Source organism: Copidosoma floridanum, unplaced genomic scaffold (genome assembly GCF_036245765.1).
Source record: "Copidosoma floridanum isolate Cflo_tuat_1 unplaced genomic scaffold, Cflo_Japanese_pri ptg000030l, whole genome shotgun sequence".
Taxonomy (NCBI): domain Eukaryota; kingdom Metazoa; phylum Arthropoda; class Insecta; order Hymenoptera; family Encyrtidae; genus Copidosoma; species Copidosoma floridanum.
This window is the reverse complement of record NW_028321907.1, coordinates 9,593,143-9,715,038: the sequence shown is the minus strand read 5'-3', so window position 1 is coordinate 9,715,038 and position 121,896 is coordinate 9,593,143. Positions and strand designations below refer to the sequence as shown.

The following is a 121,896-nucleotide window of genomic DNA, read 5'->3' as shown; positions in this document are numbered from 1 at the left end:
CGATCTCCGAGATGAAAAAAAAAAGTGAGAGAAGGTTGCTGCTCCCTTGGGTGCGATGTAAGGGTCGGGCAAAGGTCAAGTCGAGAAGGGCGGGGGAGAGAGGGATAAGCAATCATCATCCTGAGCGAGTACTAGTGACGCGCGAAAAGGCGTCCTCTCCAATCTCCGGTCGGCGTAATGCACCTTTCAACGTCAGCCGAGCTCCTCTTTATCTTCCCTTGTCGCGCCGATTAATTCCGCGCTCGCTCTCTCGCGCGACGAGAGACGACATCGACGGCAACCGCGTTGTTCCGTCTTTTTCATTCGCAACCCAAGAATTACTCCCGATCTCTGGATCCGCCGAAGGCCTGTCTCCCGTGCACGAGAGCAGCAAGCAGCAGACTACAACAAACTTGTGCGCGCCCTCGCTTCCTCCGTCTATCTCTGCACTCTTGGTTTTCTTCGCTATGCCGATGTTCCAATAACTGTATGACACCTGGAAATGCCAATGACACGGCCTGCTCTTTGGCTTTTTCATTAATCGAGGAAGCCCTTAATTTTTTTTCTTATTGAATTGCTCGAGAACCCTTAAGTTTAAAATAATGCATATTGTTATAAACAAATTGAAATTTAGCCAACCCTTTTTCCTTTTATTTATCGATGGAAGCATCAATATGAAAACTTTGTAAGATAACAATTTATTTCCTGGGTATCTTGAAACACTATGTTATATACTATCATAAAACTCAACAAAATCACGTTTAAAATGAGAAAAGAGCAGAAGTACAAACAGGAAAATAAAAAGAGAGAATTAATGTTGTGACGCATAGAAGGAAATGAAGAGAATGGGGGGGGGGAGAAAGAAAAAGGTAACGAGTGTAATAAAGACCGAAACTTGGGGAGACGAATAAAGACAGAACGGACGACTGGAGCGAGCGCTCGTGGAAAAGGAAGAGGCGAACTAGTGCCATCAGTACTAGGTGGGCGCGAGATGAGACGAGGAAGAGAGAAAGAAAGAAGGAAAAAAAATTCGCGCAAAAAGAAAGAAAGCGAATTCGGGACAAAGTTTCGTCATTGCGAAATGACACGAGTGGTCTTTATAGCATCGAGAGGAGCGCGTGTGCCGCTGCTGTTACTACTGTATTGACAAAAGCATCGTCCTACTCCTCCTCTTTTTCATCCTATCCTTGTCCCTCGCGTACGTATATACGTTTCGTCGTCTTGCCATTCCCCGATATTGCCAACGTGCCGGCTCCTCCATACTCTCGTCCTCGTTGTCAGCAGCATCGGCAGAAACTACAGAGTAATACATATCTATACACGTGGTATGTGTAAAGAAAGAGACAAGTCGGGTGTGCAGAAAAAGGAGAAGCGCGCCGAAGAGGACGGCCGGGGGTGATTGCGACGAAATCATTGCGAGCGAATGGAAGAAGTAGCGCACTTCGAGGAGGGAGACGAGGAAGAAACTCGTGAAACGTAAAACCGGCTCGCCCCCTCCGCACAGCCCCTCGACGATTGCTGGTAGCACGTAGAGGCACGTATAGAGGTGCAAGCAAGAGCAGAGAAAAGAGAGAGAGAGAGGACGAGACGAGCGCGCTAGCTCGTCTAATCGAGAGCAAGAAAAACGAATGAATAGTCACGAGAGCCATTCTGGGCGATGTTCGACGTTTTCCCAACGAGAACGGCAAAATTCCTTCCTGTCTCTCTTTCAGCTTTCCTCTCTCATCTGGTCCCCAACAGCCGCGTCCTCCTCCGCCTTCTCATCTGGTTCCGGTACTATCTGCTATCTGCCATTTGCGGTTAATCAGTCGGTGCGTCAGACGTCACGCTTTTCATTATCATTCGTCCTTACTTCTCCTCCCCCTCCACGCTCCTTTTTCCGAATTTTTCCTTTCGAGCGAGATGCGAGTGCGGCAGACGAGCTGCGTCGCGCGTTTTCGGAATGAGTCCTTCAGTTCCTCCTCTCTTTCTACATCACGCGCGACTTGGACTGATTATCGACGATAGGATTCGACTGGCTTTTTTCTTCCATTCTAAAAGTCACTCTGTTCTCGAGCGTGTGTATTAAAATCTTGGATGTTTTCAAGGAGACATGAAAAATGCCGAATTGTCTTCGACAACTGGAATGAGCTTTTAACGTGGATTTTGCTTCTCGTCAGTCTCTATGAAATCGTCCGATGAAGTAATACAAAATATCCATTTAGCATGGGATATTCAATTACAGTTTTCAAAGAATGAAAGTTTTTATTTTTTGTAAATTATTTTGAAAATACTCATTAGATCGTGCCATCAATCAATAAATGCACAATCTCATTTTTATTACTTTTTAGCGACTATTTGTTAGAAATTGTCTGTAAAAATTGAGTTGAAACGTAGGAACATCTCAAAGTTAGTATCATAATTTTCCAAAGTACTTAACGATCGTTTAGATTTTTGGAAAAAAAACAACCTAGAACCAAAAGAAGAAATTAGCGCATCAACTATGATTTGCCATAATTTTTAAATACAAAGAAGTATGTACCAGACAATGATTAATCACAATCAAAACGAAAAATAAAATCGTACATCACGACAGACAGTTTCTCGTGATCAACGTGCGTCCATTTGATCCTTCATATACACGAATATTGGAACTCACGAGCCCCACATATCGAGTTTACGATGAGCAATCAGCCGTGCAAGTGCGATTCCGATGATAGACTTTCAAAAGAAAGAATGGAAAAGCCATACGATCAACGTATGGAAAGAACGAGATGTCCAGGAAGAGTTGCAATGTATCAAAAAAAAAAAAAAAAATAAATAAAAAAGGAAAAAAGGAAAAAGAAAGGAAAGACAGCTGAAGAGGTGAATCCACGATCGTTTCTCGATAGACGACGCACCCTCTCTCCCTCTGCGCGTCAGTCGCGCGTCGCTCATCCACGACCGGGTCTCTTTTCCCATCTATACTCTTGGGCGCGCTTAGTCAATTCCGCGATGATAAAGCAAATAGATAATGTCCAAACTTTAATTAAAACTGGACGGCTGAGCGACGTCTTTGATTACCCGAGAATTTAATTAATCGCTCGACGGCTCCGCCCGATGCGTTATACCGTTGTAAAGCAAGAGTAGTAATCAAAGGGGGAAGAGAGAGAGGAACAACTGGCGTACACAGATGCCAGTCTCTACATCGGTTCTTTATGCGGCCAATGGGCAATTTTTGACACGTTGCCGAAGACCGTATACATTTCTTTCCCTCCCGAGATTCAATAATACATCCAATACAATTTGTCTTAATTTTGGACTGGAAACAATTAAGCATAAAAATTCGCGTAATATGCTAGATATGACGTTTGCTTGGTCTAATATTATATCGTAGATATTGTGCATGAGTGTTGTGGCTATGAAGGAGTTTTCATTTGTATCATTTTTCATTAGTAGTTTTACCAGGTAAACGTCCAAAGATTAAAAGGTGAATACGCACTTTCTACACACCATTACGAAAACAATATTTACAGTGTGATTTTTGTTATCTTGAGATAAAAAATATCCTGACAGAATTTCATCAAATTAAAAAAGTTGTAGATAAAAGTTGTACAGCTTAAACTCTACTATTTCCTACCATTCATGATTCAAATTAGGTGAGCTTCATGTTTTTTCACGAATTTATACCCAAGTGTTCCTTTTACTAAATTAAAATTTGTATAACTTTATAATTTTTTTTTCTACTTTAAGTTTTCCTACCTTATTTCACGTCTCCTGTTGAATGAAGTAATAGGCAGCAGTCCGTAAAATTCATTGAATTCTAGTTTGTGTAAAATTCGGTCCAGGATGCACGTGCTAATCTGAAAAGTTATTAAATTGATTAATTAAGGTTGTAACATACATTTTGAAGACAGTAAATTTTTAAACAATCAAAGTAAGTAATTATTTTTGTAACATCATCACTCTACCGTTTCGATTTGATTATATTCTGATACGCTACTTAAAAATCGTGCATCTTCATATCTCACGCGTGAGGGACCATTTCCCTTCTTTCTATCATTAAACGCGATCTCATCGCACAAAAGGTGTTGCGACTCGCCGAAATTCATGGGCTACTAAAACAACCATACCGTAAAACGAGATCTGGTCGATCGTGCCATGTTCCTGCAAAAGGGCTGCTCGCCGAGCACGTCAAATCGACCAAAGTATCATTTCTCTCTCTCTCTCTCTCTCTCTCTCTCCAGAAGACCTCAAGAGCGCTATAACTGCTCCCTCGAAAAATGGCGAAAAAACGTCCCGACAAGTACACCTTGCCCACACTCCACGCACAAAGAGACGAACAAACGTCCATTTATTTACGGCCGAGGTTTTATTGCGTCATGTATTCGCCCGACTCGCAGCTGAAACCACGTCATTCAACCACACGCGCGCAATCTTTACGGCGCCGGCTCCGGGTAAACAAACACGGAGAGCAGCGAATCGTAAAAAGTGAGATTTAATTTCTGTCACGCGGGCCCAACATGCACTCCTCTCTCTCTCTCCCTGCCTACCCCGTAAATAATTTGCTCCGGCGAAAAGCTCCGCCTCGCGGAAAAAATCACATCTAGATGCGATTCACTTAAACCCACGTCCGTTGTAATAATTTAAAGGGGAAAAAAAGGCCGGCCTCGTTTTTTGCTGCCTGTAAATCAAGAACTTAATTAAATGCTGCCGCCGCGCTCGCGCGATCGAGGTGCCAAGTGTGCCCCCCGCACAAGCATACGCGTAGCCGGGTCGGAAAACCCTTTTCGCTCTCCTCGGATCTAAATACACGCAATGTGGCTAATCACGTGGAATAATTACGCTTTGTCTCGCTGGACTGACGGACATCCGCTTGTCACGCGATCGAGAGCGCACACGCACCACGTCTCCCGAATCAGCTACAGCGATTCTCCACTCGTGTTTTGGGCCCTCGTGATTTTTCAAGATCACTCCATCGGGCCATTTGGCTGTGATGTTATTTTCCAAATCCCAATCTTGGGAAAGAAGAAAGAAAAAAGGCCGCCAGTAATTTATTCATAAGTCCCCCTCGACACGCATCCTGCCGGCGTGCAAAAAGCATATTTCAATTAGCAAGAGCCAAATGAGATCGCGACTAAACAGCCACGTGAGCGGGCAGGGCGAGTGTATAATGTGCAGGCGCCAAATGAAAAGAAAGAACCGTACGGGCCGCGTGTCTCGCTGCGGCTACCGTCGCCCGAGTTGATGCAAAAAAGGCCCTCGCGTGCAAAGGGAGGCTGCGCAAATGACTCGCGAGGCTGTGGCGTTCGAAAAGGAAGAAGTATGGAGGGAGACGGGAGGTTCGCGTTCCACAAAAAAGAGGAAAGACGAGGGGGACTGTTATTTGCTCGAGCCACACAGGGAGCGGGTCTCCGTCGTGACTCGTCACGCTGCGCCTCCTTTGATGGCCACCGAGAAGTATATAACTCTTGTTCTTCTTTTCCTTATTTTTCTACCTCTGTCCGTCATATGTGTAAGCTCTTGTCGTTATGCGGTCCTCATTTTGGCTCCCTGACTGTAGCTCTCGTGCGTATTCATGACTGCGCTTTTGCGAGTTTCGAGGCCCCTTCGCCGAGTAGCTTTGCTCGAGAAGTGGCGAATAGAGGAAGATGCGGGGGGTTGGGGAATAAGTTGGGTACAAAGTGAGGAGACAAAGTTTAAGGCGAGGAGCAAGCGTTTTTGAAGCTCGGCACGTTGGTGACAATTTGAAATTCATGCGCCTGGGGAGCGAATGTCGGGTTCATATTTTAAGAGGGGACTACTTGGACGGCCAGGGCTTAGCTTATGGTACGTTGATGCACATATTTGTTTTTCTGTTATCTTTGAAGGTTTTGTTGTTTATTCAGAAAACTTACTATTTTCAGGATAGATTGATGTTAGCAAGACGTTTTTTAAACGTGTCTTGAATCATCGACGAAATGAAGACGAATTATTTCGATTCATGACAAATATAAACACCCCCCTTTGATGCACTAGTAGCCTACAGTAGTAAAGTTTTTCTTTTTGTCATCACGAAACGCAAATCTGCAAATGTGTACACTTAACCACCAATAGCTTAAATTAAACTGAAGCTAATAATTACCAGCGAATGTCCATTCTCGTTGCAAACCAGTTCTCCACTAATTAAAACGTACTCTTTCAACGAGGCAAAACTGATTGTTCTTATCATTCTGCCTAACGAATGCACCTAAACCTGCAAATCACGCCAAAGCCAGTTTGACTTTTCCATAGATAAAATTCATTATCGCAAACACACACAGACAGGAAAGTTAAATCACCATAGACGCAAGTTCAGCGACATCAAATAAATAAAAATCTTATTAAAAAAATACACGCTTGACCATTCTAAGATAGATCTAAATAAATAAATATATGTACGCATTCGAGCTCAGTGGCAATACTTATCAAACGTTGGCAATACTATAGGCTTAAGTATAAGTTTTTCCGTCCTGTCAAAGAATTTTTAATTAAACACTTGAAAGTTAGATAAAAGAGCTATACCATATTATTTTCAGCCATACACGTAATCTATTTACACTGTAGGTTGTATACTGCTAACGTTATTATTGAACGTAAATATGTGTATGTCTTTTAAAAAAAAGTCCCAAATTTTCTCTCTTGAAAAAAAAAAAAATAAATAAAAAAAACCTGGCTCAATGCCTACAACATAGAAAACTACGGACTTTGCGTGAAATCAAAACCAAGACTCGACGTTCGTCTGCAAACCGCATCCATATAACAGAAGCAGGGGGTGGCGAGGTAGGACAGCATGGAGGGCATAACTTCAGGTATATATCGCGGAGCGCCAGTAAATTATACGCAAAGTGTACGAGGCACCCTTCCCCCTCTCGCGCATATACGAGAGAGACGAAAAAGGGAAGAGAGAAAAGCGAAGGAGCGAGGGAAGGCTGCCGCTCTTCCAGGACGTATATAATCACCCCAGAGAGAAAGAGACAGAGAGAGAGTCGTGACTGCTGCCTCACGTACATCATTATGATTGATCGCTTCACCTTACTTTGTAATTAAAACTAGTTGCCATTGTGCCCTGCAATGCTGCTGCTACTGCCTTGCCTCTAGCTCGCCACCGCACGCCTCAACGTTGTCGTCGTCGTCCTTTGGTCGTCCTTTCGTTCCCCATCTCGCTCGGAGCTGTTGCTTTTTCCGAGAGAGGAAGATACACGTACATATGTGTGTGGACGAGGAAATGGCCTGCTCAAGGGTGCTACGATGCTTTGATACGCCCACCGTTACACCGAGGTGGAGTTGGAATGTTTGCTTGCACAATTGAATTTGTTAATCCGTCTGGTGGATTTCTATGATCTTTTAGCTCAAAAAACTGGAACTTTTGAATACTAATTATCAATGATGCGCCGTTACCCCCTAAGCACTGCATACATACCTGCAAACACCAATCACCGCGTATACACAAATGGACGTGACAATCGAAGCACACACTGGCCGTTCGTTTGTCGCTGCTTTGACACTTAATTTTCGTCCTTTTCGCGGTGGCCCTTGACTCAACGCATTAATCTGATTTATTCCACCCACGCGGGAGAGAAAGGGGTACGGGAAAGGAATTCCTTCCATAAATCACGGCCCATTCGGGCCTCAATTTTCAATTACACTTTTACCTCTATCTGTAGCGTGCATCTTGATTTTTCCCCAATTTCGAACGATCAATGCTTGTAGATGACTCTACGTAAAAAATAAAAAAATAAAAGTAACCAACCCCATTTGCAACAGCCGGACCGTCAACTCGTTTCTTCCACCCGAGCGTAATGCCAGGGCCAAGCCAAGGCGCGATCCACGGAGAAGCGTCGAGCCAAGAAAAGTCACCCCGACATTCATCAAATGCATGAACACAAGTAAACACGTAGAGATACACCTTTGCCGTACCCCATGTTTGAGCGGCTCCACGAGGGACGCAGAAAGAGAAGGGGCGAACGGGTAAACACACACGTACGGGAAGAGAGAGAGAGAGAGATACGAGAAGGGGAGATGGGGGGAGGGCGCGAGAACGTCTCTCGCTTTCCCGCGGCCATGCGTCATAGTTATCTATGCTTTTTGCGCGCGCCCGGAGACTGATTTAGAGCCGTCTAAGGACCCGGGGCTCTCCCTCTCTTTCCGACGAAAATTAAATAATTGCTAATTTATGGCGCGGATCGCTAGGCAAGTCCTCCGTTGTAACACACACGGACACACTCGCACACTCTCGTAGGGATATCCTGCTCTGGGCGAAAAGCAGCTATCTCAACTGGTCGATATTATGTACACGACTTTCTTTCCTCCTCTCTTGCTCTCCGTCTCTTTTATTTTCGTCCTTTTCTTTTTCCTCGTTCGCTGTATGTGTGTTTAAGCGCGTCATTGGCATACGCATTCACAGTGTAGGAATTTTCGATTTTCTAGTGGGGAGAGAGGCGTAAATTGTCTCTCGTTAATACGCGTGTACATGTACCCACAGGAGGTGCTCGAACGGAGATAAGGATACGCGTGTACAACCTATATATATATATATATATATATATATATATATATATATACGAAAGATGTAGCACGAGCTTACAATCGAGATATACTCTCCGAGGCCGACTACTGTGCCTCTTGGAGGCGTGGGGTGTGTATACACGGAGCTTGTCTTGCAGAGGGAGGGCGTCGAGATGAAGTAGCACCCGATTTGCGGCCCTAATGATCGCGAGCTCGGTTCGCTCCTGTGTATCCGCAACGTGGTTTGTTTCTCTGGGTGTACGCCTCCACATTGGGTTTGCCGTAGTTTACTGTGACAAATGACGAGTGATTTGGAAATTAGTGGCCATGCGGGGGTACAATTTTTATATTAAATCTGATATCTTGTCAAGACTTTCTTAGTCTTTCGAGGACTTTGAGAGGCTTTAAAGTCATGAAAGTTCTTTGATGACTTAGACATCTTTGAGTAGATATTTAAAATCGTCGAAATTCTTAGACATTTTAAAAATTTTTTCGTATACTTTTATTGTAAAATTGTAGAGACTCTCAAATACCAAATAGGACTGTACAAGATTTAAAAGTCATTACAAGACTTTTGGAGTCTTTGGAAAATTTTGAAGGCACTTTAACATCATCACAATTTTTGGGTATCTTTAAAGTCTATATGTAGATTTTTATAGTTTTTCCCTTACACAAATACTTGATACATAGATAGTGCACCAAAAAAATGTGCAACAATTATAAATTATATGAAAAACCTCAGCATTCAAAAAAATTCAGTTACTTTTTTTTAAGTAGACCATGAAACGATGAACAAATCAATTTCCTCTTTAGAAAAAGCAACCCACCAAGAAAAAAGTTTTTTTTCTTCCCTACCGATAATTCGATACAGTGTAGCACACGTAAATCACTTTTCACGACATCTGAGTACGAAAAATACAATTTGAAAAAAAGTGTACAGCTCAAATGCGCATCAGTCGTGTTCTCCCTCGCATCAAATTTACGACCCGTGACGTTTAATTCGCTCGCGATCGGAGAAAGAAAAAAAATTTTTTTTTTTTCCAACTCAACAGCAGCAACATAAAAGCCAATCATCACCACATTGCGGGTCCTGATCGAGACGGGAATGGAAAAAAAGGGAGAACCATCGAATATCGGTTAGAACGACAACCACGTGTGTACACACATAATAACTTGGACGAGGAATAAGGGGGGAAAAGAGGGCGAGGACACAAGTTTTGCATATAATCTCGCGACACAAAACGCCAAAGGTAAGGGGTGGGAGCCATATGTAGCGGAAAATCACTCGGAAATTCATCAAAAGGCCGAGAGCTCGCACACGTGTATACATATACCTTACAATAAAAATCCGTCGCGTCGCATAAATCAAACGCATTCTCTCTCGCTCGCGTACACCTATACACGCGTCCCTCGAAGCCAAACCCGCAGCCTCTATCTCTCTCGCTTCAGTATACCCTCTGTATGACCGGCGCGTCACAACCCATTCGGTATTTCGAAACATCCCCCCGCAGCTCGTCATCCGTTTGTTCATCCATACATACACGCACACCAACTGTCGATTGACAGACCAATAAAGCATTTTGGCCGCCTCGGAGATGAAAAATTCGCTGAAATCGCCATTAGCGTTAAATCACCCGGGTACGACTAAGCCGGCTGAATGATAATTATTTTCCACCCCGTGAACGCCTTTATTTATCGATTCGCGCGCGTCCTTCGTTTTTACGCCGCTCGTGTAGTATTTATCATCGCAAGTACTCGCCAACTGGATAAATCCTAGCAGAACTCGTGCGAAATCAGAACTGGGGGGGGGGTGATAAAAAAATTCAAAATCTTAAAATGTATGTCTACGGTAACATTGCAGTCGTATAAACGCATTGGCTATTCAACGTCACTCTGTGAAGGCTACGTATACGCACCGCAGAGGAGCGACTTGCTTATTGCGCACACACGCGCGCGTGCGGTGCACATGCAAATTAACGGCGACGCGGTTTAATTCGGCAATAAATAGAAAGTAGAAACGAGGGGCAATGGGGGTCCAACGCCCTTCGTCGGGGCCATCGGTCACGTCAAAATGCGCGCCCCGTCTCCCTATGGGAAAAAGCCTCGGATTTATACATTTGTCGGCTCGCGGCGGTATATTTATAGGTCCGGTTACCGAGACGCCGCTTCCATCGTCTCTTTTCCTTCGGGGTTTTCAAAAGACGTCGACGACGACGACTGCCCGTTGACGCTGCATGTACTTGATATCATAATTCATCGGAGGGCGCGCCTTTGCCGTTGTACGCGTGCATATCTGTGCATACATGTGCACGTGGGTCCTTTGAGATGGCTTGTAAATCCTCCGGGGGTATCTCTGGCGCGGTGAGATTGAAAAGGCCGATTCAGAGCGCGAGAGCGTCTATCGGATTTATTATTTAAGGCTTTGGATTCTGCAAATCGAGTGGCAGATATCGCGTGTGTGGTACACGAAGGGGGGAGCTGCCGAGGATATTGATGCTACGACGCTTTGCTTTTTCTCGAATAAGCATGGAGAGCGTGAGTTTGTCGATCCCAACGAAAGATTGCTGCATCTTCTCGTTAGGGTGGTATCGGTCATTGGCGTTGTATTAGATGAACAAGAAGCTAAGACCATAAGACTGACGGAGATAAATAAACGTGTAGTGCTTAATGGAGAAGCCATTGGCCAGATAAAGAGCAAAATTGAAAAAAAACTCAGAGAGAGAGAGAGAGAGAGAGAGAGAGAGAGAGAGAAACAATGGAAAAGAGGGGTGGAATTTATGGTTTAAAAAAAGGGGGGGACCCATGGCTGGTATAAATCTTGGGTATTATAATGGGATCCGTCTATTATTAAAGAATGAGTGATTTAGGGGAGGGGTGGAGTCTGAAAGCGCGCGGGCCTCGACTTTTTTCACCTTTCCTTGCTTCTCTTTTACTCTCGTGCACTTTCTGTCTTTCGTACTGACGTGTTTGTGCACGTGCAGGTATCATGAATTTGATCAGCGATCCAGATCGGGACAAAGTCACGTCGATCTTGCAGGTTTCCAATTGTTGAACGTAGATGTATACGGACTTCTTTGACTGGAAGTTCATGAGTGTTGGGAGCTGAGGGTTTTACTTTCGAAGTTTAAAGTGTGTCCAATTTTAATTGGAAACATAGTCCCCCAGTATTACAGCTTAAACTAATCGTGATGAGAAAAAATCTGATACTTTTTATGAAAGATACCTTATCAAAATACTCTTGAAATACGTTATATTGATAAGTGATACTATTTTTTTTGCACTGAATTATTTTGTATTACAATGAAAATAGTTACAATACTTAAAGATCATAGACATAATTATCAAAGATTTTTATCAAAACTGTATTAAATATAAAAACCATACTTATTTATGTACAGTATTTGTGTTTAATACATACATGATAAATGTGACATTTTTATGATACAAATAGTTTTTTCTGAAATTAAAAGTAATTGTTATGAATTAAAAAAATTTTCCTGTTTGTGTTACTGCCCCTATTACAAAGTTTAATTATCACAACGTAGCATTTCAAAATGACAAATGATGACAGAAATAAAGAACGTAAGGTATAATGGTTGAAGGTAAACTTTTTATCAGACCACAACTTTCACTTGGTGAAAAGTATCTTATACAAAATAGCATCGAGTGCTGTTTGACCAGGTAGATATCTGGTGTAGCAAAATAAGTAAGGTAGACAGCATTGTACGACCCAGACGGACCAACGCAGTTTTATGGAATACATGTCAACATATTCATCTTTGCTAAATCTTTTGTTCCATCTTTTTTACCGTAGTTATAAAATGAAATTCATTAATTATTTTTATAACAAGAGTGATAATAAAATTACATGAAATTTTAATTGATGCAGATGACAAACCAACTTAAAAGCTTTAAACTACTTTCACTGCTTTTTAACTTTATCACTTGCACTCTTTGACTTTTGCAGTAGGAGCTTAAGTACGTAAAATATACATAAACATCCAAAAATGAGATTCAACAATATGAATCCAAAAATGTCGACAAGAGTCAACTGCCACCATGACAACTTAAGTGCAGGCGATTTTAAAGTATTTGGACCATTTCGAATGACGTACTCTATCCAAAAGATTGCAGTGTCCATTGCACTCATCGGTCTGTCCTTGAACAACTTCGAGTAATACTTAGCGTTTTCTCTAAAAAGAAAATCAATGCTGTTAAAATTCTCGAAACCCAACAACATTTCTTTCACCCTAACATACCTGTACTTAGGATCGGTTAATATTGCATTTAAGGCTTTACTAAAAATGTCAGTCTTTAGGTCGTCCAAGCCAAGCATAATCGCCATATTTTTATCAACAAATGATGCTACGTTACGCGGCTGATCACTAAACAATGGAATCCCGACCATAGGTACTCCATGGTACAATGCTTCTTGGGTTCCCATTAACCCTCCATGGGTCACAAATACTTTGATATTAGGATGAGCTAAAAGTGGACCGAAAGTCGAAAGAAAATTTGTGATTTACAAACAGTTCATCCGTATATTTTAATTGTGCCAAATACAATTACCAAGAACATCTTGTTGAGGAATCCACTGTTTAATTAAGACATTTGACGGCAATCCTGGTGGTAGCTTTTTTTCATTGGCAATTCTCATCAACACTCGAACTGGAGCTAGCTTAGAAAAAGTCTCATACATGGATTTGAGTGTGTCTACTGGAAGTGTCTCAATAAGAACCATAGATCCAAATGAAAAATAAATCACTCCATCCGTGCTTTCATCCAACCATTTTTTCAATTCCTGTTAAACAAACAGTAAGCAATAATAATTATATTAATATTTTCTAGAGACCAAGTAGCTGTGAGCTAGGAGAGCTCTTTTTCTCAAAAACTCGATGGGGACTATCTTTCGATCATCAGCAGATTAGCTCAAACAATCTCCCATCGCATTACTAAGCACATCAAAATAAATGTGACTTATAAAATTATAATTATAAGCTGGCTAGAAACATTCAACCCCAGCGAAAAATGTACCAATAAAGTTTGTTACGAGTACTGCATTATTTTTAATAATGAGGAAAAATATTGCTTGATAAAAATGTATGTAAAGTTCAAGTTCAAAATATCATTATGGCTATTATCTATTGTGTATCATCATAATTATTGACATTTGAATTATTATTTTCGTTACTATTATTAATGTTATTGCCATTGGTATTATTTTTTTACCATCTATAGCATTAAACTTCTTTTTATGTGATTTGCTAACAAAAAAACCAACAAAAATATAGCCAAAATTAAGGCCAACATAATTTTTTAGTATATGATGAAAATATTCATTATCAAATTTGTTATACATACAAGTGATAATTTTGATTCATCTTTCTCTTCTATGTGCAAGCCACCGACTTGTACAAGCCCAGGCGTTACAGGCTTAACGCCAAATATTACTGGATGAGAATTGACTAGCAACAGAGCAACACTTTTTTCGATCTCTCGTACACTTGGAATATCTGGACTTAGATATTTCCTCATTAAGTCCGTCTGCACTTTTTCGGTAATGCTGTTGAATCTATAATTATCTGCGTAGTAATAGTAGATATTTTGCAATCGCTGCCAAAAATTTAGGTCTTTAAAAACAAATAGATCGGGCCCAGGCACGAAAGAAGGATTATCGTTGTTCCCTATAAAGTTGGTGATCCATGGATATTCGATAGCTGAGGAAACAGCAACTACGGGTACTTTAAGCAGGTGTCCGAAACCCATGTAACAGTGAGCTGCAAACGCCTTAAACTCATGGTGATTAATTTCCAAACATTAAGATTTTTTAAGGATAATGTTAATTGCGTTTTTGTACCTTTGGCTTTTCAATAATTTTAAATGTAATTAGTTCAATTATTTTTGTTAAAAATACTTTATCAAATTTCCATAGTTTAAAAATTTAACGAGGAAAAAAAGCTTACTTGACAATAAAAACAGGAAATCTCTATCATGAGCTAATCGTTTTTTATCATGCATATAACGTTGCGTGTGCATTTTTCCTCGTGCGACACGTGTACAACTAAGCGTGACATTGACATGCGAGATGTGTGGAAATGAACTTGACAATCATGTACTTGCTTATATTTAGACACCACTCAATCTCTACATACACGCATAAGCTCATTCGGTACAGAAACTCTTTTGCTTTGCCAATTCTGGATATCATTTGGGCATAACTACCTCAGTTAAAACAAGGTCGTAATGAGTCACATCTTTGGACAGATTCCTTATAAATGTCTGCATCACTTCTAATCCCAGAAGATTGCACACCGTGTTGCCCAAAACATGAGCAAGGCTATGAGTACCTCCAGTTGTTAAGAACTGGTTGACAAAAGCCATGGAAAAATTGTTAACGGTGTTCGGCAAAGTCCCACTAAGATCCACGACAACTTTGTAATTCGGAGGTGGATTTTTCAAAGGGTACTGCGTTATTGTATCAACGACATGTCCGCGTTTGACGAGTCCTTTCATCAGAGCGTCGAACATTATGTTGTGGCTTTTCACATTAACGGGAAAAACCGCTAAAATTCTGTGCGACTCGCCGACGGAGACGCACATCGAAACGAATAAGCACAAGGCCACACTGTGAATGACAGTCATTTTAACTCCGGAACACAAAACTCGTGAATATTTATTAAAAATCAAACTTCAATTGAGACATCGAACAAACTTCGTTGGACTGAATGTGTTCGTCTGTTTCATCATCGGCTGACTCCGAGAAACTAATTAATGCGTAGGCTGAAATAACACACTGAATAACTGAGCGCAGCGCATCGCATATCGTTACGGTAGAAGAAGCATTCCTAGCTCTCCACACGAGAGCGAAAGAGATGCTCGAGGCTGTCGTTGTAACGCACGAGTTGTGACATACCACGTGAACTGCACACGCTGCTTCTGGTTTACAATAAGCGATGCTTGGCTCTGACGCGACTTGTGATTTCAGACTCACTTCGAACATCATAACATCATGATTTAATTTCTGCGATGGTATAAGACGAAATAGTAGCAGAGGAAAAGATAAGTAGATAAGATCTCGTGTATCTGAACGGTATCAAGATTAGATAACCATTACGAAAGGAGAACGAGTTGGTGGAGCAGATACAATTATTTTATTTATTAATTAATGGTTCGTATAAAGTTTTAAATGGTAGAATAAAAAAAGATTTGAATTGTTATATACGTGTTTTTATGTAAAAAAAACGCTTACACACATAACTGATGATTAAAAATTTTTATTTTAATTTTTTAAAATCAAATATTTTGTATCTGATCTCGAATGACGTACATAGTAAGATAATATAATAGCATTTAAGATAATTTATAACTTTTTCTTTGTGCTCTCCTTTGTTTCAAAGTATGATAATAATTTTTGTACGACTAACTTAATAGCACAAAATAACATGAATTTAACTACGATAAAGACTAAAAAAATAAATCCGTAAACGTCAATTAAGGCTAGCTGCCACCAAGTGAGGGTCAAAGAAGGTGGCCGCAGTACGTTAGGTCCATTTCTTGCGACATACTCAACCCAAAACACAGCGCTGTCCATTGCACTAATCGGTCGATCTCGAAATAGATTTGAGTAATATTTTGCATATTTCCTATTGTAAAAAATATTACAGATACGTTAATTGATCTTAAAAATCCACTTGTTGAGTTATTAGTTACACGATTTACTTACGTATACTTTGGATCATAAAGAATGGCTTTAAAAACGGCATCCAACTTTTCTTCAGAAAAATCTGCCAATGGAAGCTTTATGGACATATTTTTCGCCACAAACGCCTCCACGTTTCGAGGTTGATCGGCAAACAATGGAACTCCAATCATTGGTACTCCATAATAAAGTGCCTCCTGACTTCCCATTAACCCGCCATGGGTCATAAATACCTTCGTGTTATTGTGAGCTGTAAAATGACAATTTATTTCAAAATTTTTAATAGTTTTTTCATTTTATTATAATGAAATTTAGTGTAGAAATGACAAAGCTGTTAGTTCTTTACTCGATCAATGACTTAATAACCATACCTCAGTTGATCTTCTAAATTTCAAATAAATATTGTTACTTTGTTTTGAACTGCACCACGATTTTTTATTTTTTTTATTTTGACATTAATCAAAACGTTTATACAAAACCATATTACCTAGAACTGCTTGTTGTGGTATCCAAGGTAAAGTTTTAACATTTTCTGGCAATCCAGGCGGTAATTTGCTTTTATCTGCAACTTTAGTCAATATTCGTACTGGTGCAATTTTAGCAAAAGATCTGTATAAAGTTTTCAATGTTGCTTCTGGTAGTGTTTCAACCAATACCATTGATCCAAAAGTGAAGTAAATGACTCCACTGTTGCTTTCATCCATCCATTTCTTTAAATCCTACCATTAGAACTACAAGATAGACATTCATTCGACAGAAAATACATTTCAAAATGGAGTGAAACGCATATTAATCAAAACTTTACTTGTGGTAGTGTTGATTCACTTTCTTCAACGTGTAAGCCTCCAATTTCGACAACGGTCGGTAAAACTGGCCTAACACCGTAAATAATCGGATGACTATTTACCAAAGTCAATGCCACGCTTCTTTCGATTTCTCTAATGTTCGGCGTACTAGAATTTATGTACTTCTTCATAAGCTCAGTCTGTGGGTGTTCGGTTAATTTTTGAAATTTACGTATTTCATTGTGGTATACAAGTGTGTTTTTAAGACGTTGCCAAAAACTCATTCGCCCGAACGCCATGTACAAAGCATTAGGCACGACAGCTAAGTTGTCGTTATTTCCTGTAAATTCGCTCACCCAAGGATATTCTATAGCTGATGAGGCCGCAATCACTGGGATATTTAAGTGGCGTCCTATACCCATAAAGCAATTTGCTCCAAAAGCCTGCAAAACATATTTTCATATATATCCAGCCGTTAATTAACTGTTATTGTACGTACATGTAGTGTACTTTATCAATCTTATATTTTACATCTTATTCATACAATTGCTTTGTACGACAACCACTTATATTACTTGATTATAGTTTGGATGAGTTGACTGGGTAACAAAAACACCACGACCATAATAAATCATCAATTCACAATATGGTAATAACGTAAATGCTAAAGATTTATCACTTTATACATGTACAAAGTGAATATCGATTTAAGTTACATTTGCTACATTTATTTATAAAAAGAGTTATCTAGCTGGTTCATTATACATCAAACAACTTATTCATACTTTAATTGCTTAGTGCAGAATAACAATTAAAAAAAAAAAAAGATTGATATTCAGAGAAAATTACATATATATTACCTCAGTAATAAGAACATCATAAGGTGGGTTTGATGGTGGATTTTTCAAAAGATTCTGCATCTCCTCTAAACCCATAAGATGGCATAATCTGTTGCCATACACAGTGGCAACATGAGTTCCAACGTCGTCAGCCATTCCCAAAACAAAATCTATTGTAAAGTTATTGACAAGACTCTCCATTGTGCCCGATAGATTGATAATATTTTTATAATTTTTTGGTGGATTTTTTGGAGGAAAATGTGTTACAACGTCAACTTGATGGCCACGTCTTGCTAAACCCTTCATGAGAGATTCAAACATCATTTCATGACTTCGTCCATTTAATGGGAAAATCCCTAATATTCTATACGCACTGAACTGATGAAGACTAGTAATTATAAAAAGTAAAAAGAATAATGTCTTTTGTAACATTTTGAAAGCTTTCTCTCTTTTGAAAACACAGTCACTTCAATAAATCTAAATATTAATAAACAAAGACAAAAAATTTAACGAAAATATAAATAAAAAAAATTGTAAATCATTCTGATAAAACTATTTATTTTTTCTTAGCGAATTTTTTGATCCTCGTGGAACGTCTTTTCTTATCACAGATCAAAAACTTTCTGACGGCAAGTTATGGAATACAACAATAAGGAAGTCGTTTGTTACGCATTTTTAATAGGAGCTTAGGTATAGAGTACAAACTCCAATATGAGATGGAATAATAGAAAATTCGGCATTCATTAAGTGTAATGACGCACATTTTTGCAAAAACGTTATGTCTATGTGGTGCATCTGACAAAAACAACTACTTCAACAGTACAATTAGGTGCATGCAACGTTACTGTATCAGTGAAAGATGCAGTATTAAAAATTTTTGTATTGTAAGTACAATCAAATACAATAGTATCATCCATATGATTTATTCACCACAAATTTTACTTAATTTTTTTTTTATTAGTTTCGATATGATAATTACGACTGACCATTTTGAGAATTGTTTTTAAAATCATTCGTATTATAAAAGTAGCCAATAAGAGAGCAAGAATGAATGAAAATAAAAATAATGCGTAAACATCGAGTAGAGCAAGCTGCCACCAAGTATATTTGAGGGCAGGAGATCGCAAAACTGGACCGTTACGGATAACGTGTTCAATCCAGAAATTGGCAGTATCCATTGGACTCATTGGCCGATCCCGAAAAAGTTTAGAGTAGTACACAGACTTGTCCCTGCAATTACGTTACATTAGTCAACTGTTTAAACCTAAACCAAAAATATTAATATTCTACTCAATACATACTTGTAAATAGGATCATACAGTACAGTTTGCAAAGCAGAATCAAGAGTTTGTTCAGATAATTCCTCCAAGCTGATTGTTACCATCATTTGTTTGGCAACAAATAGTTTACAGTTGCGGAACTGATCAGAGAAAAGTGGAATCCCAATCATGGGAACTCCAAAATGCAAAGCTTCTGTAAGCCCACCGAGTCCACCATGTGTGATGAACAACTTTAAATTTGGGTGAGCTTTAAACACATTTTAAATTAAATTAAATTTTTATTTCGTATTACTTTGTCGTTTATAATCTAATTACATTTATTTTAAACATAATAATCTTTAAAAAATTAATAAAAATTTCAATTATCAAAAAATTTCATAACTAAAAACACTTCTCACCCAAAAGTGGTATCTGGGGAGTCCAAGGCAGCGTTTTGACATTTTTTGGTAGCCCACTTGGTAGTTTAGTCTTATCCACTATTTTGACTAATACCCTGATAGGTGTTATTTTTTCCAAAGCCGAAAAAATACCTTTTAACTGCTCAACAGGCATTGTCTCAATTAAAACCATTGATCCTAACGTGAAGTACACCACTCCATCTTTACCTTCATCCATCCACTCTTTCAATTCCTAAAAGTAATTGCACTTAGTTTCCGACTCAGAAACCATGACTTATAATTGGTAAGATTTAATGTGGGTCAGAATTCAATGCATTTATCACAGAGACATAGTTAGGGGTGAAGAGTAGAATCTCTGGTTAATTTTTTTTTAAGCCCAGACAACGGCTTCTTCACAAGAGATTCTTCCACGTTATGTTTCTAATTTTTTGTTTGCCCTGCAAATTTGAAAAGCCTTTGTGTAATGAGAAAGTATTAAAAAATAACAGTCAGAGAGATCGAGTGTGATTAGCTTGCATCTGATGGCGATTAAGTGTATAAATATAATATGTACGTTATGTAGAGGGTTATCTAAATCTATATCTATAATGTTTATGTTTGACAGCCAAATAGATAAGCTGATGGTTATTCTGCCTTCTAATCGTCATTTTTTCAACACTTTCACATAACAAATGATAAATGTAAGTGAGGTAAGAATATTTCGAGGTAAAGATGGTTTTACCGGAAAAGTTGGGTTTTATGATAGTCTCTTTACTAGGGACTCGATTTAGGAAAAGAGTACAAGGTAATGTAACGATGTAAAAAAAGTAGTAAATAAAATACAAGAAAGGATTTACCTTTCTTACGGAGATCATTAGATCCCCCTACTAGGTGAATGAACTACGCACGGTAAGAGAAAAAAATAAGTGACAGATTAAATATAAACAATTATACAATTACTGGACTTAAGGTTTCATCATTTTCTTCTATGTGCAAACCAGCTACTTGTACTAGTGACGGTGTTATTGGTTTGATTCCAGAAATAATCGGATTGATGTTAACAAGGGTAAGTGCGACGTTTTTCTCCACTTCTCTGATGTCAGGTATATCCGAACTTAAATATTTTCGCATAGCCTCTGTTTGGATTTTAGCAGTAGCAGAGTGGTATTTTCGCAACTCCATAAAATATGTAACGAAATTCTCGACACGACCCCAATAGTTTAATTCGCCAATTGAGTGGTAAAAAGTATTTGGTACATATGCAAGATTATCGTCGTTGCCAATAAAGTCACTTATCCAGGGATATTCGGCAGCCGTAGAAACAGCTAAAACGGGAACTTTGAAAATGTATCCAAGACCAAAGTAACAGTTAGCAGTAAATGCCTAAAAAAAATGTAAAAATGTGCATTATTTTTCATTTTTTGAAATGTACAAATTGAAAAAAAAATTATCTACTATTAATGACGTAACAAAATAGATTTTTTTTGAGCTCTACGTATTTAAATCTATTGAAAAAAATACTTGTATCTTCATTTTCTAACGCTAAAAAACAATCTTCTATGAGCGCATTGATCTGGTTTGAATACTACCTACGTAAATTACAATAATGGGCTTTTCTAGTAGGTGTTGCAAACTGTGTTTGAACTTTAATCTTAAAGATTTTTTAAAACCTTACCTCAACTATTACAATATCGTAAGGCGGATCCCTTGGAGGGTTCTTCATCAGCTTCTGCATACTATCGAGTCCCAAAAAACTGCACAATCTATTTCCATACAAATTTGAAATCACATTCGTGGAGTCATCATTCATAAATAATACAAATTCCATTGTTAAATTATTCGTGACACTTTCTAAGGTTCCATCTAGACTGATTATATCATTGTAGTTTTTCACTGGCTTCTTTAGTGGAAAATGTGTAACAACATCGACCTGATGCCCACGTTTTGCCAAACCTTTCATTAATGCTTCGAAAAAGATATTGTGACTTTTGCCATTATATGGAAACACTGCAAGTATTCTATAAGCACGGCTTTCTGATGCCAAGGATAGTGTGAAGAGTACTATCAATAAGATGGTGATTTTCATTTTCTCTATAGAAAATTTATATATGTTTGGTTGCAAATTAAAATACACTCATATCGGTAATATTCACAAGTTTCTTAGTTCTTTATCTTCTTTAAAAAAAAAAAAAAATTATCCACCAAGGTATAAACTAAGCGGTACAATCCAGAGTTTGAATTAAACTGACGATCGGATGCTCTTCACTGGATAAGTAGTCGAATATCTGTAACGTTTAATATTGATGATTAAATGAAGTAAATAAAGTGGTAGGGATGATAAAACCGTTTGTGCTTTATCTTTTAAATGGAATATGCTTTATACTACCATATTTACTCGCTATATATTGCATTTCTTTTGTTTCATTCATTATGAGAAAGTGATATCACGTAATAAAATTTTTTTAATTTGCATGATACGATCGTTTGCTTGTTTTTTCGAGATAAGCTGTGATACGGTTACGGTAGTGCAGTCTGATTGAAAAAGTCAAATGGTAGTAACTAATAAGATTTATTACGACAGACTAAGGATGGAAAATTTTTTTTACGAATCATATGTGAATATACTAAAGCACACCTGCAAACAAAAGCTTATTTTATTTCTGAGCCACCACTGTTACATAAAATTCAAGAATAGTTTAGTCACATTTTAATTTTTTTTTGCAAAATGAAAAATCGTTATGAACAGTTACAAGGTCATGGGCTGTATTAAGGTAAGAAATCTTTTTTAATGATGTCGCTTGAAAAAAATTAAATAATTATTTAAGCAATTGGCCTTAAGAAAATATTTTCCAAAAATTACTAATGAGTAGGCTGTTGCAGGGCCAATATATGCAGATGATTTAACAATTTTTATTTAATAATTTTTTTAACGTTGGTTATGTTTTCTACTAGTAAGCTCCATCAAATAAATAAAGCTAAATGAATAAAAATAAAATATATTATATTCATAATTTTTCAGCGACATACTAATAACACTGATACTTATCTGATAGCCATCTAATAAAATTTTTATTAAATTTCTAGTTTGAAAAGTTTTTTTAATCATTTTTTTTGTCATAATCAAAAGCCATTTAAATCAATGTGATAAACTGTGTAAAATAAAACTGAGCTCGATTTTTGTTAGTAAGTAACGTGAGTGAGCTAGTTATCGATAAAAAATTTGAAATCAGTGACGCACTGCTGCTGCATTAGACAAATGAGTAGGGGTGTAGGTCAAACATATAGAGTTTTTTTTTTTATGGAGTGTTTTCTTTTAATTTTTCTACACGCGTTATTAAACAACTCGTTCTCTTTTTTTATCTAATCTATACAATATGTGTACCTACATACTAAAGAGAACCGGAATTTCTATTTTTTTATTTTACGTATCCTTCTACGTTAATAGGCTTCAATTTCTGTGAATTTTTTTATAAACGATTTATTTATGCAGTTTAATAGATTTTTCAAGTCACTTTCTCCTTCTCTCTAGCTCTCTCGCTCTCTCCTCTCTTCCATCTCCCATATCCACTTATCTTGATGAAAAGATGCTGGGCACTTTTCCTTGCTCTCTCCCTCTCTTTATCTCAATTGATCTGTGTGTATAATCTAGAGGTATGTGTCTATCCCCACCGCGACAATGACGACAAGGTTGTGAACCTGGTGTGGCTTCTTCCATGCAGAGGTACATAGATCTCTTCTCTCTACTCCTTCCCTGCGTGGATATTTACGACTGACCGTTTCGTTGCAGCAATGGCCAACAGCAGTAGCTAGCCTCCACAAATCACCAACAGCAGCTACAGCAGTGCGCGAGCTAGCCTTCTTTTTCCGAACGTCTGGTATTTTTCTTCGAGAGGATAACTTTGACTTATTGGTGACAGCAAAGGAAACCCTGGCAACTGGGAGAGCAGTAGCAGCAGTCAAGAGAAATACACCTCGAGATGCGCGCACTCGCCGCAGAGTTTTTTATCGGAGGAAAATTTTGAGTCACTGCAGTCGCGGGAGCGCCCGGTTGGTGGTAATAAAAGGCGTGTTTCACGCTCTGGACCTCGGACCGGCTTCCCCCGCGAGTCTTGTGGTTTTTTGATTTAACGTTAGCTTTTTGGCCTGTCCCCGGGACTACCTGCTCCGTATTAGGATATATTTCATTTACGCCGCTCCACCGGTGCTTTAATTATCGTGATATATCACGGCAAGCTTATTAAACTTCGTTATTTTGTTTAGAATTTTGAGCAGCAGGTTATCATCGAACTTATTATTTATACAACACATTGACATAGTCGTGAGGTGGAAGATGGACGTCTCGTGCGTTATTCATTGCAATGGTGAGGATGAATCTTTATTCTTTTAACTGGACTCTGGTACACCAACTAAAGAGTCAGTTTAGTAGTGAAAGGAGTGTGAGTAAGGGGAAAAAAAATGTAAGGTGGATGTTCCAGTACTCTCTCACTTAAGCAGACGAAATGTCCCAATAGTCGGTCACTTTTTTTCTTTTATGGGCCTTCGTTATATTTTCAATTGGGTTTATACAATAACTTGTATTGAAAGAGTAATTGCTTAGTGTCTGAACAGCTACCCGATTTATATATGTTTTGAAAATTTATAGTGAAAAAATCAGCCAGATGACCGACTACTGGGACATCGACCTTAGTGGGGAAGAATGTCAGGAATAAAGAATTGAGACTTTGCAGAGGCATGGGTGATTGAAAAGAAAAGAAGGCCGAAATAAAAGGGGGTTGTCGAAGAATAATCGGGAGTTTGCTGGAGAATACGAAACGTGATGTAGGCCAGAGGTAAGTATCTCGATAGGTTTACAGCTGTAGAAACAACGATGGATGTTGTCCAAATGTATTACTCACTCGAATCTAAAATCGAGTGTGAGTATTTTTAAGGTTGTTAAATGTAAAATGTTAAGATACACGATTATGTACTATTATTATCGAATAATTGCTACCCATGTTTGTTAAGTGTAATGATTAGTTTTTTTCCTTTATAACTAGTTGGAGTGAAGAAGGAAAAAAATTAACGTCACGATATAAAACGAGTAAAGAGAGTACAACTCGACATTCAAACAGCGGTATAACCAATATTTAAATCAACGAGTGTAAGGAGTTATCTTTCTGGAGACTGTAACGACACGTGGTTGAGCCTAGCATTTCTAATGTCTGTAACTGCTAGAAAAAAACATTACTCGACTGATCATTTTCAACTCTGTACAAGGTTAAGTTAAGGATCTCTGTTCCAAGCGTTCTAAGAAAATGTATAAATTTTCTCAAACAATGAAAAAAAAATGTTTTAAACACCCATCTTGAGTATTGATTTTTAAGAAGACTTAATTAGATAGAAGCAATTTGATGCCTAAGGTTTGAAAATGTGTGATAGTATAAGGTAAGGTTGGTCAAAGTACTATGAACAAAAAAAAGTTATCAACACACAGTCCTCAGCTAGTCTTTATTTGTATTCATTCTTCTCATTAGCCTGCCGTCCTTTGATCAATTTAACATCACATTTGCCAGCATAGATCTGAGTTACCCTACCATTCGGCCTAATTAATCGAATTAACACTATTTATGTGCTGAGCAAAGCTGACTTCTTTTGTGTTGAAAGTTGAGTTATCTGCACCTTCTTCATTGTCAATGGCATTATTAACAAAGAAAAAGATTTATTGCAAAGAATCATGACTACCGTCAGTAGAATCAGCAAAAAATGTTTTTCTGAAAAGCAGTTTGTACACGCTAATTCTTTAGCCTCAACAAATCCTCTAAAAAAAAAAAAAGAAGAAAAATGCTCGCAAGTGTAAAGTTATAGGGGGCCGAAGTTCATGTATGCATACTCGTGTACCATACAGGCCCAGCTACAAGCGCTTAGAGAGTAATGCTCTCGACTGTCAGCTGCTGCCAATAAATAACATTTCACGTTTGACGTACGACTCTCATGTCGGCAGCTGAGGCAAATCAGGCTCTTCGATTTTTCACGCGACTCGCACCCTACGTACACATATTTTTTTCCCCCAGCCCCGTGTACCCTCCTCCTATCGAATTTCCAATGTCGTCTATGTGCATACGGGGAATCACGCGTTTCTTCGTGAAAAAGGCTCGGGGAATCCTATTCGCGAGAATCAGAGTCCCTTTCAATCTGATCTTCGACCTCTTCTACATCGTTCTCTTGACTTTTTTTTTTTTTCTTCTTTATGATCCATATAATCTATTGTCAATGTGCTCTCGATACGTCCATGTGTACGTACATGTTTTACAGCCGGTTTATACTTTGCGCTCGCGCGCGTCCATTATTTATGTGTCATGCTTAAAATAAAGGTTCGCCAGAGAGAGAAAGAGAGAGTTTTGAATGAGGCTTCGGTGCTCCCGAGGATTTACGAGGCGTCGCGGGAAATCAATAACCGCGAGCGGCAAAAATTATTCCCCACATTAATAATATTCGTTAACGACGATGACGGTATTTATGATCTACGAGGAATGGAATTTATTAAAATCGCGAGTCTAAATTCTGCTCTGACCTAATTAACGTGCAACGATGTAAATTTCATCCCACACGTTGCGCCACTAGACATCTGGTAAGGACAATTACAGATCATGCACCGCAAACAACATAAAAAGTAAGATAAGATAAAAATTCTTCAACTGCGAATTCGATAAATAATACACGCTGTAGTGATTCTACCAAGACATCTATATAATACGTACACCAGAAAAACAAGAAAAAACCGACATACATCTTCGTATCATCGGTCAAAAGAGTAACACCATGGGGTTCCACCAGAAATTAAAAACCGTCACCATAGAAAAAGAAAAGAACAGTTCATAATTAATTACCTCGATCCTACAGTTATTCATCTCTAGCGTTGAGCCGCGTTGGTAGAAAAGGTCAGGGGGCAGGAAGGAGAGTCATCAGAGGTGCCGCTCGAAGTTATCGAGATCGGTAGTCACCAGAGCACCGAGTACATTGCATATACACACAACGACACCACGGAAGCATTAAGCGAGAATCTGGCAACGTGGGGGTGGCGAAAGAGAAAACTAGGATCGGCGAGGGCGGACGCGAAATGTCGGGAGTTCGCGCGCGTTGATACCACCCTCTCTCTCTCTTTCTCTCTCGAGGAAGCTCGCAAGCGAGAAACAGCAGAGGAGACCGGTTCGTTCGTTGGATGTAGCAGCAGCAGCGGTGGATGTCGCTGTCGCATAAATCACGGCGGTATCTTCTGGCTCGGTAGCGACGGCCTCGCTCATCATGGAGCCCCGGAGTTCTTGTCGCGCGCGTAATAACGCCTAGCTCTCGCACGCGCCGAATGAGTGGTATACGTGATGCTTTCGCCACTACGACCACCACCACCACTGCCAGCGTCTACGTCGTCGTCGAGAGCTCGAGCTTCGAAGTGAGAGAAAACCACCCTCCCCTTGCCGGCTGGTCCTCGGCCTCGCTACAAATCCTGATTATACTCTGCAAGTGACGTTATACGTTGGCAGGGTGGAGGAGGGTGGAGAAGGCGTATAGGTGCTGGTGCTACGGCTGCTGAGAGATGTCAGCGCCGAAGTCTGGTTTTTGTTTCCTCCGAGCTACCGAGCTTTTCTCGTACTCATCCACCTCCTCGTGCCGCTCTGCTACTGGTGAAATGCGACTCTAGTGTCCCCGTCTTTCTTTTGCCATACCCCCCTTCCCCTTCTCTTTCTCTTTCCTGAAGTTCAATGGGTATATAATACACGGCGTTTCTGTTGCCGTAGGAGTACTTGCTCATACTCTCCTGTACCATCTCTGGTGTTGTTACTCCAGCCCTAGATATGTAGGGTATCCTGCAACAGCAGCTCTATTGCACTTTTTCACACTAGCGCGTGCGGTTCTTTATTTTCGTGGGAGATCATTCTTTACAAGAGTTACCCTACTAATTGGAGATGAGCTAGATGCTCTGCTAATTTGATTTTTTTTCTCAGCAAGATAATTAAAGTTTACATGGTGAGTTACGTTGTTTGGGTATTGGAATGAGATTGGATATTTTATACGAAACGAAAAACAAAATAATAACAATAATGATATATCAGTGACAAATCATCTGTACTAAAATCGAGAAAAACTTTGCATGTTCCTAGTTTTTTCGTCAATATATTTAAATGCACGAATGAGTATACCAACACATGGGTCATTTTTATCTGTAAATCTGATTATCTTAGCAAGGATTCTCCAAATCAAAAAAAGTCGGAGCAAAAGTTACGTACCTATTTAGTCCAACACTTCGTTGCGAACAAATGTTAAGGTAATCTCTACGGTTGAAGAAAAGATCTGTGAATTTAATGAAAACTGAAAAGTGATTATGTATTGAATTTACTGTATCACATATCTCTGGATTTCTAAGATTTTTCAACCACACGAAAAGTTTTGATGTAACAACTTATGAACGTGATACACTGTTTATGTTGGCCTTTGCGCATGTGTCAAGGAAGTAATATAATAAAAGCGTAATTCTTCATTAAAAGGAATTTTATTCACAGAAAGTTTGATATCAAGTTAACATTTAGTATACGTACGGGTACTGGAGCATAGTAAACATTAAGGGGGCTCCAGCGGGAGGAGTTAGGAGGTCACAGGTAGCTTAATTGATAGATAAAAACACGCTGATTCCAACGGTGTCCTGATTTACCCCTCTAACCCTGGAAAATTTTGAGATATTTGCTCTCAAAGTTCGTACATTATACATAGCCTCTCATGGAGCAACGTGAAAACATCGGTATTTTCTAACAATAATTGAGGAGTTACATGTCAGGACTGTAACTGTTTTATAGAAAAACATCTCAGCTTTCAGATGGTACCTTCAAAAATATAGGTAACCCTGGAAATATTTGAGATATTTTGTAAAGTATTGATCAAGTCATTGAATTAGCAGGGTCATGACGGGATGCCATCTTGTTGTTTGTAAGGCGCGCGCTTTTGAATATTTCAGAATTACACTGCAAGTACTTACATAAGTTTCATGTCATTTGTAACTCTTTTTTAATCGTGTTCTCCTATGGATTACTTACACATATTTTTTTTTTTAAATAAAATAGAACATTGAAAAATTTTAACTGCAATTATTTTTTATTTTATCAAAAATTGCGTCAATAATTTTTTTATTTGAAATAACTCTTACTTTATTATTTACACTCATAGATAATAATGAGGTGATACCATTTGTAGGATCTTTTTTATATGCATCTACTAATACTTCTATTGATATCGATTCTTTGGCCATTTTATAAATTATCTTATCATTAATAATACATTTTAATACAATTAATTTTTGTTTGTTATCATCAATTACTTTTTTATTTCTTTTTTGCTGTTGCAAAATCATTTCAGCATCCTGCAAGTCTTGATGACTCTTACAGTGATGTGTGATTTCTTTCATTTTTTATAACACAAAAAAACTAATTCTAGATAAAATGCTCTGTACGTGACAGAAGCTGCTGTTTGTTTACCATAGGTACGGACACATCATATATATAGATGATGGTGCTCGCTTATATATACACGTATATATAGATATATACTCACAGAAGTGATACCAACTAACCGAATAGTTTTCGGGTTGGTACCAGTGCTCGCTGGAGCCCCCTTAAGCAGTACTTGGAGTCGTGTTGTTACTTTTCAAGTTATGTCTACCTAATTTGAGTGATTTTGACACATTTACTAAGCTTACTCTGTCTCTCTCAAAGGGATTTTTCTCTCTCTCTCTCTCTCTTTCTCTCTGTCTCTCTCTCACTCTCTTATCGTAGAAATCATTGTCATATTTAGTAGTTCATAACGTGAAACCCTGCTCTTAGCTGTTTGAGGAATAACAATATATTCAAATAAATAACGGTATAATAAAATCAGGATGCAAATACTGCAAATATGTGCATTAACTATCCAAAATTACATGATTTTTCAATACATTAATCTGGTTTTGTTCTTTACGTTGAAAAATCGAATGAAAACTTTTAAAAAGTTTACATTTTTTATCTTCTGAATAATTTTTAAAGAACCCTTCAAGCATAAAGCAGAGCTATCAAGATAAATAATTATCAACGAGCAAGTAAACGTTTATTCTTTAACGATTATTTCCTTATTCCGATAAAATTTGGGTAAACCAAAAGAAGAAAGATCGCAACAACAGGTAAGTTTCTTAATAAATATGTGGATACACTCCCAATAGATTGTGAATACAATAAATTAAATTGGTTAAATAGGTGCCCAAGACTCAAAGTACAAGACATTGATTTTCTTTGTTGTTGAATTGAGAAAGATAAGGGAAAAAAAGTTCACTTAGTTTTTATCAGAAACCACTTGAAAAAAGACATAACCCAAGAAAATAGTGACGTCAGCAAAAACTGTAAGCAAATGAATAAAATACAATCTTATTTTAAATCTTACATTATTCACTTTGTTATAACAATTGTGTTTTATGGATGCAATACGGTCTCACTTTAAATGTAATTTTTTTTTTTTTTAAATAGAAAAATGGTTTTAACTTATCTACACAGTAAAATATAAGATATAAGAATTGAAAAAAGTGTATTGAATGGTAAATAACTTTCTTATAATTTAATACTAATTTTTCGAAGAACATTTTATCCTTTTAACTATTTCATGCAGACTTATCAAATTAAATTTCAAAAAGTATTTAACGTTTAAAGGATAACATCTTATGGTCAATAATTTTTTGTTTACATGCATGTCATTTGTTAAAGATAATTTATGACACGATTGATATTTTTAAAATTTTTAAAAATCTTAATTCAATCTAAAATCAAGTAAACTAATAATCAATTAATTTTTTCTGAAATAGCATGTCTTAGATACGTAGAAAATGTAATTTAAAAAATATTTTATTATAAAGACTTTGTTAATATGGCTTCATATCGTTTTTATCATATTTTAGTAAGAAAATAACTATTGATTTAAAAATTGATGATGCTTCAGAGTACGAAGCATCCCTAAAAGATGAATACTCACTGTTTTAATTACTCTAGCAAATAAATAAGATAACCATCTATATTTGTTTTTCAGAAGTCATGGAATTTCAGATTGGAGATATCGTTTTTAAATATAATCGGGGCGAGTATTGGCCTATGCAGATTTGCGGTTACGAAGGCAGAAAAGTTCATCTTATGTATATTTCTGGAGATGCAAAACTAAGAATGGCAATCGATTCAAGGGATGTTATAAAAGTAACTCCGAGAACTCTTCAAACAGCAATGAACATGGACGTCCCAAAAACTTCTGTCTCATTTTGGCAAAGTTTAGATAAAGCTTGTAATCAATTATACGAATCAAACCAGTAAGAATACTAAATATAAGAGTATGTTATTGTTTTTTTACGTTCGTTTGTACTTCTTTTTCTTTAAAACATGAAATATTCTATATTTTTTATATAATATTTTTGTAATGCAAGGAAAAATTCCTTAAAATTAACTTGTCTATTTAATAGAAAAGCTTTGTGAAAGCCATCAAAATTAAAAAAAAAAAAACTCATTTCATAAGTGATTTTATCCATTGTAGTTTTACTTAATTGTAATTGTTCATCATCACATGTTGATACCAATACAGAGTACTAATATTATGTGTACTGTAGCTATATTGTTAAGCTGTTAGTAAGCTACGAAAATGTCTACAAGACTATGATATATTCTGTATTGATACCTTCTCAGAATATCAGCTGTACTAAATTATAGATAAAAATCAGAAATACGTAACTACTCTATAGGAAAACTTACACAGATTTACCAATGATTAGCATAAGGTAAAGTACCCAATTGTGGTCTCCTTACCCCAGTTAATGGTCCATATCTGAATTAACCGTTAATAAATAATTGTTAATCAAGTTTAATGCCTGTAAGTCAATAGTAAATCAAAACATAAGGCATTGAGCAAAGAATTAAATAAATTTTCTCCCGATTATCATAAAATTAGCATGTTTTTCAACGTATTTATTATCGTCATATGCAGTGCGTATAGCAAGTCGGTTAAGTTGTGCAGGTGTTAATGCGCTTTTCGTCAACTTTGAAATACAGGTTTAAAATTTTGTATTATGTTTTGTGCAATGTTTTTCATATGATCCGAAAGCTTATAGTTTAAGGATTTGACGTATTAAGTACCAATAAAAAATTGAAAAAATAGAATTTCATTAAAAATTTCGATGGTCCATCAAAAGGTGTCTTTATGGTGAATGTACCCCAGTTTTTGGCCCGCAATTACAACGGTCCATAATTACCGGCCCTTTTGCTCAGTCCCACTGTTCAAGCGAAGTACCCCAATTGTGAGAGTGTATTTTTTTTTAGTTTGCTGATTACAATGATTTAATCGTCAGTAAATCAGTTTTAAAGTGCTACTGTAAGTATAATTTACCGTCTCAATCACACAATTGACTCAGTAATGATTGTTGTACGATTACTTAATATAAACAGATTCACATAACCCTACTTATGAAGAAGTTGCTAATGCTTTTAAGTTTTCATTAAATTCAAGCCTTTATTGATGATAAAAGTTCAAAAGATGCATGCACACTTTCAATTTTCCTTACTGTTTTTCACAGAGGTACTTACATTTTCAGACAGAAATGGATTCAAAAGATGTTATCAAAGGCTTTAGAGAAAAAATAAAAGTTATTGCAGAAAAAATAAAAAAAGAAGAAATTATTGAAACTAAAAGAGGTTTGATCGAAGAGAAAAAGAAGATTGAAGATGATAAATTTAGATTTGAAATGAAACTTAAAGATATTCAAAAACAGATTAATGATTTGCAGTACGATATAAAATCTGATAGTTAATTTCCAAATGTATCACGAGAACTTCTTGTAACTGTATACCTAAGTGTTCATTTTTTAAAATTAAATCTAGGTATATTTTGTAACATTAAAATTTTACTGTGATATCATAACTTTAATAAATTTTTAATAAAAGGCTATAATAGTAAATATAAATTACTAAATCTTCATAAAAAGCTCATAATATACTTGCTCTGCGTAAATAATGCGAAAACACACAGTGGTCCAGTAATTGGGGTACGCAAGGTCTTTGCCATGGAATATGCATGGTCCAACAACTGGGGTACTTCGCCGTCTAGTCTCAAAAATTTGGTCTTAAAGGTCATATTTTTAAAAGCTAATTATTAAATAAATAAGCAAAAATTTTAAATAAATTTTGTAAAGTTTCATTCAAAAGGCATTTAAAATGAATTAAACAAATAACTTTTGCATACTATCGGTGTTTTGTGTGTGTAATATTTATTATATTGCTGACCTCAAAATTTAGGGGACCACAATTGGGTACTTTACCTTATGCGGCTAGTTCAAGAGAGAGAGCGAAAAGTTTAGAAAGCACACATGAATGACACGAGCAGATTAGTAGTCACGAGTAGTTATCAGAGGTAAACAGTACAATCAGCTGCTTTGAAGGTTGTGGAAAATAGCATAATAATTGATTATACATATAGATATTTACTTTTTAATACGTTTTTTACTTAACAGAAGTAGAGGCAAGCTGACCACACTTATTTTTTCTGACAGTCGTTATCGTAATACTTCTTCATGAATTTATTGAGATAGAACTTCTTGCTAGCTTTTTGTCAACTCTTTTTTACTATTATTTTATCACAGCGAATTGAGCGTAAAGTTTACAGATTCTATCAGAACTACCGTAAACTACCATAAAAATTAATGTGTCACTATGGTAAAAATTTGCGTATTAGTAAAATCTTAAAAGAAGAGTCTTAGTAGACTGGAAAGCTAACATTAAAATTAATATAAACCACACATCACTCAACTATAAATCATTCTAATCAACAAAATTTGTTGCGAATTATCATGACTATTATTATCTTACAACGTTCCGTCTCTGATGGTCCTAAGAACAAGAGTACAACATTTGATATCTTGATTTATTGTAAGATAATTTTTAAAAGTCAACTACATTACCTGGCTACAAGCTTTTAAAATCGTGTGGATGTATAGTACAGCGTTCGTTCTTTTCATTTAATTTTTACATTAATAAAATTATTCTTGCTTATACATTTACGCAAATCTGTTTGACTAAGGACAAAACAAAAGCAACACCATTAACACAATTTTATGAGTAAGTTTTCTCGTTATTAGCGATATCTGTTGTCATCTTACTCCTATACCTATTATACTGTGAGAAGCGATTAGCGACATCATGAAAAACATCCTTACGCACGACAACTGAGTGCTTACGCATCACGTATGATTACTGATAATACCTATTAAAGTCATGTATAAGAAGTGGGTGAAATATAAAATGAAACTTAATAAATTAGAAAATCTGCAATTAACGGCTTATACAAGAGTTTATTCATTAACGTTTGGTTAGTATGACGTACCAAAAGTTTTCCAGTGTTCGTATAAAACAGCAAAACAATTCAGTTGTTCTAGTTAAGCTCAGCTGGAGAGTTGTAGGTAGTACTTTTTTCAAAAGTAATAAAAGTAAACTGAAATTGTTTAAACCGTTAAGTAACGAATAGATGGGGAAATCATTGAATTATCTTTAAGCTATTGTTTGTAAGTGTATTGAATACTCATTATTAAAAACTACATTTCCGTACAATAAAAAAACGGCTGCGGTCAAGTTGTTGAATTTCGGTATTTTACCATGGAGTTAATCACTGAAACACCACAATTATCAAAAACAGCTTATTCATGGAAAATAGAAGGATTTAGCTTATACCAGAAAAATCTTGGAGAGTACCTTGAATCGCAGGTATGAAGTTATAATCAAATAATATACATACTTCTTTAATTTTTTTTCCATTTTAATACTATCTTACTTGATTTTATAATCAATAGTTAAGAAGAAACTTGTTCAGTACGTAATTTCTATGCGAACTGAATATTTAATATTTAAAAAACTTGAGTCAATCCATACTTATTATTTTTACGCTACTCGATTGTAACTATGTTTCGCAATTAAGTAATTCTATAGTAATTATTGCCAGAAAGGTTTAGCCGTTTTTTAATTTTAAAAACTGATAAAATATTTCTGATATTTTTTTTTCAGAAATTTGAAGTACCTGATTTGGGCACAAGCCAGTGTAGTTTTCGCATTTATCCTTTCGGCATTTCTGATACAGAAAGTAATTATATTTCTATTTTTGCCGAGTGGAATATTTATCATGAGAATTTTATACCTGTAAGCTGTAAATTCCGTTTTTATGATAAAAAAGAAAAATGTTTGCAAACTCGAAAAATAGTATCAGACAATGTCCTTCAGCATTCTAAATTCAATTGTGGTTTCACAAAGTTTGTTGAACGAAGCAAAATTATTAATCTTGAAGACGACGTTTTGGTCATTAATTGCTCTATTAAATGGAAAAAATATACATACAAACAGAATGTATTTAACAACTGGAATCTACAATGTCTAGCTACAAACTCCAAAGGCACATTAAGTGATATTGTGCTCATCGCAAACGACGGTACAAAATTTTCGGCTCACCGGAACGTTTTGGCATCACAGTCATCCGTTTTTGCAGTAATGCTTGAGCACGATATGATAGAAAATCAAAAGCGTGTAATAAAAATCGAAAAATGTAATGGAGTGACTGTCAAAGCTATGCTGCATTACATTTACACTGGTGAATTTAAAATAGATGGGTGCGATGTAACTAACGTATTTGTTGCTGCTGATCGATATTTAATCAGAGGCTTAAAACTGTTAACTGAAATAACATTCCTTACAAGTATGACTAGCGAAAATGTAGCAAACTGTTATTTGTTTGCTGATCAATATAGATCTCAATTTGTAAAATCAGAGTCACTTCGGTTTATACTAAAAAATTTTAATGAAGTACTTGAAACAGACTCTTTTAAAACCTTAAAAGTCTTACAACCACGTATTTTTGAGGAAATAATGACGTTTATGGCAAACAATATAAATTATTTCAAAATATTTTGAAATCCGAAACTGATAACGACGGATCCTTGACTCTGAATTCGTATTCATATTCAACTTATGATGATTTGCCATTTTAGTTTTTATTACATGAACAGTTTTACATGTATTTTTACTATTAAAATAGTAAAGAACAAGCTTTATATTGAGATATTATGAACTGGAAAAAATTGGTTTGAAAAAATGGTATTTATTATAATCAGTATAGTACTGTAAACGATTTTATTCTATTCTTTAAGCTTACTTAATTGAGAAATGCAATGTAAGGTAAACGACAGTTACCAAGCAGCTAACAGTTTTGCAAGCCAAGTTGTGTAGTATTCATTTTACCTATCCGTATCTAATGAATCTCGATGGAGGCATCTCAATTTTTTTTACACCCATTTTTTTTATTAACACTACTTATGTCAATATCTTCAAGCAATAAATATGTAATGTGCAATTGAAAATCAATTAAAATTAATAATTTTGCAAGAAAAAGCTAATTGTATGTTTGAACTAGACTAGTCAAATTTAAGATTAATTAAATGCAAGAATAAAAGAAATTGACCCTAAGTGTAGCTCTCACACATATTTTTTCATTTACTGTACTAATAATAAAAAATAAAAAAAAACTTTGGAGTAATTTTTTACATAAAACCTTTTATCAAAAAAAAAACCTTCGTAGAATAAAATTCTCATAGTTAATATTAAATTGTATCCTTTAATGTAAAATGGAATTATTACAGTATAAGGTTACGTTCGTCGTAATTTTGTTTTTTTCCTTGCATGTTAATTGTATGACTGAGAAACTTTTGAATTTCATTTGAATTTATAAAAAATGAACATAATATAATTTACTAAAATAAAATTTATTCAAAAACTTTTTCAGATTTCACAGAAACTAATTGAGATAGAAAAAAAGTACGTGGATGAAAAAACAAAAAACAATTGAAAAAATTTTTTTCTAAATACTATTACGAAAATTTGTAAAAAATTATTATGAGTTATTATTGCATTATCAAAGTTTTTTATGTAAACTGATTCTGCTTTTAGTTTTTATGCCAATGCTATATTTATTGCATGTATTATTCATTCAAATTGAAAACTTTTTTTACAAACTGTATATAATATTGTTATTTATAAAAAAATTTATATTTATATTATATTATATTATGTTGCACTTACATAAATGCGTATGCTGAACAGTAAAACCAATAGTGACTTTTTCAAAACAGTCTTCATGTAAAAGTGTTTCATATAAAAATATTTAAAAATGTGCACAAAAAAAGAGGCAATTAAAATATGTACCAACAGAAATAAATAGGATTAATGTCTCTTACAAACTCCAAACAATAACAAAATTTTCACGCTTTTCAAATAATCTTTACTTTGCTTTCAATCATCATGAAGGGATGAAATTTTTACAGACTGGTGTTTTAATTTGGTTTGGTTGTTTTTCACCTACCTTCAAAATTTTAATCTAAAATATCTTATATTAAGTAGATTATTTTTTTAAAGACATTCCACAAAACAAGTTTCTTTTACTTTATAAAAAGTCTGCTTAAGCATAAAAAAATGTCTTTCTACTTACCATACTGAGGGAAAATTGATACTGACACTTAGAACTTAAATTTTCTAGTACTACTCAAGGATGAAAAAAATTATACTAACATATGTTTGTAGGAACGAGTACTAACTCAGTTATAAAGATAATAACATATTGTTCGAATCTTAATAAAAAAATGTTATATTCTTTCAACATTTAATTTTTGGTGAACTAACAAGAGAAGCCAGTAAATGCAAAATTTATTGATGAACATATCTTTTGTTCCTAAAAAAGTTAAAATTTAAAAGCAAAGTGTAAAATAGAAAGTAAACATTCAGAATAATTATCATAAACATAAGGCCCGTAGGCATTGTGTTAAATCTTTTTTTTTTCATTTTACAGTATCATTATTCCACCTCTTGATAATGTATGTAAATAAATGTTTTAATATGCTGTGAAAAAAATTTTTAAATTACGTAGATAAATTTATATTTTTATTTAGAATAGAATAGAAAGCAAGGCTGAAGAGACAAAGATAAAGAGAAACTTTATTTTTCACCTATGAAAGTCAACAAATCGACTCGGAATGTTAATCTCTTAAAGTGCACTGCTGTTTTAGTATTGCAGCCAACTACCACTGGCCGAACCGCTGAAACGGCGGTGGTGTGTTCAGCCAAAATCGTAGAGAATTTTTTTCAGTGTGCGCTACTATTAAGGCTGCGGTAGGTATTCCTTTTTTTTCATACTTTTTTTTTAACTTCAGTAAAAACTTGTATTTTTCTTGTGATAATATTAATTTTTGTGAAAAATTCTGCAAGCGCATTTTGTTGTCAGTACCGAGAATTTTAGGAACTATTCATATTGAATTTCTTAGCAAATAAAAACATAAGTATTTTCTTGTGCTTTCTGTTGAGTATTTGTCTTTACGTAGTAAATTTTGGTGAAAGCCGCTTTGTTCTTCTAAAGTAAAATGACGTTGCATGTCTACGCATTTGGTAAGTTATTTATTCGTGGAATAATTTACTTATCACTCAGTTGTCTCAGAGATTAAATTTTTTTATGTGTAAGTATGTGTGTGTGAGTTTAACTATTAAAGACAAAGCACAAAAACATTTATAGCTTTGACGATACGTATTTTGTCTTAGTACTGCTGACAAACTGTTAAAGACGGTGTTTCAAGAATCTTCTTCCACCATAAAACGGTACGTACACTATTTATATTGTTAATCAAGAGTTTTTCATTCACTTGTAAAAAAGCTTAGATACAATGTATTTTTCTCAGTTTTCTAATGATTTCGTTAATTTTTGGAAACTTTCACGTATAACCTTAAAAAAGTAAAAACACGTGTTTCATTTCCGTGGTCTATAATTTTGAAAATTTTGTCAGTACCCTCAAATAAAAGCTTAAGGTTCTTTTACGCTAATATACAATATAAGAAGTAAAAAATATGACATTTTTTTGTTGTTAAGTACTCAGCAAAATATGTATGTATAGTTAAACATAAAACAGACAAAAGCATAAGATAAAAGTTTTATGAATATCATCAGCAAGATCAGATCAGAATTATAAGTATTGTATTAAAACAACAATATTGTGTATATCATCATGAGTATAAAATAACAATTTGTATGAAAGATACAAAATGAGTGGAAATAATTAGCACTAGATACCTCTTTACTGTGTGTGCTTTTATACAAAACTATGATTTCCCATTTGAGTGGCATGAGATTTTTATTTTTCAACTTTGTTAACATCTTTTTACCACTTTCAATATTTTTATGGATTTTTACTTATCACGTAATACATTAATTTTCTACATAATTTTATTAGGCTCAAAAAACTAAAAAAATTGTTGTTATTGAAATTGTTTTTTTCTTTAAAGGTATAAGAAATCCAAATTTAATTTTTTTCACGTACTCATTTATTATTTATTAAGTACATTTTATTTTAGTTAATTTAATTTTAGTAGTTTACATACGTGCATTAAATAATTTCAGGTGAAAATTGATCATGAATCCAGAAACACGTGTACCAAAAATATCAAGTTTAGAGTATACTTGGAAAATAGAAAAATTTCGTTCGCACGAACACGAACAATACGGACTTTACGGGGTTTACTTTGAGTCACAGGTATGGATTACACATAAATCATTCTACATCCTTGTATATGACCAATTAAAATTTCATCTACTCTGATGAAATTTTTTCGACCTCAAAAATTGTACAAATTATCATAATAGTACTGTACTTTGTATAAAAATAATTCATATTGAAGCTAAATAGTAAATTGTTATTAAAATACTTCTCTTGACTATTTTTTTTTAAGATAACTTGCTTCACAATTTTTTTATTTTATTTAATTTTTTTATAACTTTTAAATAGAAAATAGTACGTATGTTCGTAAGAAAGATGACACACTTGCATGTAATGCTGAAATGAATTTAGGAGTAAAGTAATCTTCATGTAATATTATGTTTTTTACTATTATTACAGTTGAAAAAATAAAATTCGAATATGTCTATAATAAGTAGATTGCCTGCCTCCATAAAATCAAAACAATAGAGTTTAGAAATAATGAAATATTCAGTACATTTAACTTTGACGTAGCAGTAAAAAATAGACCTTGAAGAAATATTAATCAGAAGTATTGGGCCAATAAATTGACAGCAACTTTTGTACGTTCCTCAGTCAAAAACCAATCTTAAAAAATGTTCAGTAGTATGAGTAAATAACAAATCGTCTGTAGGTAATGTAGTACAGTAGTAACGAATATTGTTGTAAGATTATATCGATACTCGATCATATCGACAATTAGAAAACATTAAGAAACTGAACTCTTAGGCGTATTAAAAAGATTACGAAATTTTTCATTGAATATAATGTTTTAACATTGTAAATCAATAGATTTTTTGCCTGAAAACCATGTCAGTATCTTTAATGATATTTATACACCTAAAAAAAAAATAATCAAAAACTTTAAATTAATTCACATTTTTTTTCTTCCGTTTTCTCCTTCCGAAAAAATTTTCTTCTCTTCGAAATAAAAGATTGTGTATTTATTCCTCATAGCAGATAAAAAAATGAAAAAAGACCAACAAAATATTTCAGAATTTCACCCAGAAAAATTTTTGAAAAAACTTGACTAAGATTTAAAATAATCTGTTTGGAGATACTTCATAAATAAACTTGATTGATGATTTACGAGCAGAAGACAGATGGTAATTTCATATTTTCTCCCTTGTACTTATTAATTATCAATCAATGATGCATTTTAGAATATAGCCTTCGGTTTTCGTCTTAGCCAACTGAGCTACAATTGTTTTTTAAGTAAACTATTTCAATAAGATCCACTTAAATTGGAGGAATAAAAAACATTAGCCTTTCAGAGAAAGAAGTTAATTTTAATTAAAATATATACATGCATGTATTTTTTTAGTTATGTGATCAGTTATGCAATTGTGCACCTTAGATGATCTTTTATTATCACTACATCATTATAACTTACATATTCGTATCTATACATTCGTCGTCGATATTTGTTATTATTCACCTTTGATGTCCTAAAAAACAGTAAAATTAATTCAAACATGTACAATTGCCTGTTTTCAGAAATTTTCAGTGTGGGGTATAGGCCCCAATCAATGGTTCATGCGCGTTTATCCATTTGGATACACATCCCCAAATGAAGGTTTAACTATGTCTCTTGAATGGAGTGTTTTTGATAAAGCTGACATACCAGTTACTTGTACATTTAGTATTTATGATGAAAACGAGGATCTTTTGGGAAAACGAGAAATAGTAGTACATGATGAAATTCAACATTTAAAATCTGAATGTATTTGTAAATTTGTTGTTAGTTCCAACAGAATGAATACTGTTAAACAGGGTGATCTGTTTGTTCTTTGTAATATTGAATGGAGTGCAAAAATTTACAATGAACTGAATACATTTTGTAACACATCATGTCAATTATCAAACGATTTTAGTAAATTATTGGAGGAAGGTACATTTAGTGACATTGTTCTGGTGTCAAACGATGGCACTGAATTTCCAAGTCACAGAAACGTGCTTGGATCACGGTCTTCTGTTTTTGCAGCAATGTTGGAGCACGACATGAAAGAAAATCAAGAGCGAAAAATAAAAATTGAGGACTTCGATAATTATACTGTTGAATCTATGTTGCATTACATTTATACTAATGAATTCAAAACAGGTGAATGCGATGTTACCAAACTATTACTTGTTGCCGATAAATATGCCATCGAAGGTTTAAAACAATTAAGTGAAATAAGTCTTATTAATAGCATTACGACTGAAAACGTTGTAGATCGTTTTTTGTTTGCTGATTTCTACAGAGCTGAAACTTTAAAATCGAGATCAGTTTATTTTATCATAAAACACTTAAAAGAAGTATTTGAAACAGTCAGTTTTGTAAACGCAACACTTTCAAGACCACAATTTTTTGAAGAAATAATGAAATTCATGATATACAAGACGAATTCAACAGAAATTTTGAAACAAATAGATTTCCAACTGACTTCTAACTTTGTAACTCCTAGTACAAGTCGTATTAGTACCACAAGATTTAGTGACGACATTGCATCTAACTCTGATGGATGTAGCTGTAATCGTGGTCGTAGTGGTACTCGTAGTCTCAGCCGCAGTCGCAGCCGTAGCTCTAGTAGGAGTACCATTAATAGTACGTAAATGGTTGTATATCACACTTTATTTTTCTTGGCGCATACTGCACCATGAGTTTTATTTATGAGTATATTAAAAACGATGTACAATTATTGATTTTAGAAAATTTATTCTGGTTCACAGTGTTTTTTGTTGTTTGCCAAATAAATATAAAACAAGCATCTTTTACTTAACGTCATCTGAAAATGTCAAACTCATGGTTAAATAAAATGATTGAAGAAATTATGCCCATGTGTATTAATTTAAACTGCCTACTCTTTTAAAATATTTAATTGTTAATGAATCCAATATGATGCATTGTTGCATGCAATATTGCTTTTAAGTATACAGTATTAAAAGTGATAACGTTGCAGAAGTAAACAATTAATACCAGTAATTCGAGACAAAGTATCTTATAACTGGTATTCAAAGCTTATCTTTCAACTAATTTTTTCTGCTATGGGTCGTGACTCATATTGTTATTTTAATTATTGTAAAAATGTATTGGCATTCATTTTTTTAGTTACTTACGATTTCTACTTAATTAGTTATTTTTTAAATTATGTCTTCTTCACCGTCCACAGTTGGTCAGATAAGTTTAAAATGACAGCGTAACAAAAGTCAATAAGATTGTGACGTCGAAGTATAGTCACAAAAGTATAACGACTAAGCTTCTCCGAGACTGATCAGTGGACAAGCTTCCTTAGCCGTGTACAGGACATCCGCAGTGAGTATTCCCTTTTTCCGATTAAATATCGTCATCAAAAGTCCTAATACGGTGATACCCTTGGTGGATTCTAGTCGTCGAGAGGCCATGGTGTTCCAACGGAGCGTCGCTGTAAAGTTTGGATTCCAATGCTCTATTGATCAAAGGTGGAATTGTAAAGTCCCACGTGTTATATGTGGTTTTAATTGTCTTGGCCAACTAGAGGTGTGTGAGTTTTCATGAGTCAGAGAAAGAGAAGAAAACTCAAGTTAGCTTATTTCCTCCTGTTTCTCTTTACAATAGTTATAGGTTGTATCTGATAACGTTTTGGGAGAAGTTAATTAGTGTAGCATAGGAGGTGCAGTTATCACCTGAGGTGCACGTAGCTTTATTCCATGCATCATCAGTTATTTAACTATTAATCATTAAGTGCCTGGCTACGGTTACTTACATTTATTTTATGTTACGACAGCTCAAAAGTTTAATTATAATTGTGTAACGTGTTAACTAGAATGTTATTTTTTACAAGTTAAAATTAAATTTCAAATAAAGTATCCTAGCAAAGATAACTTTAAAATTAACATGTCCATTTTTATGGTTTTAACATGCTATGCAGTCTTGTATCTCATAGAAACTAATCAAAGGAATTTTTTTTTTTTCTTTTCTTACAATAATTTAAAGACAGTAATTAATCTTCCTCTTTATTATGTAATAGATGTTAAGTTCTAGTCATAGGATTTTATTCGACAATGCTGTCTTTTTCTATCAAGAATCAAGGTGATACTTTTCGTTAATAACTGAAATAGAACCTTTTAAAATCTCAAAATTGATTCATTGCGTTTCCTACCAATAATGAAAGGAGAACGTTGTTTAATCATGAACTGATATTCGTACAATTCAAAATTAAGATAGTATCTTATTGAAATTCAAAATCCGAAGTTATTTTACTTCGTCCCACTAAAGTGTCAATGTAAGGGTTGCTAATAGAACTGGCAGCCTTGCACTAAGCTCGCTACATGAAGGGAAAACTTTTCACAGAAGAAATTATTCGTAGAAGGAACGTATTAACAAAGTATGACGTAAACGTAAATAAAAACACGCCATTCCATTATACGTGGCTCAGTCTTTTTTCCTTTCCGGCTACATAATCGACTTTTCCTCGTGACTGCATAACACAGTCAGCACCACCACGTTGGTGTCCCGTCGCGTTCACCCATAGCGAGCAACGATGGTGCCTCCTTTCTATCCTTCTCCCTCTTCTTGTGCTGCTGTTGTGTGTTGCCCTATCTCGTTTTCTCTCGCTCACATTGCCTCTCATCTTTGCTCGCGCCGACCGACCGACTGACAGCCTGGACCGCGTAAATCAATTTTCAATTACGGCTTTGGTGTACGTAGCAGGCGACGCTTGGAAAGAGGAAGAGGGGCAAAAAGGGGAGGGTGCCTCGCTTCTCTCTAGCCTTCGCCGTTTGTCGTCGTGCCCGTACATAGGCAGTCACTATGCACGTACATTTATATGATGTGTTGGTGAGGCTAAGGTGTTGCTGACGTCAACGAAATAATAAACGCTCAAGATCAATTTTGTAAAAAAGTAGTTACGTGTATATGTGCAGTAAATGAGTAAAGAACGAAATATTATCATAAATTCTGATACGTAATAATTGGAAATTCTGCTACTTATCTGCTCCATGACTTTTTATGGGATCATTTCAAATTACTGTTTTAAACCATCTAAAATATTATTACTGTTATGGACAATTGTAGTTGATCATGCATGCTTTGAAGGATTTAGCTATAACAATGTATAAAAAAAATGTATTCACTATAAACTTATGCAAACCTGAAACACTTTGGTATAGAATTGTAAAGACCGTTTTGTTGTGGCAAAAACAACGAGGAGAAGTGTACTAGCAATATATCCTAGAATGAGAAATTGTTTAAATATTTTAAATCTTTGGCGTGTCTTTAAACATGTTTTTAACCAAGTAAGAATAAAAAATAAGCAAGTTAAGTGTTCGAATAAATTATAGTTTTTGTTATTTAAAGATACAAAATATCCTTTCACTAACTGTGGTTAATATCCGTTTCCTACATCTACAGCAGTCCACTTAATAATGAAGTGAGCGTGTTGTTACTTAAAAGCTTTTTTAATTGTATTTCCATTACATAGAAAAATTCTGAGTAAAAGCAAGTTGATTTGTTTAACCATCCCAAAAATGGATTGGAAAAATTGGTCAGCTATAATTTTGATTTGTTTATTTTTCTTAATTTTTGTTTTCTCTTGATGTAAGTATGTAACAAAATAACGTCTTACTCGACTTGACAGTGACCATTAAGCCAACCAATCAGAAATTCAATATTACTTACAGCTGCGATTTAATCAGTACCCAACGAGTTTTTGGACTAAGAGTCCAAAAAAAATCAGTTTAACTAATCCTAAAAAAAAAAAAAAAAAATCACGTTACATAGTAACAACATTCGACACCGTAAATACTCATATCAACTTCCCTCGGCCGTACATCACCTCTCTCTGTCTACATTGTTTTGTATCACACAGGAAAGAACGAAGGCCACTAATGTCCATTTACTGCAACCCTTACTTTATCATTCTCTTTCTTTTTCGCCGTTTCTGCCTTGGCTATAGTCTCGCAACCTTCACCCCTGAAACCCCTTCCTCTTCACTGCTTAAGTTTTTTCTCGTGCAACAACCCCTTACTCTTTCTCTGCGTGTTCTCAGCGTCACGGGAACGTGCATAATTAGTCGAGGCACTGTGCTCTTTATGACTGAATAGATTTACAGGTCCAGAACCCTGACCTGTACTATAACAACGGCAGAACTAAAGAATACGCAGGCAGTGCTGTTACGACTGAAATCCAAAGAAATGGCTTGTATAAATACTCATCCGAGCTATGGTGAATGAAACACACAACTGGACATAGACTAATGTTATAATTGAAACCTTTGCCATCATTTCCAGGTATTCTGAGACACATCTCAATAATATGTTGTTAATGTTGAAAATACTCTACTGCAAAGTAGATGGGCTACAGAAAATAATGCACTTTGTAAAGATGTTGAGTGTTTGGTCTAGTATAATCCTCCATTGTTAGTCCTTCATGAAAAATTGTTAATACTTATTCGTAATTTAAAAAATGACCTTAATTACCTTACTTGTTTTTATGTTTGGTAGTTTAACCGCAGCCTTTTTTAAATTGCCTCAGGAGATTTTTTGAGATTAGCTCTTTCTCCGTCGATTTGCTTGTACACAGTCCATCGAGTAATCAGTGTTTACTCGACAACCGATTAACCAGTCAGCCGTGCCTATTAATAATTTAGTGTATTGATGTGTATTAGACATCAATGGTTTGTGCATAATCCAATTGTGAATTATAGAGCTCGATGTTCACTTGTACCTCGTTTGAGGATCATGAGTGCAATTTATCTCAGCTTCGAATTAAAACTCGTTGCATCTAGCTTCGTGTGCATGTACTTTTAGAACCAATCAACAACTGAGAGTGTTTTTTGCAAGAAACAAAACTATATTTCACACAACGTACATATCTTGGAGATATCTTAACACTCCCAGCCAAGGACATTGCTCAAAATCCAACACCTTTCAAACTTTCATACAATTCATCAGTGCAAAGCAACAATCGCACGAGAGAGACTCAAGGCGTCTCATTCATCACCAGCTAGCTCAAACACAAGAGACCTCTCAAAATCCATCCTCACAACAACAACAACAACAGCAGTAGTGGCAATGGCAACCCGTTGCACCGCCACGCGCATATATCAATCACCGAAAATGTTTACCTCTCCTTGGCACTGGCGTCCGCTGCAATATAAGCCAAGGAAGCAGTATACCGCGGGCTTTGTAACGTCGGTGAGTTGTCGTCGTCGTCGAACCGGGCCTCGCAAAGTCAGTAGCCGACAGCTCTACTCCAGCCCCCTTTCTCTGTCCCAGCACATCCATCGACGCCCGATCGCACCTACCATTTATCAACGCACGTCCTTACGTGCAGTTCAGTCCTGTGTGCATATATACACGCCTTTCTCATCGCCCACATAATGCGGAGGGCCACACACAATGACCGCCTGACCACATATTACCCTTGCAACCATGTGTGCGTGCAGAGGTGCAGCGTAACACGCGTTGACTGTCTCAAAAGCATATATGATATGGTTGCCTTTTTTTCCCACTCCTTTTCTCCCCCTCATTGCCGTTGTCCTCCGCGATGGTGTCCACGAATCCCTTTTGGACGCTCCTTTCGCACAACGTATATTGCGCAGAAGTGTCTCTTTTATTCGTTATTCATTTCTTTCCGGTTCGTTCCTTAAGTGCCAAAAGTTCGTGGAGGCATAAATCTTGACGCTTAATCGGCTGAAAAAAAAAAATGAGCCTCGAGTCCGTACTTTATGCAGATGCGTATATGTCTTGCATTTGTCACTTGGGTGACGTACACGTGACGAACGGTTTGCGGGAAAAAAATGCATTCCTTCTACATAAACCCACCATTCACTACGTGTAAATGTATGGTTAGCCAGTCTGGCTACTGCATTGGTTAATGGATGATCTTCTGGTCACTTCATTGTGGGTTACGTCTTTTTTACACAAAAATCGTGCAAGCCTATCATTTAAAGATATAATAAAATTCAACAGAATGGAGCTTTATTTAAGCAACCATGGACTCGAGGTTCTACGTAGATGCGTTAATAGTCACATGACAATTTCCTTCTTGTCGTGAGTATTTTATAAATTTTTGTTGGACTTTGTTAAGAAAAACGAAAATTGCTTAAAATTATGTAGTTAATTATTATTGACTCGTATGTTATCCCCATAATAGTTTAGTAATGAAAATACTGAAATGAAGGCAGCTGATATTATAGTCTCGATTCAGCTCTTGGTGTTTTCCTGCGCAGACTAACCTCCATGGCAAGGCCTCCAAGGAGTCCTGACAAATCACACGCAGGATGAGCTCGCGAGAGATAAAGGCAAGATGAATCGCGAGAGGTCAAGCAGCGCGTCATATGCACACGGGCGCGGGTATTCGTGTCGCGCGAAACAGTAGCGGCTCCTCGCTCGACACTACACCGGTGTGGCACTAGAGGCAGTCCGTCAAGGGAAAAGGAGCCGAGAGAGAAAAGGGAGGGAGGGGGAGAGATGGAGCGGTTCCTGTCCCGTCAACTTGCAAAAGGACTTGACGGATGGTCGCCACGGGACGAAAAGCCGACGGCTCCAGATCCATCATATTTCCTCTGGAGGAACTTTGCGCCCACGTATACGCGCGCGTGCATCCATAATATCCCAACGAGGCTGACTTCCACGGCGGTCACGCCACCGATGCGCCGTACCCAAGGGACGCGTCTTGTCCGACTGTGATTCTAGTTTTCGTTTTTTTCGCGCAAAAGCTGCTGCGTGACTGATTTGGGCGTGCAAATAATCCGCCGTGGGATACGGTCCTTCTATTTGTGTCGCGCGTCAGCTGGCTTGGGGGCCTGATTGATAATGTTAGACTTGGCTGGAGACTAATGCCCTGTTTAAGCTACCGTGTGATGAATCAAGCGTGACGAGTGCACTCGGAATGATACTATATTTGTGGCCCAAGACTTTTGCTAGTGGTGAGTTTGGAAATTCGAGATGCCAAGGATAAGCTTTTTTGGAATATTTTGCATCCCATGGAGGATATGCATTAGTTTTACGAATTTACATGAATGGACAACGGAAAAGAACTAAATTACTCATAAGTTGACTGGTAAAAAGAAAATGGTTCACTTCGTGTAGATGTGCATTTTTAATCTTCGCTTCAATTGAAGTCATGTTTTTGAACGTATCAATAATTAAAAATCCAACAAGTGATACTCAAAGAAGAGGCCACGCACCCACGATCAAAGTCTTCATTGCTAAATGCCAAAGCATTCCCCGTCCATTTGGAAAATAACGAAACCAAAGTCCCCCTAAACCACGGGCAGTTTCGATTAAAATGCCATCGTCCCCGCACGCGGGAAAATAAAGCGCGAAAAGCCGATAAATTCCGCCGAACAATTAGCTCCGCGAGTTGGGCCGCTCCCGTGGAAAAGCACCCATGGCTAATAACTCGAGTGAAAGAGAGGGAGGCCGGCAGCACGTGCCGATTGCGAATCCGTACACGCCGTCGCCCGTTTATCTCTCCCCTTTCTCTCTCGGAGATATTCCTCGGCAGTGGTACAGTGGTGGTGGTTGCCGCGGTCATAAGATAATTTCGCGTTGCAAATCTCGGGAACACGTTGAAGCCCGGGGTATAGCGGTGCAAGCCGGGCCTCGTAAAAAAGATCGTCCTTTATTAACTCGTAATTTCGGCTGGACGGCTAAGGCCCACGGTAACCATATACACGCCGACCTGTAGAGAAAGAAGGAAGCTATAGAAGTGGTATTCGAGAGAGTGGCATCGGTGTACAGAGAGAAAAGAGGAGAGCCAGCGCAGCCCTGCCAGTATTTCCACGTTCCAATTTCGCGGACTTCCATTTTCCAAAGTCAATTATCGTATCGTATAACCCCCCCCTGCCCTTCTTCCGACCCGCCTCTCGTGGCAAGCGGGCACGGCTGGCTCCGAGAGTCTATGCGTACCTCATCTGCTTTTTCGGAAGAATATAACAACGATTTACACACACAGCACAAGCTCCCTTTCTCTCTCTCTCTCTCTCTCTATCTTTCCTCCTTCTTTCCTTCCCTTCGGCCGAACGGCGAGGCTTTCTCTCCGCCTCGTTTGTTCTCCACGGAAATATCCAGGAGCGGCTCCATACGACGTCAACGTGATTCCGGATAGACGTCATAATTTCAAGGGCTGTACTACCACGGCAGTCTCTCACGTGTACAAGAGAGAAGAAAATGTCGCGGGATAAGGGAGGAAGAGAGAGAAAAAGCTATTGCACGGAAGAAATAATGAAATTGAGGAGAGTCAGTAATACAGAAATATAGCAATAAGAAAGGGGAGGGAGAAGAGAACGGCAGACAGGGTAGAATAAAGGTATGTGTGCATCCATGTGTCTATGCGTGCGTTTTAGGGTGGAAACTGTCGTAATTAAGGGATTCAATGGAGAGACTTCAATCTTTTTTTTTTTTTTTTTTTTTTGCTGCTTATGGATAATAATTTCGTATAATATTTTCAACATGTCGACCTCCCAAGCAAATTCCAATTACCACAAAAGAGTCTAAAATTACAAAAGTCATGTGTAATATGCTTGAAAAAGAAAAAAAAATGGAGTAAACTCGAAAATAAATTGTAGAGACATGGTATAGAGAACGAAAAGCGATAAACGGAAAAACTATAGTAGCAGCAACAGCAGTAGCAAAAGTAAACTCGTAAGCAAATAGAGAAGGAGAGAGAGGGAGAGAGAACGAATGGTGGAAGAAAGAAATAAGAGGAGAAACGGAGAAGGAGGTATAAGGACAGTAATAAGCACGAGGAGGCAAGAGATGGAGAACAGATACACGATAGCGTTGCCCCATCGAGCCCAACGTATACGTATTTCCATCGTCTAGAGAAAGAGAGAGAGAGAGAGAGAGAGAGAGAGAGAGAGAGGGAATGTAGGTAGCAGAGACGAGGAGGAAAACCATCGGTTTGTCTCATTTCCGGGATCCAATCTCTCTCGAGCGCGCACCAGCAGTGATAGTATGGCTGCAGCAGCAGGCGCCCACTCTCCTTCGCGCGCCCAACGACACTTTACTGTTTTCGCTATAGCGACTACAAGTATCCTACGTGTGTACGTGTGTACCTGAGTCGTGCAGATCTCGCAAAAACTGGGCTGAGCCAACTTTGTTTTAACAATCGTTTGCGACTGCCCTGTAGTTTCGTAAAACCATTCTACGGGCTTGACATCGGTTATGTTCATTTTTTATTATCTTTGAAGATCTCAATTGACGATCAATTTCATAATTTTTAAAATAAGACTTAGAGAGACACAGTTCTTTGGTCCAGTGAATAATATTATTAGCATTTATTGTCAGTTGAAGTTGATGGTAAAAAAAAACACTGCTGGAGTAATCTTATTAAGTATGTTTTTATCATTTTTGTTGTAAAATTTTTGATAAGATTTTTAATTTGATCAAAATTATGAAATTTTGAGACAACCAAGATTATATAGACTTAGTTTATTAGTGTAGGCTTGAATTAAAATAGGAACCACTGTTTAATTATCCTATTAATTAATAATGGTTTTAAAAAAAAAAATTATTTTTTCAAGATTTTGTTCAATTGTGGAGAAAATGTGAGCTTAAAGATATACTATACTGCAATAGAACTAAAACTTTAGATTACACCATTTTCAAGATGTATTCGTATGTGTATAATTTTTTATTTTTGAGTATGGATAATATAGAAAAAATTTCTGATTGAGTCAGTTTTTCATTATGTAGTAGCAATGATTTTTACCATTCGCAGCAAAAACTTACATTTAATTAATTCTACGTTTATAAATGTTGAAAGATTCTACAAAAATTGAAAGATTCTAATTACTTCATTCTTGTATTAGAATAAATGACTTTAAAATGAAATTATCACCGCTAAAGTAACAAAATAAACTAAAATTTAAGACTATTGTATTTCTAAATATTTGTGGGAAACTTAATATGTGCCTATCACTACCTTAAAGATTTATAAAATATTACATTTCAAAGAATGTGTACTGTCAAAGAAGATTTAAATTTTTTATGAATTTTCAGGATCATGAAGTTATGGGTGGTTTGTATTTTTAGTACTAAAGTGTGTAAAATAATAAAAGTAATATTTTATGATAAATACCTTTGCTTTGGTCTAATCGAATTATCGCTCGCACTTTCCGACGGATGTAAAGCTGAAATTAAAAAAAAATTTTTTTTGTTATAAATTTTGACAAAACAATAATATCTATAGTATTTATTTTTTGTTCGGCATTCACTCGCGACTTTTCCATAGATTGCAGGTCACTCTCATGAACTGCTATAAGTACGATACATGTTGCACTCGCTCATGAACCAGAAAAGCTACGCAATCATAAAGATACGAAAATAATTGGTAAAGTAGTAATTGTTGTAGTCAAGGTCATTGGTAATCAGCTGAAAAACCATACTGCACTATTTTTTGTAAAAATTAGTTAATTATTTGAAAAAAAAGACGACATGACTCGTTTATCAAAAAAACAGAGACAAAGACAAACAACGTACGTCGGATACGACGTTGCAACTTTGTCAAAGTCATTAATTTAATCTTTCTAAAAAAAAATAAATTACACAGGGAAACTATTCTTCTTTCTTATGTAAATATATTATTACGTATCATGTTTTTAGAACGACCTAATTCACATACATTAGTCCTTTTATACGACACAAACTTTACTATTCGTCTTTCTGACGATTGAAAATTTCTGTGTTTATGACCACAATCGTTGAACATAATTTATGATTTTCTCAGAGAAGAAAAATCCTCCGCCTTGATTATAAAACAGTAATACGTTTTCTGTGACATTGCGGGTGAAATAATTATTATAATCATGTTGAGACTTTAAACTTTAAAATATTTCTCGTGCGTTTAAATAGAAAGATGTGTCTTTAAATACGTAAAATAAAATAATACCATAAATTACACCCATATCTGCTAATCCTGATAAGAATGCATGTTCCAACGTGATGTACACGTTGTTGTTTTTATGACACCAAATGTATATCATACCAAATTGTCCACTAATGCTATACCAACTAAACTCTTTCAATTAGCATTTGTTAACATATCAAATAATAATGAAAACGTTTTTAAATGTATCTCTCACTAATTCATATTAACGTTCAACTATACACAGACATCAACAGACTTTTTCTTCAAACAATCGATACACAATAAATATAGTAAACTAACAAAAATGCCAATAGAGCATCATCATCATCTTAGCTCGCAAGCGCGGCAACATCAATGGCGTGTATACATCGTTCCTCATCTCATCTCATCTCTCGCTCCTAAATCAGTCCGCCGAGTTATTACAAATTTTCGAGTCATCGTAGCGTCGTCATTACCACCACTGCAAAGATGCGCATATATATACAGATGTGATGCCCGTGAGCTTGTAATCTTTCGACTGAGGCTAATCAATGTACGCGTTTTATCTCATTGGAGGGAGAAAACAATCAATGGGAGACAGTGACGAGAAAAAGGACGATGAACACACGCAAGCACTCACAATTAGTTCCGAATAGCTATTGACGGGCAAACAATCAGAGGCTATTTCGCTCGTTCGCAATTCGACGCTTGTTTTTAATGCTACACCTTTCATTAATCAAGATGATTTTCTAGGGGCACTTTATTATTTTGTCAGGCGTAAGTACTTTTACAGTCCCCTCCATGTTAATTATTACATATTCATCGTACAATAAAGCGAGATAACAATAATGCGGGCCGTTTTTACGAGCTCATCATTCGCGTGTCTCTATACACACACGCACGCAAGTTGGCTTTGATAAACACGCACTTTGAGCTTCTTTGTTTCGTTTTTGTATTCACGGTATGGGCATGGCGTGATGAACATTTGTCAAACGTCAAAACATGATATGCATGTGGGTAGATATCGGAATTTATTTAATGCCAATATCAAAATACACGACCGTATGGAGGAAATTTGTCGAATTTGCAGGCGTTCTTATCGGTAACAGTGTATATAAATATATAGAGAATGGACTGTTGAAATTAAATTTTCATTATTCTTTAGAAATTTTTATTCGTCACAAATTAAAACGAATAAAATCAGTTGGAAGATAAGTGCATTATTGCATGTTTCACCTGTAGATCGCGGATAAAGAAAATAGAGAAGAGCTAATACAAGCTCCTTGTCGCGCAAAGGCAAGCACGAAAGACGTAACCAACTGTCACGTTGCAAAGACGATGACCTGACAAGTATTTCAAGACCCATTGTTGTCACGTATTCCGTTGACTCGTACCTACGTTGGTGTATGAATCGTTCGCAATGACGCGGGTGGGCCTTTCCAATATAGATCCGCGATCAATGTGTCTCTGGATGGTAGAGAATGAGCTCATGTATAATGGTATCGGCTGGGGGATGTCGAGAAGTGCCCAGGAAGTGTCTTAACGGGTCGTATAAAACGATTGGTAATATAGTGGCTTGTAATGTACCCATTCGGAGTACTGCTTTTATTAGAGATGTATTATGTTATGGTTCTTTAAAGATAGCTGATTTCTTTCGAGTGAATAGACGTATCCGGCTATTTTAAACGAAGGTGCATTATGATGAAAGAATATGAATCTGTACCTTTTGCAGCACTGTAACTTGTCTATTAGCTATGCAGACGGAAAAAAGGGCCATTATTGCGCTAGACGGATATCTATAGAGATGATAAAAAAGACTATACGACAATTGAAGGTACTGAAAAATCGTGTCATCCTTTTTTTTCATTTTTATTTATGTTATCTTCATTGTTCGTTATCAAGTATTTATTTATTGATTCCTATCCTCCACTTTATGAGATGAACTTCGTAGCTGAAGATAATTCATGTTAATTTTTTTATTTTACTTTTTTTTATACTGCTCAATCCAAAGCGGAAACGAGTTTTATCTTATCACAGTCACTACAATCTTAGAACTTCAGTTTAGAATTATTTACTTCAGCACAATTTACATTTGTACTTTCGCGACTTGCAACCTTTAAAAATATTTAAAAACTTTCAGTGACCTTTCAAAGTTTTTCGTAAACTTTTAGAGACTCTCAAAGACTTTATGTAACTCCAAATGCCTGGAAAGTCTCTCCTACATTCTTTTGTCTGCTTGATTGTCGTCACTTAATTTATGTAAAGTATTTTTGTTGTTTCAGTTGGAAATAGTCTAACCAAAAAAATCTAGTCCATGTACTTTTATGTTAATTAATACCTCACATCTTCAACTATACACTCCTAGACCAAATTTCATTGATCTCTTATTACATTAAAATCTTACAGGCTATATGAACAGATTGATATGATTAAAAATCACTTTTTTAATTTTTTTATGTAAAAAAATAATGAAAAAAAGAAAATTAGCTTCTTTACTCAAAAAAACAAAGACTACTAATGTTTGTTGTTAAAAGTCAATAATTCGTGACACTTTGTACGGTCCTATTAATTTTTCATTCGCAAAAAATTTGGTTACTGATGAGCCAACCCAACAGAAACGGAACACATTATCAAGCAAAAGCAGCAATAATTACGCGAAACAGTAACAATGATTGAATGGATGATCGCAGTTTGTTTCGAGCACAGAAGTTCAAAAATCAATAATAAAAAAAAAACTCCATGAATGCACGGACATTAACATAATGATCAATCGGATTCCAAAAATACCGAAACGCAACATTACCCACGTAGGGGTGGCTCGTTAAAACCAACGCTCCCATCCTTCCCTTGATTATCGAGCATAACGCAACCCGAGCACTAACTTTTAATTTATCAATAAAAACATTAACCGTAGCGCGTTCGCTCGGTGGAAATGATTATAGGCAGGATACCTCCCCGCGGACCCCCCGGGCAACTCTCCCCCGACGATAATTCAAAAGAGAGACGGAGGCTTTTTGGGAGCGTTTTATAGTTTTCGTGGGATTTAACGAAAGTATATAGTTCGGATTTATGGGGAGCCGCAAAATTCGACATCATCGCGGTGCTCTTTCCGCATTATGCACCACGTGTGCGTTACAACACTCTGTACAACCATCCCCCTGTGCGGGCACACGGGCGCGAGAGAAAGGAGAACTTTATTTATCGCACGGAAATATCGCTGATTAGCATCGTGTGGACTGCGCTAATGCGTTGTCTCGTAATTCATCGATTTTAACGAGAGGACCTATACGCCCCTCCGTTCCTCCGGTGACGCTCCATTGAATTTACACGCGCGTGATTGCAGGTGAGCGTGGTTGGACCCGCAAAAAGCACGAAAAATTACATTTTACGATGCGCGGAGAGCGCGGAAATAAAAATCAATTCGGAAGTATCGTGAACGACGAGGTTTTCAATTTGAAGAATTTTCGGGGTGATGCATAATAAGTTGGATTTTCCGGGGCTCGGGAGTTTTTGCTCGAAATTGGAAACAACTGCGGACGCTGGGCTCACACGTGTGGATGGGCGCGACACGTGAGATACATTTGTGGCCCGCAATCGCGTCCCTCCGAAATTACTTTTATATTGTTTGCTCTGCATGTTCATACGGTAACGACGATAATAAATTTCGTGCTGGTCGTATAATGACGTGAAATTCATCAATGATATGTCAAAACGGGGAGCGCGTCCGACGATCGTTACGCGTGTACGTGGATGAAAATTCGAAACATTATCGGCGCAGCATTCAATACTCGACGTGGCACGGACATTCCGAAAATTTATTTTCTTTTGTGAATAATGACGTTATTTACGCACGGCTCTCTTTTTGATAATCGCTCCTAACGAATGATGGGAGCGCGTTGTAGGTTTTATACTTTCTGTGCAAATAAATAATAAATGCGATAAGGTGAATAATTTATTTTAAAATTAACGTTATTTAATATAAAATGTACCTATAAACGCACTAAAATTATTTAAATAAATGTATTTTCAGGCAATACAGAAAATTCTATTCATAGAGGATAAGTTTTCAAATTAATCGAAAAAAAAAAAACAAAATTGTGTAAATACTCTTACAGACAGGTCAAAATTTAATAAAATTGTAAAATATTACATACAGTTATAAAATACGAACAAATATAATATTGTAAATTTAATACAATTACAAATATGACTAAAAGTACAGTTTTCAATGAAATTATTATAGTTTAACTAATTGATTCACAGCTTTCTCACATGCAAATTTGAAAATACATCTAAAACTCTTTGTTTTTAATACATGTGTAGGTATAAATTTCTAAGGATTCGTATGTACTTATCTAGCTTGTTTGACTTTGGTAATTACTGTCCTCGTAGCCTAGAGCAAATTAATTTCATAATGAAGTCTATGACTTTTTGACATAATTCTTAGCTAATTTATAAGTTGCGTTTAATACATACTTGTATACTTGTCTGTTGTATTCTCATTTACTTGTTAACATGAAATATTATGTACTGTTGAATGTATATTTTTTTATAAAACATGATAAGGACTATCTATTACATTGTCAAAACGCCGTTGTGGTCAATTATTTCAATAAAGTTTTAAGCAGCAAAGCCCTTATCAAATGAATTTTCTTAATACGTACAAATGATCAAATACGTAGTCATTATAAATAAAATAAAATAAAAAATGTGAGCCACCCCTCTCCAAGCAGATCCCCAGACCCACCTGGACTTTCCAAGACTTCTGTGGGTGTAAGGTCTATACAAGGTTTCAAAAATTTTTAATCAACGACAAGTGCTTCCAATACAGCTTTTTTGGTGTTAGTTCCAGAAAAACAAACAAACCCACGTAAAAAAGGATTAAAGAGAAAAGTGGGCAGAAAAATAGGGAAAGCCAGATTGAAATTAAAACGTACGGTTTTCAGGTATACATCACTCTGCAGTTTGCACACTTTGCTGACGTGCAGAAGTGAGGTGGACGAACACGAGGTCAAAACAAAAGCGGCGAAAAGAGCACAGCTTGCCCGTCAGCCCTTGATTCGGGGCTGTCGGAGCGGAGTTCCCTGCGTTTCGCGAGATAAAAAAGCGTAAATGCACGAAAACAGCGAAAAGAAAAAGAGAGAGTGAAAACACAAAGCGTAAAACGGTTTACAAGCGAAAGGAAGAGAAGAACAAACAAAGGGCGTGAAAACGAAAAAAATCGGGTGACACCAGCCGCTAAAACGGCAAAAAGAAAGAGCGGCCTGGCCGGTCGAGCTGCTGCTGTTCTCGGGGGTGGCTTTTTCCGGTGAGCCAACTAATAGACCCGGACTTGTTCGCGTTCTCTCTTTCTCTCTCTTCTTCTCTCGCGTTCACTTTTTTTGGAGGGGGGGGCGAGCCTCGATCTGGGGAAAAATAAAAGTTGCTCGTCCGCGAATCGCTCGGCAGCAACACCTGTTGAGTTGGTGTTAAAAAAAACGTGCAACCGGGATCGGCAATTAACGTATGAAACTTGTCCATCATGTGCACGACGTTTTTGCCGTGGAGGCGAAAAAAAGGATTTACGAGATCGGACGGGTGGACGGATGAATGGGAGTGCGTGTGGACCTGGAAATGTGAGTTCTGGTTGTCACGCGATAACCACCACTGGACTAGGTGGAAAAAAAATTTTTTTCTTCTTCCTTTCGGGGCGATGGACATAGGATTTATAGCACAGACATCGATCACGGTTTCACGCCGCAGCACGAATGTAATAATACTCGTTTTTATTGTCGACGAATGCAGATATTGATCGATTTTGTGGTAACTTTACGCAGCCGAAGTTCTTGTTCTATCTTTTTCTACAACTGTACAGTTTCATTGCATGCTTGCTGATTATCATAGTTTTAAGTAACAGTACTTTTTCCCATAACAGCATCATCAGTTTATTGTCATTTTAAAGTTTGAGAAAATAATAAGTTGAAAAAATATTGTGGTACAAAAATTATGCGTATTGTTACCATTATTAAACATGATTGTATTTCAAATGTTATAGTGACCACAAACAGTAGAATAAACAAAAATTAAAAAATATTGTATTAAATTTGCAAGTCACTTGTATTGTTTGTTTTAAACACAAGTCCTCGTCTTGATGTATCCAAATGGTTATAAAACAAATTTAATTTATTTATATCCCACAATTTCTAGATCTCAGTATTCCTATGTATCCAATTAAAACCATTTCTAAGTCTTTTGCTGTGATTGTCTAGCTGAAGCACCATCGAATTTGTCCACCCGTGTAAATCAGTGAACTGAATTGCCAGAGTTGGTAGAAAAGAGGTAAAAAACAATTAAAAAGAGCACACATTACGCGGATTTGCGGGATCGAGAGGGTATGGAGATCGGACCGTGTGGCGAGCATTGCTTTTTTCATTGACTGCCATGTAGCGTGGGACATACGTGGTGCGAGGTGCAACGCGGCAGCCTCTCCCGAGTGCGCTGTATCAGAGCACGCTTATCGTATCTCTCGCTGGCGATTATCGCTGGAAATTGCGCCCTCGGCGCATCGGAAATTACGATGAAAGGGATAAATAGGTGGGTATTAGCGCCGCGCAAAAGCCATTTGAAAGACAGGGTGGGTCGATGAAGAGAGGAGCAGGGAGGGGTGCGAGGCAGGGGGAAGGGAGCAGCAGGGAGATGTAGAGTAACGACTGGGGACACAATACGACCCCTTGCTTTTCTCTCTCTCTCTCTCTCTCTCTCTCTCTCTCACATACATATAAACACACAATACCGCTTATTACAATCTTTATTTCACTGGATTTTTAATCGTTTTAAAAATTTGGTATATGCATTACATATCCACCGTGTCCACTGTGTTATTGCTCCTTACTTTGATCATACTTCCTTGTACTATGGATCTTTTTTCTTTTTTTTCATTCTCATGTTACTGACAAAATTATTCCATTATAACGTAATTATCTAAGCAATTCGAGTAGTTTGGTTGTTTTACAGCTATGCTCGTACAATACTTATTGCTTTTCCGATTTCAAGTAGCCTCATAAAAAGTAATTACATCGCCATTGCCAGCCAGATACATCCATAAGCCGTCGAATCACTGCCGACGAGGATGGAAGGCGGTGGCGCTTCCATGGATTATATCCAGTGATAGTATACGTACACCCTCCACCCCGTGTATGTGCACGCATTTACATGTATACGCGTAGTACAGACGCGACAGCACGGGTTTGACGTATTTCCTGTCTATCCGGGTGATGTGACGAATCTCGCGAGAGGACTGCGCATTGACTGGTTGGCTAGCCATTGCAGATCCATCCGTCAATATACCACCCTTTGGCTGCAACTCCAGAACTGACCCCAACCCCTTCTCCGTCAGTCATGCAGTCACGCAGCCTAAGCCTTCTAATGGCGCTGCAGCTGTCCGTCAATCATTACAGTTCCACGTGGATAAAGATAGATGGATAGATGGACGGATGGATGTATTTATGAGAGCTATGTGTGTTCTTGCCACCCCTGCAGCAGTGAGAAAAGCAACAGTCCATCAGATATTTAATGCTCTGGTGCGGATCGACCGAAATAGATCAATCAATTAATCAGGACTAAAGAGGATCTCGTTTTCTGAATACAATACGAAAAAGGTTTTTGTTTTGCTAACATTGCTGAAGCTTTAAGTGGTCTACAGTATCCTGTCGTTTCATTTGTTGATGGCTACCAGGTTGATCAGAATAACGATTGTTTCGTAGCTGTCTTTGTTCAAATTTTTTTCATTATTTTTTCATTATGTATCTCCTGGAAACTATAGGCATTTAAAAGTGGTTACCTGCAATGACTTACTCAAAACACCCATGTGATTTGACATTTTTTAAATTAATCTTTAATTAAAATCTTTACGGTACGTTGAATGAAAAAGACAACACTTTCAAAGCTCTGAAGAGGAACTCTATACAAGCACGATTACATTGTTTATTTAACTCGAACAAGTACATTATGTGCTAAAATTTTATACGAAATAACAATTTATTATGAAATTATATCATAAATAACACTCTTGTAGCTCTTACTTACGAGTTGCAATTTGTGTGACGTATCAGATTGGAGACAGTTTTGCCATATATTGACGCTTTCGATGCTCCAGCTATTAGTTATGCATATGGTTATAAACTTTAAGCGTATAGGTGATGAGTTTTTGTTTTTCAGGTATAGATATTCATACCATATATTGAGATTTGTTTTTCATGTTTTCAATCCATCTCGTTGTCTGCTGCTGCTGTGCTATTCGTATGACAGGACTAATAGTAGACTTTAAGACAGTTACTGCACTAAGATTTCAGTAGATACATAAATTGTGTAAAGTCAAATGTAAGATAAACATTGAAGACTTCTGATGAATCAAACGTGTTTACTTGTAGTGTTTAAACCTTAGCCTCAGTAAAATTTATTGGATGTAATTACTTTTATGTATCTTATTCCATTCGTACTAGGAAAACAGTTAGGTTTAGTGGTTATTTTGAACAACCTTCGCAAACAAAAATCAAGAGGTAATAACCGTTAAATAAAATTGCGGCTTTTTTTGATCCATATTTGTATTTCCCTCCCCAAATAGCTATCTTCACGCGGACGTCGAAAGCAAACATCTTCGGGCAAAACCTTGACACTAAAACACTTTTATCGAAAAATGCACTCTTATTATCTGTCCTAAATAAGCGCTCATCCATAAACGTACAACAAAAGCTCCGAGCGAAAAGCTCGGCCAGAAATCCCAGCTGAAGCATCGAACAAATAAAACCAGCGGCCATACTATAATTCAATTCCCCCTTCGTCCTTCTTGCCTTGGGAAGAAGAAGAAGAAAAAAAAAAAACTCAGCTGTACAAACGTATACATCTTCGGAGCGCGTACAAGTACGACCTATTGCCCTAAAAGCTGAGAGCGAGCAACGCTATCGGTGGCTTGGGCACATCAGTAGCTCACCCACGCACACACGGCTGCGCGTGAAAATAACTGTCCAGCGCCACTTGTATCTCGTAAATTTCCATCGCGACCCCTCGATCTTTCGCCCTGGCGCGCCTTTTCTTTTTCGCTCCTCCGCTATGGGCAATCTCGACATCGTCCTACTAGTAGTCGTTGTCGCGAAGGACAAGAGCCGAGTTTCGGAGTTTTAAGTGCTGATCGAGTGCAAGGACGCGAGGAATTAAGTGTGCTGGGAATTTCGATGGGAACGAGCAGAGAAGACGAGCAGCGGGCTATTGTCGCGGGGAGGGTCGTAATGGACCTGGAGTTTTTAGGGCATAGACTCTTGCTCTTGGGCATAGAATGTTGTTCGCTTGGTACTGCACGAAGTGAGACTACTGAAGATAAACTTAAAACATCTCATCCAAAGCATCAAAATTATGGTCTCGATGACATGGAGTAACTTAAAAAGTCTGGTCCCTCTCTAACCTCCTCATATCCATGTAAATATGGCTATTGCATTCACAAGAGATGAAGCTTGTAAGCTTTGTCAAAACAAGAAAGAAGACATTGGTCTTTTTATATTTGAAAAAATTGATTTCAGGTTCCAGTTGTTCAGATATTGCCCATTCAGTCAGTTTCAGCGAATAAACTTTTGGCTATTTTCTGGTGAAAGGATTAGCTTCCGAGACTAAGATATTTTAAAGAGTTTGCCCTCTATGTACACGGTGGAAAGTGATGATAGTATTTTCACGCAAGAGTTGAAAAGAATAAACACCCTAAGTCAACTTTTTTTTTTCCAATGATTGTGTCTCTACTGTACAAGTAAAATATAGTTGGAAAAAAATTTTTTCTGTCAGTGCACACTTAAGCACCTGAAGGAGCTCATCATCTCCACCGAAGCTGATCTCCAGAAAGTTTTCCGCAATTTTTTTAGTTTGTCTAGCGAGGCAGGAAGGACATGTTTTTTTTTGTCCTAGCTCACGCTGACGAAGCTTCGGAATTCGGTATGTGTACATGTATGTATAGCAAGCACACAGCAGCCCTTAACTGGCTACAGAAGAGGGGGGGGGAAGGGTAGGTATACGTGTATAGAAGATAGGTCGAGAAGAGAGCTTCGGAGGGAGGGGTGTATGTTTATTGCTGGAAAGGCTATCTCCGGGAGGTAGGCGAGAGCGAGGGTGGATGCGCGGCGCGTCACACGGCGCGGAGTCATTTTCATAATTCGGCCGTTCGTATTCGCCGGCGTTGCACGACCTGAATCGAACAACAGTGCCAGCCTCCCCCCTGTATGCTCGCGAATACATGTATATATACGCACGCGAAAGATAGCTATAGCTGCGTCTTTCTCTCTTCTTCTTCCACGGCCTCACCTCCACCTCCTCCATTTGTTTTTCTCACTTTCCCATACAACGAGGCTTTTCTTGCTGTGCTCGCGTTTTCTTCCCTCTCTCTCTTACTCCCGAACAGTTATGCGTACCTATACACGCTTCCATCTGTGCTTGAGCGCGCTTTATCTCCTTCTCGTCTCTTTCCTGTCGTTGCGCGTTTCTTGCATCGTTTTCTCTTAACGATCCTTCTTTCTCTCTCTCTTCCTCTATTTTCTGCTCTATCTCTTTTGGTTATCCTTTTCTTTTGTTGCTTTCTCTTTTTTGCCGTACAGGAAAAAGAAAAGAGTTTATGATTTAGGTGCGCCTTTTTTCTCGTGTATAATAAGCTCACAAAATTTTTAGCTAGCTTTTCTTCGGAATTCTTGATGTTATCATACTTTTAATCATAATTACTACGCTTATTAGTCACTAAACAGAAATTACAATAGAAATTTATCAGGTGTCAATATTTAGCTGGTGTCAAAATCAAAGTTTTGCAACAATAAGTGTATTACTAATAAGTTACAGTGATAAAATTCTATTAAACTCAGTTTGATCAATACGGCAAGCAACTTCTTCATTTACATTTTATGGTATCTGAGACTAACATGGTAATTAATTCTTTTTTATTTTCAAGTTATCAGTAGACTAACAACTTTTATTCTCTAACATAAAAAAATATCATTGCAAGTGATATAACATTTGTTGTTGTTGGTTTATCTAGTCCGTTAAAGAAATCAATGCTTTTGTTGATTATAAATGCGTTTATGAGAAAAATCACGTCCACGCAAAGACACATTTCCGCAATTGAAAAAAAAAAAAAAAAAAAAAAAGAAAAAATTTAGGACAAAAAAGACGAAGCAACGCCAGATGAAACAGAGAAAAGGAGAGAAACAGGAGCGGCTGTCTCTCATTTTCCCCTTTTACGTTCTGCCTCCCTCCGACGCTATATTAACCCTAATGGCTCGCGAGGATATAAAGCACATCCCGCGCATACACTAACTCGTTATTATTGCCGCATAAATAACGCGATAATCCCGCGCTGGCTCGCCGAGGAGCGATGGAAGGGACGACATGCGGGGGCTACCCTGGCAGTACTGCCTCCGCGCACCCCCCCGTTCCGTCTCTCCTCGTCTAAGTACTGGTGGAGGTGAAGAGTGCACCGACGGTGCTGCCCGTAACTTCCTTGTCTCTCGTCCGTTCCCCTTGACTTTTCTCTCCCTACATTCGCACATATACATACATACGTGCATGGCCATTGTTGTGCTTTTCCGTCTCATACTTTTGCTCACTGCCTGCGCTGGATGCGTGTATTTTGTTATTTTCTTTTTTTTTCCCCTCTCTGACGTACGTGCGTGTTCTGCGTGGTGAAATGGTCGGAAAAACGTCACGTTTATCTTAATGTACGACCTCTGCAAAGGGGTGCGCGTAAAATTTTAAGATTTAGTCATCTTCTGGGCGCATATTTTTACGTTGAAGAAATCTTTTTTTATTCATTCATCATTGAACATAAAGTAATTATTATCATGTCAAATGTTACTTTTATTATAGGATTTGTTTTCAAAAACAGAAAATTAGATAAGCTACGAAAAAAAATTGGATTATGGACATCCTTGATGAGTACTTGTGAATCAAAATCTGGCTACGACTTAATACAAATAAGAAAATCGTGGTATCAGTAATACCGATCACAGTGCTAGGAAAAAGCTTATAGGAAAATTCTCGTTTTCTCTCTACGCATAATCAATTCATCAGCTAAAAATATTTTCTGACTGTAAATTACAATTTTGGCTCAAAATAAACGACAACAATATTTTATTTTCCAAGTAAGTAATACCTTCCATGTACTCTCTCGTGAGAAACATTATGTCACGAGAGAAATAGAGAGAGAGAGAGAGCAGGACCCAAAAAGCTAAAGACATAGTAGCGAGATACTTTTATAAAAGTGCCGGAGGCACATCAATAACGATCATCATACACATCAGTCTGTTACCCCCGTATCTCTCGCTCGTTCTTGCTCTGCTCACTCTTGGAAACTCCCATGATCTTAATTCAGTAATAAAGTCCGCGACGCGCGATGAAAGTAACATGAGGCCACTCGGTTACCAGGAAGGGAGGAGCATACCACTGGGCTAGCCTGGTCGATCGATCGATCGACAGATCAGATTTGCCGCACACAAGTGGAAGAAAATTTTCGATATGAAAAGATGGCCGTTTTCACAGTAACCCCTCCCCCTCTTGCCGCGACACTGTACCGAGCAGGGGTGCGCGTTCTTCCTCTCTCTCTCTCGTGTCTCGAGGCAGGTGGCTTTTCGAGTTTGATACCCAGAGCTGGTCTCGTCGCGTAGATTCTGGGCTGGCAGGCTGCTTCTGCCGCTGTTGCAGGGGCGCGCGTCAATAAGCGTCCATCAAGCGTAATGGCAGTGAGCGCCACCTCGGATGCATTTAGATGGCTGTTTAGCCTCGCTTGTCTCGACACACCATACTGCTACCACGACTTGGGAGCTTGCATGTCTCACCCCCTTCCCCCCCTCCCCTCGCACACAAGCACGACTTTCTCGCTTCCCTTAGCTCGACGTCGCTATTCTCGTTCTCTCTTGGTCTCTTTGCGTCCTATCTGACTCTGGCTAGCCTTCGCCACACCGATGTTTTCCTTGACACGCTCTACACCCTGGAATATTATGGTGCTGGTGCACACTAGCTCTTTTTTACTTGAGTTGCCATGCAACTCTCACCTGAGAGCTAGATCGGACATTGACTTCATAAATAAGTTATATGTCTAGGTTGAATTGTTGGTCCAATTCATCATCCAAGTAGATATGGATCCATTTCGTTGTTTAACTCCCACTGCTTCGATTTGTGCTCAAAATGATGTTATATGTTTAACTCATGTCATTACTACTCCTTCTCCAGCCACATCAGTTTAAGTAAACAAATTTACTACATGAAAACAGTGCAGGCTAAAAACTAAAAGTTTATAAATGAAAAACTTTCAAGTAACCTCGAATGGTGAGCCCCTTTTCCTTTGCGAAGAGTTTGTTTTAAATTGTAGTAATGGAGCCGTAAGGTTCAAAGTAGAAGATCTATAGATACTCATTTATCAGTTCTTAAATTACAATACTCTCAAGTGATTTCGAATAATAAACAACACTGAGATTACATTTTTTTTTTTTTTTAATTGAGTTCACATTGAATTTTATTGAATTATACAGCAATAATTGCTATCTCAAATGAGAAAATAATATATAAATGTATGCATGTACATCGCGATGAAAATGGATGAAAAAAAAGTTATCCGGACTGCCCCAGCTCGCATCGTCAAATTAATGTGGTAACAATTAATAACCTACCTCACCCCCGTCTCACTGCATCCCATAGACTCGTGCAGTCAACCCTTAAATCACAGCTCGGCTAAGCCAGCGGCCATTGAACGTATAGGTGCATCATGCGTCCGTAACACGGCAGAAGCGGCTGTGGTAAAGAGAAATCGAAAAAAGAAAAGTTGGACCTCGCCACTGACGATAAAACATAGATGAGCGAGCTCGAAAACCTATACACGAGAGCCCCGTTCGCCTCGAAAGAACCGTTCCATCGTATTCCATCGCATGATTGGTGTGTCTCCGGTATTATTCGCATTCAGCTGTGTAGCTGTGGCGTCCAAGCGCCACAAAGAAAAAACACTGAGAGACGCCGGGGAAGGGAGCAAATGGAAAATGAAAAAAAAAAAGAGAAAACAACGCTAGGGTGTATCTGTATGCACTGGACCGCCTTTCTCCCAAAAGGGAAAAGAGAATCGGCAAAAACGGCGTGGATCGGATTAAGAGCCGTTATTAACGGGCGAGCCGTACGCGTTATGGTACACGCAGAAGCTCTTCTTCCTCCTCCCGTTACTTGCTTCTTCTTTTGCTTTTCCAAAGCGCGAGTTTGCTCGAAGGCACAGCACGTGTTGGTAATCGTAATGTACCCCCTACACCAATAGAGCCTATTCAAGCCACCAGAGTACATATGCATGTATTAATACGCATGTGTAGAGACGCAAAATACGCTTACCTATACTGGATGAATAAATAAACGTTTAAAAATACGATGCTACATGAGTAAGCCTATAGCAATCAATGCGTCTCTTCCTCCCTAACTTTTTGAGTTATCCACAACGTATGAAAAGAGTCCATCGAAATGTTTCTCCTTCTTACTCTCTGGTTCTGCTTTTGGACACTCTCACGAGTGTCACTTTGCGTTTCATGAGTTTACAGCAAACGTTGGTAAAATCGTCTACAACTTTTTCAATTTTTACTTGAAAACCTATGCAACTAATTATCTCGAAAATGTCCATTTCTACAAAACTGATAAAAAAAAAAAAAAAAAAAAAAAAAAAAAAGAACCAAAGCGCTACCATCTCTTGGTGCTAATCTAACTGACTTACTGATTATCCTAACCTGAGCGTCGAGTTTTACGGGTGTATCTCAACTCATGGAGTCCACATACGCGCAAACCAGATGCGTCCAAGTGGCCGCTCGATCGTGCGCTCACTTAATGGTAATGATCTCCGGGCACTCGTTCGGAAGACCTAATGGCATTTACATTTACTAGAAATCAATGGGACGAGAGATGAAGAAGAAGAAGAGCCGAGCCGAGCACAGAAAAACACAATTATAAATCAGCCGTGCGTCGAGGACGCGGACAGAGGAGGGGATGGGAAAGAAGCAGCAACCGAGAGAAGGAGAGGATGGTGCTAGATGCGTGGAGTCGGCGAGATAATAGTAGAGGGAATAATAAAGGTGGGGCATGAATTAGGAGAAGAGGGTGGCAAAAGGGGGAGGAACTAACGTGACAAGTTGACTCTACATACCTGATACGCTGCCCTTGATGTGACTGGTGTTTTATTTTTCTTACCTACTATTTTTACGTCGGACAAAACAAAAACAATACTATTAGTATTCACTAAACTGCTTTGTTTTGCGACCAAACATGACATTCATATGCTTTTTAAAGTTGAAGAGATACGCTCAGGTCTAAACTTGACTAGCCAGCATATACGGTACGTAAAATGTTCTTGCGAATCAATTTCTAAATAAACGCACGGGAAAAATCTTGCAACTTTATTTCAAATTTCAACTGCGTGAAAAGTAAAGTAGTTAAATCCAACTGCGCGGAATGTGCAGTTAATCACCGGCTATTAAAACCAATAGTCCTCACAAAGTGTGGTCATTTGAGCGCATTTTCATAAAACAGATGGCCAGATAAGCGTTTTCGACATTGCAAGGAATACCCTGCATTACCTCCCGTGAGATAGAGCTTCGAAAATTTGCTTTATTATCAAGAGTCCCATAAACAGCCCCGCAAATAGCGGAAATTTTTAGCAACCAAACGTACAAGTACAACAGTTGTGCGAAACCCATAAACAAGCTTTAATCGAAGGATAAACATACGTGTAATTCTTATCTCTCCTGCAACAGATAAGAAAGATCGCGCGTGTCGTCCAAGGATCTCGAGCTTAATGAAACGGCACCAGAAGTAAAAATAAGAGACTCAAACGACAACGAGAGGAGGGAAACTTGGTGGATGCAACTACATGAGAAAATCCACGAAAAACTATTAGATCCACAATGAATCTTTTTGAGGACCGTCGTATTCTTGTTATTTTGTAGGATATTAGACTAGCTCTGAGTAATTTTTTCATGAGCTTTCATTTCATGTGTACAACTATTTTTACAGTTCAACAAGCATGAAATAAAAGGGGGAGTTTCATCATGTGCTCGGGAAATGAAATGAAATGGGTGAATTGATATTCAATATGGAATGAAATGTGTTTCACAATGGGTAGAATGAGGTGAGGAGGATACATACAGGACTAAACAGCCTCATGTATACATGAGTTCACGTAAGCGTGCAGGGGACGTTGGATGGGGCCAAAAAAGATGGCCAAGGTTGGAGTGGAAAGAGAAAGAAAGGAGAGGACGAGAGTGTTCCACCGACCGGTACGAGACTAGGGTCCTGCGAGGATGAAGCCGACGACGACTATACTACAAAGTTGTAGCAGGAACGGCCGATGATTTAGTCGCGTCCTTAATGGAGCTATAAATTCTAGCTTTTCGATAGCAGGAGGGTGAGGATACCACGCTGCCACCGACATCGCTGTTGCTCCAACGATGTAATATGTCTTTTATATTTTCGGCTCCCCGTAAGCATTTAGCTGCTTCGAATTATAAATCCTTTAACTATACAGTGGAGTGACCACTGGTTTGGTGAGTTGGACGAAATACTTTGCTGTGCATCAGCTGTACAATGTATCGGAAAATTATTTTTACGCGGTATATTTTTTATATTCGTTTGGATGTTTTGATTTCGTGTCGTTTTGAAAGCTTTTGAGTACCGTGTCAAGTAATTTACTGATCAACAAGGATTCGGTTCATAAACTACGTTTTATTAGTGAATCTCTTAGATACTTCTTAATTCCATTCAAAGCAATTTATAAATGCAAAAAGTACTTGTAACATCAAGTTTGATGAGTTTACGAGTATTTAATGATTTTTAAATTAATTAGTGTTAATAATTACAAGTATGTTTGTTGATATGGGATCTTGGATTAAAATTATACTTTGACCTATAATAATATTGGCACTGTAGCAAAATAAGTACAAATTTGTTTTTGTAACTGCGGGTATCTTGGCAGTTGATGCGAGCAAAACAATATAAGTAAAAACATGTTTTTTGTTCATCTTAATGTCATAGATGTAGTAATACACCTTTTGGTAAAAATGATTTTGTATTCCTAACATAAATATACTTCACGTGTTCCTTAAATACTTTATCGATCGACCAGTGAAAATATATTTCGACGAAACCGTCCCTCAATAAATATGAAAAAAAATCTCATAGTTATAAATTCAGAAGCAGTCACTATGCCTTAAAAAACATTTTGAAGATAAAAAATTTAGATCGTGTCAAAAATGTCAAGCCACAAGAAAAACAATCTATAAATCCTTAAGAACCTTATCTACGCCCTTCGTCTGCACCTTTCCTTGCCTCTCAGCCCCAACCCTAAGCCCTGATCAGTCGTCAAATATTTTGCTATGATAAATACGTCCCAGAAAAAGGAAATAAGGAAGAAAGGCCGGAGAAAGGGAGGCTCTTCCGAGCAGCTGATACTTTCCCCATTAAAAGTAGCTCCTCTGGCTCTCCCGCTCAGCCAGGGGTGCAATATCGGCCACGTTAATCGTGAATTATTATTACGCATAGACATTTAAAACGAAGGACTACGAAACCCGAGAGCCCAGCTAGCCGCGGCGTATAAAACGCGTTTGTCACCGGAGTAACTGCTCCTGCCTCGCTGCTGCCACGCGCGTTCTCTCTTTTCTCTCCTCCTCCCCCGCCCTTTCTCTTCCGCGCGTGTATCGGTAGTCAAAAGGGAGGGCAAGAGAAGCGCGCGGGCAAACATTCGCACTTATCTCGAGGCCCGTAAATATCGCTCATAGAATATTATAGGACCATAGATCCTCTCTCTCTCTCTCTCTCCCTGGCGCTCGCGCGAGTTGCCACCCTCCTCCCCACCCTTTTTCTCTTCTCATGCAGCGACGACGACCACCTACTATACGCTACTCGCTTTTCCGCCCCAGCCTCGTCCTTTTAACTTCTCGTCCATCCCTCTTTCCTGACGTTATACCTTCGGGCCTTTATCGAATAAACGGCCCGCATAATCATCCGCCGATTTTTGTTTCTCTCTCTCTACGCTGCTTCTCGAGTTTCATCCAGGGCGTAACCTCTGTACACAAGTTTTCCAAACTGAAAAATACTTGTGATTACCTATTTTCTTCCTTTTTCCAAATAACTACTAGTTCAAACGAGGCATTCATTGATTAAGGAGTTTGACGAAATTTCATATGTGTAATATAAAGTGAAAGTATCATCTATACTATTTTTTAAATCAAAGTGGTAAATTTAGCTCTTGATACCTAACAGGTGCCCTTGCATCTATAATCAATACAAGATCGTATCAACTAAAATTCTTAGAAACCCTGTGCTCTTTTTCTTCTCCGTGACCATCTCATGATCTTCTCTTCTTATACTTTAACTGGATTTTATTGATGGCAATTGATAATATTGATTATTGATGGTATAATTACATTCGGACTATACAGCTACCGCAAAGCCAGCTGGGGTATAGGTGTTTAGACTCAAAAATACATAAAACAACCGTTTGGTTGACTTTGTAGCATAAATTATTTAATCATCATTATCAGAAATGCTTGTAAAAGTTTTATTGGTCCTCAATGGAACAATTGTGGGTAGTGCACAACATGTCCTGGACATGGTTTCCCTTCATTTTATTTCTCTCATGCACACGTGTGATCTTTTCCTTTTACTCCATCTTTGTTTCTACTTTTTCAAAAAAGGAAAAAAAGAAATGATAACAACTAGGTGATCCTAAAGCAGACATCCAAAGGAGAAAAAAGAGCCACGCATAAAGCAGGAAAATAGAGACAGCGAGCACGCACTACTTCGGTAAATCAAACCTGTTTTCAACACCGTGAGACAGAAGAGGAGGCAGACGTATGTGTAAGGGTGTATATATAGACCTACAGAATGAAATGAGGAGACAGAAAGTGTAGAGATTGCACACATAGCCAAGAGACGACGAAGACGGCGAAGAAGAGATCTCGGAAAACCCAAACAATCGAAGCACAGCCAAGATAGAAAGGAAGAGAGACGCCAGGCGTCTCTTCCTCTCTCAAAAATATCTTTCTCCCCCCCCCCCTAAAATACCTACCACCGGCTAGCCAGCACTTTAATTGAAACGTATACATGTACAAGTATACTGTGTAATATCTGCTAGAGTACGGATCATAAACGCGTTGTGCTCAGGGGAAGGGAGGAGTTGCTCCATACTATGCGTACCACATACAGCTATCTGTACAGTGCGTCCGTACACAACGTGCGGAATGAAACGTCATTTCGGCGAATAAATTATTTCACCGGAAGCGTAATTTTTGGCCTCTCCCCCCCCCTTTTGCTACCCTTTCTCCAGTTCATCAGCTAGATCAGTGAGCTAAGCAGCCACGGCTACCCCCGTAGCGAGAGCAACAGTAGTCGAGGGGCCCATCGGCTCTATTTAAATGTACGTCAGTGGCGGGTGAATTATAGGACGGGCCTCGTGATTTGTGACGAGCTCGCGCTGCCATTAATTATAACGGCCCAGCATCTTTCCTCGCCCTCTCTCTCTCTCTCTCGCGAGCACGACAGTATTCTCTGCTCAAAGGTGCGTACTCCCGTCCCTCCTACTTCTTCTCCTCTCGGTAGCTTTCCAGCTACTTTCTCCTTTTCTCTCTCTCTTTGTTTTTCTCTTTTCCACGGGCGATTCTGCACGAGAGAGATGTTGCGCGTTGCCGGCAGCGAAGCTGCTACTACCATTCAACAACCACCACAGTACACTACTTGCCTCGCCTCTTCTTCTTTTCCTTTTAATTCGCTGTCTTGGACAGCAACTCTGTTCTCTTTTTGCGATGAACGGCTTCGAGGTGACGACGCGATGCTACGGCCATCGAAAATTTTGTGATGCAAGTGGCTTTATTTTATTTTATTTTTTTCTAGTCAATACCTAGAGGCTTCTTTCGATGGTATCGGAGCGCTTGTAATTCGATTTTTCTCTCATATTTTGTAATTTTCTTTTTCATGCATTATTTTTTCCACGTACTCGTACGTAAGGAGGAAGAGCGATTGATTACAGATTGATGATAAAAACACCAATGCACTGTACATATGAAACGCATTCAATAATATATATATATACATGTATTATGATATATTCATGCTAATGGAATACACAAGTTTTGAGTCAAGTTAATTTATGGTCGGTAATTCAAACGCACGTAAAATTTCAATTACTTATTCAGTTACAACAGCGAAAGAGTTGAAAAGATCCTCAATTGAAATTTCATCCAATGTGGAACTGATTCATTACTCAGAAAAAAATGAAAATCTCCTGAGCAACTTAAAAACATTCTTTTAACGTTTTCTCACGATTTTCACTTAAAGAAGCATAAAAAAAACTCCAGACTTGACATATTATATAAATAAATTAATAGTCAAAGATCATAACGGGCTATCAATGTTTTTGACTAGATCAAACCCACAAACCATGAGCCAAATAAAATGGGAAAAAAAGTCATTGACGCACCTCGCAATGATTCACACACAAAATAAAATCCACGTACATCCTCTCAAATTTTTCCCGCCAACACGAGTATTCTTCCGCTCGTTGCGCTGTCCAGCAAATTCTAATCTTTGCTATCTGCATGCGCACTCGGAAGGTAGATTTGCATGCCCGGGTTATTAATTACAGGTGGATTATGCACTTGTTTGTACACGCGTGCTCGTCTTTTCCTGCACGCGTTTCATCGATAAGCATCTGAAAGGAAGTGGAGCTTGTATTGATCTGCGCGCTGATTTATGTACTGAAACAACCACGACGCTGATAGCTCCCCTTGTTTCGTCGATTTTTTACTCGACTTGGAAATTCATAATTATTTTCAAGTAAGCGGAAAAGTACCTCGACAATGTATTCGAGTTTGTTGGCTCCTCGTTTTACTCGAAAGGATACGTATCATCGTTTGAAAAACGACGCGCGATTTATTACATCAAAGACCGATGATTAAAACTGCTTTGCATTTACATCGAAACTCGTGAATATTAAAACCAAAGTGTTTCATACACTAGAGACTTTTCATTACGAAAAAGAAAAGGAAAAAGTTCTCTCTCGAAGCACCGCTCTCCTTTTAATCTAAAATATTGATAATAAATTAAACAATAAATCTAACTGCACGAGAGAGGAAGGGGGATCGAAAAAAAACGAAAGCCTACGTAACGTACGCGACCCCAAGTAAATTCCCGAAAATGGCAGATGAAATAAATACGGATAATCATAAATTCTTTTTTTTTTTTCGAGCTTGGGACAGTTACGAGGCGGTGAGTATCCATCAATATACAGAGTCAAATCAGCATCGACCCGACAAAATGACTGGGAGAGAGAGAGCAGCAAATTTATCTATATTGGCCGTACGAGGGATCGTCCGACGCATCCTTTCTCTCCTGCGCGTGTGTATGTATCCGCACATCACGCAGATATCGGCGGCCTCCCTTACGCTCCCCCTTATACTCGTACGATCATTCTCGTAAACACTAATAATCATAATTCTTGTACAAAGCCATTCACTCGCCTAAGTCCCCCCAGACCCCCACGCCGCTCCCTTCCTCCCGATCTCGTCGTGAGCGTCAGATTCGTTCTGCCATGCTAACAGACTGCAGGCTAGCAAGCAGTCATGCGAACGTCAAAGCAGAATGAGGCGATGTGGTATTTTTTGTTTCTCGCAACCAGTTACTTTTTTCTTTTATAAAACAGCTCTTGAATCTTTAATCGTGAGTCTATGTGCATTTTCGTATTGTGTATAGTGTATTCGTACGTGTATCAACGATCACTGCAATAGTTTACTATCAGTGTCTAAGTAATTAGTCATAGCTTACGTCAAATAATAAAATCGAAAATGAGAATCAAAACTTCAAGAAAATACCTATAAAAGCACGAAAAAATGTCATCCTTAAATGAACAAATGATGAATTTTTATGAATAATCGGTTTTGTCTTCGTATACCGATACTAAAAAGATAAGTCAACGTATGAATGTATCGACTGAAAAGTTTGTGTCTACTTCGTGGAGTGAAAAACTTATAATTTCAATCATACGTACAATCTATGAAGATATGGATAAAGGATAATTTTTCAAATCTCCTTGTCACCGTTTATCAAGAATCAATGTAGATGATACTTAAAAAATTTTTTTGTACGTCTTAATCTTCGTTATTTCATGATCTATGATGCACATTTTTAATAAAATCATCAAATTCAATACTGCAATAAAGTTATGTTTATTTGAAAGTTGTGAGATCCTTTTGAGTTTCGTTGTTTAAAAAAAAAATTGACAAGCTTTAATTCTAAACGTTTTTTGATAAAAAGAGAAATAGTAATGGAGGAACGTGCTTACCACCGTATTTCGAATCGAAAAAAAAACTAATTTTAACCAACATAAGTTGTAATGTATCTTTGATCAAATTTACAATAGAGTTTCAAAATTCAGACATCATCCCGATTCAGATATGATTTTGTCAGAGTGCCACATAAACTTGCCCGATCCTAACTGTAAAAACGACAAAAACATCATTTAAAAATACGTGAAGCAAAGTATGTACTTGCAATACATTCGTGAAACGCCAAAGGAATCGCTTTCCTACAACTCCCCACACACGGAGAATACAAAAGAGGAAGAGGACGGGGGCTACAGAGGCCCATCCATCCTAGTGCACTCTATGATTATCCGCGTGGCGTAGAGAGGGGTATATATTTTGTATACATACGTATATCCCGATGGTAACTTCACAGACGTACAAACGTACGCGCCCGAAGGGTGGGTGGGCAGGCGAGGGCGGTGTACTCGCGGCCTGGAAATCACATAAATTTCCAGTGCCAACCTCTCGCGAGGCGAGTAGCCGCTCGGCCCGCAATTCCAGCGTGAAAGGCTTGCTTTGAACTCCAGCTTCTTTCTATAACGCAATGCCCATGTGATGATTTATACACGACTCCCCGTTTGGTAACTTATATTTTTAATATCCATGGAGTCATTCGACGCGTGAAACAACAGCCTATCCTACATGATATACTCATGCAATGGGAGTCTCCTCACTCTCGGTTACTAAAACTATACCTCTGCATTTTTAATCAAACCTCTCGATGATCTCGTATCCAAAGAAATGATGTTATTAAAGCTCTCCATCCGCAGATGCGATCCACGCAGAAAACGAGATTGGAATTATTCGAACAACTTTGGCCAAGAGCAGAGTTGATTTCTCACATTCGCGCGTAAGTGTATAGGCACACGCAGGTGGCGAGTGTAAAATTCTCCGGGCAAGAGCGATAAGCCCAAGGGGGGAACAGTTACTTCCCAATCAGCGACGAACAGTTTTAATCTCTCACCACTTGATCGAAGAACATACCCAAACAAACGAACGAGCAAAAAAGAAAAAGGAGAAAAAAAAAAAAAAAAAAGAAGAGAACGGAACAGCAGAGGATAACTGTTTGCGCTATCGATAAGCCCCTGCGCGCGCGACCGTACAGATCACAGCAGCAGCAGCACCAGCGTGTTCTAAGACAAATGAGATTGGCATCGGCCGGCGGGCCGGGCTTTCTCTCAGCGGAGCTTATCCTCGTTAGGGACCCTCTCGTCTCCGACAAAAGCCAAAGGCGCGTGCGAGAAAGATAGCAAAAGATAGCAGAGGCGCGAGTAGCCGGAGCAGTACCCCCCCCCCAACCCCCCTCTCGATCAACGATCAATCGTGAAACGGTGCGCGATTATTTCACGTCAGTTTAATTAGCACACGGGGCGCCGTCGCTCCACACGCCCAGGGAAGCTCTCTTTCCTCGCGAGAGGCAACCTATATATACAACACACGTACACACTGTACAACCAATGCCTCTCGCTCTTCGCCGCTATCTCACGGGAATCTGATTTATAGGCAAGTGACCGGCTATTACATCCAGCCCGCGTTGAGCTACTGCCCATTTTCATGGACGTCTGTTTTGCGAGCGAGAAAATCTACTGCCCCGCACTCCGTGTAGTCGGCATTAGCAGTGTTGTTATGTGCCGCTATGCAACGCTGGCCCTCGTTTTCCGCGGAGGGAGCGAGAGAAAGAGAACTCTGCCTTTTTCTCTGATTTTCCTCTTCTTCATTCTTTTATTTTATTATTTTTTATATTTTTCCGATCGCCCGTGCACACCTAGCCAACGTTGTTCGGCTATATAAATTATGGCGCTTTTTACCGTCACGAGGTTGTATATACGATCGGCGATAGGAATTATTTAATTAACCCTCTCGTTTCTTGTGTACTGAAATAAGGCTTTTGAATTGCCTTCGCGGAACGGTCATATCTTTGATAAAATGTTTGTCGACAAAAGTATTCCGCGGTGAATTTATTGAACGAGATCGTTCGTTCTGCGTAAATTTAGCTCGCCACTTCAGAGTCTGTATACAACTATAGCATTGATTACACCTCGCAGCGTTATGAGGTAAATCGATGGATTCTTTTTTTTCCTGTATTAACTTTGTGTTATCGTTCGTAGGTACAAAACGACTAAAGTGCAATGATGACGAGGACACACGAACGTATACATATATTGGTGTAAATGGAACTTGAAAGTATTTTACATACGTACCTTATTGGTGATCAAGGGTGGAGAAGGAGTTACTTGGTTAGCACACCATCACTGGGACATCGACTCTGAATCTCGTTGAAACAATAACAATCCATAATTGTAATATAATTTTCTAGCCCCAATTATATAGTTAGGATTTCCAATCTTACAGGGCCAACATTGCATGCAAGTGTAAATTCGATTTGAATATGGCACTTGCCAGCCTTAATCACGAGTAAAAAGAGTATTGTATGTAGTATTGTACAGCATCAACAGTAGTCACACATCGGGGAACATTTAGGCTTTCATAGTCTCGTGCAGGGTCTTGTCTTTATTCGCCATGTAAACGTAAATTGTCACAGCGGAAAAGAAAAAGAAACTATAATAGAGAGGAGCTCTGCGGAGATAACTACTTTAATGAAACAAAAAAAAAAAAAAAACATCCTTCAATTCCACGAGTAAGCAGTAGCTCTTTCGACCGGCATAATGACCGAGCCACAGTTTACATTTCTCAATCATCAGCCTACAGCTATATGAGAACGCATCCGGAAGAGCTAGTTGACGCGACACGCGTTCATAGCGTGCGCCACGTATCGACGGCGTGCTGCGTTCGGAGGAGAAGAAAATCAAGTTTTCAAGCGAGAAATGATGAATCGCCCGCGGAATTAGTCCCTCTGCCGATTAATCAAGTTGTTCCGATTATGCGGGCGCCGTGGGTGGACCAAGGACCTCTTGCTATGAATTTTTCGATTTTTATCCACGCAACGGCCAGATGCTTCGATGAAACTTGAATTTCTTTGGGAGGGTGTACGAGTGTGTCTATACATGATGTACATTAATATGCTAGGATACTCCGAGCATTTGGCACGAGTGGCAACTTAAAGTCTCAAAATGGCCTAGTGAACAGTACAATCAGAAAATAACGATGATAATGATGAGAAAAACACAAGGTTGAGCTTAATTTCACGGAATACTTCTCATCCCTGCCTGAAATGAGCGAGTCTCGGTAAACACGACGCCCTCGGCCCTCCGTTGGTCGCAACATTTTTCAAAAGCTCACGGGTCCGCGTGGCAGTAGCAGCGGCTCGCCTGTCACGTCATCCTTTAAGAGCCTTAAGAACGACGGAAACTTTTCAACGTCAAGCACAGGACCGGCAACGCTTGCGAGCGCGCACTTGTCGGAAGGAGCGTGTAAGAAGTATGGCGAGCACACGCAGGTGTGGTGGCAAACGGTCGCTGACCCCCCACTGCCCGCCCTGTATACCTTTATCGTGTAGATGCCGTACAACCTTTGCCGCGATACTCTTCCAAGTTGTGCTTTATGTCAGTGGAGACGCGGCTGCGGTGACGTATTTTACGGTTGATTTTTCCGAGTATGCGCACGTCCGATGGGTGCAAGTAAACTGGTGACTCTTCTGAACGATTTTTTTCTCACTTTTAAGGATTTTTTCTGTACGTACTGAGTTTTTTTGCGGAAAATTCTATTTAGATGCTGTACTTTTTTTCCCCTTCAATACCTCGAGCCAGTGGTACATGAAATAATGTTACCACAAAGGGTTAGGGTGCGAAGCCATTATAAAGTTAATTGTAACATTTCCGAGCCAAATATACTGCAGTGACTTCAAGTTACATGTTGGCATTGAAAAGTTTCCGGTGTCTCATCCTTACATGGAGATAAGAGCTTTCTGTTTGGTGAAAAGCTCTTCGGTTTGCCAATATCTATCAAGTGGTACGTAAGATTTTATTTTGAATGTTTACGCTGTGAAGCCAGCATACAGCATCTTGGGAGTAAATACACAGTATCCTTCAGTCGCACATTGACATTAAGAAATCAGCTATTTGAACATAATATCTTCTATTAGTTAATAATTTTTCTATTAGAACATACGCATTGAGTAGCATATAAAATATTACTACAAAAATTGAGCTGTACGACCATCATACAGTGAAGTATGATGTTCTAACGGTTGATTATGAGATATGAAGAAATTGTACTTTCGCAAACTATCGTGTCAAAAAATGATCTTTATTATACTTTGATTTCAAATACTTTAAAAATCTTCAATACAGTACACCACCAGGAATGTACGAGTTGAATTGTTTTATCGCCGCATCAGCTGCACCATTAGAGTGCATGAGTAACATTTAAAGCGGTAGAAATACATAATAGGCACGTACAAATCTCAATAGGTTTAAAAAGTGATTGAGCTCAATGTATTACACATCACCTGCGTTAACTTCGAGGAGAGTCTCTACATCTTAGTCACAGTACGCGCCATCTGTAGACCAGGTGAGCAAACGGCGATTCCGGCGGAATCAATGCTGCGTGAAGAGATGGCTACATCCTGCGCTATACTAATGATCACTAGGGGATGTTCAGTAAACAAAATTCTTTTTTTTTTTAACTTTCGCTCACTTAATATCTTTACTCTACGTGGAGATTCATCCCGCGAATCAACGTAATCAAGCGGTTGAGAGGCAAAATTATTCATCCCAGTACATGAAACATTAATGGTATCGCTCATCGGGACGAAAAGGTACATCCCGAGATCTCCTCCGGCTCTCGTTGGAAATAGCCGAAAAACAAGGTAGATTTCCGCCCGAAGAGTCGGGGCGTCAGCGCGGCAGCGGTGAAGCAGAAGCCGGAAAGAGATCATCCGCTCCATTTCAATTAGTCACGGCTTGACGAAGATCCACGACCTTCCAAGGTGAGCGATGGCTCGAGCACCCACGCGCACTTCCGAGTCTCCCTCTCTTCTTCTTCTTCCTCCTCCTCCTCCTTACGCCGCACGACCTTAACATCCACACCGTGTACCCCCTCGAGTCCCAATGGGCTAAAAAGAGCCTCCAAACGTTTCACGCGTACCCACGCGATTTGGAAGCGAGTCTCCAATTAAAATTCGCAGTTCGCGCGCGATATCGCGCCGATGTAATTATTTCACCGTACGTACTCCCACTTGCCGCTGAAGGAAGGGTCTGGGGCTGCGTCGTGGGTTTAACAGACGCTTAGCGGGTCACGCTGTAATTAAAATATGTTGCCCTTCGCGGCTTATTCCTCACGACGTCGGCAGCCGACTCTCAACCGTGAAATTCTCGAGGTGCGCCGTAATGCCCCCCCCCCTCTCCCCCCGTCACTTATTCAACGCCATTCCCGGCCCGTACAGGATCTATACGTGTACTCAAGTTCTCTCTTCTTTTTTTGTCTCAATGACTGCACATACGCACTTTAGCACGTCGATTTTCTTGCCAACTTTATTTTCGTCGTATTAATAAAAAAGCCGAGTAACGTGTCGACAATATCAAGTATATACACGTGTTGCATACACATACATTATACCTATACACACGTATGCACAAAGAAAAGCGTACCTTTGTAACTTTAAACCTTGAAATGACCGGTAATCATATTATATTCATAAAGACAAGGCGTACGCGTAGTACAAGCAGTAAAGTACAAGGAAAAGTACACAAGAGGGCGAGCGAAGCCGGCATTTCGATTGCCATTGGAGATATCGCGGGGCGAGAGAGGGGCTCAATAAAGATTGTCCAGCTTCGCTCGCGTGTATACTCGCGTACGGAGTGCGTGACATCCTGGGTGGGGGATAAAATTGCGCGGATCATGTGCAGGACGCGGGTGAGTGCGAGTTTCGAGAAAATCGGATATCTCCGGGATTTCTCGACTGAATAAGCCCACGAGCGACGACGACGACGATCAAAGCACGGCTCTCGAGAGACTACTCCGCTTCTCTCTCTCTCTCTCTCTCTTATCGTAACAATGAAAATGACAACGTATTGTACCACCACTCGCGCTCTGCTACGCGCCCATACGCGTGTGTTTCTGTTCTACTAAATATTCACGAATAAATTAAAGAGGGTAAAAGGAAGGAAGGAAGGACGCGAGCCTCTTTTCCCAGGAATCAAATTACACGAGACGGGGCGCTTGGTTCCTCCTTCCACCTCCTCCTTCTATTCTCGATGTGTGTGCGTTCGATCGGGAATACGAGCACTCCGCTGTGATGAGTACACGAGATGAGGGGCTGGTCCGATAATTCTCTGGTATGGATATCAAAAGAAGACATCTGGGGGGTGTAATGGAGTAAAACCAAAAATAAGTACAGAACGACAGTGGGATTGGGCAAATAGCTTAGAAAGTGAGACGATTGTGTGGTTGTTTTCATCATCAATTCCGTAATACGACCGTGACGATTGCACCCGTGCCTATGAATTTTGATACTCCTATACTAGAGACACAATGTTGTTTCCTCACCGAATGACTCAATCTTTCCAAACCAAAAGCCGCAGAAGATGGTCCTTATAATTGCTACACTGGGCGTGGAATGAAAAATCCTAAAAGACCGAGGCGGGACGGAGAGGCAAAGGGACCAAAGGCATAATCCCTCGCTTCCTTTTCCCCTGAGTAATCGGGAACAAGCTGCAATTCAATTCGAAACACACAGCACTGCGCAGAATAAGGATATAATAATCGAAGCAAAGAGAGAGGGAGGCGCTGTAGCTCTGTCGTCCGATCGCATATGATACCGACGCGAGGGCAGAGATATTTTTCTCGTGCAGAAATAAGGTAAGAGAGGAGGGGGGGGGGGATATCCGAGGCGAGCTTGTCAAATGACAGTCCAGTGTGGGACCTCGGATATAATAAAGATGGCGATATAGGAGTGTAGTGGTTCCGTCTTGCTCCCACGGACGCTTGAGATGGGCAAGGATGAGGAGGATGAAGGAAAAAAGAAGAAGAAATCAACGAGCAGGAGATCAAAGGAGAGGAAGAAAGAAATAAAGATAAAGAAAAGAGAGAGAGAGAAGAACGATACGAGAGAGCATAGGAGAGGAGGCAGGACGTCGTAGCCGTCATCCTCTCACTCTGGGCTGATGGGAGCAGAGAGGAAGAGGAGGAAGGAATGAACGAGAAAGAGAGAGAGAGAGAGACAAGCCCTTACTAATGGAGGAAATAAATTTCGGATTAAATCGTAGCTGGGCTACTTTATAAGGCTGCTGCTGCTGCCCTGCCTTCTTCTGATCGGCTCTTTTGTATGTATATGTACGTGCCCAAGCTCCGCGTGTACCGCCGGAGAAGAGGCGAGAGAAAACGCACGGGAGGGATAGAAAGACCGAGCTCTATCTTGCACGTATTACTCGATGAACATCGCACACGAGTACACCAAAGTCGTACTTGATGCGACGCGATCCACACCACCACCATTTCGATCCACCTTATCGACTCACTTGTTTTAGCAACGCGTCAATACAATAAGACAACAAACACGATCCACTCCTTGGTTTGACATTCACTCGGTTATGTTTATGAAAAATTCTTATTTAGCGCGTAAGTGCGTGCATTATGTCGGTCCTACGCGCATTTTCCCCTAAGCAATGCGCACATAAGTACATAAAGTGTGGATAAAAAGTTAACAAAGGTGGTATGGTTGTTTTAAACGGTCAATAATGCTATTTGCAATAATTTGGTTTTTCCAGGATACAATGTACACCAATGGTTATGAAGTAAGGACAACTGATACAAAAAGTGAAGGCATTTGGATTGTTAAGAATTTTCAAATAAATGGACTTTGATGAAACTCGTAAATGTGAGTTCTGGTAATCCATAATTGAAGGTAGTATCTTTCCTTGTAAATCCTTACGCTCGGAGTATTACACAGCTTTGATAATTTTTAGAGTAAATCGTGTGATTTTTTTTTGCTTGTGTGTCAATTTTGTTTTCCTTATCTTCAATGATTCAATCGTTCAATACGTTATTTTCAATTAAATCCACCTTACTTGTATTAGCACTAATTTAAAAAATCTTAGTCGAGGACCCATCAAGGCATTTTATTATTCATCGTTTCGTAGTAACAAGCATGAAGATGAAGATCGGTATACACAAACCACCAACAAAGACGCTTAATATCTCAAGTCTAAGGACTCATTTACTCGTTGTTAAAGTTATTCCTCCGATCGCTATCGCCTCCCAAAGTCTCATCCAAATCTGTGTCAACGAACTCTTCTCGCAACTACCTACAATTACCCTGTACTCGATTGTTGTAAAAGGTGCTCCTGATAGTATGGAATCCTGTAATCCAAAAATCATTCAGTTGTCATCGCACACTTAATGACAAGAAAAACAGTTTTCCTTTAAGCCATTATGGTTTTTCAGAAAAGGATACCATAAGACAGCTCACGTCAAACGAATTTCAGTACACGTCACAAACTCTCCCCACAAAAGATCCGTGCTGGCAAACAGGTGAACGATTCACTACATGTAGAGTACACTACAGGATCTTCGACATGATGGCTGCTCAGAGTGGAGGTCGAAGGAGGAGTCTGTCCCTGGTTTCAGGTGGGCATAGGCATAGATGCTTACGGGAAGGGGAGAGGGGCGAAAAGCTCGAATGAGTTAGTGGTCTTGGCCGCGAGGACGGTGGAGCAGGCAGGTTGGACACGCCAATGAAAGGAAGAGAGAAAAAGCCAAATGAGCGCGGGGGTAGAGGAGAGCAGAAAAGGAGGACGATACGAGAGGGAAGACGGACGAGGGATGGAGGTGATGTCCGTTGATGGCGAGCAGCAGCGGGTAGGAGGAGAGAGATTGAAAGGAGAGAAGGAGATATAGAGACACCATGCACACAACCGTATAGATGTACACACGTGCGCACGGATAGACAGGCGGATGGACAGATGGACGGATGTATGAGTGTGTACGCAAAGGAAAACGATAGGTGGGGGAGGGATGGATGGGGTGGGGAGGAGGGGAGGAACCACTGGCTGCGCCGTCCTCCATAAATCTATCAGAGCCGCGGTTGTATAAATACTACGACTCAATGAGGTGGCCGTGAATCACCGTGACGTGCTTCATAAGTCCCGGGAGTTTATTAAACCGGCGGGCATTTCTCATGTCGGGGGATAAGATCAATACAGCCGCTCAAGAGTGAGAGAGAGAGAGAGAGACGCGCACGTGTGCGAGAGAGGCTCATATACCTGCTGTTTCCCTTCCCGAAGAAGACGACCAAGACGAAGCCGAGGCGCACTGCACGCGCGCGCCTTGTTTTTTGACTCCACATAGGTAGGTATACTTACCCGAGGGTAAGAGAAAGAGCGCGCTCATGTGTGTACGACACCTTCTCGCCTTTCCCCTCTCGATACGCGCACGCGGTCCTTCTTCCTCCCTTTTCCATATTTCGTTTTTTATTGTGTATGTCTCGCGGGCTGCATACGAGGCTTCGATGACATACACCGACGAGCGTATATTATGCACATATGCAACGTGTACCAGCAGAGAGAGAGAGAGAGAGGAATCGGTTTTCGCTGAATAATTGGACGGCGATCGCGTGCGAACTCGAAAGACAGCGACCACAGAGAGCCATAGTTACACGTCGACAAGGCAAGAGGGGATGATATGTCGTCGTCGTCGTTACTGTCATTGTCGGAATCGGCTCCTTAAAATTCATTGCTAAAGGGGGATGTTGACGTGCAGGCAGGAAAAAAAAAGAAAAAAAAAAAAGGATAACTGAAATATGTATACGCGTGGAAACTGATCCGAGCAAAATGTGAGCAAATGAAGCATCGAGGTCTTTGAAAAAGTTGCAAACGAAAAGAGCACGAGCAGCGAGAAGCTAGCCATATGGATTTATGGGGTATCCGCGATGCGGCACGCACCAACTCCCTTCGTCTCGGGATGTCGCCAAAAGATCTCTCGTAAGCTTGGGTGTACGTGTACGTACGTATGTACCACGAGGAAGGGAGGGAGAGTTATCGATATGCACGAGCGCGTGTTTATGTTTAATGTGTATCGCGTGAATTAATTTGATACGGCCGTGCTTGGGAAATAATATACGCGGGCTTCGTGTATTTCGGAAGCACGCGATTACACCGCCACCGGTGCCACCTCATTTGCTTTCTCTGGTTACTAGGTATGTGCCTTCTCGGTGAGGACTGGCTGCGTGTCGGCTTTAGCTCGCGTTTTCCAGATTGAAATTAATTTTCGTTTTTTCTCAAGGAAAAATGTATTAGCGTAACAAGTTTGTATCTCGTATTTTAAACTGTTTTGAAATTGTTTTTCTATCTTGTACACACCAAGAATTGATGGGTTTTAGAGAAATTTGAGGAATTGCTTTTTATAGGCTCTGATAAATAGTTGCCGTAATCGTTGGTAATATCATACATATACAAATGTACGGCCCAAAAAAAGATTCTCCTAATTTAAATTACAAATTATTGATCAATAAGCTCATTCAACGGGTATACATTACGTTAGTTGACTTACAGGGTAATTTTAATTGATTGTGCAATGATATAGCTTTATTTTTCGTTTGAACTATAATTTTGGTAAATAACATTTGATCATAATAAGATTTTCTGTTTTGACGAATAGAATTTTAGCATTACGATTTTTTTTTTTTTTTTTTTTTTTTCAAAACACATGAAACAGAACAATAAATGAAAATACAGTTTATAAACAGGAAAGTTAATCAGATATTCTTCAAACAGTTTTTTTAGGGATGGTAAACAATAGTAAGAGAAATTTGTTAAAAAAATGTTTTTCTCAAACAATCATTGAATATTCATTTGTCCAATTTTCCATGATCATGATCATGATCAGTAGGGTTGAATTTTTCGATAGACATTTCGTTATTTTTATTACGATATCTTTCATCAATTTGATACCACTTTTGTTGCATGTGATTTCCTTAGATTATCATAATAATTATTACCTTCTTTTTAAAAACGAATAACTTTTTAACGCGTTTAAAAATAAACTGTACAGTGGAAACGGAAATAAGTAGGAGATTTTTTATTGAGATCTCAGAGATCACGAGTGTTGCATCAAGAGTTCCTCAGACTGTTGAAACAACGGAGATACTGAAAAAACCAGATTTATATAAATACTGTTCGGGCTATGTGGAAATCGGTAATATTTGAAGGTAGAAAACTGTGGATGTGCATTATAACCATAAAGACAATGAAGGGACCCTGTAATTGATCATGTAAAAGAAAGAAAGAAAAATGTAACAAGTCAAAAGATGGCCCAAATCGATGGCCCATTGATATCTGACCGAATCGTCAGTAAAATTCTCGCGCGCCGATCGCTGTCCAAATTTTTACGAATAAATAAATAAATAAATAAATTCCAACGTCTCCGCAACGCTATCGTCATTACTCGAGCTGCAGCAGCTGAATGTGCCGATAAATCAAAAGGCTCGTGATGCACGATGGAGGAGAAGAAAAAGAAGCAACGCTGCGAAAGAATATATATGTAAGGCGCGCATCGTACGTACAGACGGGGCCCTCGAAGCGAACGATATGTAATAACAACTATGAGAAGAAGGAGAATTCAATCCGAACGAGCGCTGAGACTGACTCCTCTCTCTCTCTCTCTCTCTCTCTCTCTGCCTCCTTGGCGAGGTCTTTAATTAGTAACCGATAAATTCAGCCCCGAGCATATACCGATCGGTAACCTCCCTCCCTTTTTCGTCATCACGTGACGTAGTGGAGCCCCTCCTTCGACTTCATCTTCTTTTCTCCCGGGGTCGTCGGCTTTTCAAATACCTTTAGTTGTCTTTTGGATTCACTCTATACAATCAGCACCCACCTTCCATCAAAATAAATACCATTCCATCCAATTGGACAACGAGTGAGCCAACGTGAGTACTTCTCGGCGCTACAAGAGTATCGACTGTGAGTGCAACATTGACGTGATGTGGAGCTAATGGATGCTCGACCTTCCAAGTACCTCTGGTGGATTTCAGCGTTACTGATCCATCGAAAGGACGAACTTACCCGAAATGGCCGAAAACATCTCGGTTCTCTTGTCCTGTGCACGTTCTCGTTTCTTCTTGGAGGCGGAATCTACAAATCCCTACCAGCCACATCTCTTAAGTGTACCTGGCTCCTGTGTGTATGTGTGGGTGTACAAAAACGCTCTTACGTACAGGCATCGTGTGCTCCGCACAAAATGCACAACGTACAACACTCTCACATACACACATACACAGTTCTGTTATTCCTTACACGCGTAAATAAACACACTTTGTAATGTGTACGTTACAGGAAGAGCGCACGTACACGCACATATATATACATATATATATATAGTTGGTTCGCGGGAGAGCCGATTATCTGCTCGGTAGCATCGGCAAACTTGTGATTTAGTATTTTCCGCGCCGTTAATTTATCGCCCCCGCGCTTACGGTTTAAGCGCAGTTCATTACCGTGGCCCCGTAATTAAAGCATATAATAACGAGAGAGGGCAAGAGGGAGAGAAAGAGCTTGTTGTATACGTATATACAGGATATATCAAATCCTCGGAGGTTCGCCGGCGCGCTTGGATAAATCTCTGCCAGCGTGGCTCTTCGGCGAGATGCCGGTGGGCTGTATCTGATGGAATAATGACTCCTTGGGAGCACACGGCTATCTTGTTAATGTTCTGTGAAACCGGTAATAAATGCAGTCCTTTGGCTCGATGATTTTCATTGTTGAGAAGTTGTCGAGCCGAGTACATTGGGCGTCTTGGCGAATTGTGATTGGTCGTGATCGGTATTTCGATCGGAGCTTGCGATTTATTCATGATTAATTCGAAGTGTGCGTGCATTTAATTTATGATTATAGCAATTGGAAACACAAGTAGTAACTATTTGAATCCTTTTACGGAGAAATTATCTTTCTAGGATACCCCAATCAGGATACCACAAGAGTCAAGTTCGTACGATTAATATGTTTCAGCTAAACATCCGAGTTCCATAAACGACACTCTCTGGGTGATGTTCAATGACAGCCATTAAGTTTCAATAATCAGTGCAACACTCGAAATTTCCAAATAACTAAACCAGGAGTATAACAAAAAACAAAGAGATCCGATGGATACAGAAACTCGCAAATAGATTGGCACATTAGAAGAAAAATAAATTTCTAGCGCCCAAGCACATCAAGCAAATGAAAAAACAATCGACGGATGGTAGCCCTAGTACTTTGCATTCTTCGTATAAAGCCAACCCCACGTGCTCACCCGGAATAAGAGTCTATCGCACGGGCCTGGTTTATTTAATCGGGCTGAAAGCGCCAAAGCATCGAGCCGTCATTGACGAGATCAGCTTCCCTGCCTTTATTTTTTCCCCTCTCCACAACCGCGAAATATCTCGCCCGGGGGATACACAGACAAGCCCTCTCCTTTTCCTCCTTTCCGGAATGTGTTTCGTCCGAAGAAGCAAAGCGGAGCTCGCGCCGCGATTTATGGGCCAAAGTGACGGTAGGTGTTTATTGCGCGGCATCTGTTACGCTCAAGACGAGAAAGCGAGCGCTCGTCTTTATCTCCTCCAGCTCTTTTCCCGGGCCCTCCCTTTTTTTTTTTTTTTTTTTTTTTTTTTTTTTTTTTTTCTGCGCCTCTTTATTTCCCTCTCTCGTGCGAAGAACTCGTACATCTCTCGCTTTATACACCTAATAAGTTCCCCTGGCCTTTTTTTTTATCGGCGCTCGCTTTTCCCCCCAACGCTCCGGTACACTCCCTTGTTCCTTTGTGATTCATCCTTATGGATTAATTCGTTCATTAGTTGTTACATTAGTCCACCCAATGTACAAGACTGACCAAATTAGAGAAAAGGAGTTTCCTTTTGTTCAACGATAGGCACCTAGCAAATATAAGTTTCTATTTAGAGAAATGCAGTTTGGATCCTCTATGCAAGCGTAAAGTCTCAAAAAGTCGTAAGGTCTTGAGAATAAGAAACTGCAAAGAGACACAAAAAACATTGAAGCTACAGTGGGACAAAGTCTTTACAAAAGTAGTTTACGAGGCGAACGCAAGTGGAAGAAAGTGCGCCAACTTGACTCGTCTCCGTACGGCGTTCCACGGAGAAAGTGAAAGTATATACATGTAGTAGTGCGCCACCTCAGCGCAGAAAGGGCCGCGAGTGGCTCAAGAAGAGGCAAGGGGGTGTCGGTGTCACTCACTCGGTTCTCGTGTCATTTACACAAACGGGCGGTACATCACGGGCACGCTCTCCGCAACACAGGGATTTCGTCTCTCTAGGGCTGTTGCCGCTGTTCCCTTTTATGCTCTCTCTCTCTCTCTCTCTCTCTCCTCGAGCATAAACCTGTCAGTCTCTTGTCACGTGCAGTGGCAGTCATTCACAGTGTGTCGCCAGCAGTGCAGCAACGCTCTCTCTCTCTCTCTCCTTTGGGTGTGGTACGCAGGATGTGTGTATATTTGTAGGCATGTTTGTTCTGATGGGCGCTTTGCTCGCGTTAAGTGAGAAAGAGACGACTAAGTAAGCGAGAAGCTCCGCGAGCTTTTGGGGAGAAAAGCAGCTCTTGTTTGTAAGGCGAGTGCTCGCTTACCGTACTGCGGTTCGAAGGAGTCGAGTTGAGGAGAGAGACTGAGTTATATAGTCATTTGGAAGACGAGAAGGAGTATATGTTTTTGCAACCAAGTCCAGATGGGGAGCGGTGGCATGAAGACGTGCGTTCGCAAGTTGAGTCGTCGAGACAATCGCGTCGAGATAAGGAACTCGCTAATCTCGCCGATTTCTCAAATGGCCCCTGTGTCTTCACGAAGCACGAGATCCTCGGTTTTACGGCGGAATGAAACAATGCGTGCACGCACGCAGCAACCGCGAGAAACATCGGGAGATCCCACCCGAGGATAAGGATCGGTATATACATATACTTGCAATAGAGTACGAGTACCGTGTAGGTACATAAAGATAGAAACAGGTGAAAAAGCGAAGAGGGAAATGTCGGTGTAACAAAAAGTAGTGTGTGACGTGGTAGCTAAAGCTATCACGTCACTGTATACCTATATTTCGAGGCAAGTCATCGGTGGCTACCGAGTCCTAGAATAACATATACATTTTCTATATGTACATCTATAACACATTACTTAATGTGTGTTCTCGGTGCCGCGGACTACGAGTCAGAGGAGAGAGAAGGACCAAAGACCCTAAAAGGGATAAGGTATTTTCACTTGTGACGTCATTCCAAGATGGCGCGATCACTGGGTTTTTTATTAAAATTTGCATAATGCGTTTAAAAACTTCAGGTTTTAATAAGCTATCGAATGAACACTAAATTTTTTACATCTTCACTTGGTAAGCAATGCAAAAAAATGAATGAAATCATCGCGGGCATAAAGTGGATTAGAAAAACATTTTATTTTTTGTGCTTACCATGATCCAGTTATAACGAATTTGAAATATAGTCAATAGCGATTCCCGATGCATTAGAGGAAATTTTTCGTTTATTTGCCAAAAGTGTAGTTTTAATGAAAATCAGCACAGAAAAAAAAGTACTGCAATCAGGCGGATTGTACCCGTCTCAAGGTTTGGGGAAGATCCGAGTGAGTCAGGTTAAATGGGTGTAGGGTTTATATAGGGATAGGAAAGATTGAATTGAGCGGAAGGTATGCTTGAGGTTGTGTCCGTGTGAGTGTGTGTAGCCTAGGTGCCGGCCACCAACAGTCGAGCCAGGGAGGAGTTCGGCGAAGAGGACGACCGGAGGTGACAGCACGAAGATATCTACCTCGAGAATAGTGTGCCAATATAATTATATATGTATAAATAGCGCGAGAGCGCTGTGAAAATTTATATCCGTATATGCCCCCATTTGCCCCCTTCTATTTTCCTTTTAGGAGTGTCTGGTGTTCCCGAGCCAGATACCTATGGCAGACCTCCCGGAGGAGAGATATCCAGAGTGTAGGGACATGGTAAGAAATTGAGTGAGAGTTTTGTGAGGGGGTCCGGGATGGCTGTTTATCGGCTAGAAAAATCCTCGTCACAAGTGGTATATAACGAAGGAAGAAAAAAGGGTTTACGGGCATAAGGGGGGTATCCCGAGATCTGACGAAGGATTAATCGGGACGATCGGCCGGCGACCGGTTAGTTAGCGGTTATTAGACGATGGCGAGTATAATGGGCTACCCGCTGCGAACGGGAGGAGAAGAGGGACGAGAGAACGATCTGGGACGCGATACGGAGGAGAGATCAAGCTCGATATGATAGCGGGGAGATAGGATCGGTGCATTGGAGAGGCCTCCCGCGACTCATTCTCCGTGTTTTCGGGGTAAGGAATGGCGAGTGGTTGAGTACGTATGGTCGTTTGCACACGTGAGGGTATACACGCTATAACTGTTGCTTCTAATTTCAAACGACTTTCAAATTATACACGTATTTGTACGGAGACTAATATTATTGAAAACAAAAGGGGTTGGTAAGTGGATTGGTGTGCTTTTTCGCAAACTATGGGTTTAAATGCCATACGTCTTGATTGCTCATTATGTAATTTTTTTTTTTTTTTTTTCGATAAATGACAATGTGATTGGATGGTTTTTCATACTTGATACATAGACAAAAAAGTAACTTGTGATGCATCGCAGTAAAGTATTTTTTTTTTTTTTTTTTTTTTTTTTTTTTTTTTTTTTTTTACAACAAGTAAAAATTACATCACTAAGTCGTAGTTTATCCGATGTTTTAATGAAAATGGAGTCTCTACCAAAAGCATCAAAAGCAACGCCGATTGTGACGCAAACTGCAAAAAGCCATAAATTGTAGAAACTCATCCTTGCAAAACCAGAGTTGGGGAGTGAGGAATATGATTTGGTGGAGAAAGGGGGACTCGGAGGATAAAACGAAACGAGGGAAGGACCATTTCAAAAATGTGAGGAGCATCGACTAATCTCCCGGCGTAACTTGGCGTATATCAAAGCCAGTGTCGAAAAGAGGAGAGAAACTTTGCGGAGCAGCAAACCTTACGTTCGAGGATCACGAGACAACGAGTACGATGGAAGGGCGGTGGGGGAGGGGGAGCTGGAAAAAAGGTGTATAAATCAAGTTTTTCATAAAGGAATCGTCGATTTTCGGCGCACTAAGCGAAACTACGGCAGCTCGGGCGCGTGGACTTTTGCGAGGATAAAAAGGCGGGGGAGGGGTGGCAGGGAGGATTGTAATGCGGATGCGCGTGTCCATCCGTCATTCTTCGGGTGGCAGTGGCGCACAAGCGAGATGGAGATAAAAAAAAAGGGAGAGACTCGCGGGAGCGAGGGTACACAGACGGGCGGGCCTGCGGAGGTTTTATGAGATATGAAAATGAGGACGGCCGGTAATAAAAGTGATGTAGGGGGCTCCTTTCGGTCGTTCCTGAAGGCGCCACGAGTCACTCGTCAGCTTTATGCAGGGACGTCCATCATTTGCTTTGACGGGCTTCATTGCCTCCTGGCAAAGAGAAAAAAGACCGATTCGCGCATTCATCTTTCTCAGACCTGTCTCTGCTTTCGCACGCTTATATATATATATACACACACAGTTTGGGTGCATCCATGTACATTATCATACACTATTTCATTGCTCCACCAGAGCTCTCTCTCCTCAGCTTCTCTTTTGAATTTAAATGGCGTGAAAGTTTGTACTTAACGCATTACGTCTCCTCCTACCGAAGAGCTTTAAAGCTCACGCTCGATGATTATGCTGTTGTTGGATAAATTCATGCCATTATGTAATCGAGATTTTTTTACGTTTGTACTGTGTTTATAAAAATATCTTGATTCTTATTTGCTAAATTCAATGCTGCTATTACATTAAATTAAAATTTTTTTTATTTCCAAGACAATATTGTACTCATAATCTAGTAAATGTCATCATGAAACACAGCAATGCTGTATCCACACAAAGACGTGCATTGCATACATATATGCAGAATCTTTGTCAGTGGACGTCCTATACACAACGAGCGTTGGAATCTGATCTTTTTCCAAAGCATGGATAGCGTGGGTGCCTCCTACAATGGACTTGCTCTCACTACGTACGGGCTATACTAGCCCACACTCACACACACACACACATCCAAAATAGCACATATCGGTAGTGACCTCGATAACAATTCCCCGACTGAATCGATACTCGTAACTCTTGCCGAACATTGTCCCTCGCTTTTAGGATTTACAATTATTGCGCGTGCAAGCCCCCCCCCTCCCGTCCTCTACATCCACAAGTATCCCGGCGATTCTCTTCGCACTTGCTCTGCAGCGTGTAGCTCGGCCGCATCATGAATTATTCATCGCTGGCTTATTCTCGCCTTCCCCTCCCCTACTCCTCTTCTCCGTCTTCTTCGTCTTCTCCTTCTTATTCTCGGATCTCCCTTCTGCCGTTGCTCTCTTTTGGTTGGCGCTTGCTCTCTGTTTCTCGAGAAGGAAGATCGCCACTGAGTGATTTGCGATTCTATTTGTCAGTCGGATCGGACGCGGAGCTGGTGGGGTTTGTTTGTGTGTGAGCGCGTGCATGCGATGCAGTAAGAAAATCCGAGGGGGTTGGAGATCGGGTGAGAAAGGGGAATGGACTGGGGTGTGTGATTGATTGATTTATCGAAGGCTCGACGACAAATTTGGCGAGAAGCAACGTGTTCGGACGACTCAGAGTGAAAAGGTTTATTTGCGTATATTGTTTTCCAAGCCTCGTATTTTTTTTTTTTTTTTTTCTCTTAGAGGATTCGGTCAACGCGATCTATATTGTTTTTTACAAAATTATTATTACGTGCCTATTTGATTTCTCCAATCATGTTGTTACAGATTACATTGAAATTATGAAGATGCATTTTTTTTAGTACTAAGCACGTACGAGAATGCATTGAACTTTGAGTCTTTAGTAAAGAAGAACATTTTTATTTAGAAGAAATGGCCAATAGCTATTCATTAAAGCATACAAGTAACATTTTTCGCAATTTAATTTTATGTCGAATCACAAACCACGTGTTAGAATGAGTAGCAATATGGGTCACGCAGGTCGCAAACATAGCAGGCAGTCAATTAAGTGTAGATGTGTTCTATATACATGTACTGCGTATGCCGGATGCTCGCCAGGAGAAGCCTTTTCTACCACATCTTTTTTTTCCTCGACCTAATATTCCTAGCCCTCCTTTCTCTCTCTCTCTTTTGTGGCATGTTTTCAACCCTCCAAGAGCAAAGACCGGGCAAGCGGCTTGCGGGGTAAGGGGGAGGAGATGGTAAGCCACCCTTGGACTTTCCTTGGCTACAAGAAAAAGTGAAATATCCTCGTGTAAGACACGATCTCTCGAGAACGCAGCGGCGCACATTTAAGAAGTCAAGGAGAGGGTGAGTTCATGCTCAAGAGCTACGGATGTAAAAGGGAAAAAAGTAAGGGGCTGTAGATAAATCGGCTTTGCCAGCAAGCGTCTGTAACTGTATCAACGGACGTGTCTCCGTTTACTTGACTCCTTGTTCTTTCTCATTCTCTCTCGTTCTTTTTATTCCGACTCACTGATTTTTTTTCTCCAAAAGAAAAGGTACGCATTGTTTTACGATATACATCATATTTTATACTTGTGACGATGAAGAACAATTCTTGTACTCGAAACCAATTTACTACTTTTGTACGTACAGGAATGTATTGACACGAATCGTAAGAAATGTTAATGGTAACTGGTACATGTGTATAAACCCAAATATTACAACGTACACGTTTCACTTTTTTGCAAAATTTTTTTTTTAATTATATTCAAACTCCTGAACGCTACTTGGATCATTTTGAATTAATCTTTTCAGTATAAAATCTTTTTTTAAATAGATAAGCAAAAAGTCTCTTCCTGCAAAACATCCTACGGCGTCAACAGAGCTGTGGTAGGCTCTACGATTAAGTCGCCTTCCTTGCAATATTACGTCGAGGATGAGCTCGTTGAGAGTCTCGTAAAATTTTGTTCGCTGGAACTCTCTTTCTGTATATATACGCACCAGCGAAGGTTCACACCAACGAAGATTACCGGTTCCGCAGCTAATGGCCATGTGATATAATTTATCTGCTTCCTTTCGTCAAGCTGCCCCTTCTCCTTAATCTCTACTTTTTCTTTTATTATTTTAAGATTCACGATTTTTGGCACAGTAATTACTGGAGACCTACTGGTTTGTTTTCTCGCCCCTTTCTACCTTTAGAACCAATGAATGTATACATGATGTATCATGTATACAAATAGCAAATTATAATTAGGGTCATATAATAACTTAGATTGTTTAGTTTTCTTATTTTAACATGCTTTTATTCAACTTAAGATGTTTAAAAAAATTTTTTTTAAGTGTAATATTTATTGTACAGATTACTGGTAATCTTAACTTACTCAGTGATATTTTTTTAAATACATTTCATTATTTTTAAGCGCAATTTTTGTAGAAATTCTCTGATCTTTCCGGTTGGCGTTGAAAAGTTAGATTCCCTTATGCTGTCAAGTGTTTTGTTTTTATAGTCATTGACTTCTTCGAGATTTTTTTCAATCTCATTTAATTTCTCTTCTAGAGTTCCTACATAGCAGTTTGAATCGTTGCCACTTTCGCAGATTTTTTGTTCTTGAGGGTCATTTGCAAAATGACTAATTTCTTCCAGCTCCTCTTTTCTTGACTGTAAATGTTTATAGAAATTCAATGATGATTTTGTAAAAAAAAAAAAAAAAGGCAGATATGTATGAAAGCCTATGCGTAAATAATCGTTGAGAATCTTAGAATAGGTAGAGAAACATTCATGCTTAACAAATTTGTTATTGATAGTGCCAATAGAGCTTACTCTCAACAGAGTGACAAAGATCTTTTGTTACGTACCGACATTAAAGAGCAAATTCATTAGTGTCTACAACAAACCACATAAAAGTAGTGTCATTGTGAAAATAGGTGTTAGATTTTTTTCTCTTAATTGGAAACTAATATTTAGTTACTTTCTATCTTTTTTCAATGAAAGAAACAGAAAAAGACATGAAAGTTCTACCGCTACTTAAAAAGAAATTTCTTTTTGAATACGAAACAGATAATTGTGCCCCCTGCACTGAAATTCACAGGCATATGTTTATTTGTTGTTGTCTTCTCAAATAAGTCGTTTTCTTAAAGTGCATTTTTTAAAGTATATTTTAACGTAGTACCTGGATCACATTGTGATGGTATTGAGGGTCTCCTGTCACATTTTTGAAATAAAATTGTAGTAGTGGATCAGATAACTCTTTAATACTGTCAAAAAAGCAATAGTAAAAAACTCTCATTGCTTTTTGATAAATGGCTCTATGAAGTTCATCCACTGTATTACTTTTAAGTTGAGAATCAATTTCTATAACATGATTTCGTAGTTTATTGAATTTGTGTGATATTTCTTGTTCGGTATAAGCAGCCGACTGAAATGATTAAAAAAATTAATGTGAGGCTTCTTTTACAATTGCCTTTTCAAATACTTTTGTTTTAAAAGCAATTGATGATATCTTTGACGATGATAACTTTGGACAAATGTAGAAAATACTCACATAAATTGTGCTGACCATGATAAAAATTGTTAATCCAAAAACAAACGGTATTGACTTCATTTTTTAATAATTTTACGACAGCAATATTCACTGACAAGAACCGTAGAATTTCCTAAAACTTCCTGAACTGTAAAGCTTGCTGAATTCGATCGGTGGCATGAAACTCAATTTATAGTTAAGTCAAACACTTGTTTTTTAACTACGTAAATAGTATTATCTCTACACCAGCGTCTTACGTTGAGACTAATAATGACGTGAAACTTATTGGCGTAAATTTTCTACGAATATTGAAAATTCCCCAATCATTAAAACATGACGTATTTCAAGCATTACGATATTTTCCACGAAATGTCTTTTTTTTTTCTTTTTTTTTTTTATCGCTTATGTATGAAAAAGCTTTACATCTTTCGCCAGAGCAAAAGTATAACCACTTGTAAATCTCTATTTTCGATGTTAAACAAAATGAGGGTGATCTGAGATGGTTACATCGTGTGTAAGTATGTGTTTAAGTAATCAAGTTTTTTTTCCAACTCAACTTATTATCCTTACACGCTTTAATTTTACACGTCGCATTGGATTAAATGTCGATGCTGATGGTTTGCAGTTGGACAGTTTTCATCTGAGGGAAAAATTTTTCTAACAGTTTTATTGCAACTTTTCAGGAAAAACAAAGGTATATTTTACAACAGCTTCTTCAACGTCAATTTTACACGTTCACATTAAAAGACAATCTTGTATATAACAGTAAAATACAACTGTCTGTAGTGTAGTATAAATATTACTCTGGCATTAAATGCAGATGCTCTGTACTGCAAAATGAATATAAAAATAGCAAAAAAAATTAAATTCTCCTATAAAGCATTTAGTACAAATATTGTAAAGCTCATTAAAATCAATCCTTAGTTAATAACAAAAATTGTTTTAAAATAACCGAAAAATCGTTTTGTGGTATCTAATTTGACGTTTTCTGACAAAATATCAATTTAAAACTTGTTTGGATATTATGTTAAGCTATAAAAATAATCTCAAAATGAAATCCTATGATGTAAATAATACTATTTGCTCTGTTAATCCATAGATTGGTAGTACCATGTAAGCAAGACGTAAAAATTTCACAAACGTATCTTCTTATTATTGATATCGAAAGTCAACCGAAAAAACAGCTGTTACAAAATACGTGTGAAAAATAAATTAAATGGCGTGTAAGAAATTTCATTTTGAAATGGTTTTCTCACTTTTATTAAAATGAAGGTAGCATAAGACAAACGTTTACATTCTTTCATTTTCTAAGCTACTCAAATGTATAAAAAATTAATTCCTTGGAAACTTTTTGTACCGTAAATAATAATGTAACAGATTGATCATTCAAAGTTTTAAATAAAATAAGCTAAAATACCAAATACATTATTGATTCTGCATTTAAGGCATGTAACGTCAGCTTATACTTATTACAATAAATTATATTATTACACAAATGGTGTAAAACTTATGAATTTATTTGTATTTACCTTTGTAGGTGCCACGTTTAAAGAAATCATGGGAAAATATTTGATCCAAGGAAGAACAATGTTTTTTATACCCAATGAGTCAATTTGGAACCATAACGAGCATACATTTTTGTTTTACATACTGAGTTTCAAGTGGGACGATACATAAATATATGTACGTGTAGCCTACAAAAAAAATTTTACTCAAAAATATTGTATTTTCAAAAACTTAGTTTTTGCAATGATTTATACTAAGTAAACTTCGCAAAAACCTTTACGATACTCTTATTGGGCAAAAGATCAAGCAACATTAGTTGATGAGAATAATAGAACCCATAAATTTGTCATAAAAAGTTACACTATGTTGCTCATGTAAATGAGATATCTGCATAGCATATCCATAGGCAACACGTGGGAGAACATCACACCCGAGGATTTTCAAATATGTTTCTTGAATAACATGTTCCATCCTCATTGTCCCCCCCCCCCCGAGATTTAATACTCTTTTGGACAATGTAATCAGCTTTATATTTATTTTCAACACTCGTACCGAACCCTCCTTGTCGTTAAATATACGTGCATCTAAATAATGTCCTGTTCTTTTATTATCATCAAGAAAACCGATATGCCTCCTTAGACTGGCCAGAAATGTGCCATTATTATTTAGCTACGTTTACAGTTTTAATAGCTCGTAAATTAAACGTGGCGTACACAATAAGAGCCAAAAAGAGAAAGAGAGAAAGATGCAAGAGAAGCAAAATAAGAGGATTTTTTGTTGTGCAGAAGAGTAAAGGAGGACTTTCGGAGCGAGTCGCGAAAACGACAAAGAGAGAGAGAGAGAACGGGGAGCTGTTGGACAGGTGACAGCCCGGTATATACGACAGTTCGATGTGGTCACTTGTCTCCGGTTGTCAGGCTGAGAAATAAAACGGACTGCTGCGGTACTCCCGCCGCGAAGACTCGCGTCCATTCTTCTTTTCACCCGAGAAGGAGTGCAACTCGTACGACACTATGTTGTATTTACCCCTTTTTTTCGTTTTTATTTTATCTTTTATTGATGCTCCCGATGCAGCAGCTCATGCTTTTTCTTTACAGTACGCGCGCGTGTGTGTATGTGTGTGCATGCGTCAGTTATTTCTGTATCAGTACGCAGGATAGATCTTTTATTTACTGGCAGGAGATTCTATTTTTGCGTTATCTCGATATCTTTGTTCCGTACATAGAGATAGTGTTTCCAGTTTATTGTCATATTACATGACACGCAATTGCAATCAAGATTATATTATCTTATTTATTATCAATTGAGAGATCTGTGTTAGTCTAAAATCCCAAACATTTTACTCCATGCAAAAAATCATTTGCTTTTCTAACGCAATTGGTTAACGTATTAATCTTGCTCCACAGAGAAATTCAGTTATAATCATAAACATACATCGCTACAGCATTGGTTGTGGAGATATTTTTGTTTACAAAAAGTTACTTGACACAGCTGACCTCATTGACACATTGACCGAAACATTTTCCATTACAGACTATTCTTGTGAACATCAAACACGTCATAATTAATTGATATGAGTACAGCAAATACTATACGCATTAAAAATATTTACAACAGTCGTGGTAACCCTTGTATCAAGATAATTACAATAAAAAGTTACATAATCACTGATCTTAGCATCATATCAGTACTATATAGAGGTAAATTCAGTGGAATGAAGATAAAAACACATGTCACATCTGTATTTCATGTGTAATCAACGACAATAAAGTTAAATGTAGAAGAATAACATTGATTAATTAGGCGTAAGTATGTTACGATTGTTTGGATTAATTTTAGCTGAGAAGGTATTAATAGCATTCACGTATTATACCACTGACATGTGCGAGCAGTCATGGCATAAAAAATATTCCAGTTTATGTAAATTTTTTATAATGATATTGCCGCCGCAACCAATATGGTGTTAACAAACTACTGTGGTAAAATTTGATAAAATTTGTTATATATCTTCTTCTATGTACCATTTCAAGATTATCATCAATATTATAGTACAGAGAAACTCGCAAAGAAGCTAAAGCCCGTTTTATCAAATCCTTATGCCAATACTGATAACAGCACAACAACCAATCATAAATTGAAGCCAACCCAAATCATCCACCTGATTAGTGCTTTCCCTTCTATGCACATGGATATGCGTTAGTCGACATTTTTCCTCAAGCCCTTCTCTTCCCATCCGCAAATGGCTTTCGTCTCCATTTCTCCACATCTTTCTCCCCTCATCAATTCGTCAAGTCCGTTTTCTCCCTTTTTCTTCTCGCCTCTAAATTTTAATCCCACCTTCTCTCTTCACCTCGCGCTTCTTTTCCGTCCCTCCTCGTCGGCTCACTCGTCTCAAAGAAAAACACGAGTCCTCGACGAGTGTACATCCACGAGTAAATCCGTCGAGGCAGCTCCTCCCCCCCCCCCCCTCCCACTCGGACTCCTCGCGCAGTGTGCTCACCCTTTCTCCAAAACAGTCGTTCGCGGTCCAGCGGTGCGCGATTTATGTCTTCCTCGCGCGGCGAGTGGATTGATCTCCTTTTTGTCGGACGATCTTGCGTTGGCGTCTCCTTCGCTTCCTACATGTCGTTCGGTAAAGCTTGTACCGCAGTACGTGTGTGTTCCATCTCCTCACGAGAACGTCTGTATTTGTACGCGTATTTGGGGATGGTTCTCCATCGGATCTTCTTCTTTTTATCTTTCTTCTTTCCACGACGTTTCGAGTGTTTTTGTATTTTTTAGACGTGAAAGTCTCTCTGTAGGCATTTGAGTCCAGTGGGAGGGAAATCGATTGACTAATGTGCACAACCCACGTAGAGCTTGTTTGTGATGTACATTTTACCAAAGAAAGGATGTCAGCTTTAAGTATACATTTTTTAATTCTTCTATCAAATAAAATTGCTTGAAAGATATTGTAGTTGTAAGATCATTAACTCTTTCACGTAAGCTTCCTGTACGAACACTTCAAATAAATTTTTAGTAATCGAAAGAGTCGAGCTTTGATTCCCTATTTAGCCCCCCAAAAATACCCTCTACGTGTGTTGCTTTCATTATCTATATCTTTTAGCTCTTGTAGTCTTGTGTTGACATATCGCACAATTACCCCTTTCGCAACGAAATTATCAGATCCGAGAGTAGAAAGACAATCGGTAGTTTGCCATCGATTTCTTTGGTTCACACGTCAGTAACACTCGTCGACCTATCCATGCCCAAGTATTTTTGCTAAGCAACAACGTTGGTCATTTTTATCAGAATCCAAACGAAGGACAAAACTAAAATCAGTGCGCTATCTCGCTTCCATACTCGTATATGTGTACACGGTACGCATACTCGCACACTTACTTAGTTTTCTCAAATTCTAACACTCTCGAGGCGTATTAAAAAAAAAGAGAGAGAGAGAGACAGACAGAGGAAGCAAACAAGGATGCAGAGTCACGTGTACGCGAATGCATAATACACTCACACACACGCATGGAGGGGGGAAGGGGAAGAATGCGCCTGGGCGCGAGAAATAAAGAAAAGAAGGAAGGAAGGACGCGAGAGGAGCCAAAGGCAAAGCTGGTCCGCATTTGCAAGCGCGGCACGTACGGCTTTTAAACCTATCTGCATGACACGCGCTCTCGCCCCGTCCGCATATATACAAAGCGCACGAGCCGAGAACTCTCGAGCGCATGCACACTTTACGATCCCGCGCTCGCACCGCGCTGTACATATACATATATACATACATGCCCACTTGGGCTTTTCGATAAATGCTAAACGCGAACACGTGAGCTTTCTCGTCGCTCCGCGGCCGACACGCTCGCGCACACTTTATTGGCGCTCTCCTAGTCTCCCTGCTCTCGTTCTACCTCCTCTCTCTTTCCTGTACCCCTGGCCCTTTTTTTTTTTTTTTTTTTTTTTTTTTTTGTTTCCCTCTTCTGATACCCAGCGCCTCCTCTTCCTTGTGCCCTTCGAGATTTTCTTTTGCACACCGAGAGAGTCTCAACTCGACACGCGACACTTCGCCACTGGCGCGATTTATCGCCAGCTTATACGCGGAATCGAAGCCGCGAGAGACTTCCTCGTGTACGTGCGCTTGTCACCTTGCATGTGTACACATAAAAGGTCGATCGGGAATCACTTGGCCGCTGACACGACGCGCCGAGGATTTAGAAGGAGGTGTTGCGCCGAGCTGGAATGCCGGCCTTGTAGATCCTCCTTGCGCGGTTTGTCTCTACTTTTTTTTTTTTTTTTTTTTTTTTTTCCTCCGCGGTGCGTGTATGCAAGCTTTGGATGCCGGAAGATACTTGTGGAGCATCGCCGGATAAATTATATATCCACTCTAGCACGCGTTGTCATCGCGAATATTGTTGTCGTTGATGTCGAGTTTTTTTTTTATTTTTATTTTTAGAGCATTTGCATGAATTAGATTCTTAATTTTATTCGCAGACAAGTGATGGATGGTGGAGCTATCGGAAAATTAAAAACGCTTTCCTAGTCGGATACTATCAGTTTCTTTAAAAATCTAATATTTCGTGTGATTACGATCAACCAAATTTTCATTCCATACATTCACTTGAAATTTCTCACTACATCACAATTGAATCTAAATATTAATGTAGGGGATTTCGATTGCGTAATCGTACAAATAAGTACCGGCTAGTGAACCCTTATGTATCCACGTCAAGCTATAGGAAGATGAGATATGACAACAAAACCAGTTCAACTCAAAACGTCAGACAACTAAGCTTTGAAAACGCACTTTTATCAATGTATTCGTCCTTGTATAAAAAAACACTTAGAGAATTACGAAACACGACACTGTTCATTCATATTTCGTTCGATGGTGCACGCGGTCGTGTCATGCGTGTACCTATTTATCTACCCGCTATACCTAGTGCGTTTTTGATATAGCACGCGATAAGTTAACATTTTCCAGTAGTAACACGATATAATTAATCAGACCTGCTTGTGCTGAACGAATCTCAACTATCTGAGAGACCAACGTTGAACAGTATACAGCAGTGTCGCAAATTGATCGAACAATAACCCTAAGAAAGAACTTTTGAGATTTTCACCGCTGAAGAAATCAACAAATGTCTCTTGCTATATTATGTGCTCCTCGGAGACAAACGTTTCGCTTTCAACATCCAAAGCCCATTTGGCTTCTTACGTTGTCATCACTTAATTCCTACCGTGAATTTTCAATACATACTTTCTGGTACTGCGTCTAAGTCATATTTCCATAGAAATTCGACGAATCGTCAACGCATGTATCATGACCTCGTAAATAAGTACTACCGGCCTTTATGCGTGAGTATGGTAAGGCTCGCGAGTACGGTGCCCACGCCACCGTTGGACAAGCATATACAGCTCTCTCTCTCTCTTTCTTTCTGGGGTCGTTTGTCAGAGCTGGGACTTTAACGATTGTGCGACAACGACGGAATTATTGTGGTGCAACGTCGTAAACGTCCAAAGTGGACGAGTGTAAGGGGGAAGGGAGGAGGGGGCGATAAAGCTGGTGCGAGTATTATGATTTTTCGGGTGAGACGGCGCTAAGAAGCGAGCTTTCAAGGTGAGCAGCGGCAGTTTGAAACGAGCGGGGCAGAAGAAAGAGATGGATGCATGTGTGAAGTGTAGGGGATACGGGATCGTAAAAAGAAGCGAGTCGTGTGGTTGTAAGGTCCGTGAGGAGACCGTGTATGTAAGGTATAACGAACGTCGTAATTTTTGGGCTCTTGATTGTTTTATTGGTGATAAAACAATCGAGAAGCTCCGCTTGTGCGTGTGTTGGCGTGAATTCGGGCTTGCACTGTTGGGTTATCGTGGGGTGTATGACGTGTAATGTTTTTTTTTTTTTATTTGTTTTTTTTTTTTTTATTAACGTCTCAGCTTTTATAATCGGATGATTAAGATGTTGTCACGGGTATCGCGCTGATGTTTTTACGTTTTAATGACGAGTAATTTTTCATTCAAAAATAATGAAATGAGTTGTTTTTTAAGGTAAAACGTTTTTATTTTGAGCACAAGTGCTTATTGGCTGATGGATAGTTGACGAAACTTAATGAAGTTTTCAAATCACTTAGGTTATCTTAATTCCGTTTCGATTTTTTGATTTTTGATGTTACATGTAATAAAAAAAAAAAAATAATAATTAATTGCCACAAATTACATACAAAGTAAAATATATAAAAATAGTACAATATACAATGCAGCAGTAATTAAAAATTTGGCTAAAATAAAGTTGCATGTAAAGCAAATAAAGACCGCAATAAGTGTTCATAGCACTCTCGTAGCGACACAAGTAAATATACTGCTGGGAACAACATAAATCAATCGTCTGGGGTAGTTGTCGTGGTATTCTCTGAAGCCAGAGGCGCTAAAGTGAATTTTCGGCTTCAGCGCGTTCGTCATTGCTGTGGTCTTCTTGAAACTGCATTAAATCTGCTTTTTATGTGTTTTCGGAAGACGCGCATACTGACTGGTATATAGGCCTCACATTATGAATAAATGTTAAAATAGCACCAGTGACGATACATCATTGTTGCAGCACTTTATTTGCTACTGTAAAGAATATTTTTTGAATTTATTTAAAAATAAACAGTTGTACGATTTCTTGGACAGTATCTCTTAGTATTTTTCTATTGTGACATAATTTATTTTTAATATTATTCGCAAACACGATCAGTTACTTGCAAACAAAATACTCCCACCTCTTACGAGTCTTTGTATGAAGGGTCTGAAACCATCACCTGGCGCTCCATCCAACAGAACTGCTGAAAACGATCGGACCAAAGGTGGACTTACAGCACCACCCATACCTCAAGACGTAATCGCTATAGCATTCGGCTCACAACCACGCATTCGGGGCATACATCATCGTCAATCGCTCGTACCCTCCTTCGCCCTCGCAGCAGCAGCGCAAACGCGATGCATCGCCAAAGGGCATAAACGTACACACAAATATTACAGGAAAGAGAGAGAGAAAGTGGTGGGCGGGTGGGAGGGGAAGAAAAGCAACTTGCCCTCGCGAAAAGAGCATCTCTCGTCTGACTGTGATATGCTGCGGCGCGTTCGATTTATGATAATGAAAGCCAAAATTTATGGCGGACTTATAATAGAGATATGGCTCGGCTGCTGCTGTTCCTTGATGCTGCAAGCATACCCCAGTACCCGTAAATTTAGAATTCGCCTCCGCGTGCCTTGGACCCATCCATCTATCCGCGCGCCCGTTATGCTCACTCCGTTGTATCGACCACGAGTGCGAGGATGTGCAAGTGTATATCGTATAGCAAGTTTGCCGCGAAGACGTGCTCTTACCAATCAGCAAACGATGAGCTGCGGTGTTTTCTTTTTGACGGAGCGAGAATTATTTCCCGGCGAGCGTGAGTTGTGCGAACGAGCAGTGTGTTGGGTGAATTTTCTTCCATAGTATAGGGATTGGAAAAATGGTAGCTACAAAGTTCGATGTTACAAGTAGTTATTTTCATAGACGAACTTTATCTTCTCATTGGTAATTAGTTTTGCTGTTTTATAAGACATAGAAAAATCCCACTGCATGGGCGTCTTATATATCTCTCATGCGCCTTTTTTTTTTTTTTTTTTTTTTTTTCAATGAGAACACTCAAAGTTTTTAACATACAACGGCAGGGAACACAAGCTTATAACAAATGCATTGAGTGGACATCGTAGGTAGGTATGTATTTTGAGATAAAATAAAGTTGATATCAATAAAAACAATCAAAACTAGACCAAACGAGATCACATCTTTAAAGTTTCAAAGTCTCGATGAAAGTTTTCGTAGTTTTCGTGACTTGAAAGTTAAAAAAATCTTTTAAAGGCTTAAGATTTTTTTTACAATCAACTTCAGGGAAACCACTTTCAGAATTATTCAATTGACAAATATTTCTATATTACAATATACACTGAAGCTTTTCAGAATTATATCATTTTTTTAAGGTATGAGATATTTAAAATCTATTAAACATATTTATATTTGAATGTGAACGGACAGTGTTAGGGATATAAATATGTAAGTATGATAAATTTTAAGAAATAATTTACTTAACATACATACCTGAGACTCAACACACTCCCCAACATTGTTCTGAAGTGAGCTGAAACTTTATATTGTCCAAAAATATGCTACTTCCAATATTTGGAATCTGCTAAATTGCTTAACGCAATTGTAGTGGACTGATTTTCTAAATGATTTGTTTGCCTAGAAAGAAAAATACAAATGAAATGCATACATTTAATTGGTAATTAATAAAAAAAACTCTGATAACATAATTATTGAAACGAATATATTTATTCTTACTATGTTTTAACAGCTTAGGTGAACGCATGAACATACTCAATTATATAAGATTTCTTTTTGATTTTTTAGATGTATGTTATAATATGTTTAAATTGTTTCAATTGAATCACGTTTTATGAAACTTCCAACATTTTTACTCACAATATTAATATAAGTATGAAATTCTTTTAAAAAAGATAGAGTTCAGATTACGATACTCAAAATCAGAGAATTTAGAAAGGGCACAACTAAAATTTAAAACAAAAAATACATAAACGAGTATGTAAAGACAGAGACATAAAAATAAAAACCTTGAAAAAGCCCAGTTGTTATCTTTAAAAAAAAAATTTAAAAAAAAAAGAATTAAAAAAAAAAATTTTTTAAAAAAAGAAAAAAAATTAAAGAATTTTGATTTTTATTCCATATTAGATTACACGTACAGAGAAAACAAATTCTCATGTTGAGTGTGATACATTCATTCACATTTATTTAGAGAGTATGCAAGATATTTCACACAAATAAGTATCCAACATATCAGTAAACACTAATAAAAACATAATAGGCAATTATTTAAATTATTTCTTGATTTTTATTGACACTTTGAAGTGTCTTTACGTCCTTGTATAATATTCTTATATTTAGTTTCAAGAATGTATAACACAATGTCTCATTTTAATAAGAATTTTTGTTATAGTCTGTGACTTTATGTAGTAACTTTATTATGTTAGACTTGATGTACGTAGTAAGCATTTTCTCAACTCCCAGTTTATTTCAATTTTAATAAGTTTGATTCTATATCACCTACATATTACATCACGAATAAAAAAATGTTTCTGTACCAAAAATGGAACAGTTACTTTCTTCAAAAATTTGTCTTGATTAAAAAATATTCCAAAGCTACATACGCTACGAGAGTGTACATATAAAGGAAAAAAAAGACTCAAATGAAGAATAATTGTTCATCTCTAAAATAATCATGTACATATTACTCAGCCATTTGAATATTCCACGGATTACAGCGTACGAAGCCCCGACCATTTAGCGAGTAACTTCCGTATCTCGCAGTCCTCATCTTGGCCTTCATATGTTCAGTCGATCGTAATCCAAACCAACTCGGCATCACCCTCCTTCTCCCTTCATTTCTCCGATTCCCCGGAACACTGGCCCAAGAACTAGTGGACATCGTCCTCGTAGTTTCGAAGGCACGGGGGAGGAGGGTAGTTTAGTCCAATGGAAGAGGGTAGGAGGGGAGGTTTAAAGGAAGGCTGGTCATTCTGTTTGCCAGGCACGTCTGATCTTGTCTCCTTCTCCCCTCCTCCCTATTTTACCCACCTGAGTCGTGGCATCTCTCCATATACATACATACATTCATAGAGAAAAGCCAACTCTCAGGGGACAAGGAAGCTCTCCGCGTTACTTTGGTATCAACAACAATCTTCATCGAGCCGTTACTCCGTTAGTTTACTCAGTGTGCGTACACTGCCACACACAATTTACGAAGTCGATGCACCGATGTGCCAATAATATTGCGTTACGAGTATACATGTATACGCCCGCTATCTTGGAGCCCGAAGCTCTCTCCTCTTTCCCCCTTTAGGACAGTTGGGGCGACTGGAGTCCGGTACACCTTTGCCACTTCGGACCGGGCTCCCGGTAATTAAACAGCCACGAGGGGCTCAATTGAATCAGTCCGAGAGAGGGATGCGTCAACGCAGAGGTGACGGGCAACTAGCTGCAGCCCTGGTCACGCGTCTCCATAGACTTGAGCTAAATCAGAAGCTGGGCAAAAGTGGTGGGGAACGGAGGATGAGGAGTAAGCTTCGTTCAGAGTAACACCAGTGGCTTGTGGGAATTGCGAGGAGCAAGGGGTGCGAGTCAGCTTTTAACTCTGCAGGTCCGATGTCTTGAGAGGGTTTATTATGCGTCCCAGTGTATACACACTGTACATCAAGTCTGTTTGCCTTGACGAGGAAGCTTTGAAACGTGACCTCAAGTTAAAAGTTGATTAACCATTGTTTAATATGTCCAAGGGTTCCTCATTTTTTTTTTTTTTTGTTATGTGTCTACATCCTTTGCTGTTGGAGGTGATATGATCATTCTCGATAAACAAATTTGATTCAAGAGACTATATTTTATAGCTGTTGTTGGTGTGTGATCCATAGTAAAATTACTCGTGGTAATAGCTATTGATCGATCTTAACTACACTTTATTCAATATTTTTTAAATTGAACGTTAATTAAATTTGGTCATTTCAGTGAAAAATCAAATATTGTGGGTAATATCAAATAATATTAGTTCATATGAAATCTTTATCAAAACCAGATAAGACAAATTCAACGAAATTGGTACACACGACGTCTTAGTCTTTAATTTAAGCTATATATCGTTCACAAGAATTAGAGGGTAGTAGAGATTGATGTACGAGGGAAGCTGTACCTACTGTCTTTTACTCGTCTCCCCGTTCCTCCTCGGCTAAGTGGTAAGTTTGCCCTTCCAACCGAAATTGCATAATACCTACATGTACGCAGATGTGGTCGTCTGCCTGTGAAACGTCAAACCGTAAAAGCACCGATGCGACCATCACCACGAAAATGGCCGAGGGCTGCTGTACTACCGTGGCTGATGTACTTCACCAAAGACGAGCTGTGTTGTTAATAGGAGTGGTATGGAAGTCGTGGTCTACACCACTCCCGTTGAACTAGAGAAGTTTGACAACTTTTGTGGACTGTCTCGTCTTTGGATTTCGTTTAGGACTTCATTTACCTATATTAATACGTGAAAGTAGTATCAAAGAAATTACGACGTTAGGCATCACAAGTTTTTAAACCATAGCCATAATTGTTATCAACTAAGTATGTCCGATTCGTTAAACTCTAAAAATGAGTTCCCGTTGACAAAAATTCCCATGACTCAACATCTTCAATTTTTTTGGTGATACCTTGAGATGCAATGGATCGACTTGAATGATATTTTAAAAAATTTATCATACATTATTCCCAAGACACGTAACCCAAAAAATATTCCATTCTACTAAAACAGAAACGAAGGCAACGAAATTAGCTCGACGCCGAGTCCACGAACCTCGAATCCAATAACTTCCACTCCGTATTCCTCCTCAAAACCAACTCCGTACATACCAAGCAGGCACCTAATTTTTTTTTTCCTCCCCCGTATTTCTCATACACGCTGTCTCTCCCGTCGAAGGCGGTCCAAGGATTACACGAGCCACCCTCGTTACACGCGGCCGAGCGGCCTAATGAAAATATAACAGTTTCTGTATGCCAAGCTCGCCCCCGTGACTACACGCTCATTGTGAGGCTGATGGTGGGTGTACGCAGAGTAAAGAGAGTCCGTCTGCTCCTCTCCGCGACGCATCAACCTGACACATAAACTCTTATTATGCTATACGTTATACACGAGAAAGAGGGCGGGGGTAAAGATGGAGGAAAGGAAAGGTAGGGGGGGGAATGACGACAGGGGAACAGTGGCCGCAGCCACCCGGGAGCCGCTAATGGAGCCCACAAGTCAGCGCGGCAGCATCAGAGTCGGGGCCCCGGTATCGGGAGCGAGCAGACGCCCGCAGCAGTAGCCTATGTAGCCGGCGTCTCTACTTATTTTATATTTAGGCATCGTAAAGAAGGAGCTACTTACCGGACGCCCCCACCCCCGTATAACTACCTATACCTGTGTGTGTATGAAGTAACTGGGAGGTGGTACTCAATAATATACATTCTTTTTAGCCTACAAGTTAAGTAATCGCGAGCCCGCGACCGCCGCGTCAGCCAGAGATGCCGGAGAGGGGGGCGAAATTGGACGAACTTTTTTAAGTCTCGTTTCAACCTCGCGAAAAGGCAAGTTTATCGGCTAATGTTTTCGGTATAGTCTTTGGTGCTCGAGGCACACGAGGGCGCACATGCGACTCTATACTTCTGAATGAAATTATTACGTATAAACAAGGTTTAGACCCAATGGTAAGGATATTCAAGAACAACCCCTTACGTTATCTGACTTTGTCACTAGACGAGAACAACGCCCACCAGCCGTTCCTGTAGGTACAGCCAATCGCGTGCGTATACATCGAGACACTGGCCGGAAGTACAACTTCCTTTCGATGCGTTTGACCCAGCCGGGGTCCAAGATAGCCAAGCTAATCGGCTTCCAAGGCACCAACATCTTTGCACACCACGTGGTCCAGCGACGTACCGTGTGAGACCAGATAATTGCTCCCTCGACTCGCTCGAGCGCAAGACCAGCAGCTTCCACCCTCGATCGCCCTTTCGTTCCTTCTACGTGCACTGATCGTAGCCGAGAAGGGAGGAAGGTGGTGGGTGGAGGCCTCGCGATGTGTAAATATCCATACTGTAGCTCGCTCTTCCCGTTTGGAAACGACAACGCCGATGAGAAGTGTAGTACGTGCACGTATATATACATACTCTGGAGAAGTACAAGCGGCACGGGGTGGTAGGGAAATTTTAGTGCGTCTCAGGGCGGGTATAATAACGTCTCCGGGGCGTGTATAGATTACACTTGGTGTGGTTGCTTACCGCTGGATATGCTCGGGTCCACGGTCGTACGTATGTGTCCGGTCCTGGAAAGAGAAGTTGGGGGCTATACGGGCGGCCAGTTGGGTCCTCCTCGATGATGCAAGGTCCCTGGGTGTCCTCTTCTCTCCACCCTCCCCCTCCGCCCCTCCTCCTCTTCTCCGGGGCTTCTCCTCCAGCTGCCGTAGTGTGGCTCGACGTCGGGGACATATATTAGCATTCTAACCGGCCATTATTATATGGCCGGTCGCTCGCAACGTCCGAGCAAACGAGCGGGAGCGTGTAACAGCGCGCACTTGGGCGCTACACCAAGTTAACCAACAATTCACCAGTGCTGCCGCTGCTACTGCTACTGGAGAGAGAGAGAGTGAGTTCGAGCTCTATAATGGCCCCACGGCTGCTTAATTTATCGCGGCTCATAATTAATAGCTTTGTAATTTTCATACGCGCACCCGCGCGTGTGTATCTCTCTCTCCCTCTCTGTGTACGGGTGAGCTTGCACGGCTCTTCTACTCCTCTCTCTTTCGTCCTTTCGGACTTTTGCGTTGGGGGATTTATGGCCCTTTGTTTTATCGATCGCTGATAATGCCGATCGTGTTTCGTCGCTGCTACACCGCGAAAAGCGAGTCTATCGTGGACTGGTTTTTTTGGAAAATCCATTGTACCGTATTTGCGTTGCCAAACATCGAAATCGTCATCGGAGGAATCGCTCGAGCACTGAATTCGCGAAGAGCCCTGCGCCAGACACAAGTTTTGCGTCGCACAAAGTCTTCTCAGCCCTGCTTTTCTTCCGCGTCCTCGACGACTGCGCGTCAGTTACAAGCGTCCGGTCCGATACGGCTGAGATTTCCTGGAGTTCGCTTCTTTAACATGATTATACCGACCGTACCGCTGCCGTTTCCAGCTCCCTTGCAACGGTCCAACAAGAAGAGTAAGGATGTGCTGAAGTTGATTCGGTACTGAGGAGATTTGTCTCTGGAGAATCAAATTGGTTGAATGGCCCGATATTCCGAGATTGGTCATTCATTTTTTTTCACAGAAGAACCAGCCTGTGAATTGACTTGCTCATACAATTTTGTAAATTATCTCAAAAACCTTAGTTCCGTGTCGAATAATCGTCTCCAACTAGCCTACGAACAAAGTTCAGTTGAAGATTCTCCTCTGCATCGATTCTTTACTCTGCTGGTCTTCGAAAAAAAGCTTCTTTAAGTCACCTCGTGAACTACAATAGAATTCACGCATCACAATGTACTGTAATTGTTTGTTACACCAAGGGGGTGGTGAATCCATTTAATACGCGGTGGCGATGGCGACGAAGCAGCACAGGACGCATAATATAAACGGACGTGCATAAATCCCCGTGTCAGTCAACAATGTGCATAAATACTCGACAGCGAGGGTGGGCGACTACTCGTTTCTCCGTCGTCCTTCTTGGCTACCTTCGTATCGTGCCGCCGCAGAGGGTAGGTGGTTTTAAGAGGAACACCCTCCCTCCCCCTCGCGCAACTTCTCTAGCCCACCCCCTGCTGCAGGTTCTCCGTGTGAGCACGAGAGAGCGGGAAACTATGTGACATCGCAGTTCCTCTCTTCGAGGAGACAGGCTGTGGTAACGCTCGTCAGGACAAGTCTCTCTCTGTTGTACAGATGTGGTGAGTGGTGCGGAGGAAGCCGGCGGGGCTCACGAGTCGCTCACGGAGGTGGGCTGGTCAGGCTTGCGAGCCATCTTCCGAATGAAATTTCAAGTTTCTCTTCTTCACGGGCTGAGGCATTGGGTTCTCGTGCCATTCCCTGTTTTCTTCTTCTTCCTTCACTCTGATACGTGACATGGGGTGGGTCCCATCACGTGGACTCGAGGTCCTGTGGTACTGAATTGGCATGTTTTTTCATGCGTAATTTTATTCGTTTATTGATGTTTTTAACTGATGACTTTTCATTGTGCATGCTATTATGAACTGTTACCAATGTGCATTGAAATCATGTGGCCAAAATAATTAATATGAATCTTCTGTTTCTTACATTAACAAAAATGAAGGAAAAAAAATTGATTGTTTCATGTATTCATCATCGTTCGCCAAGTAGAAAATATCACTGATAGTCTAAAAAATTGATGTTTTGTCAATTTTTTTCATTGATGGGGGTATACTACAAAGAAAAAAGCCCATACAATAAATTTTTCTAAACCACTTTCATTTAAATGCTTACTTTTCAGTACTCCACTTGATATGTTAATGACAACGGTGTTCAAAATGAAATAAAGTTAATGTCTGAGTATAATATCTTTAAACCTATAAGATACGTTTAAATATTTTAAATAATAGACGCATTTTTTAGAGCACAAATTTTAGTTAAGATACGTCAGTTTTTAAAATACGGTCGGAGAATTGATAAAATTTGTTAGATTTATACCTATAATCATTATTTTTCCGTAAGTGTTCATACCAAGGTTAATAATAATTAATAGAAGTGTGTATGATTGTTTCAATCAACGATCATCACCAGTCAGGAACAACCTTGACTGTAAAAATTTGTTTCTATTGGTGTGAAATAATTAAGAAAAACAAATAGTTTTCCCTTTACAAGAGGGTAGAAACGGAAATTAAACTTATTGTAAAAAAAAAAAAAAAAAAAACTTACAATTAAACTAAAAGTAATTGTTGGACGAAAAACGATAAAATAAAACGAAAATGTAAAAATAAATCACTGAATTTAAAATCGAAAACGAGAAATCTAAGTTTGGCCGTACAAGAAACACGAGAAAAAACGTGGGTAGGTATATACGACGAAGGCGCGATAAGTCGTCTAACGAGAAAGTCGAAAAGTCGTCGTTTTGCCGTCCCAGTGGACAGAGTCGTCGTATTCGTGTGGGACACACATTACATATACAGTCGAGTTTTAGGCCGCGCCAGTTGGGCTCGAAAATACACGTATATACGTTTCAATCTCCGGTGTAATCCAGGATGGCCAGCGCACGGTATTAGAAAAGTTTGTACGGCTGTACATCACGACAGTTTGCTTATACCCCGGGTCCGTCCACCTTATCCCGCCGCGTCTGCTCCTACCCGTCCCATTACTATACCCCTACCCTTGCACACTACTACAGCTGCTCGGCAAAATGTCCTCATCGTCTGGCTGACGATATTTCTCTTCCTCTCTCTCTCTCTCTCTCTCACCCATCGCACGCTTGTCCATCTCACCCGGACGTATTTGGAACTACAACTTAATCCCCAAACTTATTAGTCTTCCACCCCCCCCCTTCTCTCTTTCTCTTTCTTTTCATCCACTTGCAATTTACCAGCACATTTAACTCACTTCCAATGATCTCACTGTATCAATATGTTGCAAACATCCATACCTTACGAATGAATTAGCCATCATTTCAAACTGTATTACATTGCCACCTAACGTGTACGTATAACATTGTTCACGTGCAGTAGTCTAAAGAGCTTGCAAACACGTCTTCATTAGCGAGGCTAAACTCTAGTCATAACGTACATGCGCCCCCAACCCTTCACGCACACACACACACGTAAACGGAAGCACGCACGAGCAGACGGTGATTATTATTAAAACAGCCAAGAAACTCGAGAGTGAAATCAGAAGGGATTCCAGACTGGGGAAATCGGGGGCTAATTCGTGGGCTCGGCCGTCGTCCCCCAAGGTCCGGCCGTTGGTCAGAAGCTAGAGCCCACTCGGGACTCGGGAAACTGCCCGCCGCAATCTTATCTCATTCCGGCCGGCTATAGCTTCGATCCGTGCAGTTCTCCTTATTTTCTTCAACGACCGACGACTTTTCCTCCCCCCAAGTTGTAACTATGGCTCCCCCTTTGGCTTACAATTCAAAAACTCGCTTCTTCCACTGTTTCGTTTTGACTCGATGTACATTTTTTTAATAAAGTTTATGTATATTGTTGTACAACAATTAACTTGAACTGAAGTTTCGTCAAAGTTTGATTATTGAAAAGTGAACCAAACATGCGAAGAATAATTGTATTTGAGTCACCAACAGTTGAGAAACAAATGAGTTTATGCTTAAAATTTGATATTAACAATGATTCGTAACCTTCTAAGTGATTGATTACTGAAATTATAAACAATTTTGGAAACCTTAACTTTTGTTAGACTTTTAATGAAATAAAATTAAAATAAATAACAACCATTTTATTATGCAATTAGCAGATGGCTGTATTCAAGTAGCTTACTATATAAAAATGCTTCATCAACAGCACCACTTGTAAATATAATATACATGATAACGTGGTGATATTTTTTTTTTATTATTATTGGTCGAACATAATACATCGCCAATTTTAAATTGTTGACTGTAAGTTGATGTTCATACAAGTATGGACAGAACGATCAAAAAAAAAAATTATTCGTTAATTACGTAGGTGCACGTGCGGCTATAATGATAACAAACATTCATTTGTTCCAAGACGTTCATCAAACATAATCATTCGATAATAAATCGTTAATTGATAAACATAAGAAGTATTATATTCTACTTTGTGATAAGTCTGTAACTCATTTTTAATGCAGGCAGGTTTTGAGATGAACTTTATCTCGTCATTGATTGGTATTTTTTCCCTAATATACCCCAATTAGGAACGTTTGGACGAAATTTGCAAGAAAAATATTTTTGCCCATGACTTTCAGCTGTACTAAAAGTTGAGACACCTCCCTCGTTGGGCTGATTGCTCTTCACCGATAAAAGAGCAGAAGCGAGGTGTCCCACCAGCCCAAAGGCAGTAATAGACTCGAGCGTCGTCCGTACGGTCAGAGACTCCGGGATAGCCGTAAATACTCGAGTCGATAGCCCTAAGGATATCGGCTAATATTCTAAAGGACGCTCCCTCCCTCGCCAGATCCTCTCGTTGTCCCTGTTATACGTACTCTCCTCCTTTCCTTCGCTCTTCTCTCTTACACTTGTTTTTTTTTTTTTTTTTTTTTACAGTCATTCTCTTACTATTTATTCTTATCTATGTGGCTCTTTTTTTCTGGCGCTCACGCACCTCAGTCCTTAAGTAAATTATCATACAAAGTGTAGTCATTGGTGGGTGTCGTTTACGGATGATGGGCGTCACGCGCGATTAAAATGTACATTTGCAAGGCTAGATTGAGAAAATTGCTAGTCAAGGTAGTTGTTGGATTAAATAAAATGAATATTTTAGTGCTAAAAGAAGTAAGGGCACGAGATTGAGTTTATCTTTGTATTTAATGTCATGCATGCAAACAAAATTTATCGGCCTGCTTAATGCTGAAGAGGAAAAAAATTAGTTCTCAGCGATTTGATGTTCAAGGAAAAAGGTGTATTCACGATATTGTGGGACTGGGTACGTAAGTGGTCAGTCAAACAAAAGTTTTTAAACTGTTATGTAGATTAAACTCTAAATGTTCCAAGCATTTCAGTATTACATACAGAGTGGTTGAAATATTTTCTGTTGATTAATAAAAAAAAAATAATAATACGCAAATAACACGGTTTTGCTCATCCAAGCGTTGTGTGATGAAATGATTAAAAGCTGTAGCAATAACATTATTTATACACTTTATGAGTCTTCTGGAAGAAGGTAAATTCAGTCTATTTTTAGAATTTGTGTTCTGTGAATGTTTTAGAGCAGATTTCTAACAGCACAAAATATAGTATTTGTGAGTTTTTTTTAAATTTTCAAAAAATGAAACTTGAGCAACTGATTTTTGGATTAACCATTTTTTTGATTGTCACAAAACTTCACGTAAGTATGATCGAGTAATTTTTTTATCAAATTCTAATAAAAAATTTTTTTATGTACTAGCTAAACACATATCTTATCTTATTTTAGGCCATAAATTCTGACGAAGATGAATTATTGGATATAGTCTACGAAATGAGACGCGCAGCATATGAAATTTGGTTTGGCTTTTATCTAGAAGCATGTGATACGTTGTATGAAACTAGTACGAATATCGTGATATCAAGGCTGAATATTTCGATTTATGACTTTCAAGTACCAGATGACAACATCGATCATTGTTATAACTTTTATAACATGGGTGTTCACGAATTAGCTGTTTTACAACGAAGATATTATTTTGAAAATCTAACAGGAGACAGCAACTACTATGGTAATTTATACAAGGTATTGTACATAGAAATTAATCCGTCTATAGCGTTATTTAAGCTTAAAAATTAGGCATTACATATAAAATTGACCGACTCAGAGCAAAATTGTTAAAAATTTATTTTAATCAATTTGCTTAATGGCAATAGTAATGGTTATTTTTCATTTATTTATTATTTTTTTTTTAAATTGCATTTAAGTTTTTTTTTCCTTTTTATTATTGCAATCCATGAATTTTTCGAAGAAAATGATTGATTTTCACTTTATTACTAAAGGTATAAACGCAGTCTGTGCAGTAGCTTCAAGCTTTTTTTATTGACCAAGACATTATTACTACTATCAATTGATTTTTTAAAATTTTGATTCACTTTCAGGTTTTGTACGATGAATGTTTTCATATCATCCATGAAATTAATAGCAACAAAGATGATATAATAAAAAATTGTCTGATAAGCGACGGAAGTGATTGCAAGATGCTAAAATTTAGTAAAACACTAGAAGAACTCAAAAAAATGAAATTGAACCATAATCTTTTGAAACAACAAGTATTGAGCACCATGATAGCATCTGAATTTTTTAAATTCAATAAAAATGGCAGGGAACTAATAAACGAATTGTATTCAAAAACTACGACATGCCTATCAACAGCCTCGTATTATTATGCAAATATAAATTAAAAATTTAAGAAATTAATATTTCGCAAGAATTAATTTAAAAAGGTTTAACGTTAGGAAGAATACACTCAATTCATTTCATGTATGAGTACGTCTTAACAATAAACTACACATGTGCATAAAACGTATTTTTTAATTAAATTTAATTGTTATTACGTAAAATAGTTAGTTTTTCGTTTATAATGTAGTTACATTCATTTTAAACATAATAATCTTGAAAAAATCAATAAAAATTTTAATTATCGAAAAATTTTATAACTAAAAACACTACTCACTCAAAAGTGGTATCTGGGGAGTCCAAGGCAGCGTTTTGATAATTTTTGGTAGCCCATTTGGTAGTTTAGATTCATCCACTATTTTGACTAATACCCTGATAGGTGATATTTTTTCCAAAGCCGAAAAAATACCTTTTAACTGCTCAACAGGCATTGTCTCAATTAAAACCATTGATCCTAACGTAAAGTATACCACTCCATCCTTACTCTCATCCATCCACTTTTTCAACTCCTAGAAATAGAACAGAAGCCAAAAGAAATAGAACAATGTACTATTTCTACGAAATGTATTTTTTTCTGTGATATACATATTCTGCTCTAAAAGTAAAAAATCGTTTTTCAACAGCAGTCATGTGCAAAATTGTAAATTTTTGAAAATATGTTTCTATTTTGTTTTTTATTTATAGAAACCAACTCACCATCCCTGATTTAAAGGTGTATTTTAAAGTAATGAATAAAACACTCACTAGATTCAAAGTCTCATTATTTTCTTCTACATGTAAACCAGCTACTTGCACTAGTGACGGTGTTATAGGTTTAACCCCAAAAATAATCGGATTGCTGTTAACAAAGGTAAGTGCGACATTTTTCTCCACTTCTCTGATCTGGGGTATACTCGAACTTAGGTATTTTCGCATAGCCTCCGTTTGGTTTTCACCAGTGGCGATGTGATATTTGCGCAACTCCATAAAGTGTACGACAATATTCTTGACCCGATCCCAATAATTTAGGTCCTCAACCTTATCGTAAAAAATGTTTGGAACGTATGAAAAATTATCGTCATTACCAACAAAGTTGCTTATCCATGGAGACTCTACACTCGTAGAAACAACTACAACAGGAACTTTCAATACATATCCAAGACCAAAGTAACAGTTAGCAGTAAATGCCTGAAAAATATGTGAGAATATACATATACGTACATCTATTTTTTGTATTATTAAGTGAGCAATAATACTCTAGAATATACATTTTGAAACTGTACAGTTTAACCAACTGAATAAAGATTTACGTTTTTTCTCAGTATTTTATATCACAGCTCTAAAAAATTTATAGGTATATTACAGAACAAATGCAGCTGTGGTATACTTCTTTGTAAAATTAACAATAGTCAACTCTTAGTCAATTGTGTGAGCTACTTTTCAATTTCGTTAAGTTAAATGTTTTCGTAATTTACCTCAGTTATAACAAGATCGTAAGGTGGATCCCTTGGCGGATTTTTGATCAGCTTCTGCATACTGTCGAGTCCCAAAAAATTGCACAATCTATTTCCGTACAAATTCGAAATCACATTCGTGGAGTCATCATTCATAAATGATACAAATTCCATTGTAAAATTATTCGTGACACTTTCTAAGGTTCCATCTAGACTGATTATATCATTGTAGTTTTTCACTGGCTTCTTTAGTGGAAAATGTGTAACAACATCGACCTGATGCCCACGTTTTGCCAAACCTTTCATTAATGCTTCGAAAAAGATATTATGACTTTTGCCATTGAACGGAAACACTGCAAGTATTCAGTAGGCGTAACATTCCAATGCAAATGTTAGTGCGTAGAGTACCATACGGTATTCTTTTATACAATTCTTGCTCACTAAAATTGAGATAAACAATAGTTTACTACTGCTGTCCTAATTCATTGTCGCAATAACAAAGAATCTCTTTTAACAGTCTTTCTAAACAATTCTGGCACAAGTTGTAAATGAAAAGGCGTAAGAAAGAAAAAATAAGACAAAGGCGATTAAATGTGCTTCACTGGCTGAATATTGGCAGAAGTCTAGTGATGTCGGTAACGATAGTTTTATAGCTTTTACGTGTTTTCAACTGTGTAAACTTTGATTTCGTCAATCATACTGATTTTATGTCTTATGTGATGTAATGTCGCTCTGTTACTGATAAGGCATACCTATATTTGCTCGATGAAATACAAAAAGTAATGCTATAAATACTGCAGTATTTTACTTTTTTTTTAAGTTCATACATACTTTTTTTTCAATTTAAAATGTGATATTAAAATATTTTCCAAAGATATTTTAAAGATCCCAGTTGATAAATAATACAAATTTGAGACTATTGTTTTTCGATTTTTTAAAATTTAGTTTAGCATTGAGAACCACAACAAAATTGTGCCTTTTGTTCATATTTATTTACCCTATTAATCAAAATAAAAATTTTTTTAAATTTAATTTTTGAGTTCATTTAGTTAAAACTGATGATACAACCAGTAATTAACTTTGTTAGCTTGTAAACTTTGGCACTTAAAATATGGAAACAAGATCAAATGTAACGTTATCAGTAAAAAAAACATCAAAAACATTTTAACTGATAAGCTTAGACTTTATTTTTTTCGACTACTTTCATATTTTTACTCCTATCTAAAAAATGTTTGCTCCACGTCTGCGTCTATATAGTTCCCTCTGCTTGAGTTAGTTTTCACATGACTACAGGTAATTCTACAAGAGTATAAGCTTGTTAATGTTTGACAAAATATGCATCGAAAAAAGATGTTAAGTAACCTGCGGTCAAATTCATGCACACAACTAAATCAAAGAAACATCCTTCAGCAAAGACTCGGGTTTCCCTTATTCAAACAAGCCCCAACAAGTAAAGCTATTTCGCATGGCATCTGATTTCTGTCGAATCGTCCGTCGTCATTTCATCCCTCACCTAGGGAGAATATAAGCGGCATTGTGCTCGACTAATTAGCCGTGGAAGAGGGGGAAAGAGACGCGGGACGCGGATTCAAAGAAGCGAGCGAGAAAGCTCGGATGGATTTAATTAACATTCCAGCGCGGAAGCGCGAGAGGGCAAAATTGAAAGCTGTAAATGTCGCCCGCACGCCCGCCGCAGATTCGACGAGGTGTGATCCGCCTCTTTATAACTCCAGCCGCGCGTTTCCCCCAGATATTCCTCCACAGCTTTCGCGCAGCTTTTGCGCGTCCGTTTGGATTTTGAAATCAACAGGAGCCACAGGGAATTCAAAATTAATAAAAGTCCACCAATGGACACGTAACAACAGCTTGAAAATGTATCCAATTGGTGTGCCTTGAATGGTATGTCCGATTCTTATGAAAACGTGTTAAATTATTCCAACAGCCAAACTTAAATTATTGATCCTTTATTTTCCTTGTTTATCCTTGACGTAAAAAGACTGCATTTCCAACTCAGACTGGTAACTTGATGCTTCTCACTCCACACTGTATTGGCTGAAGATATACATTCCCAACCCGAAAACCCAAAGAGTCACCGCAAAACAAGAAATTAAATTTCTCACGAGACCCCCGAAGATCGTCCCTTAGCGGCGAGGTAACTCTTTTAAAACAACGCCCATCCCGCACGTGGTACACGAGAACGCATGGGTTTTCTCGATAACGTGCATCGCAGTGCTATCTATGCCAGTGAAAATTTATCCTCCATGTAGATCCGTTTGGGAAAATCCGAGCTTATCCCTTGCGCCCCTTTGGGGCCTTCTCTCCTCCGCGAGTCATCCGCACGAACTTTGCAGCCCACGACGAGTGGCTTTGCAATCCCAATTTTTACTTCCTTAAAAGTTACGGTCGCTCCGCCTATCTGCAATAAAGCTTCACCCACGGCGTCTATTGCCCCTCTGGTGTATACATGGGTATATATACGTACGAGGGTCAGGGCGCATCTTTAGCTGCGCGGCTAAGGTTTCAATTTTCGCGGGAGCGTGTGTAGGTAAGCCGGGCAAGAGGAGCACACAAGCGCCGAGTCAGCGGATGTTTCGCAACGCCGGTGTCCGCGGAAAACTAGCCAGGGAGCACTGTACGTGCGGCGTGGCTTGGGTGAGGTGGGGGGAGGGGGAAGAGAAAGGCAGCTACGCTGGCTAAACACTTGGTAGTGCGGTAGCCGTGTGTACCCTTGCCCGTCCGCCGTACTCTAAATCACGATCTTACTTGACGAGCATTTTGTCTTTGGAACTAATAGAGTTCCCTCGGAATATCAATTAACTCGCGCTACCACCGGACTGTATTAAGTTGCCCGGGCTCGGCTGACACTGCTTCGTGCTGCGCCACAACTTTCGGCCAAGTAATTGCTATTCCTTACAATCTCTCTCGCTCGCCCTTTCCCTCCCTCCCCCTTTGCGATGCAAAGCGTTTATTCATTTCTTTCGTACTTTTACCATCTCTTGGATCTTTCGGTGCAATCAAATGTTCCGATTGTGTCTGATTTGACAACGCGTTGTTAGTGCATGGGACCCATGAATTTTCACTTTTTCACTGTTTTATGTTGAAATAATCTACTGGCTGTGCTGGAGATGCTGGCTGATATGATGAAAAGTTGAACACAATGGCCTTGTTATCATACTATTTTTTAATTATATTCAGCTAATAAAGAAAAAAAATTCAAAATTAGAAGTTTACCTAACGGAATTGCGAATAATTTTTGTGAGTCACCCACGATTAACTTCGTGGTAAACTGAAGAGAGCCCGAGTGGCAAGAGTTACAAGCAGCGGTTGCTCACGAATTAGCTCGATCTCTCGAACAAAAGGTATACGTAAAGAAAGAAGAAAGCCGAAAAAGAAAACGAGCCGATGAAGAAAAGCCAACGAGCATAATTAATTGCATAAGTCTGAGGAGGTGGGCAGGAAAAGGGGCTGGATCGCTCGGCGTTAATTTCCCGAGAATAATTGGGATTAGCTAAAGAGAGAGAGAGAGAGAAATCGATCGGAGGTCGGCTATGGGTGGCGAAACAGCAGCCCAGTCACGCCATTCATCTTAGGTAAGATGCTCGTGAGGAGGAAGGGAGGCAGATCATCGATTTCGGACTAAGGAAAATTAAATGATGCAGAC

General features: G+C 38.6%; 5 protein-coding genes, 2 long non-coding RNA genes and 1 pseudogene across 7 annotated transcripts; 3 read left to right on the top strand and 5 right to left on the bottom strand.

Annotated features, from left to right (window-relative positions):
* Nucleotides 1-3,734: 3,734 nt before the first annotated feature.
* On the bottom strand, nt 3,735-105,320 carry LOC149373467 (uncharacterized). The gene is made up of 3 exons (XR_016293370.1): nt 105,269-105,320; nt 51,099-51,150; nt 3,735-3,800 (listed from the first exon to the last, which is right to left on the bottom strand). It is a non-coding gene; the product is annotated as an uncharacterized LOC149373467 (long non-coding RNA).
* On the bottom strand, nt 11,930-15,361 carry LOC111643033 (UDP-glucosyltransferase 2-like). The gene is made up of 5 exons (XM_023390088.2): nt 14,686-15,361; nt 13,825-14,250; nt 13,033-13,264; nt 12,723-12,948; nt 11,930-12,656 (listed from the first exon to the last, which is right to left on the bottom strand). The coding sequence occupies exons 1-5, from the start codon at nt 15,103-15,105 to the stop codon at nt 12,386-12,388; spliced, it is 1,575 nt and encodes a 524-aa protein (XP_023245856.2). The 5' UTR covers nt 15,106-15,361; the 3' UTR covers nt 11,930-12,385.
* LOC106639852 (UDP-glucosyltransferase 2-like) lies at nt 15,824-18,288 on the bottom strand. Its single transcript, XM_023390075.2, has 5 exons — nt 17,808-18,288; nt 16,968-17,390; nt 16,650-16,881; nt 16,187-16,412; nt 15,824-16,106 (listed from the first exon to the last, which is right to left on the bottom strand). Exons 1-5 carry the CDS (start codon nt 18,216-18,218, stop codon nt 15,824-15,826), a joined length of 1,575 nt encoding a protein of 524 aa, XP_023245843.2. The 5' UTR covers nt 18,219-18,288.
* LOC149373469 (UDP-glucosyltransferase 2-like) lies at nt 18,430-21,557 on the bottom strand. The gene is made up of 5 exons (XM_089596809.1): nt 21,119-21,557; nt 20,404-20,826; nt 19,465-19,696; nt 19,088-19,313; nt 18,430-19,016 (listed from the first exon to the last, which is right to left on the bottom strand). The coding sequence occupies exons 1-5, from the start codon at nt 21,527-21,529 to the stop codon at nt 18,725-18,727; spliced, it is 1,584 nt and encodes a 527-aa protein (XP_089452935.1). The 5' UTR covers nt 21,530-21,557; the 3' UTR covers nt 18,430-18,724.
* On the top strand, nt 29,514-30,779 carry LOC106639916 (uncharacterized). The gene is made up of 3 exons (XR_001339002.2): nt 29,514-29,620; nt 29,694-29,836; nt 30,514-30,779. It is a non-coding gene; the product is annotated as an uncharacterized LOC106639916 (long non-coding RNA).
* Nucleotides 33,913-36,299, top strand: LOC106639853 (speckle-type POZ protein-like). Its single transcript, XM_089596206.1, has 3 exons — nt 33,913-34,217; nt 34,515-35,223; nt 36,280-36,299. Exons 1-3 carry the CDS (start codon nt 34,110-34,112, stop codon nt 36,297-36,299), a joined length of 837 nt encoding a protein of 278 aa, XP_089452332.1. The 5' UTR covers nt 33,913-34,109.
* LOC149373468 (speckle-type POZ protein B-like) lies at nt 37,627-41,806 on the top strand. The gene is made up of 4 exons (XM_089596810.1): nt 37,627-37,658; nt 38,082-38,138; nt 38,935-39,067; nt 40,547-41,806. The coding sequence occupies exons 3-4, from the start codon at nt 38,948-38,950 to the stop codon at nt 41,642-41,644; spliced, it is 1,218 nt and encodes a 405-aa protein (XP_089452936.1). The 5' UTR covers nt 37,627-37,658; nt 38,082-38,138; nt 38,935-38,947; the 3' UTR covers nt 41,645-41,806.
* Nucleotides 105,321-111,738: 6,418 nt separating the features above from the next.
* LOC149373466 (UDP-glucosyltransferase 2-like) lies at nt 111,739-118,646 on the bottom strand (annotated as a pseudogene).
* Between the last annotated feature and the right edge of the window lie 3,250 nt (nt 118,647-121,896).

Coding starts and splice junctions, on each gene's coding strand:
- LOC106639852 (XM_023390075.2), bottom strand. CDS start 18,218: ATGTTACAAAAGACATTATTCTTTTTACTTTTTATAATTACTAGTCTT. Junction 16,413..16,649: donor ACCACAACAAGCAGTTCTAG/GTAATATGGTTT, acceptor GTCATTTTACAG/CTCACAATAACACGAAGGTA. Junction 16,107..16,186: donor CTTTATGATCCAAAGTATAC/GTAAGTAAATCG, acceptor TTTTTACAATAG/GAAATATGCAAAATATTACT.
- LOC149373468 (XM_089596810.1), top strand. CDS start 38,948: ATGAATCCAGAAACACGTGTACCAAAAATATCAAGTTTAGAGTATACT. Junction 39,068..40,546: donor GGGTTTACTTTGAGTCACAG/GTATGGATTACA, acceptor GCCTGTTTTCAG/AAATTTTCAGTGTGGGGTAT.
- LOC149373469 (XM_089596809.1), bottom strand. CDS start 21,529: ATGAAAATCACCATCTTATTGATAGTACTCTTCACACTATCCTTGGCA. Junction 19,697..20,403: donor ATGATGAAACCTTAAGTCCA/GTAATTGTATAA, acceptor AATTACTTTTAG/GAATTGAAAGAGTGGATGGA. Junction 19,314..19,464: donor TCCCCAGATACCACTTTTGG/GTGAGAAGTGTT, acceptor ATGTGTTTAAAG/CTCACCCAAATTTAAAGTTG.
- LOC111643033 (XM_023390088.2), bottom strand. CDS start 15,105: ATGACTGTCATTCACAGTGTGGCCTTGTGCTTATTCGTTTCGATGTGC. Junction 13,265..13,824: donor ATGAATCAAAATTATCACTT/GTATGTATAACA, acceptor TTTGTTTAACAG/GAATTGAAAAAATGGTTGGA. Junction 12,949..13,032: donor TCCTCAACAAGATGTTCTTG/GTAATTGTATTT, acceptor GTCCACTTTTAG/CTCATCCTAATATCAAAGTA.
- LOC106639853 (XM_089596206.1), top strand. CDS start 34,110: ATGGAGTTAATCACTGAAACACCACAATTATCAAAAACAGCTTATTCA. Junction 34,218..34,514: donor GAGAGTACCTTGAATCGCAG/GTATGAAGTTAT, acceptor TTTTTTTTTCAG/AAATTTGAAGTACCTGATTT. Junction 35,224..36,279: donor TAGCGAAAATGTAGCAAACT/GTTATTTGTTTG, acceptor AAACTTTTTCAG/ATTTCACAGAAACTAATTGA.